Source organism: Lontra canadensis, unplaced genomic scaffold, assembly GCF_010015895.1.
Source record: "Lontra canadensis isolate GAN:19392208 unplaced genomic scaffold, GSC_riverotter_1.0 scaffold51, whole genome shotgun sequence".
NCBI classification, from domain to species: domain Eukaryota; kingdom Metazoa; phylum Chordata; class Mammalia; order Carnivora; family Mustelidae; genus Lontra; species Lontra canadensis.
In genome coordinates, this window is record NW_022631045.1 from 6044391 (window position 1) to 6159115 (window position 114725).

The 114725-nt window shown below is 39.2% G+C and overlaps 1 protein-coding gene across 2 annotated transcripts; it reads right to left on the reverse strand.

Annotated features, from left to right (window-relative positions):
* Positions 1-1190: 1190 nt before the first annotated feature.
* EPSTI1 (epithelial stromal interaction 1) lies at positions 1191-86709 on the reverse strand. 2 transcript variants are annotated; one of them, XM_032873959.1, is made up of 11 exons: positions 86507-86709; positions 69377-69435; positions 67553-67636; positions 64279-64352; positions 63292-63375; positions 52920-52993; positions 37028-37121; positions 26724-26807; positions 12642-12715; positions 8259-8358; positions 1191-1717 (listed from the first exon to the last, which is right to left on the reverse strand). In XM_032873959.1, exons 1-11 carry the CDS (start codon positions 86683-86685, stop codon positions 1709-1711), a joined length of 915 nt encoding a protein of 304 aa, XP_032729850.1. In that variant the 5' UTR covers positions 86686-86709; the 3' UTR covers positions 1191-1708. The 2 variants fall into 2 exon arrangements, with proteins under 2 accessions (XP_032729850.1, XP_032729851.1); XM_032873960.1 differs by lacking the exon at positions 63292-63375.
* Between the last annotated feature and the right edge of the window lie 28016 nt (positions 86710-114725).

Below are 114725 nucleotides of genomic sequence, written 5' to 3' on the forward strand. Positions count from 1 at the left end.
GTGATGTAAATTAGCTCATGCACTATGGAAAACAAATGGAGTTTCCTCAAAATTTTAAGAATAAAACCACCATATGATCAATTACACTACTGGGTATCTAACTGAAGAAAACAAAAACACTAATTTGGAAAGATATAGATACCCCTCTGTTCATTGCAATGTTATTCACCATTGTCAAGATACAAAAACAATGCCTAAATGTCCATCAGTGAATGAATGGCTAAAGACAATGTGGTAGATATGTATAATGGAATACTACTCAGCCATAAAAAGAATGAAACCTTGCCATTTGTGATAACATGAATGGAACTTGATGGTAGTATTCTAAGAGGAATAAGTCAGACAGAGGAAGACAAATACTGCATAGTTTCACTTATATGTGGAATCTAAAAACAAACAAAACCCAAGCACACAGATAGAGAAAACAGAATAGTAGTTGCCAGAGAGGTTTTAGAGAAGTAGGGGACTGGGTGAAGGGGATGAAGAAACACAAGCTTTGAATTATAAAATGAGTTAAGTTATGGCGATATAATGCACAGCATGGGGAATATACCAAATATTATTTTAACTTGCAAGGTGATAGATGGTAACTTGGCTTACATTGTGATCTGTTTGCAATGTATACAAATGTCAAATCACTATATTATACACCTGAAACTAATATAACATTGCATGTCAGTTAAATGCCATTTAAAAAAAATAGTATTAGTTTCTCAGCTGCAAAACTATTTGCTCTTCCAACCTTCATTCTAAGACTAAATGTAATGCTCTTCTATATAACATGGAGTTGGGACTAGAACGTAAAGCATGGAAAACCAACACTCTTGCACTCTCAGGTCTATAACCAGGTAAGGGCATAAAAGTAGAACAGGAAAGCCTGCTGAATTAGCTATAGGACATAGGGTGCATAGAGAAAAGACAAGTTTCCAGAACACCTAAAAACCACATTGTATCTATATTTCTATTTAGTTGATTTTTATATAAACCACGTCCTTTCAGGCGATTAACTGGCGCACTGTGAAAAACCAGAGGAATAGTATTAGTAAGTAAATCAATACCAAAGGCAGATCCAATAGTGATTGCAGTCTTATATTTGATCTACAAAGACTATAAAGAATATAAAAATGAGACCCATCAAAAGAGAACAACTCAAGAGCTTTTCATTAAAAATAAAAACCATTTATACAGAAGTATTTCAAAATTTATTTATGAATGTGTTTAAAAGAGTATAAAAGATTTTTTTCTTTTGCTCAAGTTTGTACCCTGGATTAAGTAGAGGTTAATCTAAAAAATGCCAAAGCTTCCCCCAGCATTATCTGAGAATTACATAAGAATTAGCTGCTTTCAGAGATAAGCATGTAGCACCCATAACTCTTGCAAACCCAAAAGTATCGAATTATTCCCTCCTTTTTTTATCTTACTAACATTGCTGTAATTACACTTCCAGTAAGATGTGAAACCAGTGAGAGAAATAGTGTAACATTTCACTGGCAGTAGAAGTTAAATCTGAGCTCAGCAATCAGATTCTACAAACATGCATCAATAATAACAGGGGAAAACTGGTCATCCCCAATGTTCGTTCAGCTGAGTGGATGGGCAACTGAAGTCAAGGTAAAAACAGTGAAGATAAACAAAGGAGTTTTAAGGAAAATCATCAAGTGAGGTTCTTCAAGGTCAGGTGACAAAGGACAGATGAAGTAAATATTTCTCATACATCCTGGAAAAAAAAAGAACAAAAATGAGTATAAGCAGCAAAACAAATTCAGAGCCTCTCTAAGTACAAATGAAGTTCCCTCAGAGAACACCCTTTACTACACTGAGCTTAAATGTCTATTTCGTATTTAATGATTTGTCCCGTGACATGTTTTAATTTTCAAGTCCCATTGCATTGATTCACAAAATAGTCTCTGTCAACAATGTTATGGTTTGTTGAGTGACAGCTCATCAGCTGTGTTCTTAGAGGTTAACGTAGGTCACAAACAATAGTATTCACAAATACTGTCACCTACCTCCATAGTTACAGCAAGGACAGGACAACACAGTGTGAAGCAGTGCAATTTAAATGGAAATGTGTGGTGTAGAATGGCATTGTATTATACAGCAGAATGGTGACTTTTAAGGGGACCTCCAGGAAGGGAACTAGACTAAATGAGTCCCCTCCACCCCCTACCCTGTGCAAAGGGTCAAGAAGTCTCCATCAAACCTCCCAGAATGCTGTGCAACATTACACTTGGGATTCAGACTATTGCTGCTCTAACATTCCAGGACACTAAAATCTCAGGTTGCCTCATAGGTCATGTTGAAAGTGCAAATGCCCTTGAAGACACAGGATTTAGAGTTTCCACAGCATTTAAGGAGTCTCACCTACTGGTATCAGAGAAAACAGAACTTGAAGTGATTCTTTCAAAGTCCTACCCTAGTTATATCATAAAGAGTAGCAGAGGAGGCTAGAAAACCAAAACAGTTTTAATGTAAAAATAATTTTAATTATATATAAGGGAATATGCAATTAATGTGATTTAATTTTAAAAGATTGAAAGATAAAGAACAGTCTGTCTACCCAAATAGACTTATCAAAGACCTACTACTTAAGCGTTCATATGATGTTCCAAGAAACAAGTTTTTTTTTCTCTTTGTCTTTCATCATTGTTGTATTATCTGCCTTCCTCCTTTTCTGCTTCCTCAGCTTTTTACTGATTCCAGTAGTTCCTCCAAACCCCATCTGTGAACTCTCTCATTCCTGGAGGAGCTCAGGTGTCATCTGTCAACTTCTAAATAAATGACAGTCTAAATACATTCTGTGTATTAAACTTTCATCCACTTGTTCTTTACAAAACATGTCCAGGGTAAAAATCTTCATATATGGCTTCTCTTCTTTCTTTTGTATGGTGTCCTTCAGTGAATAGATATTTCATTTTAATGTATATTTATCATTTCCTTTTGGTTTATACTTTGGATCTTACAAAATCCGCCCTAGCTCAATTTTATAAATAGTCTATTTTCTTCTAAAATTTGAAAAGTCTTCTTTTCTACTTATAAGGCTTAATCCACCTGGAGTTGATTGGTTATGATTTCATGTGGGTATTCAACTGTCCCAGTAATATTTGTTGAAGAGTATACTTTCCCCACTGATGTGCTTTGCCTTCTGTCATATGTCAGAATTCCAAAAATGGTTGGGTCTGCTTGTGTCAGTTCCAGACTGTATTAAATGTTTAAACAAGTCTCTATACATACTTATTTTTAGTAGTGAATTGGTTATTCTTGGTTCTTTGATCATAATTTAATGAAATCTATAGGTTATTTGAGAGCTCATTCCTATTCCTATCCATTAATAAGGTATAACTTCATTCATTTATTCCTTAAGATCTTTCTATAAAACTTTATATATTTTTTAAAGGTCATGGCATTTTTGGTTTTATCTTTTATTAATTTTTTGTTTATTTGCAATGTATAGAAGTTTTTATATATTGATCCTAAATCTACCAAATTTGTAGTCTTCTTATTTATTCTGATAACTTAAATATAAATTCTTTTTGATTTTCTGAGTAGGTAATTGTATCATCTGTGATTTATAAATGTTTCTTTTCCTTTCAACCTTCACATATGATTTAAAGGAAATGCCTTTAATATATTTCTATTATAAATTTTTGCTCCCTTTATTAGCTAAAGAAATGTCCTTTCTATTTCTCCTTTCTAAGGAGCTTTTATCACAAATGAGTACTGAAATTTTTCAAATGTTTTCTCTGTATCTACCGAGATGATCATATGGTATTTCTCCTATAATTTAGGAGGTAAATCATCTCAGTTTTTTGGTCTTGTTTTGTTTATTCATTTGTGATCAATCAAGCTTCCATCTGAGATAAATCCAATTTGACAAGGATATATTATGCATTTTAAAGAAATTTATTATTGAATCTGTCAAAATTTTGTGATTTTTTTAAGTCTGTATTTATGAATGAGCCTATATTCATAAATTTTTTTTTCTGTGTGTGATCGTGATTCAGGTTATAGTCACTTGTTTAATTCTTTGGAGATTATTTTCTCTTTTTTCATTTATCTGGAGAACTTTCTAGACTTCTAGAATAATCTGTTTTTCAAATATTTAGTAGAGCTTTTCTGCAATACGTCTAGGCCTGGTTTTATTTTATGCAAAGAAGATGACAAATTAAATTAGATAGTTTTTGTATCATTTTGAATTCCCACCAATAATACGTGAATGAACTCTTCTCCCCACAGCCTTCCCAAAAGAGTATATTGCCAATCTTTTGTTCTTTTGCCAAAATAATAGATGAGAAATGGTATTTTGATTTAGTTCTTAATTTATGTTCCTTTTATTGTGATGAATTCATTGAGTGCTTTAATTCCAGAGATTATGTTTTTTTCTTCCTTGAAGTTCTATTTTGTTCTTTTTCAAATCTTCTTGGTTGTCTTTGTCACTTGTTTTTGCTCATTGTTTCAAATCCAAAATTTATTACATCATGGGGCATCTGGGTGGCTCAGTGGGTTAAAGCCTCTGCTTTCGGCTCAGGTCGTGATCCCAGGGTCCTGGGATAGGGCCCCACATTGGGCTCTCTGCTCTGCAGGGAGCCTGCTTCCACCTCTCTCTCTATCTGCCTGCCTCTCTGCCTACTTGTGATCTCTGTCAAATAAATAAATAAAATCTTTAAAAAAAAAAAGAAAATTTATTACATCATATGTTTTATACATAGCTATTTTAAATTTAGTATCAAAGCATTTCAGTATATCAAATCATTTGGTTCTAAATCTTTGTTGTTTTGCCATCCCTCAGTCACAGCCACCTGTTTCCTTGTGCCTGTGCTAAGTTCCAACCACTGTCATATGCTTGGAATAGATCAATGAATAAAACAATCAAAGGGGCCTGACTGATGCAATATGGAATGTGTATTACACCTTAGGGAGAGATTAAGAGTAAACAGAAAATAATATATATAAGCAAATAATGTTAGAAAGGTATGTTAGAAGTTGTGGAATGCCACAGAAAAAAGAAGTGAAGCCCAGAAAAAGGATGGCTAGAGCCAGGGATAAGGGCACAAGTGGAAGCATTAAATAGATTGCCAGGGAAACCTCACTGAGGTGAGATTCAAGAAAAATCTTCTAGAAAAAATCATATGGAGAAGTATAGAAGGAGCAACCAGTGCAAAGGCCATAAGGTGAAAGTAGCCAGTTCCTTAAGTTTTCAAAGAGCAGCAAGAAAGCTGATGTGGATGGGAGGAATGAGAAAGAAGGAAGGGCAGTGTGGTAAGAGAACACCAAAGGGATAAAGTGGCGTCTAGATCAAGGAAGCACCTGGTAGGCTACAGTATGGACTTTGGTTTTTACTCTGTGATTTGAGAGTCACGGGAGCCACTGGAAGACTTAAGGGACAGGATCTGGCTTCTGTTTCAAAGGGATCATTCATATTGAGAATAGGCTGTAGGTGGGTAAGTGTACAAGCAAGGAAACCATCTAGAAGACTATTTCAAGAATGTAGATGAGCACTAACGGAGATTGGAAGTAGAATAATAGTGGTGGAGGTAGTGAGAAGCTGCTAGTTTGTACTTATTTGGAGGAGAAGTCAAGAAGATTTGCTGATGGATGGGTGCCTGTGTGGCTCAGTTGGTTAAGTGACTGCCTTCAGCTCAGGTCATGATCCTGGAGTCCCAGGATCGAGTCCCACATTAGGCTCCCTGCTCAGCAGGTAGCCTGCTTCTCCCTCTGACCCTCCCTCCTCTCATGCTCTCTGTCTCTCTCTCCCTCTCTCTCAAATAAATAAATGGATAAATAAATTTTAAAAAAGAGGAAGATTTGCTGATGGATCAATTGTGAGTGATACGGGCTGTACCAATATATAAAAGGATAAAGTGCAGATGGAGCACTCAGGTAGAAGGAATCAAAGATCAACTTTCATGTTAAGATTGAGATGTCCATTATACATGCAAGTAGAGATGTTGAGTGGATAAATGGATATGCAAGTCTAGAGTCAAGGAAGAGGTCAAGGCTGGAATTAGAAATGTATGAGTAATAAACATATAAGTGGAATTTAAATTCATGAGAATGAATGAGGCCATCAAGGTGTTAAGTGAACATAAAGTTCAGAAGGTGATCCAAGGTGGATCTCTGAGGTGCTCCAATGCTGAGAGGACAGCAAGATGCAGGGGATTCAGCAAAGGAGAATGAAAAGGAGTAGCCACTGGGATTGGTGGAAACCCAAGAAAGTATAATGCCCCAGAAGCCAAGTAAATAGTTTCAGAGAGGAGGAAGTGATTCACCATGACAAATGATGCTGATGGATCAAAAGAGGAAGACTGAAAAATAACCACTGGACTTTGTAATATGGACATCATTAGTGATCATGACAAGAGCATTATGGTTGGACTGATAAAATCTAGATCACGATTTAAATGAGTTTAAGAGAAATGGGAAGAAAGAAATTACAGAACAGCCAAAGGATAGAAACTTCTTAAGTTTTGCTTGAAAGGGGAACAAAGAAACAGGACAGTAGCAAGAGGGAAGGGGTATCAATATAATTTATATTTATATTTTATGCTGATGGGAATTTTCTAGTTCAGGTGAACATTTGACAATTCAGGAGAGAGAAGAGTATCATTAGAACAAAGTCCCCTAGTAGGTGGATAAGAGAGAATCTGGTCCCCAAGGAGAAGCAGACATAGAAGTAAGGATGTCCATAAGGATGTAGAGGTGGGGGCCTGGGACCTTTATGTCACTGCTTCTTTCAAGTAAGGGAAGAGCTGATAACCACTTTGGACTTGGCCAAGACTGTCCTGCTAAGGAAACTTTAGTAACCTTCACTCATATCCACAGGAAAATGATACTCCTTTCTTTTTATCCATGAAGAGTCTAAGCAGAGATTTACAGCTCACTCCCATAAGGCCTATCAATAGTCAGGGGTGAACCAGATTTCCAAACCCTCATTCCCTTAACAGCAGCCCATGTGGTATTCATTTACTCTCTCCCATCATCTTCCCTTCAATCCCAGGTATTTTTCTAAGTACTTTCTAAATTTTGAGAGTTGGTAAGTAGAGGAGAAAATGTGCAGTTTCCAAGTCCTGCCCAAAATCCAAGTTTCAATCATGTCTCACAACTTATAAATTCCATGAACATGAATAATGTCTTCAAGTCATAATGCCCCATTTTCCACAGGACTCCTACTCATATATTCTTATGAATAAGTCAATAATTTATAAATTGTAACTCCTGATACAAAATCCTGTGTTTTGATTCTTTTCTCTCTCTTCCATGTTGTCCCTATTCTGAATGCCATAGTGATACACAAGAGCATACATTATGGATACACATCCAGTAAAATTCCTTGCAAACTTGCCTACATTCAATTATCTTCAGTATATATATATTTGTGAGATCTATTCATCAATTTTAACTACTAAATGCTTTCAAGAAAACATGCATAAGATTTCCAACAGACTTTCTCAAAAATTATCTTTTGCCCATGAAGTATTTATTAAAGGGTGATCTCTAGAGTTTCCAGCAAGCACTTGATTATTTTGTTGTATTTTACCAGTTTAAAGATTTCTATCTGCTCCATTTTTTTAGTAGGTACGTATGCACTTGGGTCTCAATTAAATTATGAAACCCAGTGTAGTTTTGATTCTGTACACATTGCAAAGCCTGCAATTATATACATTCTGAAGATTCAGTGCTGGTTCAATGATATATTGTGCACACAAAACACATTAAACACATATTACGATACAGTTGCAAGGTTTTCTTCACAGAAATCCATAAGGACATTTCATTTCCAAAAAGTGCCTTTTGCTGTAGGGTTTTTTAAAAATCATTTTGTAGTGAAAAATTAAATACTGGTTTCTTTGATGTGCTAGTTTCACTGAAAGAATATATTACTAGAGAATGCTTACTATTTTTATAACTGTATTGCACTTAAAATCCTCTTGAAAAAAATTTTTTCATTTGTTTTTGTTGTAGTTCTGGGCAAGGGGTGATAAAAAATCTTTACAGTCCAGGCAATCATATTGAGAACAAAGGGCAGGTGTCATTTTTTATTGTGATTGACCAGCGCTGAAACCAGGACTTTTTCCCTCTCTCTAGAAACTATCGTGGAATTTACAGTAATCACCCTGGCTGACTGCCCATCATACAGCTGAACAGCACAACAACAAAAATAATATCTTGGGAGAAAGCCATGACATATTTTTAAAATTCTCATTGTTTTTACTGTTCAACTTTGAAAGATTTTTTTTAAGAGAAAAGAAAAAACTCACCCAGCTGTTACCACTATTCGTATTCCAATGGCCCCCAAAGTGCTCTAAGCCACCTGGTTGACTTTTGCCTTGGAGCCGGTCCAGGAAAACATTATTTACCCTTTAAACAATGAAAAATATGTGTAAGTGGAAAGCTTGCTACAGGGTTGAGAGATTTTTGAGAACCTAACATGCTGTATGAACTGTGAGGATTGCTTCCCCCACCCCCGCTCAGTTTAGAAGTAATCTGTAGAGACTTCTTTTCAAATTAGCCATATGAAATGCTGTTAACAGCCCTTCGCCAGTTGTGACTCCAGCAAGAGGGGACACAATTCTGAACTCAGAACTTCATTCCTTCATCTTCTACCAGTTCTGCAAGAGCCTTATTCCCCAGCAACCATACCCCTCCAAGACCAGCCAGGTGCGAAATCTAGAGGCTGAGAAGAGATGGAAGCTTCGGAAAGACCTGAAACATGAAGGGGAACTAAAAATAGCTCCGTGGTACTATTGTTGCAATGGAGATGTCCCTCCCAAATGACCTGTACCCCACTGCCAGTCTTGCTAAAGTAAATCCCATAAGTGCAAATTAGAAGGAAAATGGGAAGAGATCCATATTAAAAATGGGAAATATCAAAAGAGGGAAACTCAAGTTTTCAAAAGAAAGAATGGGTATATCCTTCCCTGATTTTTGGTCATACTTGCAGTAACCAATTTCAGAAATTAAGGTTAACACGTAGAAGGTAAAACCTTAAGGAAAGGCAAGAAAATGATTATCATAGAGGTCAGAATAAGGGTTAACAGTAGAGTGGTGGTTATATTCTATATCTGGAGCTGGCTACTTGAATGTTGACGCTCTAATTAATCATTCTAAATATTTATTTCATGGACTTCCCTGTGTATTATAAAATATAAAAAAATTAAAACTTTCCATGGCCACCATTCTAGTCCAAATCACTATCCTCTCTCATCTTGCTTTTGCTTCCACCCCCACCCTCTGTAATTCATTCTCCACACAACTACCTTACTAAATTATAAAAGGGATCATGCCTTCCTTTTGCTTAAAACCCTCCTATGATCTTCCATTAGTCTTTTTAATTTTTTATTTTAAATTCACTTTAATTAACATATAGCATATTATTAATTTCAGAGTAGAATTTAGTGATTCATCAGTTGTATATAACCACAAGTGCTCATTCTATAAAGTGCCCTCCTTAATGCCCATCATCCAGTTATCCCATCCCCCCAAACACCTCCCCTCCAACAACTGTCAGTTTATTTCCTATAGTTAAGAGTCTCTTATGATTTCCCATTAGTCTTAGAACAAAATACTGGCTTGTAAAATCTTGTATTTTCTGGTTCCTGCCAATCTCATTTTATCTTATTCTCTTCCTCACCATCTATAATCCAGCCACTTGAGACTCAAGTCCAAACTCATTCCCACTTGAGGGCCTTTGCATTTTTTCCTATACCTAATATTAGGGGATATCTACAATGTGACTGGCTCTTGTCCTTTGATGTTACCTCTTCATGGAGGAATTATCACCTTCAATCTCTCTCCTCACAGTACATATCATTGTCTGAAATACTCTTGCTGTTAACTTGTTGACTTCTATTTCTTTTCTCCAGATTGTAATTTCCATGCAGTTAGGGATGTTCTCTGCTATTTTATGCCTATTACCAATGCCTAGAACAAAACCTTCACAGAGCCTTGTCCTGATAGGTAAGAAGAGAATGAATGAATCATCCAGGTGCGTGGTCCCCATATCTGCTTGCTTCTGTGACTACAGCTGCATCAAGAAACCACCAATGGTGGTGAGTATAGGCTGCAAAATGGCTCAATGTCCACAGCTCTCAGTTCGTTCACACACTGTCAAAACTGATGTCTTATCATGGATGCAGGTGGTACAATTCACTTTTGGCCATCAGTTACTAGGACGACAGCACAGTGGGTCAACAAGAGCCCATAGGTGGTAAAGAGATTGTGTTTTTTCTCAATTCCTATTGAGAATTCAAAGAGAAGAAAAAAGTACCAGCTTATAGATTTGTTTACTAGTGTTAGAAAGAACATATATTTTATTGCTGTCAAACCACTGCTCTGGCTTTTCTTCTAAGGGTTGATATGGATAAAAACTACTATTTAAGGATGGTTCAAGTTTCAGTAAATCAGTTCAGTTCATTCCACTTTTCAACTCATAGCTCAGATCTTTTCAAGTCCTTGACCCCCATGCTTTGTCTTTTTTCTCTGAGGTTTCAACTTTCTTCTCTCACTCAGAAAGTTACCATGGGTCAGGTTCAGGTGCAGCCAGGCTCAATCAATATAGGATGCATTGAAAAGCTTGTGAGGAATTCCACAAGCTTTCTGTTACAAAACTCAGAGTTGAGTTTTCTGCTATGTCAACTTCTAAATGGTAGAAAGCATGTTGTCTTTTTGACTCTAATAAAATTATATCCCTGGAGAAAATCTAACTTATGGCCCTTACACACACACATGTGCGTGTGTGCATACACACACATCCACACAGAGCTAGTGCTGTTGCCCTCAGCAGGAATAGTCAGGGATTTTATTCGTTCAGAGGCTATTGAATGAGTATTTTCATTTAACCTGCAAGAGTTTACTTTAAACTCTAAAGGGCAATATAAACATATGCTCTCCTCAAAAACTGACTAAGAACATAAAATATGTGTTCAAAAACTTGATCAGTTACCTCAAAACTGGTTACTGAGGTTATTACCCGGAGAGATTTCCTCTTAGATTAAATTTGCATCTATATTTAACTAGAATCAATAAAAAGAAAAAATAATGTGTAGAAAATAAATAACCCCACCAAAATTTAGGTATCCAGTATGATGGAAATAAAGAATGAGGGTCAAGTTTCCCACAACAAGAAATTAATCCTTTCTACCTCTCACCAAATAACTTGCGTTTTTATTGGATGCCCACTGAAAATGAATTTCTTAGCCAAGAGGGCCTATTAATGTAACATATCGCACCATCTTTAAGATGCTTAAAGCTTTACAATCTAATTAATCCTCAGAAATCCAGAGAAATAACTGGCTACTACTAACAACCAGTGTTAAAGAAATGCACTATTAGGTTTTTTAGTAGAAAGAATTTTAAAGAGAAAATGAGAAGAACCAGGGGCACTTGAGTGGCTCAGTCGGTTAAATGTCTGTCTTCGGCTCAGGTCATGATCCCAGGATCCTGGGATCAAGTCTCACATTGGGCTCCCTGCTCAGTGAGGAGCCTGCTTCTCCCTTTCCCTCTGCCTGCTGTCCCCCTGCTTCTGCTCTCTCTGTCAAATAAATAAAATCTTTAAAAAAAAAAAGTTTTTAGAAAATGAGAAAAACCATAAGAAAAAAAAATAGGTAGCAGTAATTGCTACCCCTCACTCCCAAAAATAGCCTAACCAATGCATCAGAATTCTGATGTTTTCTTTTAGTCAGAGAAAACCACCTAAATTCACACTTGACATTTTAAAACTATTTTGATAGACTATGTAAGTAAAATAATCAGGTCAAAAAAATATGAGTACCCATCCATAGTTCACAGCTCCAGCAGAATTGGGAGCTTCCATTAACACTGTAAATTCTTAATTAAAAAATGAAACCACCACAACTAAAAAATACACATTAGCAACAGTGGGAAGGTTAAACGTAAGTGACACCACTCAGTTTCAAAAGAATTTGCTCTCTTAGATCATGAAACCCTTTACATTAAATTCTTCTGAGATTCTCAAGCACATTGCAATAAACTCAGATAAACCGAGCGCCCCCCAGGAAAATCCTAGAATAATGATAGATATGGAGGTTATTAGCAATGGCCCAACATCAACATGATATTTTACTGGGTGCTCTTAATGTCTGATATTAGGAATAAGAGAGTACTTACAATGTTAAAAATTGTTTAATGGTTTCTATTTTAAGATATTTTTCCTAATATGTTAGTCAATATAAAATAGTTCTTGTCTGACCTTTCGTATTCAAGTATGAGTATCTCACCCTCTATAGGAGTTCAGTTATTCTAAAGTTGTGTACAGATAGTAAAAGATCATCTCAAAGTAATAAGATACTTTGTCCCATGGGAGACAAATTAAGTATCACCTAAATAAACAAATAGCTTGACAGCATGATTCTGTTTTCTAGTATGAATTTTTGCCACCTCCCCAGAAAAGCTGGATATTTTCTATGTATGAAAAATCAGATCGTGTATGTGTATGTATATGTATACATACGTAGCAGTTGGCATCCTCACATACATAACATGCCCCAATAATATAAAGTTAAAAAGGTAATATAGATTCCAAAACCATATTCAATATCATTATAGTACTTTCTTAAAACATTGCAAAAACTTTATAGGTAGTTATTTTAATCAAGGATGCTTATTTTATTAGCCATTTATACCTCCTGTGTTCAGCTTGGTGAGTTTTGGTCCTTTCTTCCTCCTGTTGTTGTTGCTTAAATTCCAGAAATTCACTCTAAGAACAATAAAAATTTTAAAATATGTCTTTCAATTAACATTGTTGTACAGAAGATACCCAAATCAATTACATATTTAACCTGAGCTGGTATACTATTTCATTTTTGAAACTTTTACTTAAGTACCATTTCCATGTGAAATTATGTTCTTATATAATTAGGTAGCAAAAATAATTGTACCTTAGTCAAACAATAGCTCTGGGAGTATAAAATTGTAAGATTAAAACGCCAATGTGCATGCTCAAGATATTAGACTAATAGGTACAACATACACAGAAGAAAATACAACATGAGTCAAACTCACCTATGTCTTACAAAGAAAAATCAAATCAGTTCTTCAAGAAATGTCACACAATACTATTTCCTGGTATTTCTCTAGCATTTCTTTCCCAACAAATTTATAGCAGCTTACAAATAAATGCTGAACTCAGTTCTGTAGTGCAATTCCATTAGTAAAATATCCTCCCTCCTGGAGAATAATCAACTTACCTATTATTGACTAGTTACTTCTAATATCAGCAGAACTTTGGACTCCCTAGAGGGGATACTTTGCTTCGGGTAGGAGATCATGTTACTACAACTAAATCTCTGCTTCTGACATTCTGATTATCTTCTTAGAAGACGCAACCTTCAACTTACTCTGTTTATGGTGTTAAGCCAAAGAACTAGGTGCCAGCATTTCTCTAGTATTCAATTGCCTTCCTTGAAGCAGACTGATTTTTTAACCTCTTTTCAAAGACAGGAAAAGGCAGAGGGATGAGAATTATCAGAACCATGTCATAAATTAGGGCCTGAGTCAGAGAATTTTCTAGTAGAGAAAATACTGACACATCTTGATAAACACATGCCAACACATGTATTTTTTTTTTAAAGAAAAAAAGAACATAAAAAGTATAAAATATGGGTTCCTGGGTGGCTCAGCGGGTTAGGCCTCTGCCTTTGGCTCAGGTCATGGTCTCGGGGTCCTCGGATCAAGCCCTGCATCAGGCTCTCTGGTTGGCAGGGAGCCTGCTTCCTTCTCTCCCTCTGCCTGTCTCTCTGCCCACTTGTGATCTCTCTCTCGGTCAAATAAATAAATAAAATATTTTTAAAAAATAAAATAAAATTATAAAATAAATTCAAAGTTCAGATTGACATTTTATTTCTTAACTTTATTTAAAGGCCTTCTAACATTCCACCATCCCCAAAACAAAGAGACTGGTTTCATATACTGTGATATTCCAAATATATTACTCATCAATCCCTAAAGCACATTATTTAATTCCAGTTACTATCTAGCACCACCACCAAAGGAAAAAAATCAGCAGGTTTACTAAATAAATAATATTCACTCAACCATTGTACGGGCATTTATGCAGTAGATGCCAAGCCTTGTGCTAGAGACTCACTTTCCTACAATGGCATAAAATAATTTTATTTTATTTTTTGTCACTATAATATATGAACATAGTTTTCAAAAGGCTACCAAGTAAGAGAGCTACTTACTAGTACTACCAAACCTTACACTAAAATAAAAGAAGTTCCTATCCTCCCCCATTGACACCAAAATCACTTTTAGTTCCTGTGTGTGGTTTCATCTGTCAATTACCTCTTTTTTAATAGTATGTATATTCTATTTCTTAACTTTGAAAAAAGATACTATCTTTTGCCTTCCTACTGTGGAAGATTTGGGGCTCTATTACAACCCCCATCCCAACCCCAACCTCCCTTCTCACGATATCACCATCCTCAGCCCTCATCCTTACAGTGTTTTCCAAAGTTCAGTGGCAAGGGAGGGGCTCCAGGGGTCCCACAGCTTCTCTTTAGACTTCCAAGTCATCCTTATCTCTTCAACCAGCCCTCAAAGTAGCTGGTACCCCAGTTACAGAACTGCATTGGGACTGCTTCAACTCACACCTTACCACTTCTTGCAAATAAGTTTGGGCTTTCCTTAGCTCTGTGGTTCAGCTTCTGAAATTCTGCTGGTTCCTTTTCTTTGCTGTAGTCTCCAACCTGTTATTTTGCTCTTACTGGGTTATGACTTTAAAAGAATTTTGGTGTGTGTGTGGGGTGGGGATGTTGCTCCTGGGTGGTGCAGTCTGTTAAGCATCCAGCACTTGGTTTTAGTTCAGGTTGTGATCTCAGTGTTCTGAAATCGAGCCCTATTTGGGAGTCCAGGCTTAGTGTAGAGTCTGCCTGAGATTCTCCCTGTCCCTTCCCGCTCCTACTCGTGCGCTCTCTCTCTTTCCCTCTAAAATAAATAAATAAATCTTTAAAAAAAAATTAATATAAAAATAAATTTTATAGCGATCTGAGTTTTTTCTAAGATTTTATTTATTTATTTGACAGAAAGAGAGACAGCAAGAGAGGGAATACAAGCAGGGGGAGAGGGAGAAGCAGGCTTCCCACTGAGCAGGGAGCCCCATGCAGGGCTCGATCCCAAGACCCTGAGATCATGGCATGAGCTGAAGGCAGATGTTTAACGACTAAACCACCCAGGTGCTCCAAGGTCTAAGATTTTAACTTAAAAGATGGAGCCACAGGAGTTTTCAAAGGAGGCATGAGTATATTTATTTATAGGTGTAGAGCAAGAAAAGCTCAGAAACCATAAAGGAAAATGATTGATAAATTTGGCTGCATGAAAATTCAAAGCTTCCATTGGGAAAAATAGCTTAATAGCTTAAATAAAATTAGAAAAAAAAATTTAAAACTTTTTGTAACACATATAGACGAATTCAATTATTATTTCACTCATTCAACAACTTCTGACTGCTTATGAGCCAGGCTTGGATCTATATGACAGGGATATAATAATGAACAAGATAGAGGAGAACCTTTCTCCTTAAGAGTTTCTGCTCTAGAAAAGAGGAAACCCAAAAACAAATGAAAAATATATCCAGTTGTAATCCTATGTGGAGGATTAAACACACTGATGTGAGACTCAGTTACTATTTTAGATCAAGATTCTGGGGAGGACTGAGGAGGTGGTTAAGACCTCATATAAACTAGTGAGAAAAAAACAGCCACCAAACAGAAAGGTCCAAAGAAGAGGAAGGAGAAATTCACAAAGTACAGACTGCTTATAAATTCAAAATGGTCATAATATATTCACACACAATCAAAGAAATAAAAACCAGAACAATGAGATAAAATTTTTCAATCATAGTGGAAAAAAACTAGAAAAGATCAACAGAAAAACAAGTATAGTCAAGCACTTTTGTGGCATACCTAAATTAGTGAAAACTGATTTAGTTTTTGGAGGACAATTTGGCAACAACCAGCAACATGTAAAACGTACACGTCTTTTGTAGAACTGTTCAGAGATACACATATAGGGATAGTTACAGTTGGATCTATTATTATTATTATTATTGTTGAATTATGTAAGTTCGTTAATGAACTTACATAATTTTTGAAAAATGTAAGTTCAAGAGTAAGTCTTAGTGTTCATTAATAAGAAACTGTACCAGTAAGTTAAAGCATTTACACAATGGAATACTATGCAAGAGATACAAAGAATAAGGCAGATGGGAGAGAAGGGGAGGCACCAGTAGAGGGTGATCACTAAGATACATTAGATCACTAAGATACATTAAGTAATAAAAGGTTCAGAGAACAAACTGAGCATTTGCCAGAGGGGAGGAGGGTGGTGGGTTAGGCAAAATGGGAGAAAGCTTCCAGTAATGGAATGAATAAGTCACGGGAATAAAAAACAAAGCATAATAAGGAATTCAGTCAGTGATATTGTGATAGTGATGTATCAGGACAGATGGTAGCCACGCCTGTGGTGAACCTAGCATGGGTATAAATTTGTTAATTCACTAAGTTGTACACTTGAAACTAATGTAACATTTTGTGTCAAATACACAAAAAACTTCTCGTGAGACAAATAGAGGGAAAAAAAGGTAGTTTCAGAGCAGTTTTCTTGGGACTATTCCATATCAATAGAAAAGATACATGCACATTGATTTCAACTTTATATACAGATGTGTATCATATTTTAAATAATTTTATAAAAAACATACACCAAAATGTTAACTGTAATTATCACTGGGGCAAGAAGCATGGAAGGTGGATAGGCAGGGCAAGCAGCTTTAACACCGCATGTATTTCTTGCTTTCTAACTTTTGATCCTTGTGCTCACATTACTTCCTCATACCATCAACAGAGGTTTCTCCACATGGGAGACCATTTCTCGTTCTTTATATTTTCCTCTTTTTAAAAATCTTAATGAATACATAGTTTTTCATATGTAAAGATGTTAAAAAGCAAAACACTCCATTAGGAAGCCAAGAACTGCCCAGGGTGAAGAAAAGAGGACAGGGAGAGAGTGACACACATTATCCTATGACAGAGCAAGGACAGGGAGAGGAGAAAACCCAGAGCAGGAGGGAAACTGGGACAGAGCTGATGAGGCATCACCATGCAGGAACATCGCTCCAGATGGCAGAGGGCAGGCTCTGGCAATGCCGCACTCAGGATTATTATTCTATATCTAGCAAAGCATATTTACTAGAGAGAGGCTGGTTTTCCTTTGGTAGCACGAAGGATAATTTCGACTAATTAATTTGTTCTGCTGAATTGACAGCCATTGCAGATGCGTCCGCATGCCTTATAAGCATATCCTTGGTTCATTTACTGGTTTTTCATCCAGAAGTGCAATATCTAGTTGGACAGATACAAATAAGTTGTTCTGGTTCTAAGGACTGAGTTTTGGACATTAAGGAAATCAAAACACTTTAAGCAGGAAGAATAGGATGCACAGCGTCTGAGAAACCATCAAGCCTGTCCCACTCAACACGCATTTGTTAAGCACCAACTGTTTTCTAGACACCTGGATTCATGCTGAAGGTACAGATGGAAATAGACACAGCTCCACTCTGATGGAAACCATAGTGTAATGAGGGAGACAGACACAGGCACAACTGCAAGACGAAGCACAAAGAAATGTACTGCTGAATACCAGTTCAAGCAACAGGACCTGGGGCTACAGTGGAAAGGGTGCAGAGAACCCGGGAGCAAATTGTTGTGCAACAGTATGCCTGGGTCGTGAAGGCTCTCAGAGGACAGAGAGCATGTCTTCTCGCTGCTTTCCACATCTCGCTCCGTTCAGACAGAGCTGCCTTCAAAGAGGGCACTGAAGTAATAGGATAAATAAGATAATATCCTGGAGATGCTAAGAGCAGAATCTGCTGTAAATACTGCCCAAAATGGGATCAGTAAATGCAGACAACACAGTAAACCGTGCCTCTGCCTTGGCTCACCCCTCTGGTGGGGTTGCTCTCACTAGGGGACAGGCTGCTTGGTCGGGGAGCTATAGGAGGTACCAAAGATCAGCACTGGGGCCCAAGCTAACAGCAATTAAAGAGCTCACCATTTCCTGCCCGAGGTTGTAGAAGTCACTTCTCTGTGGTCCAGTGTGCCAAAGGGTCAACCACATGACAGCCAGGTCTGTGCAAGCAGGACACTGGAGAAACCTGATGTGGCCAGAGTGAAAGGGATGCCCCAGAGCAAGGCTGTCGTGCAGTCATTGAAGAGTAAGAGAGGGTCATTTTGAAATCATGTCTGAATCCCAGCGAGGGATGTTCCCACATGGTTCAGCTTGACCGCTTCATGTAAACATTAAAGTGCCATCGCCTGGCCAAGATAAGCTTCTCCCAGGGGAGGATGGTCTCTCAACTCAAGAGGAAAAGCATAGTGGAAGGAGAGTTGATGCCACAGATGTTAAAGGACCCCCTTCTTTGAATGTTTTTTAATACAAGAGGGCAGCTTTATGGGAGGGAACAGTTTAGAGAAGTCCTGATTTGGGGGCTCCTCACAGCAATATCTTTGCCTAGAAGGACAAAGATGGATTCACTAATGAAAAAAGTGGAAACCACTTCAAAAAATTAAGAGGAGACAACCAAATCAAAAGAAGGAAATTTTAATGGGTGAAGTAGGGGAGTAAAAAATAGCATTATTAATGTGTGTTCTCCTTTCATTAATTATTGTTAGTTCTACCATTTTAATATAGAGAGAAATGGACTTCCAGCTATAATAATCATTGAATCCCCAGCTCTCTAGCTCCCAACCCAGAAATACATCCTATCAACTTTCTTCTTTTAAAGATTTTATTTATTTATTTGACAGAAAGAGAGAGATCACAAGTAGGCAGAGAGGCAGGCAGAGAGAGAGAGGGGGAAGCAGGCTCCCCGCTGAGCAGAGAGCCCAATGCAGGGCTTGATCCCAGGACCCCGAGATTATGACCTGAGCCAAAGACAGAGTATTAACCCACTGAGCCACTCAGGCACCCCAACTCTATTCTTTTAAAAAAGATTTCTCCTAAAAGTTACTTATTCATTATGGAAAGTGTAAAAAGTACAGAAACTATAAAGGAAGACATGGAGGCACCTGGGTGGCTCAGTTGGTTAAGCATCTACCTTTGGCTCAGGTCATGACCCAAGGGTCCTTGGATTAAGTCCCAAGGCAGAATCCCTGCTTCTCCATCTCCTTCTCCCTCTCTGCCCTTTCCTCTGCTCATGCTTTCATTTTCTCTCTCTCAAATAAATAAAATCTCTTTAAAAAATAAAAAAGTAAAGGAAGACATAATAATCACGCATAAAATCTCTCTACCCAGGAATAACATGTCAATTTCTTCATTTCTTGATTTTATACACACAGATTATAACTTCTTATCAGCAGCTCAGGTCACATTTGTAGGCTTACCACATGCCAGGCATTAAGATAAACTTTCCACAAGCTTTTCTCTCATTTGGTCCTAGAATCAGTATCATGAGGTAAATAACTATCATACACAATACAGCTTAGAGGGATGAAGTAATTTCCACAGAGCACAATAAGAAGAGGCATGTTTCAAAACTTGCCTGGAGTCTATTTTATAAATTTTTTCATTGTTATATAGGTGATCGTATGCCCGTATCATTCAGACACGCATGGTATTCCAAACTTCAAAATCCTCAATCCTTTATCCTTGAACAAACTGTTTCAAACCTTCCAGTAATATTTTTAAAAAACCACAATGTTGTATGTACATCTTGTATACATTTCTGATTTCTGATTATTTCTGCAGAACAAACTTAGACCTTTTATATCTAATACTTTCACATTTTGGAAACTCTAATTTGATGTTGTCAAAGAGCCCTTTTCAGTTCACTTCTTACAAACGGCAGTATGAGGGAGTTTGAGCTATTTTTTAATACCTAATTCTGTATACTCTCCTTGCCCCAGCAAACACACAAATTATTATCCATATTTTTGTAAAGCTTCTTATTTAATTTTGTGATTATTCTCATGGTTGAAATGTAGAAAGAGTTTTTCAAACCACCTCATTCCCCTGAAAATCTTATTGGAATTGCACACATCTCACAAATTAATATGGATAGAACTACAGTTATTACAATATCGAATTTTACCACTCAGGAGCAACATCCATCTCTACATTATTCAAACTGACACTTACAGATAATAGGAGAGTTTGGGAGTTTTTTGGCTTGTTTACTTTTTTAAAAATTGAACAGTATTTACATAGTTGCAAGTTACATACGCAAGTTACATATCTTTTTGATAAGGCCTTTTTATTCCATTTTATTTTTTAATTGATATTTGCTAATATTTGAGAAAGTTCTTGATTCCTGCTGTATTTTGTAACTTTTTAATTTAATTCCATTTGTTCTAATCATTTTTCAGTTGATTCCCTCAGGTTGTGCAGGCAAGTTGTTCTCACCCAAAAATAATTTTACTTATTTTCAGTAATTAGAAAAGCTCCGTTTTTTTGTCTTACTGAGTTGGTTAAGATAATTCCCAAACCTTGTTCCAAACTGTATTAAGAGTTTTAAGTTAAAAAAAAAAAAAAGCTTTCCATCAAATAACTTTACAAACGAGGTTAGAATTTCCAGGTCCAGATACTGGTTGGTAGTAGGAGTTGAAGATGTCCTAATATTGTTCCCTGCTATAGTATTTCACCATTGAGTTAATGTCGGTTATTGGTTTGGAAGACTGCATGTATGTTAACACAACCTTTCAAATTTCTAGTTCACCGTATTTGTTTTTGTTATTTTTAAATTAGTAATAGAGATTAAAATTTATCAATGCCTTTTTTTAATAGCTAAAGAGGTGGTCCATTGGATTTTCTTTCATCACCTATCCTGTAGTGAAAAGATATAAAAAGTTATAATATATAGTCAGTCACCTTCACATTCCTAGAATAAATCTTACATTGCCTTGGTAAATTAGTTAAGAGGAAAAAATACCATTAACTAGAATTTTCTTTCAAATTTAACCTCACTAAGTTTCTACATGTGTGTGTTCTCTTTATCAGGCAGTGACATCTTGGAGAGTACAGTTCAATATTAATTCTAAATTACTTCATCTTTTCCTTGCTCTGAAACAACCTTAGAGCAAGTTGTTCCTAAAGCACAGGAAAAAATATTGTTCCTTGAAAATTCCAATGAATTTTCTGTAAAATTTCCCAAGTTTAGCTTGTTAAGGGAGAATAATTCTCAGAAAACTTTAGAAATCACTTGCATTTTCATTTGTCTTTATTTGTTTTAACTCTGAATCATTTTAGAGTTTTATATTTCCCTGTAAAATCATTCACTTAATCCCCATATTTGATTTATTAGCATAGCACTATCTACAATAATATAAGCTTAATCTTTTCCAAATCTATGGTTCTGGCTCCTCATTTCTAATGTTGTGTATTTGCATTTTTACTGATCTCTTCTTCATTAGACTTGCCATAGATTTGTTCATTTTGTTGACCTTATCAAAAAACAAGCTGTTTGATTTTTATAACAGCTGTTTCTTGAAGTTATTATTAATTTCTGTTCTTATCTTAATTACTGTCTTCAGTATCCTTTATAGTTCATGTTCTAAGTTCTTAGATTGGATGCTTAATTCATTTCTTTTTTAGTACTGATTGGATTTAAAAGTTATGATTCTTCTTTTTTGAGTATAATGTCTCAGAATACAATTTTGCATGCATTCTCCATAAAATGCTCTCATAACTTTTTATGTATTCTATAATAATTTTCTTTGTCACCCAATTATTTCAGTATTTTCTTATTTTTTGGTTTGTTTTTACTTTCCAAATGACTATAAAGAGTAAATAAACATGCAAAAAGTGCAACTGGCCTATTGGAAATCTATTTAAGTTTCTGAATGGTAGAAAGGAGACAGGATAAATTACACAGGGAAATAAATGTGCGGGATAAGCTGAGCTGAGTTAGCTGTGCCTCTGAAAGAGCTCTGAGAGGTAATACTGAGGCAGTCATTAAGAGGATGAGTTGGAGAAGTTCACTGAGAGCAGCTTGGCCGTGGGCCCTTTTCCCTCCCACACTCACACTACACAGCAGACAGCACAGACATGGGCCACTGGGTAACCAGTGAATGGAGGAGGGGTATCTGGGCTCAGAGAAACAGGACAGTGTCCCAGGTACTGACCGACTAGAGGAGAAAAAGAGGCTACTACTCCTAGATGACAAGCTCCTGAATACCTCATTTGGCAACATGCCCAAAGAAACAAGGTGACCAAGAATCATACAGTTGAGAAAGAAAATCACAGGAGATAAAACTTAAAATGGAAAGGAAAAAAACAGTTACAATGGTAAACAGAAAACTTTAACGTTTGTGTAATTACCATCAATGAAGAGATCAGAAAGAATATGGTGCTTATAAAGCATAATATTGCTGTGAAAAAGTCAGCAGTCTTGGTAAATAAATTCAATACAAGTGCCAAGTAAGCAGAATGGAAACTTACGAAATAAATTAGTAAGCAGGGTAATCTAATTAGAGATTTCTCCCAGAATACAATGAAAAAGGCCAAACAGATAGAAGTATAAGGAAAAAAATAAAAGAGATTTAAAGAACAGTTCTCAGACTCCAAAATCCATTTGAAACATATCCAGAAATAAAGAACAGAGACAATATAGGAGAAGAAATAGAAAAGAATTAGAAATTTCCCTAAAGTGAAACACATATTTTGAGATTAAATAGACCAAAGGTCATACAGGGTCAAAAACAAAACACTTAAATTTCTTACCACTAGGGAGGGGAGGAGAGAGGGAAAGACAGGAGAGAAAAGAAGGGAGGAAAGGAAAAAAAAAATTGAACAGAAAAAATTCAGAGAATCAAAAAAAAAAAAAAACAAACAAACAAAAACCAGAGAACAGAAAACAAGGAAGAAAATACAGCTAAAAAGCAAATTAAGCAGTGAGAATTTGTGCAAATGCACTAGTCATCACAATAAGTGAGAATATATTAAATTAAAAGGAACCATGAAACTGGGTAAAAGGAAAAACAGCTTCTTTTGTCACTAGAAATATAATTTAAAACAAATGACACAGAGAGGTTAAAATTAAATGATGGAAAAAGAAATTGCTGTATAAATTCAGACAAAAAAGCTAAGAGAAAATATTAGAATCAGACAAAATAAAAAGGCAAAACAAAAAAAAGAAATCAAGCTGAAATCATTAAATGGGAAGACTAGTATATTTCATATTGGCAAAAATCTGTACTGAAGGGGCGCCTGGGTGGCTCAGTGGGTTAAGCCGCTGCCTTCAGCTCAGGTCATGATCTCAGGGTTCTGGGATTGAGCCCCGCATCGGGCTCTCTGCTCAGCAGGGAGCCTGCTTCCTCCCCTCTCTCTGCCTGCCTCTCTGCCTCTTGTGATCTCTCTGTCAAATAAATAAATAAAATCTTTAAAAAAAAAGAAAAGAAAAGAAAAAAAAAATCTGTACTGAAAGACAGACTTCCCTTAAGTCTCATTGGTTGGAACAATTTCCCATGTCCATAGCTAAGTCAGTCACAGTTGAGGAGAATGGAATGCCCATGAGAAGTTAGACCCTTTGGGATTAGATCCCTGGTACTTGGATATGCCTACCTTCTCTGAAACATGGGCTATGCTAAGTAGGATGTATACATGAGGGGAAAAAAAAAAAAATCAGGGTTTTAGGAGAAAGGTAGGTAATCAACAGTATTCAATAAGCCACGCTGAAGTTATCACAATGCACAATTTCCTTCTTTGCAGCATTAATTACTACAAAGTGATTAATTGCCATAAATTAAAAATGCAGTTGTTTATTTCTTTGTCTCCTTTTAATTGTCTGTCTCCCCCATTAAGAAGCGAACTTTGGGAAGATCCCTGACGTCCTATTCTTCATTGAACCTCTAGCATCTTGCAAAAGGCTCCAAATATAATAGGAGTTCAATACATGTTTGTTGATAGGATGGATGGATGGATACTGGGACAGATTACTCTGAGATAGATCCGCCAGGAAAAAAAAAAAAAGCTAGAAAAGGAAAACTTCAAAGTGATAATTAAATACTGTTACAGAGTTACCAGGAGATCAGGATTGCAAAATGACCACTGAATTGAATGATCAGAAGGAATTTACCTTTGGAGAGGTTTCAGTATGAGCACTTCTAAATATAAATCAGAACATAAGGAACAAAGGGCAAAATTAATAATAAAGATGTAATTATAGTAAAATTACGTTTGTCTTTTTTTTTCCAGTAGAAACAGAAAAGATAGTATCTCTAAGGATAGCAGAATCAAGGAAGGGGTTATTTTAGAAAAGCAAGAGTGAGTATATTTGTTTGCCCCCGCAAAAAAGTAGTCAAATAAGAAGAACATATTGAGTATATAGGATAAAAGGGGAATTATAAATAAATTTCTGTAAGAAGAGAAAACTGAATTAAATGTAAAATATATATAGGCTAACCTTAAGGAAGAACCTACTGTGTCCAGAGATCAGAGTAATGAAAGAATGTGAAAGAGGTACACAAAGCAAAATAAATGTGCTATCACCTCAATTTAACCTAGATTATCTGCTTATGAATCACTTCATTGTGGGTATTCACTACGTATTTGTTGAATGAATGAAATAAATAAACACATGAATAGATGTGATGTTATACGTCTGGGTTTGTTTGTTTTTTCTGTATCTTCTTAGCATAAACCTGATGCTTGTTTTCTTAAGCTAAATCTTCGAAGTGATACAGAATGAGAGATTCTACCAATCAGGAAATGCCTTCAGGGACATGTAAACTACAGACTGAACAAAAAGGAAGAGAAATAAAAATAAGGTAACTACCCTTCTCTATTCTACTGTTATCAAAACTCTAATGATGGGATTATGTATATGCCAAAATTATTCATTTTACTGAAAGCTATAGTAAGTAAAGGGAAATAATTTATGCAAAAAAATATGCTCAATCAATAACCAGAAAATATGTATCAGTATTTGTCTAACTCTAGAAGAAAAACAAGATTAAGAAATAAAAAGCTTAATTTTCACTGTTTAAAATAACTGCTCAACCTGAAAATTAAATCCCAGATCTGATTTTCTAATCTGTTGAGCGTTCTCTTTGTGAAATGTTCTACTTTTAATGGTTTTCACGTTGTAAATATTCCACCAAACTTTATAAAGTACTATTTAAAATTCACTAGAAGTTATTTTTATATAAGTATATCTTATACCAACTTTACAACATTCTCCTCAGTATCTAAGTACCTCAGGACTTGATATTAAGTTAAAAGGTCACAAAAATAGACTAACATTTACATGTCACTTCACACTTCTTGAAAATACAACATGAGTGTATATTACACTTAGCTTCTACATGCTAATTACTTTAGAATCTTACTATATTAATTATTAAATTGTGGATTTCAATATGAGGCCTTTGGCAAAACAAAAAGATGTTTTAAAAAAACCACAAAGGAATAAAAATGTTTCTTGGTTTCTTCATTGTTTACATAGTAGCTCAGTAGCTAAATGTACAGCTTAAATTATTTCTTCCAGTGATTTAATTATTATCTACTATGCACAAAGCAGTTGAGTGACACAAATCCTCTATACGATAAACTGATGGAAACAATGAGTAAGGGCTTGACCATTGCTGGAAGGAGGATAGCACTCAAAAGGGTCAAATTATAGCATCGCCAATTAGTACATACAGTCTATTTCATAAAGTGATTTTACACACAATTGCTATAATAAGTTATGTTGTACAGCAAAGACATAAGGAAAAAATTAAATCAACTCAAGGAAATCAAATGAGAGTTAAAATTCAAGTTAATTTTATAATAAAGAAATAAATTGAGAGATATTCTAGAAGAAATGACAGGATTTATCAACCACCAATATGGCAAGAGAAGAAGTTGGAAAATGAGAATGATGGGGAAGTCTACGGCCATACCACCCTGAACGCGCCCGATCTCGTCTGATCTCGGAAGCTAAGCAGGGTCGGGCCTGGTTAGTACTTGGATGGGAGAATGATGGGGAAGATAATGGTGTCCAACTAGCTAAATAATTTATTTTGTTCTTTAAAAGATCTGGAATGAAGTGGCACCGTAGAGCTAAGCACTGGTCTTCATTCTCATCCCATGCTGAGGAGCTTCTGGCCCCATCTGAGCAATGTATAAAAGGCAGGTGTGACCATCAAGTCACAACATTGAATGTTTTCAGTTCTCACACCAGAAATTTTATATTCTAATGAGAATTACCCTTTAAGCACTGTTCTTTGGAGGTTCTGCATTCATTTCACTCAATTCTATTCTCAAAACATTTGGAATACCTCATATATTTTTAATACATGTATAGAGTATCCTTGTTTTATGGGTATTTTTAGGTGAGTATTTAAGCTAGTTTCATCACTTTTTATGGCTATTTGTTATGCATTATAGTATTCTCTGAACACTATAGTTTCATATGTCTTTGGGTTGAAAAATGACAGCAACATTGATATATTCTGTAGATCAGAAGTTCATGAATGTTCAGTTATCTCCTGAATTACTGGCCCACCTATAGCAGATACACTCCAGCCCCTTTAGGAAGCTAAGTACCATGAGAGTTTTGACCACACCCCCTCATACTTTAAAACACACCCAAATCTCACTTTTTATTTTTAATGCTTTTTTTTTCATAATTTTCATGTATGTAAATTTTTTTTGTTCAGAAATACCTTCAAAATTATCTGGTACTACAAGCAGATAATTAGCAATGACTAAAAGGGTCTTGTGAATACCTTCTGATGTTGTTCCTCCTTCATCTTTTGCAATTTTTTGTTTTCTTCTTCCTTTAGAGAATCCTTATAAGCCTGGCTTCTGGCCTGTAAATGTATAGGGAAAAAAAAAAATAATCACAGGGAAAAGCATTGCCACAATATACTAGTCTGCCTACCACAGGACTGGTTCTAATAACTCAACCTCTACACCAAGCATACAGTAAGCTCTCCATACACACTTGCTTATGGAGTGATTTATGCATATGTCTGAAGATGTCCCTGGGGATATATAAAAACAAGGCTAGTATATGTATAATCATCCAGCACATTTTAAAGGATGATCTAAATGTTTGTTTAATTAAGCTTAGAAAATACCCCTCAGAGATAATCAACATAGTTTATTCTTCTAGTGATAAGGATTTGAAAAACATATCAACTTTCCTCTATTTCAAGTATAATCCAACTAACAGCAATTCTAACTAGACTCTGGTAAGCAGAGAGCATGGCGATGAAACTGACTTAGAATAAGCCCATCAAGGAGGAGGAAAATCTATAGTTTTTACCTCATTTACAACAGCACCAATGCATTAAATCGCCAGGCATTTATTTCTATTACTTTATTTAACCCTTAAATTCTATGAAGTAGATTTTATCCTCATTTTGTGAATAAGGAAATGGACTTGGGTATGTGAAATAATTTGACTGGACCACAAGGCCACAGTGGAGTTCCAGTTGCAGCTTGTCAGACTCGGAAGCCCTGAATCTGCCATTCTCCTCCTTGCCTGGACTGTCCCTCCGTCAGCCTTTCCTACTCCTTTGCTGCTCAGCTAAAATGCTGTTGTATTCAACATATAGGGAACTCAACTAATGCCTTACACATGTAAATTCTGGAAAGTGGGCCCTGCCTAGGAAAAATATTGCTCTCAAATAAAGCTATATTCTTCTGTAAATTATATAGACTCCAAGTAGCTGATCAGTTAATCTCAGAGACAAGCAATAAAGACAGTGACTTTTGAAGCACTGACATATCTACTGCTCATTAATGGTAGCCTATTAAATAGCCTGTCAGCTGGTGATTGATACCATAGCATTCCAGAGATGCATTTCTTTCTAAGTCTTTGCATCCTTCTTCAGTACCTGAAGCTCATTTTCATTTCTGAGAAGGAAAACAAAGGCTGTTCAGGAGCACAAGGGTCATTACTTCTGGCTGAATTAGAGCCTCAAGGGGCAGTGTTAGGAGAAGCAGCACACACAGTAGGATGCCCTCTAGTCCCACTGACCCAGCACGACAGGGTTTCACACACTGGCATAGTGACCATGCCTTCTGGAATTTATGAGATTTCAAGTATATTGTCTGTTCATTTGTCGTATACTTTCTTGGCTCACAGTGATTTGTAGCCCACCCTCTGTAAGGCAGAGAGGGCAGCCTGATAAGCTAATATGTAGGAAATGCCATTGTTCCCATAAAACTACCAGCAGCATCATGGCAGCACACTACGTATTTCAGGCCTTGTTCTTTGGACTAATAACCCATAAAGCTTATGAAGGCTGCCCCCCCTTCCTTACTATAATTTTTCTCAAGCACTTCTTAATTTATTCCCCCATTTTCTGTCACTATAAAAACCTACATTCCATCAAATAATAAGCACTTGCCAGGAAGGGAGAGAGGCCTTCTACAGCGGTACTACTACATCTGGAGTGGAACTCCAGATATGTTCAGGAAGCCCTCACACATTCAAACTCTGCTTCATTAGACAAGCAAAAATATCTTTGGATTTTCTCTTATCTAAATCCTAAGCACAAGAGAACTGTGATAAGACACTGAAGGTGGAGAGTTGTTCTCTAATGAGTAGTTCTCTTCTTTTTATTTAGAGAAGCCTAGCCTTTATCACAGATATTCCATAGAAGACCCGAAAGAGGAAAATGGACCAGGGACACACATCTTCTACTCAAGAGATTAAAAGGAGTAATAAAATATTTAGTTAAAGCAGATATGATGGTTGAGTGAGAAACCTAAATTCTATTTGTATAATTTCCTTTTAACATAACCACTCAATAAAGTCTTTTATCAGAATAGGGGTCCTAGTTTTTCACTCAGAAAAAAAAAGACAGGGATTAGACACAAAGTGTCATTTAAAAGGCCACAGAAACTGGGAAGTCACATGGCTCCTCAACTATGAAGAGTTCAAAGTTACTTGTAATCCTAACTCTTGCTTACCCAGCTGTGATTCCCAGGCAGGACAGGAAGTTTCTGTTCAAAAATAATGGGGGGGGGGAACTTGTGATCACAATTTTTCTTAGTTCTAAATCCTGCAACTTCTGTCATTGTATTCACATGATTTTTCTATCACTAAATATTAATATAATATTAATACTAAATTTTTGTTATTCAACCAAAATATACATTTTAACTCACCCTGCCCCAAAAGCTATGCTTATAATACATATGTTCAATAAATAATATGTAAGCCACTATGTGTAATCACTTCATAAGACATGATATCAGACCTTAAGTGCCTCAGAGCCTGGTGTGGAAGTCAGACAAGATAACTGATGATTACAGTACAGCATGATGGGTATTATGACAGAAGAAGCTAAAAGGACATTTAATTAAACTGGATCAGAACACCTTCTTGGGGCATCTGGGTGGTTCAATAGCTTAAGTGTCTGCCTTCAGCTCAGGTCATGATTCCAGGGTTCTGGGATGGAGCTCCAAATAAGGCTTCCTGCTCAGCGGGGAGCCTTCTTCACTCCCTGCCTCCTGCTCCCCCTGCTGGTGCTTTTTCTCTGACAAATAAATCAATAAATAAAATCTTAAAAAAAAAAAAAAAGAAAAGAAAGAAAGAAAGAACAAACACCTTCTCAAAATGGGTTGACACTAAGTTGTGTTTTAAAGAGTGAGTAGGGGAGCACCTGGGTGGCTCAGTTAAGCATCTGCCTTTGGCTCAGGTCATGACCCCAGGGTCCTGGGATTGAGCCCCACCTCAGGCTCTCTTCTCAGCATGGGAGTCTGCGTCTCCCTCTCCCTGCTTGTGTTCTCTTTCTCTCTCTCAAATAAATAAATAAAATCTTAAAAAAAAAAAAATAGCGAGTAAGAATCAGACTAAGCAGGGGGAAGTTGACCGTGTGAAGAAATGAAAAATAGCATGGTATTAGTTTGTTAGGGCTGCCATAACAAGTACACAGTCTGAGTGGCTTAAATACACAGAAATTTATTGTCTCACAGTTCTAGAGACTGGAAGTTCAAAAATTAAGGTATCTTTAATGTTGGTTCCTTCTGAAGTCTGGGAGGGAAGGATCTAGGCCTCCCTCCTTGGCTTGTAGATAGCCATCTTCTCCCTGTCTTGTCACATCATCTTCCTGGAATACACTTTTGTCTCTGTGTCCAGATTTCCCCTTTTATAAGGACACCTCTCCTGTTAGATTACAGCCCACCCTAATGACCTCATTTTATTTTGATTATTTCTATAAAGACTCAATCTCAAATACAGTCACATTGTGAGGTACAGAGGGTCAGGGCTTTAACAAATGAATTCTGGGGTGGGCAAGGAGACCACAGTTCAACCTGTGACAAGCATTGGGTTCCTATTTCAAGATGGTGGAATAAAAATGTTTCTGCACCATCCTTCTCTCAAAAATTACCCCAAACAGAGGAAAAGATGAGTCAAACTACATTCAGAAACCAAGATACATCTGTATTCCCAGACAAAAATCTAGGAAGATGAAGAAACAATAAGCAAAAAGAGGAAAAGAACGAAACAAAGGACATGCTGGCTGGGATGGAGGATACCCACAAGAAGCTGCTTTTCTCCACAGAGTAACACGAGGGCCCAAGAAGGATGTAACAGCTGGTGAGAATGACGGATGAAAGATAGGAAAGTGCCTATGTCTGCTCCCACCCTAGAAATTCAGCCAGTAATTATCCCAATTCTAACAGTAAATCAGAAGGGTATTCTCTGGATAAACTAAACCAGGCACACCTAGCATGGAAGCTCATGGTGGTCAAACCCCAGGTGCTGAGTGAAAGGACTGTATAAAGTCCAGCATACTGAGTAGTGAGCTTCCAGATCCCCTTCTTTGAAATTTTCCTCTGCTCCCTCCTCTGGGTCCTCTGAGAGCCAGAAGGTGATATTTTGTCCATGAAACAAGAACAGGCTGCTATTTTTAAAAAGCAATGAAGAAGAGAGAAGCTCCTGGAAAATAAAAATATCTTCCCTCTCCCCACAAAAGGTGGCCAGTAAACCATTTAGAAGATAGTTAAGAAAATGTGTGAGATAACAGAAAAAATAAATGTGTACACACACACACACACATGCACACATACATCTCTGTCCCCGTTCCTGGCACAGATATCAACAAAGGTTTTAACCTTTGTAACTTCCTAAGTGATAAGAGCATTAGGAGCATCTCTTGGGTTCATATTTGTCTTTGACCCCAACCCTTATACAGGGCTCCTAAACCCATATAAATTCCTAAGTGTTAAGAGCATTACAGCATCTTTTGTTCCAGTGAGGCTTGCTGGATGGACTCCTGGATGGGAAATGGTCACTAGAAAGACCAAGCCATGATTAGACACTTGGAATTTCCAGACCTGCCCCCTCCAAGCCTCCAGAGAGGGGAGAGGGGATGAATATGGAGTTAATTATTGATCATGCCTATGTGACAAAGCCTTCACAAAATCCCAAAAATATGAGGGTTCTGGGAATTTCCAGGTAGATGAACACATCCACACTGGGAGGGTGACCATATCCCAACCCACAGGGACAAAAGCACCTGCAACTCAGAACACTCCCAGACCTCACTCTATACATCTCTTCATCTGGCTGTTCCATCTGTATCCTTTATCATATCCTTTAATAAACTGGGAAATGTATGTAAGTGTTTCCCTTAGTTCTGTGAGCCATTCTACAAAATTAAGAGAAGCCAGGAAGGGGGCCATGGGAACCTCCAATTTGTAGCCATGCTGGACAGAAGTTATGGGTAACCTGGGACCTACTACTTGCAGTTTGGCATCTGAAGGAGAGGGCAGTGTTGTGGGACTGAGCCCTTAACCTGTGGGAACCTCCAGGTAGATAGTGTCCGAACTGAGTTAAACTATAGGACCCCCGACTGTTGTCACAGAATTGGTTGGTGTGAGGCAAGCCCCCACACATCTGTTGTCAGGTGTGTGTGTGTGGCAGTCATATGACAGGAAAGGAGACACTCAGGAGGGAAATTTGTCTAACCCAATATGCCAAGGAGGAGAAAAAAAAAAGTCAAAGATAAATTAAAGGAAAAAATATTTTTTTTTCCACAAAGAAGAAAATAAATCCAGGAGGCCTAGGATTTCAATAATAAGAATTCCTTAAAGAAAATGAAGGGAAATGAATCAAAGAAATAACACAAGAAAATCACCTAGAACTAGAAATGAGTTTCCAGACTGAAAATGAATATAAATAACCCTCATACTAGGACACATCATTACAAAATTACAGAATATCGGGGGGGGGGGGGAGGAGATATTAAAATATTTCCAGGAGAAGCAGAGTAGAGCCCTTATACATAAGGATTGAAATTCAAATGTCCTTGGATTTCTCAGGAACCAATCCTCAAACGTAGAATAGCAATGCCTTCAGAATTCTGAAGGAAAATTATTTCTAATTTGGAATACTTACCAGAAAATTACAAGCTAAGTGTGAGGGCTGAATAAAGATAGTTTCAGAAATGCAAAGACCTGAGCATGCTTCTTCTCTTGGGAGGCCACTAAATAATATGCTCCATCAAAACAAAGAAATAAAACAGGAAAATAGAAGATAGGAGACCCAGAAATCAGGGGACCCAACATAGGAAAGCAAATAAGAGCAATTCCCCGGATGACCTTAAAACAGCGAGCCTTATCCTAGGCTGCACGTTAGAATTACCTGGAGAGCTTTAAATGCCCTGAAGCCCAGGCCTTAATACGAGATCTCTGAGGTTATGACCCAGGCATCAGTGAATTTTAAAGCCCCCCCAGATGATTCCCATGTATAGATGAGGTTGAGGACCATTCTGTGAAAGCAAAGTCCCAGAACAACAGCTGTGTAGGAGGCCAAATGAACAACCGGTTCAGGTTAAGGCAGAAGAGTGCTGCAAAAGGGCTGGTTCCAGGAGGGAAAGAAACCCAAAACTGACAGGTTATCTCACAGGAACAAAATGGAAAATTGTGTGGAAATTTGCATCAGAGACACTTGTTGGAACAGTCAAAAAAATCTGAAGGAGGGCAGTCAAATGTTCAGAGGAAACTAAGCAAATGTTAAAAACACGATTTTTGAGAAGTCATAAAAGAAAGAAAATGCAAAGTATACTAACTGGTTTGGCAGTGAGAAAATAGTTATGTAGCCATAGCAAGAGAAAGCATGAAATACTGAATTTTAGGAGAATGGAGGGGAAGGAATAAATTAACAAAATCTAAACTTAATCAGTCAAGCAACAGCAATCTATACATTATGAGATACCTGAATCCAAATAACAAACAGCTAGGAGAGTGTGGTAGAATGAATAATGGCACCCCAAAGATGTCCACATCCCAATGCCTAGAAGCTGTGAATGTCACCTTATAGCAAAAGGGACTTTGCAGAAATGGAGGATTCCGAGATAGAAGAGGATCCTGGATGATCCGGGGGAGCCCAGTGTAATCACAAGGGTCCTTACAGGAGGAAGGCAAGAAAGTCAAAGGGAACTGACATAAGAAGAAAGCAGAGAGTAGATGCAGCCACATGCTGAACAGCCAGTGTCAGTAGCCAAAGGGAAGCTAGAAGAAGCAAGAAACAGATTCCTTGAGCCTGCCTCGAGCCTCCAGGAAAAGCTATTTTAGCCCCTTTATACTCATTGCTGACTTCTGATGTCCAGATCTGTAATGGAATAAATCTGTGTTGCCTTAAGCCACCAAGTTTGCAGTCATTTATTACAGGAGCAATGGGAAAAATTTTTTTTGAGCCACAACTGACATTACATTATATTAGTTTCAGGTGTATAACATAATGATTCAATGTTTGTGTATAGTGCAAAATGATCACAATAAGTGTAGGTAATATCTGTCACCATACATAGTTACAAAGTGTCTTCCTTGTGACACAAACCTTTAAGATCTACTCTCTTAGCAACTTTCAAATACACACTCCAGTGTTGTTAACGAGAATTACATACAAGGAGTTTAAAATATTGGGAGTGGGCATGAGATGGAAAAGGTGGAAGGGACACATGTCGTTCTTTAACTGTTGACTTTTTCAAAACATGTGGCACATGGATAAAGGTTTAACCAAACTGCACTAGGACTTCCAAGGAGCGGAAGTGAGAGGAAATGGCTGGAAAGGCATGAGCTATGGAGCAGTGCCCCCAAACATTAATGTGTACACAAGTCACCACAGACTGTTAAAATGCAGCTTCCTATTCAGGTCTGGAGTGGGGCCTGGGATTTGTCAAGGCCTCCATAGGCTCCCAGGTAATGCCCATGCTCCTGGTCCACAGCCCACACTTGGGAGTGGCAGAGACCTAGATTCTGTGCAGAGAAACGTATCATGCGGGACGCCTGGGTGGCTCAGTTGGTTAAGCAGCTGCCTTCGGCTCAGGTCATGATCCCAGCGTCCTGGCTCAGGCTCCTTGCTCGTCAGGGAGCCTGCTTCTCCCTCTGCCTCTGCCTGCCATTCTGTCTGCCTGTGCTCGCTCTCTCTCCCTCTCTCTCTGACAAATAAATAAAATCTTAAAAAAAAAAAAAAAGAAATGTATCATGCAGGGAGGGAGGGGAGCAGAGGGCAGAAAAGGCTTTGTGTTTAAGCTAAAGAATTTTGACTGTATCTTTAAAGATACAGGGAGCCACTGGGTAGTGGAACAACAAAATGAGACTTTTTACATTATTATTCTCTGTGGAGGAGGAGGCATGAGACAACAAAGTGGACTGGAAACCATTTCTGGTATAACCGGAAACATTTGATGTTAATGTTTAGGGAAGGCATGATGATGCTGGGACTTCTGACTACACACACACACACACACAGTACAGTACAGAGAACTGTATCAATCCGTGTGTAAGTAAACACTGCATCTTTTGTCTGAAGTTCTCTTGTGTATCAAAGGAATTTTCTTGTGTGTTGATGGAATTATATAGTATTTATTAGATTCCCACCTGCCCATGGAAGATCCACATTTAAGGAAGTGTGATAAGAATAATTTCCTCAGAAAAGCTGCATTATGTTAAAAAAATTTTTTTTTTAACTTGAAACCTTGCCGCTCATCACACCCCACATAAATGGGTACCACACAGTGCTCACATTCCATACACTGACCATAGGTGAGGCAAACTGCTGGTGTCTTCTCCCCATGTCACAAAAGTGCCCTGTGTATGTGCGGCATTCCTAAAGTGTTAGAAAAGGTTCTGCAGAGCGTTCTCAGAGGCATTCTATGCATATGGATTAGACAGAATGAGAAGAGTACAATATGGGTAGAAAAAAAAAATCACTTAAAAATATATTGAACACCAACAAATTATTAATAGTTTGGTGTTGAAAGGGGAGCAGTTATTGAATGCAGCTCATAAAGAACCATCCTGGGTCCAGTGCTGTCCTATATTGTCTATTAATAGCTCTGAGGATCGTGTGACTAAGGCACTAATCAATCCACAGAAAACACAGCTCTGGGAGACATGAGTCATGTTTTGGACAACAATATTAAAATTCAGGATGATCTTGTTAAATTGAACAAACAAGCCAAAAAGCAATCGAGCAGGCACACACAGTTTTGCCAGGTGTTTCAAACCATAGGATTCAGGAAGCCCTCAAACAAAATCAAGACCATCCTGGCAGCCAAGCACCTAGTTGATAAAGCTATCCAGTTCCTGACTTCCGTTCCCTCCCTCACAGCCACAGGGTATCTGGATAGACATCAAGGACTGTCCCTACACAGGATTTAACTCTACTACCTACAGCTACTCGTCTCTCTCCTCTAGGGCCCTGCAGTGAGGGAAGGAATGACAGGATCCGTGGCAAGTCTAGATTTGGAATACCATATTAGAAGTGGACCAAAAAAATAAGGAACATTTAAACTTTTGTAAGAGCATAATGACTTTTCCCAACAAGTGTCATAATGTGTTCTTGACATTTTAAAACATGATCACTAAAGGAGGATGGAGAAGATGAAGATCAGGTTTCTCTAACATCTTATTTACATATCCAAACCCTGGAAAAGTGAACACTCTAGAAAACTTAAATCCATCTTTTCTTTCAACTATAACCCTTTCCCAGAGGCATCCTTAATTACATTTACTTTCTTGTCCCCAGTTAGCTAGTCAATAACCAAGGCCCTGCCAACTTGACCTTATAAGTGGTTTTCTGACCTATGCTCTATTATCTCCATCCTCCCACCCACTGACCTACTTCATGTTTTCATTATTCCTCACCTAGACTAATACAGAGCCTCTTAGAGGTCTCTCTGCCTCTCCATTCCTTTGAGCCATCCTTCACATGGTTACCAGTGTGATTCTGCCAAAATACAAATCTGACCTTGAACCTTCCCTGAAAATTTTTAGTACCTTCAGCACTCAAAGAATGAGATCCAAGTTTTCCAAAGCATCATACAAATGTTTCACTGGGAGCACCACAAGATTCCCATGTGAGGCATTTTTGTATGGTCTTGATGTCTGGAGGAGTCTACTAGCATTTTGTGCGCAGGGATAAGGGATGCCACACATCCTGCAGTACCCAAGATACCCTACAGAATGAACTACCCCCACCCAAACTGCCACCTGACTCATTATTCCTGCATCCTTCTTCAGCCTTCTCTAGAAGAGTGAGCTACACAACTCTTGTTCCCTAACACAAGCTGTGCATTTTCTTGCCATTATACCTTAATTCTTGCTTTTATGTTCTACTTCCTGACGCCCGGAATGACTCTTCATGTTACTGACTCATCCTTTAAGCTCTAACTTTCTAACTGTTATATGCTCTACACTCACCTGTCCACTTTATAACTATGGTTTTCTCCTTCACTTAACTAAAGTCCTTCCAGGCAGAAACTGTATGCACTTGGTAGACTCTATGTAAACATAAAAATCTGAAGGACAGAAAAATAGATGGATGACTAGGTGAGCTCAAAGGCTTTTCAGAGGCTGAAAGGTGCCCATAATGTACATAACAACTACAGCATTGTTTTATAGTTTGAAGGAAGCAACAGTTGAAGTCAAAGTTTCAGATCAGGTCATCTGCCTTTAGTCCCAACAATCTATGATATAAGGATACTCTATGCCCTTAGTCTTCATTCACTAAATGCCTCTTTACAAAGTACCAGATGGCAACCCTACATGGCATCCCACTTACCCAAGTTGAAGACTGTGGGTCATGAAGAGCAATTTGATGGGTACTTCTGTCTGGCAACTCTGTAGCCAGTCTGCTCAGGAACTCAGCAGTTTTGCTAGAAGGAACACAAATAGGTGTTAGTGCTTTCATGAAAATAGAAATATTATTTATTGTGCCTTTGGATACTAGCGTAGACTTTTATTGGGTGATGACTAAAAATCTCCTGAGTAGAACAAAAGGTGAGTTTGAGTACAAGGTAGTATAGAAAACCAAAACAAAATGCTATTGCAAGACCACATTATTGAACAACATTAGTCTGAAAAATATAAAATTAGGTTTGTGGAATATGAACCTATGATTTCATATTTTCTATTTCAAGTACCCTGACATGGAGATAAATGCTCTCTCAGATTCCACAGCGTGGGGTTCTAATTTCCCTTCTGAGCATTAAAGCTTGACCCTCAGACTTCACAATAGAGCTGTGGTACAGTGGGTCCCCTGTGACTCTCATTCCACACTGGTTTTACATGGCCCTTGATTCACTGTCTCCTCTCATTTCCCTCATGGCTTTGACTGCTCTCAGGACACATAGTCCCTCCAGTTCAGTAACTCTTAACCACATATGGATCATGGACCACCTCCCTTTGGGATTCTGAAAACAATGAACGCTCTCTCTTCATACACACACATACACACACGTGCGTGTGCGTGCATGCACACACACACACACACACACACCCTTCACATTGATTTGTACCTCCCGTGGAACTTAAGAAGTGCTGCTGGTCTGGCCTGCGTTTCTGATACCTCTTTTTAGCTCAGAAAGATTGGCCTAGAAATAATATCATCAGTTTTAATAAGAAGTTCTTTGATTTTCCCCGAAAAATCCCAAACCATTGGAGGCACCTGAGTGGCTCAGTCAGTTAAGCATCTGACTCTTGCTTCCGGCTCAGGTCATGATCTCAAGGTCATGAGATCGAGCCCCAGGTCAGGCTCTATACTCAGCGGGGAGTCTGCTTGAGATTCTCTCTCCCTCTCCTGCTCTTTTTTTCTCTCAAAAAATAAATAAATCTTTTAAAAAAGAAAAAACCCATCACCCCAATTTCTCTACTCCCCTATGTCAAGCAAAGCACACTAGAATTATTTCCTAGCCCTTACTTCAATGACTTCCCCCATGGTGCCTACCATTGATCTCTATTCCTTTGTCCTTTCCTCTTGTAATTTGTGGGATTTTTGCCACCATATTTCACATTCACATCCAGATACCTCATAGAGGCCTAATTTATATTGCACCAGCCCCTTGCAGCCTGCTCTCTGCCTTCCTCCTTCTCTCAGTTATCCCTCTTCTTCCCCCTAATATTTTAGTCCTACTGCTAAGATCCAGTTCATCAAGCCCTTAAAATGTGGTCATCAAAGGAAACACAACTGGTCTGGTAAAAATAAATGGCATCCAGTGGAGGGAAAAATCAAAACAAGGAATTCAAAAGTTAACAGAAATGCCCACTTCACTTCAAATAATTACTTAGATAGAACATGGCATTTGAACAAGGTCAGAAGCTTAAGCTAGGAAAGGAAAAGCATAAAGTTAAGTGACGTACATAACCCTGAGGAACATAAGGCTTCGGCAGTTGAGACAAACAGCCTCTCCATTTGTCTAGGATTGCTTATCTTGCCCAGAATAGACAAGGAGACTAATGAAGTCGCAGAATCTGGAAGCTGCCCCACTGTCTGGGGCTTTATGAAGTCATCAGTCAAAAGTGTTAAGAGAGTTGCCAGAAGTTCGGATGAGATTTCTGAATATCCTTAGCTGAATTCAGACATAGGAAAAGCAGTAAAAAAGAAACACCGTGATAAACAACGAAGGAACTTCAGGCCAAGTTGACCGGCAGCCCTGCATTGTGTACTAATGGTTGCCTCTTAACTGCTAGTGCCAAGTACTTAACTGCAGAGCCAATCACTAGCCATGGCCTTTCTGCCAATTATGACTGCCCCACTTATGCCACAGGATTAAATCATAATGACAGGGCCACAGGACTGTCATAGGAATGCAAGTTGGGGTCTGTGCAGAATGCAGATTATTCCCAAAGATTAACTGTATAAACAAGCCAAGTTCCAAGCTACTAAACTAACTGGTATTTCTCTACTATTAGTACCATGCCTACATATATAATCTAATTTCCATATATTGGCCAAAACTGAATTGGGATCCTTGTAGGCAATCGTGGTCATATTTAATAAAAATAAAATATTCAACCTCCTTGAAGGCAAAAGTAGGAGAATCTCCTGTTGGGAAGTCTAACAAGACTAAGAACCCCAGACTGCAGCACTGAGTTACATTTCCCTTGGTGTTTCTTGCCCTTTGTCATCCGTGTGACTCTGCCACCTATCAAGGGGAATGATCCTCTTTTGCTTTATCACTCTAACCCAAGCATAAATAGATCACTCCTTTCCTTTATTCTCTACAGAACTGATGAAAGGATTACCAATAACTCAGACTTGACTTAGAAGATTTTGTCCACTCATGTCCAACTTAAGATCTTCAAGGGTCGTTTCTGCTTGTTTTTCGGGTGATTCCTATGGCTTATCCTAAAAGTATCTTCAGGATAACCTCACTTCAACATAACCCAGTTGCAGTAGAGATTGCTAAATGTCCAAACTCATATTCTCCTCTTCTAGTCACACAACTTGACTACATTTCCTGGTCTCCCTTGCAGTTAAGTTTGGGCACAGGGTTGAGTCTTGACCAATAGAACATGAAAGGGAGTGATGCATACCCCTTCCAGGACTAACTAATTATAAACTTCCCACACATGCCCCTCCACATTCTCTCCTTCTGGCTGGCTGGAGTAAAGATAAACCCCAGCTCAAACTTGAAAATTGTATGTTGAAGGCAGGAAAGCCTATATTGGCTTAGTGTCTGACTGAGTAAAGAGGGCCTCCACTCAAACTTGTTCACCCATGCCTTAAATGAGCAAGAAAAAAAAACCCATATTACTCAATCTATATATATTTTAAAGTCTGTTACAGCCCCAGCATACCCTTATAACACAACATAAAGAAATATATACAAGAGAATCATTTCTTAATTCAGGTGATCAATTCCAAAAGTTAGTATAAGAGCTGAGGAAAAAGAGGGGAAAAAAAGATTTTGAAGGATTCAGCTAGGCAGCTTAGGTATTTCAGAACCTTAGTCGGGGGAGGGGAAGGTGGGAAAGGGGAAGAATCTATTCATCCTTGAGCTTTGTCTTCTTGTCAGTTCTAGAAGCTACCTAGGCCCAGAATATATAAAAGTATGATAACCTTCCAGATGCTAGGGAGGGTGTCTTGCAAAACTCATCCCTTTATAAATTGTTAATGGAAGGGAAAATCAGTGTTACCACTTCAGAGAGTAATTTGACAATACTTAGTAGAGTTGAGTATATGTGTCGTGTCTAAATGCCTACTCTAGAGAAACTCTTATATAGGTATTTAAAGACACCTGAACAGCATCATTTGTAAAAGTCTCAGGGATAGAGGGAAGGAAGATAGATTGAGCCAGGTGTGGGAGGGGTGGGAGAGATGAGAATGGAAAGGAAAAGGGAAATGAACTAGGTCTACATCAAGAATCAATATGGTTCATTTCCAAAAAACAGTATCCAGTGGGGGAGATGAGGAATTGTGAAAGTATGATACAGTGATCAAAATATCTGAAGGATGCAAAATAATATTCTGAATATATGAGTGGAGGGGTCTCTGTGTTTTCATATATATGTAATAAAATTGGAAAAATACACATGATGAGAAAAAGAAAAGCAGCTCAAAACATCTGGGAACTGTTCTAACACGTCTACAACTCAATGTTATTACAAACTAATCTGACTAAATTATGTTGTTCTACTAATGGACAAAAATGGCCCCACAGAGCATCCACTTCACACAAGTATATCTCACAAATTACCAAATATCCCCCATCTTGCTAAATGAATGGCAACTTCCTCACCAGTTACAGCTTTATACTCATCTAGGCTGTCCTTCCTATAGGTAAGATTTACTGAGACACCCAATTATAGAATCGTCCCCACATGCTGACAACACATAACCCAGAGCAATCCCCTGCTTCTTTTTTTTTTTTTTTTAAAGATTTGATTTATTTATTTGACAAAGAGAGACACAGTGAAGAAGGAACACAAGCAGGAGTGGGAGAGGGAGAAGCATGCTTCCCGCTGAGCATGGAGCCCAATGTGGGGCTCGATCCCAGGACCGAGGCATATCTTAATGACTGAGCCGAAGGCAGATCTTAATGACTGAGCCACCCAGGCACCTCTATCCCCTGCTTCTTTAGACCCTTCCCAAAATTACCCAACCAAAACCTAAATCCTAATCAGTTATTCCTAGCAGCCTTACTGAGATATCTCACCATTTCTTATGGTGTGTGTTTTCTTTATCTGCAACAAGTAATAAGCCCAGCATGTTCAACTACAGGTGTATTCCTGGTGGTCTTTGGCTGAAGGGCACTGAAAAATGTTACATACCAGAACAGCTGTTAATACTACCAGAATGATGGAGGGATGGGGGGGAACAGTGAAAGGGTTCATCAATCTCTATGCCATTTAAATTTCTTTTTAAAAACGAACCACATGGGGCACCTGGGTGGCTTAGTGGGTTAAGCCTCTGCCTTTGGCTCTGGTCATGGTCTCGGGGTCCTGGGATTGAGCCCCTCATCAGCTCTCTGCTCAGCAGGAAGCCTGCTTCTCCGCCCCCCAACCTGCCTGCCTGCCTGTCTGTGATCTCTGTCTGTCAAATATATAAATAAAATCTCTGTCAAATATATAAATAAAATCTTTTTAAAAAAATGAACCACATGTAAGCAAAATCTTAGGTATGACTTTAGTGGTTGGTACCGATTCTCCATGATTTTGAAATGTTTCTCAAAAAGAGAAAACGCATACATACCATTGTGGTGCTTATTGGGGAAAAGCTTTACACGTGCCATTCTAGGTTCCTCAGAACAATAATTTCCAAAATGCCAATAGGAAGACCTGTGTGAGACTAGTATCGTGAGAATCACCTGTGGTGCTTCTTGGAACTTACTGGATGCAAGACTTGGACTTTCTAATTCAGCATGCCTGGAGCAGGATCTGAGTATGTTTCTCAAAAGCACCCCTGGTGATCTTGAGAACTACTATAGCCATACAGATGGATATTTAATATGCATAATTCTGTTAGGTCCATGTGATTCTGACTTAAAATTAAATCATGCTATAACACGCGTTTGAAAACAAAACCTCAGTGTGTCTTAGAAGCCATTCTATAGGAGTACTATCTAATAATACATTCTTCCTATCTTTCACAATAGCTTCACAAACCTGAACTTCCCCACCATGAGGTTTAGGTGAGCAAGTAATCATTGTTACATTCACATTGCCTGCATTTGTGCAGGCAACAGATATTTCTTTAGTTTCTGCTTTGTGCTTAGTAATATGGGTTATCAGATAAGCTAAACAGATACTGTTTTGCCTGAGTCAGTTTCATGTAAGTGGGTGTGAACAAAAAGCATTCATATAAGCACTCAGAGCTAAATCAGTGGGGAAAAATTTGAGGATCACAGGATATTAGAATAGTCCTAAAGTATCTCCCCCAGTTACAAAGGGAAAAAATAACTTTACAGTGGAGATTACCACAACCAAATAATGAGAGTTAATATCACCAATAATGAGGACATCAACAGCACATACCCCCTGGTATGATGCTCTGAGGACACGGCATCACTTTTTTAGTTTTCTGAAAATTAAAACCTCAATCTGATCATAAAAAAAATTAGATAAGCCCAAATTTGAGGTACATTCTACAAAGTTATCTAACCAATACTGACTGAAAGTGTCAACGTCTTGAAACGTAAGGCAAAAATGAGGCACTGTCACAGATTGGAGGAAACTAAATAGTCATAACCGATAATTATATTATGTGATCCTGAATCAGATCCTAAAATAGAAAAAGAACACTGGAGAGAAATTGGTGAAATTCTGATAAAGCCTGGAGTTTGTAGTGCTATATCAATGTTAATTTCCTAGTTTGATCATTGTACTATGGTTTTATAAGATACTAACATTAGGGGAAGCTAGAAGAAGATCTTACTCAAAATGCCATATTATTTTTGTAACTTTCTCTACACTGAAAATTATTTCTTTTTAAAGATTTTATTTATTTATTTGACAGATAGAGATCACAAATAGGCAGAGAGGCAGGCAGAGAGAGAGAGGAGGAGGCAGGCTCCCTGCTGAGCAGAGAGCCCGACACGGGGCTCCATCCCAGGACCCTTTCCTTTACAAATGCCTTTAATTCACTCCCTCCTCTTTTTCAAATAAAGTCAACCATCTGCTTTCTCTGCATGTGTACCAGAGCAAGTGAATCAAACTTGAGGAAAAATAACATAGCAGGTGTTTGGGGATGGTAAGCATGGAGGAGGATGGAAGAGCGGTAGGACAGATTGGCTTCACTTGAAATTCACAAACACTGACATAAGTCTAAACTGAGCCCACACCAGCTCCTGCCTGGACTCCAGCAGTAATGTTGTCTCTAGCTTCTCCATCTCTATTCTTGCCTCCTCACATCTATTCTGGACACAGCAAATGATAATCACCTCTTAAAAAGAATAAAAAAGCTTCTGAAGGTTTGACCCCAATAGCTTAAATAAAACCCAGACTGTATGCCATGATGTGCATGATCTGTCTGGCTCCTGCTATCTTGGCAACTTCAGGGTCTGTTGTTCCCCATTTCAACCCCAATATACCTGCTTCCTTTCAGGTTATGGTATACACTGTGTGCTTTTCTCTCAGCCTTGGGCCTTCTTCCCTGGCTTTCAGCAGAGCTCATTCTTTCTCATGCTTCCATCTTCAGTTCAAATGTCATTTTCTCAGAGATTCAGGCCTTCCTGATCATGCTAAGGAGATTCTCCCCTCCCAGTCTCAGTATTCTTGATCACTTCACCACTGTGTTCAGTCATAGGAATTTTAGTCTGTTATCCTGTATATTTCTTGGCCAGCTTGTTTATCATCTGAATTTCCACATTTGATCATGGGGCTTTATTTGTTTTTTTCATAATACATACCTAAAACCTAGTAACCTGGTATAGAGCTTTGCCAATTTTTCTAGAGTTGTCCTTTTCTTATTACTTTGTAGAGTTCTTTGTGAAATTAATCCTTTGTCAATTACTCTTGAGGCAAATATTTTCTCCTAGACTCACTTGTAATGTTCTTCACTATGTCTCCTACCATAAATATTTTCTGTAGTTAAATCTGTACTTTTCCTTATAGCTTCTGAGTTATGTGCTTGACTTAAAATTTCTAAAAACATTCTTCATTACATTCTAATTTTGTTGGTTCAATACAATTTGTCAAAAATTGTCTTTTTGACACTGATTTGAAAGAATACTTTTATCAATCGCTGAAGTCCTAAATAATAAATGCCCATATATTCATGGGCCTACTTGTAAATTCTTTCATTGAATAGATTTATTTATTACAATGCCAATAACACTATTACTACCATACTTTTTTATTACATATATGATACCTGGTACAATAAGGCTCTCCCAAGTCTCTTCAATTTTTCATTTTTAAGTTTATCCACTTTTTTAGTATTTTCTCTTTAAACTTGGTCTATCAAATTCCATAAAAGCCCTGTTCAGGAGAAATATTATCTTTATAATACTGATTTTTTTTCCTTTTATCGTAAATGGTCTATATTTATTTTCATCTTCCTTTAGGTTTTTTCATTTATATAGGGTCTATTTATTAGACTTATAACTACCTGTTTTACAGTGTAGATGATTATTTTAAGTGGGGCTTTTCTTTCAATTATATTTTATAATGAACTTTTGATGGTGTATAAGAAGACAAATACTGGGGCACCTGGGTGGCTCAGTGGGTTAAGCTGCTGCCTTCAGCTCAGGTCGTGATCTCAGGGTCCTGGGATCGAGCCCCACATTGGGCTCTCTCCTCAGCAGGGAGCCTGCTTCCCTCTCTCTCTCTCTGCCTGCCTCTCTGCCTACTTATGATCTCTGTCTGTCAAATAAATAAATAAAATCTTAAAAAAAAAAAAAGACAAATACTTGCCTATTGGCTTTAGAGCCATTCGTGTTAGTTGAACTATTTGTACCAGTTCTAGTAATTTTTTAGTTGATCTGTCTGGGATGTTTTAGACAATCAGAGACACCCCTTTCTAAAGAGCCAACATTTAGGCTCTTTATTTCTTTGTTAGAAATAGAAAAGGTCTCTAGTTGCAGGTCAGTGATAAACAAGGACTCTCATCATCCTGTTCCAGACTTCACTAGGGGAAGCTGGCTTTCTTCCTAGAATTTCAAACGAAATCTAACAACTTCTTTGAAGGTTTAGTAAAACTCACTGGAAAAAACCCAACTGGGTCTAGGGTCTTTTGTAGGTCAAAGTCAAACTACCTTTTCTCTTCCATTTATAGTTTTTATTCTATTCAGGCTTTAAGCGTAGTTGTACATATTTGCCCAGGAAAGACTTTTTTTCACCCAGATTTCCTCATTTAACAATTAGAAGTAGGACATAGTATTTTGCTCTTCCAGAATTGTGGTTATACTTCCTTTCTTGTCCTTGTAGTTCTTTTTTTTTCTTTTAAAATCAGACAAATTCAAAATTTGTATGAAATTTTATCAGAATTTTAAAAACCCTAGCATTTGAGTTAATTTAATAAATTAACCCAACCCAGATGATAAATTCCTCTTCTACCTTATTAAAAATCTTTTTCCATATTATCCTTCCATCTCTTCTATCACTTTGTATTTATTTATTTTATGGTTATAATACTATCTTAATAAAATGCTTTGGATTTTTTTACTTCGATTTTTACTAAGTGCTTTTAAAAACTACATTTTCTAAATTTTGTTGCCATATTCTATAGATTTTAACACAGGATACTTTAGAATTTGTATTCCTTTATCCCTAAGTAATTTATAATTTCAGTTTGGGTTTCAATTTGTAGGTCATTTAGATAAATGATAAGAAAAAAAGTTAAAGCTTCTTGTTGCTTAATTTCTAACTTCATTAGATTTTTCTTAGGAATGGTGCTTTCTAGGATTTGGGAGTATTTGGGAGCCCTGAGAAACTTTGAAACCTTAGTCATAGCCAATTGTAGTTACAAATGTCAGTATTTCTAAAGAATATGTTTTGTTTTGTTTTGTTTCAAGTAGGCTCCAGTGTGGAGCCCAACATGGGGCTTGAACTCATGACTCTGAGATCAATACCTGAGCTGAAATCAAGAGTCAGACACTTAACTAACTGAGCCACCCAGGCACCCCAAGAATATATATTTTCATAAACTATATACAGCACTTTATAACTATCTATATAATCATACTGAGCCACTGTTATTCAAATCTTCTATTCCTTTATTTTCAACTCTTGTTTTGCAGCATCTCTTGTGGTAGCATATAGCCAGAGTTTCATCTTTTTATGCAATCCAAGAGCACTTCTTTTAATAAGGAGATTTGGCCTATATACCTTTTCTGTGATTGCTGACTTATTTATAAAACTTCTGCTGTCTTTTCTGCCTTCTGTCGTAATGATCAAATTTTCATTGTATTTCATTGTTGTATTTTTTTCTCCTAATGCTTTTATGTTATATAGCCTATATATCCTGTTATATATCCCATAATCCACTTATATATCCTATATCCTATCCTATTTGTACATCTAATTAAACACATAAAACACGTATTACTGGGGCGCCTGGGTGGCTCACTGGGTTAAAGCCTCTGCCTTCGGCTCAGGTCATGATCGCAGGGTCCTGGGATCGAGCCCCATATTGGGCTCTCTGCTCGGCAGGGAGCCTGCTTCCTTCTCTCTCTCTGCCTGCCTTTCTGCGTACTTGTGATCTCTATCTGTCAAATAAATAAATAAAATCTTTAAAAAAAAAAAAAACACGTATTACTTAGTCTTCCATCAATATGTAGAATTCATAAGCCTGTCCTCATGCAAAGAAAAAAAATACTTACGTTACTTCCTGTTTCCCTCTCTTCCTTGTGCCTTTTCTAGCACTAAAATCCTCTTGATATTAATTTGATCACGCTGATTCTTAATTTAAAAAGATAACAATCCATCATATTCTTGACTATAAGTGTCACTATCTTCTTTGTTCACAATTATTCTGATATCTTCTCTCTTCCTTTTTCTTGGCTTCATTATTTGTTTGACAGGAGTTGGTTTTGTGGTAATTTTTTTTCAGGAAGGATCTTAGAACTGACAGGAAAGTGATAAAGTTGGCTCTGCAGGTAGCTTGTCTCCAAGATGGAGGTGGGGCACATATGCCCCCAGGTACAGTATAATTTCCAGAAGAACTTCCTGGACCCCACAGCCTTAGTAAATCTCCTATGTCAAAAAGAAGTTCTTAGGCTCTATTCTGGGGAACAAAGGCCAGAATCAGCTGGTCCCTCTCTTACTTCTTCCTGTGCTGTCTTTATTTCAGTTCCATTAGACTTTGTCTAGTTTCTCCCTCCAAGCACAATACTAGATGTCTTATATGGTTATATTGATTAATCTTCTTTTGAATTAGCAACTTTTACTAGTCCCATTCCATGCTCTTCCTGAGGAAACAGAGGCTCAAGGAGTTAATAATGCTCAAGCTAGTGAGCAGATGGGTTATAGTTTGAGCCCAAGTAGACTCACCCCAAATCTGCCCTCACAAGAAGAAAACCTTTGAGAGTACCAACTTTCAATGACAAGATAATTTAGTGAAACTAGTTTATAAATAAGACAGTAGTCAACTTTCATCTTTTACCAAGCATTAATTACATACTGAGAAGGCTAGAAGCTGTCCCTGACATCCAGGAGCTGGCCTGCACTCAGAATTAGGCCTTGGTATTCTCCTTTTGGAAGCAGCTTCACGTAGTATCAACATCTAGAAAGGTCACTCTGCAACTGTGATGGATCCTGACCAAAAGAAGAGCACTTCTTAACATGTCTGAGCAGACACAAGAACCTACTCTAAACCAGGGTGACCAGATACCCCCAATTCCTAGCAAATTTGTGTGACTGCCACTTCTTTATTAATTACGTACCATTACAATTAATTGCTCAGGTCTTGCTCCTTTAAGATAAGATTAAGATACCTGCCTCCTGATAACATTGAACCCAGAACAGAGCCCTACTTCCTCAAAGCCTCACCCTGTCACCTGATACAGACCCAAATCCTAGCGTGGTCTGGTATCTTCTTACCAATGGGGCCCAAAGTTTTTCCCACAGTGTGGCTAGGCAGTTTGGAATTCATCTAATAAGAAAGGGGAAATGATTGAGGCTTTAGAATAGGGTAGAGACATGATTAAAGTTGTGTTTTAGGAAACGAAATCTGATAAAACATGTAAGGCAACCAAAAGAAAAAGACAGTGGGCAAAGACGGTAATGAAACCATTCCAGTAGTCCAGGGGACCACAAGAAGACAGAAGCCATAATGCAGGTGGCATGTGATAAATACCTATATGAAGGTGGTAGCAGCGGGAATGAAAATGAATTAACGTGCACCAGGACATCTATAGGAAGAATCAATAGTAGGTAGAGATTTTGACACGGTATTAACCATCAGCACGATTTAACATTCACTAGTCGGGGATTCTCTCAGATCAGATTTTCCATAAAATATTCAGTCTTATTCTGAACAAAATAGGGGCTTTTTGTATCTATAAGTTCACTTCATTAGCATAAGATAGAAAGTTATGAATAGGATGACTTTGGATTCACCTTACTTGGATTATAAAATGTGAAGTTGGATTTAAGCCTACCATATGGATAAGGGATGGATTTAGCTCTTAAGTGTCTTTTGGAAGCTCCCATGAAGGGCATTAGAAGTTTTGTGAGCATATTAGAAGGCAAACTTGGGGCCTAAATGTGCATATTCAGCAGACCTGCCTGGATCCTCCACTCTAGGAAACTAAAATAGATGAAGATGTGCCTCCTAGGAGTTAATCATACTATTATTCAAATGGAAATAAAAGAGATGCATGGTTTTAGTGGTGGAAATGAAGTAAACTTCCCAACATTGCAACAGACAGGCTAAGCTCAGGGTGGTGCTTGACACTTTAGGAACAGGAACGTCCTGTTTTGGAATGAACTTGGTTCCAAGAGCTTTTTCAACTGGGGTTTTAAGAACTGAGTCTCTTCTCCCCTACAAATATTAGAAATAGTATCTAGGAATAGAGTACAGTCCAGAGAGGTCATGAAAGCCCACAGACCCTATAGTAAGTTTAACTGTGGTACTAAACCCACTGTTGGACCTGGAAGAGGATGCCATTCATATATGATGAAAATCAGAGGAAGCTAACGTACTTCCTCAGTTTTTTGTTGTTGTTGTTGTTGTTTTCATCTACTGTAGGCAAAATTTAGATCTTGGTGGGAAGAAACATATTCATTTACTCCCATCCTACGTGAGCCCCCATCACTGATTAAATAGGCTCATGATTCAAACCTATCTCTACATCTATCCAAAAGACATTATTAGAAAGATGACTACCACCCTCAAAATAAGCTACCATTCAAAATTCTAAATGCTGAGATTTTACTCAAGTGTTTTAAATCACTTAAATCCCAACATCCTCCCTTTGATATTTTTTTTAAAGCACAGCCAAAGGCTTATTAACTATTACTTCAAATGCTCAAATCCACCAGTAATATTGATTAATAGAAAAGGCCATCCTGAAAAGTGCCACATTTGACTTTTTTTAAGTACATAATTAGAGAGAGTAAAAATAATGGTGAAAACTACACCAGGGTTAGACTCCTATTTCTACCCTCTGCTTTCATGCTCAAGAATCCTAGAACTAATTCTAAATTGTGAAATGAATCTGTCCCCAGCCAGTGTAGCAGACTTAATGCACCATTAATCTGGTCTGCTCTCAGCTGCCAATTGAAATAGTCACAGTCATTCGATTTTTAAGGAAAAGACAGTACTGCAGAAGTACATTCCAGAGGTCTTCTCATAAAAGCCATCCTGTGTGCTCCATCTGCACATGCAATCTGCTTGTGTATTTCCAGCCAGCTTGCATGGGCAGATTAATGTGTACAATTAGAAAGCAACCTCACAGGCATTCAATAAACTGCCTTCATTATTACACTCAGGAGAGTCCCTTTGGATGTCAATAAAAGCCTAGTTTTCTGCCTGTTAGCTAAATAATTGACAACGCTAAAAATAATCAGAAGCAAATGAACGAAGTCAGGAATAAGGTGTTAAGAAAGAGCACATTAAGATTCTCATGGTGGTGCCCCAGGATGCTATCATGAGCTTTTTCTCCAGCAGCCTGGATTTACAGTCTGCTCAAGTCCATGGATGCACTTCTGTACAAAAAAAATAAAACACCCACTGTTCCTGGTCTGCTATTTGGACCACATATCACAGCATGCTGAAACTAGCAAGGACATGAGATATTGACTAGTTTGAAAGAATTTCTACTTGTGTTTCTATTTTGTGTTGCTTGGTTTGACAACTTCAGGAGAATCTTAATTCTTTTGGTGGGGGAAGGGGGCATTGGGGAATGGGGAATAGCCTGGTTGGTCTGGTGAAATCTTTGTGTTATTAGAATTCAAACAGCTCCCCTAGACAATTTTTGAACCATTAAACCGATTATAAGAAGGTATGATAGAGGCTTGTGATACAGAGAGTAACCATGTTTTCCAAGAAGTCCCTTTCATATTCCTAGCTATGTAATGATCATTCATTTCATGAGCTATTAGTCTTTTAATTTCAAAAATAGTTCAATACAAAATACTCTTAAAAAAAATTCACAAATTATTTTTTTTTTATGTTTCTCAGTAGGCTTTAAAAATCAATTTGAGATACTTCTCACTTTTAGTTAACTCCTTTTTCCTGGTTAACTGGGACTTCATGATAAGCAGAAGAAAGAGCATGAGTAAAATGTACGTGTAATTGAATTCAGCTCCACTGATGGTATAGGAGGTGGTTGAGGGTAAAACTCTTTTTTTTTTTTCCTTCAGAGAAAAAGAGTGATTGATCTCTAGTATTTAGTAAAACACAACTCAAGAAGCTGGAGACTATGAAAGAAAGGTGATTGGGTGACATAACGTCCCATTTCCTTTAGAGTATAACAATCTCTCATCCTTCAACTTACCATGTTTAAAACTCTCCAGAGAATGGGCTTGCTCAAATTCCTGGTCCTGTACCTACGACCCCCTCATTGGTAAGCAGCTCTTCCCTTCTCCAGTGAAACTTGGATGATGTAGGATAAATACATTTGTCTTTATTGTCTCTCTAGTCTACAGCTACCCTCATGGCATCCCCTTATCTCTTTCAACTCCTCTGGTTGGCCTAGAAATACTCTCATTCACCCTCTACCAATGAATGGAAAGGTAATAATATATTAACAGCCTTGATCTACTACCTCCCTCCTGCCATCTCTCTAAGACAGTTTCTCCTGGTGGGTAGATTCCCACCAGCTCCCTCACCCCCATACAAGTTTTAGAAGAACAGTGGGGACAAACAAGCTATGGATTCTATGACTCAAATGAGGGCAATGCCTATTTTAACTTAAAAAAGATAATGTAAAAAAAAAAAAAAAGATAATGTCACTCATTGACATTTCTACCCAACCCATTCCATCTCCCATTTTCTGGCCTGTGTAGCAGAGGCCAAAGTACCTTTGTGCTAAGACACAAAGTAAAGCATTGAGAAACTTCATCCCACTCTCCCTTGGAGACTTAAAGCAAGAAAGAGCTGCTTAGGATAGAGACAGAATAATTGCAGTGGAAAACCAGAGGATGCAGTATACTTTAGGTTGTAATATATGCTCACCCCAACATTAGAATGATCTTAAATTCTGAAAATGAGGTACAACAATGGGAAGAGAGAACAGGAGACAGTCAGATAATCCATTCAAAAGTGGAGGTCAACTGCCAGTTCTGGGTGGGACCAGAATGGTCTCTACATAACAGTCACTACAAAATAGAAGTTGTCTGATCCACTCAACAAGGATCTCTGCACAAAGTTTCATTTCTGTCTCCATAAAATTCAGGCACTTGTATGCCATTTATGTAAAATATTTTATTTAATCCTTATAAATGGCCTATGGGAGAGATACTGTCATCCCTATTTAAAAAAAAAAAAAAAAATGAGGTTCCATACACTGTCCAAGGTCACAGCTAGGGAATGGAGCTAGGACTTTGAATCCAGATATGCTTGGTTTTAATGCTACCACATCTGGAATTAACCTATGTTAATTTCTAGGGGGTGTATGTATATAGTCTTAAGTTACAATAAAAAATACGGGTTTTGGCTTTTTCTGTTCTTTTAAGCAGCTTACAGGTCACCTAGCTACTTAGAGTTAGGACAGGAGCTTATCTTTAAAGCCTGTATAACAGAGTAGATTACCTACATCATATAGCACATTTTGCCCTATACATAGTAGCTGTTGATATTCACAAGTCTTACTAGAAAAAGTACCTTGGTGGATGACCACCAATTGGGAATTTTGCCAATAATTGCTAAATTATTCCTCAATTTTTGTCTATAAAAATACAAGTGTGACTAGTCCTCAGTACATTAGATAAACCCCTGGTTAGTTTCAATTCTGCTTGGGTACTTCTTCTCAAATATCATCTTCTTCCTTATATGAGTGTTTTGAAAGTCAGCATTATCAGAAGTACCTTGGATCACCAAAGAATAAGCCATCCTAGTTATTTACAGTGGGGAATTTCTCAAATTTAGCAGTAGTATTTCAAATCGACTGACTACTAAAGAATACTCTGTGAACCTCAGAACCTCACTTACATAATGACGGAGTTTAATTACATAATTAATATAATAGCCAATAATCCAATATCAGAGGTCCTAAAAATCAGCTAGAATTTAAAAGCAGAATAAGCATTATGCCTATAAAGGTACAAAGTTCTGAAAGACACAAACTTACTATTGCCGGTGCTCTCTAAATTCTTCTCTTCTGAGGTTTTCTTGAAGCCTTTTTTTCTCCTCTAGTTTATTGCTCTGAAATTGCAAATATCAAAATGCCGCCTATTAGGGAAGCTTTAAGCAGAATCATGGTGTTAAAGTTACCCAAGGTCCAAAATCCTAAGGTTCAAGTGGCCCCAGCAGTCCAAGATGGTACCTACCAGGGCTTCCAAGATGTGACCTCTCAACCCATGGGCACTGTTTACTGGAAGCCAGGAGCCCCAGATTCCTGCCATGGCTCCCTCTCCCAACTTGACTGGATAATCACAGATCATTATTCACATTTTTATTCTGTAGCTCAAATGATGGCAACGTTTATATTTTTAAGAAGTGTTTTCAAGATGGTTTAAGGGAAACATGAAATTTCCACAGCAAGTATGTTAAATGAAAATTATAAGAAATTATAAGAAATGGCTAAGTAGTTCATAAAAAACACATTCCACTAAAGCATTCAGAAAAAGATTTTCAATAAGCCAACTCAACTCCCTCCTGACCTAGAATCAGATATTTAAACCTATTGAGAGACTGAACAGCAAATGTCATAAAAAATGGAATAGAAAGAGTTTTTTTTTTTTAATTCGTTGTTTAGTGAATCTAGAAACAAAGGACTTCATATTTGATATTACTGTCACCAAGGATCTGGCATATTTTAATCCAATGTAAATAACCCTGGAGCTTTTTGTTCACTATGGCATAACTGTCATTTTTTTAAAAAAAACTTGCCTATGGAAAACAAATAAAGTTCCTAGAAAGCAAGTTTAATGTGGAGCTGAAACAAGTTCTACAACACAGGGGAGACTTGAAGTTTTAAATGAATCCGAGGGAGACAGCAAGTGGCTGGGTTTGCTTTAATAAAGAGTTGGATTTGCCTAGCACGTAGACTGTGAAAAGGGAATAATGGAAATCATCACTTCTAAACCCTGATGGAAGCTTGGCTCCATCTTTTAAAGAAGGGGAAAAACTGTTCATGTTGTTCATTTAAAAGTCTCTATTCACACAGAACCACTTACTAGTTCCATTTTGAAAAGTAAAATGGAGGTTTCAGTTTCAGAAAAAAAAAAAAAAGGAAATTTACTACAAAAGGAATCAATTATAATACAAAGCTATTGGATTTTTAATGAAACAAGTTCTAGGAAGCAAACTAACAGAGAATTGTAAAACCAAATCAACTGGCTCTCAACCTAGAAAAAATATTCCTGATTCATGAGGCCAAAATGATCAATTGTTATGAGCCCCTACATCTCTGGAAAAAAGCGGAGGGCAATAAAATGCAGCAAGCCAGCAGGAGGGATTCCTTAAACCACTATTAGGAATGCTACTTTGAAAATGGTGAGAAAACCACACAAGCATCTGGAGACCAAGGCTGGGTTCCTTTAGCAAGGTCATAAATCGGAAACCCAGTTTTGATCTCTTCACTAATAGATTATCATTGAATTCAACTCAGTAGCTAAATTCTGCCCAGAAAGCTTTGTTTATCCCTTAGAAGTTCATGGAGAAGTATTTTGCAAAATACCAGCATAGTTAAAAAATTATATTCAATACCTATCAATGTAGGAGCTATTTATTATACTAATCTGAATACTTACATTTAGTCATACTGTTTCTTTCTTTCCATTTAATAGAGAATTAAGGAGTCATCCAACCATACACACACATACACACACACACACACACACACGCAAAATGTAAAATATCTAGGGGTACCTGGGTGGCTCAGTTGGTTGAGTGTTCAACTCTTGGTTTCGGCTCAGGGCATGATCTCAGGGTCATGAGACTGAACCCCACATGGGGCTCCGTGCTGGGCATGGAGCCTGCTGAAGATTCTCTCTCTCCCTCTGCCTGTCCTCACGGTGCATATGTGCACGTATGCTCTAATTAAAATATTTAAGAGCATGGGGTCTAAAAGTAAAAATTATGTAACCAGCTCCAGATCCACCATCACTTGAATAACCTTAAGCAAATCATTTAATATTACTAAATCTCATTTGTTCAAACATTTATCAAATGCCTGCTTGGTACTGTGGTAAATGCTGAGAATACAGACATGGACAGAGCAGTGCCTCCTCTGGAAAATTTCAGAGGCTAGTTGGGAACGCAGACAAGAAAGCAATGATGGCAGTATATAAACTATGTTGGAGGATAGAGGTTTGCAAATAATATGAACAGAGAAAAAGTACAGAAGTAGGTCGTCGGGAAATGCTTTCAACATTTCCACAAACATTAATTTAGTGTCCACTAAGTGGCAGACCCCATCCTGGGCACAGGAGCCAAGTTGATTAATATTCAGAATGTGGTTTCTAACCTTGGTTCATGAGTGAACTCTATGTTAAAAGTAGGCTCATTTTGGGGCACCTGGGTGGCTCAGTGGGTTAAGCCTCTGCCTTTAGCTCAGGTCACGATCTCAGGGTCCTGGGATGGAGCCCCACGTTGGCCTCTCTGCTCAGCAGGGAGCCTCCTTCCCCCTCTCACTCTGCCTACTTGTGATCTCTCTCTCTCTGTCAAATAAATAAACAAAATCTTAAAAAAAAAAAAAAAAGTGTGCTCATTTTTACAGAATGGGTTCATCCACAGCTTTCTTCAGATTCACCAAGTGGCTGGTGACCAAACTAAAGGATAAGAACCATGGTCTAATGAGAGGTAGAAATTCAAAACAGAGAATAATCTTAGCAAGTTTTCCAGGAAGAGGAGCTAATGGGAGCAGGGCTACTCCACTCCATTACACAGGTTGCTCACTACTCGGGGTGGGGGTCCAGCAAAGGAGTTGCAGAGGCTAAAAGAGGGCTGGCATTCAGCTCACCAAACCCTAAATCCCACACAGGGTGCTTCAGCACAGCGTGGGCCTTTTTCTGTGAACCACGAAAGTACTTCAGACACCAACCTGAGCACCCACAAAACTGACTGGATGAAGAATCCACTTCTAATTTGCACAAGGGCAGTGGTGGGCAAGTAGGGGCCCTGGGTAGGAAAGGGACGTTCCCAAAACTTGCAATATTTTCAGTAAACAAAGGCATGAGAGAATAAAGCTGTTTAGGGAACCCTAAGAAGTTCATGAATAAATTGAAAGGTGTTTGTAGTGACATGATGGAAGATAAGGTTGAGAAAATGGGAAGGGGTGGTTATAGAGGAATTTATATGCCAAGTAAAGGAGATTGGACTTCATTAAAGGCCATGATGAGCCATTATGTTATTCTAAGCAGGAGAGTAAGCAGCTCACTCTAAAAGCAATGTGGAGAATAAACTGCAGGAAGGACCACAAATATAAAAACCAATGGAGTGGCTCTCACAGTAATCCAGGCCATAAATTATGAGCCCCAGATTAAGGCAACAGGGACAGAGAAGGATCAGCAAAGTCTCAAAAAAATGCAGGGAACAGAAATAATAGGAGAGGGGAAAAAAGAAGTAATAGGAGACTATATCAAGGAAGGATGAGTGAGGAGGCAAGGAGGACGAGGACAGGAGGATGGCCATTAAGAGCAACAGAATGAATAGAAGTTTAGTTTTGAACCTACTGGATTTGGGATCTACTTGTGGTACATCTAGAGAGAAGTATCAAGCATACAGTAGAATGCATGGTTCTGGGATTCAGGAATATAGGCTAGAGATACAGATTTCAGAAATCACCAGCACAAGCAATAACTAACCCTTAAATGTGGAAATGTGAGGACTTTCACCTAAGACTATGGTTGGATAGGTACAGGGATAAGAGAAGACAACAGATAGGACTGGGATAGAATATCCATTGTAAAAAATATGTGGGATGGAGGAGGATCTGGAAATCCAGAGGGGTGGACTTTGAAGGACAGAGTACTTAACAGCTACAATATTACAAAAGAGTTTAGGTAAGTTAGAAATTAGAGTCTTCATTAAGTTTTTTTTTAAATATTTTATTTATTTATTTGACAGACAGAGATCACAAGTAGGCAGAGAGCAGGCAGAGAGAGAGGAGGAAGCAGGCTCCCTGCTGAGCAGCAAGCACAATGCGATGCGGGGCTCAATCCCAGGACCCTGAGATCATGACCTGAGCCGAAGGCAGAGGCTTAACCCACTGAGCCACCCAGGAGCCTTCCCCCCATTAAGTTTTTTAAATTAAATCAGTACCTGTGGAGTACTAGAGACAGAAATCAAACTCAGCCCACCAAGGAACAAATAAAGGTGAGAACTCAAAGGCTGGGTAGGTCCCTAAGCCAGCTGCACCCAGCATCACCCAAGGGACATTTTTTTTTTTTTAAGATTTTATTTATTTATTTGACAGAGAACACAAATAGGCAGAGAGGCAGGCAGAGAGAGAGAGAGAGAAGCAGGCTCTGCACTGAGCAGAGAGCCCAATGCGGGGCTCGATCCCAGGACCCTGGGATCGTGACCCGAGCCGAAGGCAGAGGCTTTAACCCACTGAGCCACCCAGGCGCCCCTAAGGGACATTTTTAAAGACAAGAGATTCTTTGGTTCAGGTGATTGCTACCAGTTGGTCCATAGACCAGCATTTGGGAACCAAATGTGGTAGAGAGGCTTTTGAGCAGTTAAGCCAGGATATTTGGCAGGGAGGAGTTGAAAGCAAACCAGAACAGAGGGAGACATTTTGTTTTTAAGAGAACTGAGTAGGGTTATATCCCAAGAGACAGAATGGTTGGGGGGCAGGAAAGTAACAAGAAAAAAGGGAGCTTAACGGATGGAGCAGGAAGGTTGCTGAGGAGATGGAAGGGAAGAAGAGATAATAAACACAAGTAGAAGAATCCATCGTAGCAATGAACACAAGCACTTTCTTATTCCTCCTGAGATGGGGTGGTGGGTAGAAAGAGCAAAGGAACATATAGAAACAGAAAAATAAAGGTCCTTATGACCTGATGGACTTTTTTCCCCAGAAGGTGAGAGAGGAGATCATGAGCTGAAAAATGAAAGAAGAGGGTAAGAGGGGAGGGGAGGAAGATCTCAGTAATTAGAGGTGGGCCAGGCCTACAGAGTGAAGCACTACACTGAGGGCATTGTTAGAGACCCAGCGGAGAGGGAAGCCCACAATCTGCTGGGGCGAAAAAAGAAAACCCACAAAAGCACGTGTGTTTGCTTTCTCCAGCAATCTCATTCAGAAGGGTTTAGTAAAAATGAAATAATTGAACTAATTCGTGTATAAAATAATTCTTTGCCTTCCACGCACCAGCTTGATAAAATAAAGTCAAATGAGATAGTGTTAAAGCACTTCTCTACACCTATAATTAATTAGGTTAGGACACCCCAAGTCAGTGATTACTACGTGCTGGGCATTGTAGGAAGGCCTTTGCACATATTGTATCCTTTAAGCTTTCTGTTCCATTGCATTATTATTATTACACCCTTTCTACAGATAAGGAAATGGACATTTTTCCTAGTCTATAAAAACAATATTGCAATAAATAATAATAATAATGCAATAAATAATGCAATAAATGTGATTTTACCCTGTAATCCTTCTTAAACTATTAGCCCTGGCTACTACTTGCTTCCTAGAAACAACAAATGTGATTCCTTAAAAAATATGTATATGTATACATCTCTGCATATGCGTACATTCTTTTCTACTGGTTAGTTCCTACTTCACTACATTGCATTAAAACTAACTAACAGGGCCGCCTGTGTGGCTCAGTTGGTTAAGCGTCTGCCTTCAGCTCAGGTCATGATACCAAGGCTCTGAGATTGAGTCCCATGTGGGGCTTCTTGCTCAGCAGGGAACCTGTTTCTCCCTCTACCTGACACTCCCCCTACTTCTGCCCTCTATTCTCTCTCAAATAAATAAATAAAATCTTAAATTAAAAAAAAAAAGACTTTAACAGTGCTTCTCAATGTCTGCATAAAATGCTGTGACCTCCAGTGTTCCAAATAACTATCAGCTTTATGACTTTATAGTTGACTAGAAAAAAGAAGGAAAGATCGGCTGGTTTCCTGCCCTTTCTGAGGTCAAAAGGTTCTGAGTATTAAATGAAAGTATTTATAAACTATATACCACTGTATAATATTATTTTGAGCATAAGTAGATCAAAAACAGAATAAGAAGAATCCAAGAGGTAGGGAGGGTCTCTAACATGGAATAGGAAGATTTTCAGGTTTCAAGTGTGTAGGTATTATGAAAGCCTGGGGAGGGATATCGAATTATTACCTAATCCACCCATGTGATTATGAGGGAAATCATGGTGGAGGTTTACTCCCACAGCACAAAATTCAGATAAAAAGCTTGTTGTGAGGATTTGTGGAAACCTGTGTACTTATCCTGCAAGATCCAGCCAGCAAAGAAAGTGCTTGTAGCTGGTGTGCTGCCTTTGTTTAACTACTTTCTTTCACTCTGATGTTCTAATATTTTAGAGATATTTCCTCTGTTTTATAGATTTCCAGAAAGAGAAGCTAATACACAATCATAAAACCGCATGAGTTGTATTAGTTTCCTATCGTTGCTGTAACAAATAACCACAACTTAATGGCTTCAAATAATATGTTTACTCTAGTCATCTTACAGCTCTGGAAGTCAGAAGTGCAAGACAGTTTCTCTGGGTTAAAATCAAGGTGTCAGGAGGATGACTTTTCTTCTGGAGGCTCCAGGGGAGACTCTTTCTTTACCTTTTCTAGCTTCTAGAGGCCACCTACATTCCTTGGCTCATGGTCCCTTCCTCCATCTTAAAGCCAGCACTGGCAGGCCGGATCTTTCTCCTGCTGCCGTCTCTTCAGTGCTCCATCTCCCGCCTCCCTCTTTCATTGTGATTACAGTGGAGCCACCTGGATAACGAGGGGCTCTCTAGTCGAAGGTAAGTTGATTGGCAACCTTAATTCCACCTGCAAGTGTAATCCCCCGCCTTTGCCAGGTAACATAATATATTCCTCAGTTCCAGGGATTAGAATGTGGAGGGGCAGGAAGGGTCATGACTCTGCCTACTACATGGATTATAATCTAGATTTAAATCAATAAGGATCAGACATAGTATATGCCAGATACTTCATGAAATCTTTGCCTCTTAGCCCTCAGAGGCTTGGCTTTAGAATGTGTGTTGTAGGGGAAGGTGAGGGAGGCCCTCTTTCACTTAGGATTGAAGCAGTGGTTTGATGATAAACTTAGAGCAGGGGAGGTTGACTTGTAGCATTTACTGATTTCTGTGGTGAAAATACTCCCACAATGGTCGGTTTGAAGTTACCAAGATGAAGTCCAGGAGCACACATAAATAACGTCAACATATCCTAGTACAGGAAATAAAAGTTTGGTGGAGTATCCAAGCGCCCTTTCCAAATTTCCCCTTGACTTATAGGACTGACTCGTCCTGAACCCGTCAATGTGACCAGGTGCTAAAGAGCCAGCTGCCTTTCACACCCTTGTGCTTATTAAAAATCAAAGACCACTCACACATGCTAGCAGGGAATACAGTTTACTCTCCCCTCGCTCACATACAGGTTGTGACTAATTAAAGACCCGTGTTCCGTGGTGACTCCCCCTGGGAGAGGGAAAACTGAAGGGCAAGGGGGGTTAAGACCACAGACCAAGCTAGGGACTCTCGGGTGGCAGTAGGCTGCTTGGTTTCTACTTGACCCAGAGTTCCTGGACAATAGCCATTTGCCTGGGGAGGAGGGTGGTACTTTGCAGGCTGCTGTCCACATGTGTGTCTGCTGTGCACTTTAAGGAATCAGTGCTCCATAAGTACTGCCATTATTGCTTCCCTTGGCCATTTCCACACTGGCAATGTGAAGGATGCCATTTCTAGAGGGCTAATGTCCATTCTTCTTTTATCTGACACAAGCTACTAGATAGGCTCACACTCAGTAGGACAAGCCACAGATTTATATTCAACAGGAAGAACTAGGTCCTGGTGGCAGCACAGGGCAATTAACCAGAGAAATCAAGTCTGTGGAAGGACCAGGGTAGGCTGCTCCTACCTTGTTAGGAAGCTTATATTAATGCCCCTCAACTTTTCTGTGCACAAGAATCAACTGGGGAGCTTATTAAAATGCAGGTTCTGGTTCAAAAGGTCTCAGGTGGGGTCTCAAAATTCTGCATTTCTGACAAGTGATGCCAATGCTGCTGGTTTAAGGAACACATTTTGAACGGGAACGACCAACATATCCATGTTCTCTCCCCATCTTTCACTTTTGGATAAAATTATGCCAATAATCATTACAGTTATCACATTAGAAAAGCCAACCCAATTAAGATTTCTGTAGTTAATGATTGCAATACATCTAGTGTTATGGTACAACTTGGAAAGAGGAAAATGTTGCTTTTACTCAACGTGAAAGAAAGCCACGTTGGCCACGAACATTTCTGAATAGTGTACATTATTTGACCCTGGGAAGAAATGAGCTATTAATAACCCAAAAGCCAGCCAATTATGGTATTAAATGACCACTAATACATGGCTCTTAGAAGAAGAAGTTGCAACATAATAATTCTTTAGGATCTGCAAGCCTCTTAATTCAATTCCTGGTGATGACTGGATGATTTTCTTAGTTCCATCTAAAATGCAGACAGATTGGGACGCCTGGGTGGCTCAGTTGGTTGGACGACTGCCTTTGGCTCAGGTCATGATCCTGGAGTCCCGGGATCGAGTCCCGCATCGGGCTCCCGGCTCCGCGGGGAGTCTGCTTCTCTCGCTGACCTTCTCCTCACTCATGCTCTCTCTCACTGTCTCTCTCTCAAATAAATAAATAAAAATCTTTAAAAAAAAATAAAATAAAATGCAGACAGACTACGTAAAAATAGGACACCTCTTCTACAATCACAAGACCAAAGTATGAGGCTTCCTTTGAATAAAAAGAAACGAGAGGGAGGAATTGGATGAAAAAGGATGGGGAATAGAGAAGTAGAAAGACCAATAAAAAATGCATTAAAGGTTAAAAACAAATTATTGTAATAAAAATCTTTTCAGGGAAGGTATAGTAGCTGATCAATTGGAAACAGATTGCCAAATCAAATTTTGTAAGCAGAAGTTCTTACACTCTTTTGTCTTACACCTCCAGCATTACATTAGAGTTCCTCCCATAGAAGTCCAGTCTAATCTCCGCACCAGCACCCACATCTCCCTCTACAGATGCTCCCAGCCATGAGAGAATGGGATGAGGTAGGGCTTAGTTTAGGGGCATGGCAGGGAGCTGCCCAAGATCATACAACATAACTGAATACCTTATAAGAAAGGTGTCTGCTTATCAGCGAAGTGGACAGCAGAAAAGACTCATACACTCGCATGTGTTTTATAAGCCATCACCTTCTGGCTTCATTAACTCCAACTGGCAAAAACATCTATTGCTTGGTAACCAGGCTTAAATTTTGACCAACACTTGGTCTTTAAATTTTTTTTTAAAGATTTTACCTATTTATTTGACAGAGAGAGGGCGAGAGAGTGAACATGGGGGCAGGGGGAGCAGGAGGCAGAGGAAGAGGAAGAAGCAGATTCCCTGATGAGCAAGGAGCCCAACATGGGACTTGACCCCAGGACCCTGGGATCATGACCTGAGCCGAAGGCAGATGCTTAACAGCTGAGCCACCCATGTGCCCCCAACACTCAGTCTAAAAGAAAAAAAGAAAGGAAGGAGGGAGAGAGAAAGAGATAGGCAGACAGATAGGCAGGCAGACAGACAGCAAGAATAGGAATGGTGTTTCCATGACTTAAACTTGCAGCAGATGCCACTCTCAGTGGGAAGTATCATGAACCAATGTCCATGCCTCCCATATCAAAACCTACTACAGCTCAGGACTTTGCAGGGAATGGGAAAAGGAAGAGAGGTGAGGGTAGAACAACACGACATTCTTGTTCTTCTGCAGCAGAAAAGCATTTTTAAGAGATTTTTTCGCCAAACCCCAGAAAGAGTATCAAAACTAAAAACATCACTTTCACTCTGAGGTTTAGCATAGATCCTATTAGTAATACTGAAATACAAACGCACACTTTTTCTTTTAACAGGAAGAGACCTATGCTCACCTATTGAATTCTTACCCCAGAAAATTCCAAATTTAGATATAAAAATGGCAGTGCACTGACTGCTGTTGTTACTAACTGCTTTGTCTTCTGGCCAAATACACAGCCCCTACCTGGATTGCTTGCTTGGAAGGTGAGAGCATGTGGTCACTAAGAACTCTAGCTCTAAGGCCAGTCAGGCCAGTCTGCCGGATTTGAATCCTACTTGTTCTGTTTACTGGCCATGAGCCCTTGGGCAAGTTATCCATCCTCTCTGCCAGTTTCCTCATTTGTAAACTTATGTAATAGGAATAACATATACTCATAAAGTTATTGTGAGAATTAAATGAATTTGTATATGGGCAGTGTGGAGAAGAGAACCTGGCGAGCAATAAGCCTTCCATAAATGGCAGCTCATCATCCTTTCTACCATCTTACCTTCTCTCTCTGAATTGCCTTCATTTTTTGCATTTTGGCTTCTTCTGCTTCCTTCTTGATTCTTACAGATTCTTCTCTTTTTAGCTAAATTGTATTGAAATTACAGAGGACAAAAAACAGTTACTATTTTTCAGTCTGAACCTCTGGAACACAAAATCATGATGAAAGGCAAATTATAGTATTGTTTGGGCTATACCTCGCCATGATTATAGGCTGGTGCTTCCAACTACTTAGATCACAGAGAATGGTCAGGCTGCATCCCCTGCCCGTGAAATTAATCTCTTGTGTTTCTTCCTTGGTCTCTGTCTGTCGTCCCACCCCTCACACAGGTTGCGGGGAGGAAAGATCAGATAATATTTCCATATTATAAAACTCATAAAGCTCATTATTTAAAAAAAAAAGTCATTGGCATCTTAAATCTTTCTACATTACTTTCAGGACTGGTATTGGGTAAACAAATCCATGTTCTTGGAATAAAACATAAAAAAACAGGGATGCCTGGGTGGCTCAGTTGGTTAAACAACTGCCTTCGGCTCAGGTCCTGATCCTGAAGTCCTGGGATCGAGTCCTGCATTGGGTCCCCTGCTCAGCAGGGAGTCTGCTTCTCCCTCTGACCCTCTCCCCTCTCATGCTCTCTCTCTCACTCTCTCTGTCTCTCAAATAAATCTTTAAATCTTTAAAAATAAAATAAATAAAATAAATCTTAAAATCTTTTAAAAAAATATTCAAAACATGGTGGAGTTAAGCTATAAACAACAAATCCCTTTATCAAGGGTCCTGCTGGCTGATACCTGTGGCTTGGATAAGAATTCTAGATATTTTTCTCTTCACTTCTCACTTCTTGATTTCTTTGATTGTGAGAGTTTCCTCCTGCAATCAACTTTAAGGTTTTGTTTTTGGTAAAGGTACTGTATTGTTCCATGGTTATCAAAAGTGCTGGTACTCAAATTCCTTGCCAAAATTAAACTAAAAGAGATGGAATCTGACCTTTTGCTGGTATTTAGATTGCATCAGTTGGAGTTGCTGTTTCTGTCTGACTTCAGCCTCTGATTGGCTTCCACCTATGGGGAAAAAAGTCACAAAGGTGAAACACGAATATTAAGCTAAAATGTCAGCCTTCAAAGACTAATTAATACATGATAAGTCTACAGCGTGAATTTCTTTAACATTTCCATGTCCCTGGAAATAAGGACATAACCAGTTTTCTTACTAAGACATTAGAGAATGGTAATCTCTTAAAAGAGAAACAGAGCTGCTCAGCCTATGGTGCCAAATTCCTGAAAGAAGAGGACATTCCCACCAAGGTTTTAAGTCATATATGTATTCAAGTCTTCACTTATACTGAAATTACATCTGAAGGCCCATGCTAAATAATAAGAAATAGTGCCTACCTTAGAAATTCTAGAACATTCGTCCTGCTTGAGTACGACCATTCCTTAACCTACTAAGGATGATGACCAGTGATGCTTTGTTTTTCTTTTTCTGACTCTACTGCCCCATATTCTAGTAGCAAAGTACAGGAAATCCTCAGGGGTCTTGCCACTAGGCAAATACATAGTCTTTATAATCCAGTTTTTAAAACTATAATGGGAATATTTTAGTTAGTAATTGATTATCAATCCATACTATTATTATTGTTTCTTTAGCTATTCAAGAGAAAAAATATAGATATTAGATTATCTGCCTGTTCTCTCCTAAACCTCAAATAATTTAGGGACAGAAATCCTTGCAGCTTGACAATCATCTAAGAATTGCTGCTAAGGGATTTTTTAGTGTTTATGAAAGCTTGGCATGTGTATTATAAAGATTCCTTTGAAATAATTCTCTGGTGCTTTGGTCACTAAAAGTGTCAGTTCTCTGCAAGATTCATTCACACAGAAGAAGCATTAAAACAATTTGCATTCACTGTAGTTTTTGTAATTGAACTGATAAAAACACCATAGAGACATTTCTTCTGAGTCCCAAAAGATATATAAGGTCTATTTGGTTTGGGCCCTTCAGTCTCTGTTGTGGGGGACTGGGGAATGGGAAAGAAACAGCAAGGGCTATTGAAGCTTTTATCTAACGTTACAACCACCGTCAGCCTCTCCCAGAGCTATTCCAATATTTTAAACAGTAGAGGAATAGGGGAGGAGTTGATGCCCAAGTCAGATGCCTAAGAATTTGAAGGTTTTGTTCAAAACTCGTCTCAAAGTTTGATACATCTAGACTTTTTTTTAAAAAACCCAGCCTCCTTCCATGCATATAGCCTTGATCATTCCTAGATATATCATTAACAGAAAGCGGCAGTGAGACTCACATTGCCTAAGGCCCCCAGATAATAGACACCAACTGCTACAGATTCTAAAGTGAGGGACCTGGCTCTCTGCAGGGGGGTAACTGAAAAACAGTTTGGAGAAACTTAACTAGCAACTGCCTTCAGCCTATAAAAGAGGTTGGATAGGTCAAAGGGAGGTAGAAATCAGAGGAAAGAGGTTTTTCTGAGTTCCACTTTGTCTGTGTGTGTATTTGGGGAAGAAGGAATATTCACACCAAGACAAGCAAGAAAGGTTTAATGGAAATCACTTGGGGAACTCAATCTGCATCTCCAAGAGATTGAAGTACCTAGTTGCCCTATACCTAGAAAAGTCAAAGCCTACATGCACCTTGCTGCTGTTAGGTGGCTCCTTAGGTCATCAAGAAGAGGTGGCTACATTGCAAATGGTCTGCAGTCCCAGAGTTTGGGGGAAGAAAGGATGCACAAGTGTTTCCTAGAGACCACCAATCTAAAACCTTCTTAAAGGACTTGCCCACGTGGGCCACCTGGAGGAATAATGGAGCCCTACAAAGACAGTCTCCCTACTAAGAGCCAATGGTGAAGCCAAGCACACCAGCAGGAAAGCATGCCATGTCTATCAGGGAAATCCAGGTGAGAGATAGATGGCAGGCAAAGGGGCTCTGAAGAACCCCAAGAACCCCAAGGGTGAGAATCCCAGTAAGGATTCACCAAGACATTCAGAAACCAGGATCTGTACAGTACACATACTACCTCTCATCTCTCTCTCTCCTCCTTTGACCCAGGAGGGGTCAGAATCTGGGAACACAGGAGTCAATAGAGGAAAATTCAGCCATGTCCTGTTTCCTTTGCTAGTTTTCTACCCAGAATAGTCCTAGGCTGGAGCAGCGAAGAAGCTTTAATCTCCATTAGTAACAATTTTTACTACTACCTAAGACTGAACATTAATTACTAAATGACACTGTTTAATGCCTAGAATTAGCTGGACAGCTTTCATTTGAGAAAGACCAATAAGATCTAATTTCATCCAAACAGCATGGGAAAAACTAGTCCCATGCCAGGTTGAGGGGGCCCATTAGTAAGGACAAAATTGTTTCTTGTGGTGCCCCTCAAATGTGGCTTACTCAGCATAAAGGTGACACTTGAGTTTAAACATTTCATTAAATACAGTGGAATGATGGTAATAATACCACTATATTCACCCATTAAACAATTTCCAAATTGGCTTATTTTAACCTACATCCTGGAAAAACTACTTTTCTAAAACTCTTGCAATAAGTAGCCCCTGACTTTAAGGCATTTGTATTCACTAAATCTCTGGGATTGGTGTATCCAGCCCCTTTCAGTTCTCAGATGCTGCCAGAAGAGAAAAGAGAAGAAAGCACGTGAGTGATTCCCCTTAGGTGGCATCCCTGTCGAATGATTCAAACACCAGGCAAAGGCAGCCCACACAATTCTTCACACTGGCATACACTCCGGAGACCCAAAGGTCTCTCTGCCTATACAATGAAAAAACAGGTGGTCTCTTTATACCCACCACCGGGTCCCCAGCTCATTCTCATCTTCCTTTTAGAATTGAATCGCCATTCATTTTTTTTTCCCATTAGCATTCAATACTGCCAGGATTAATATGCATGTGCTAGCTTTTACTCCCATCCTGACCAGTGCTATGACAAGGCATATGCAGCGCCCCAGGTAAGCTTTCTTCAGAGTTGATCATCTAAAAGCCTCTAAATTATTCAGCAATTAAGCCATCACTTTATTCCCACATAACTGTGGCATCATAGGTTTGCTTCTCGCAGAAAATCAGAAACAATAACATACCAGCATACCTAAGAGTTTCAGTTTTAAATGCACTTCCATTCCAAGCAGCATAGTGACCCCAAAACCTGTAACGTGCATCCAAAGACAGGTGTAGGCAAGGCGCTAACAGGATCCCTGGGTGGCCCCTCCCACCCAACTCAGGCACCTGGTTCACTAGCTTACCCAACCGCAGTGGTGCCAGGTTAACGGGCTTCGCTCTATGTTGCTCCTTCCACTTCTCAAGACTCTCCAGCTCTTTCTCAGCAACTAAGCCAGGTGAGAAATGTCAAATCATCAATTATTAGAATGTGAAAAGGAAACAGGTCTCTTGAAAGCCCAAGGAACAAACAGCAGAGGGCAATTAACTACATGCAAGCACAAGTGGACAAAATATCCAGAAAAGGAAGCCACCCCTTGGAGTCACCCTGCCCCCACACCCCCTCACACCCCCTGCCGGCACTTTCTCTCCAAGAAAATAAACTGAAGGTTCAAATTTGAAAAAGAAAAAAAAAAAAAAACCCGAACTCCTACTAAAATAAAGGAGTTTAGTTTTTCCTCTCGTTCTGGCATTTTTAAAACCTTATATCAAACTAAATTTAATTTCCTCTAGAGAATGTGTGCAAAATGAGAACCTCCTTATGTCGATAAGAACTCTTCACACCTAGTAAACATATCTCCAGAGAATCTGATGCCCATACTACCTTTATTTTAAATGTCCCCCATGCTTACTGCAACTAGGAGGAGTGAGGGTTCATGGGTTCCTTGTGCTGGATACCACCAAGCAGAAAGCCGCCTCTCTTGGTGGAGCGGTGCTATTTCCCCAAATATACCCGCTGTGTGACAGCAGGGGGCACCAGAGATACTAACTCCGTTCTTCAGTGCACGTCTGATTCTACCCCTTAGACCTGATTGTCTCAAATGTCAATATATGGTAATTTTTAAACATTAGAGGAAAAAAAAAAAAAAAAAACTTCTGAAACATCCCCAAATTCCAGACCACACTAAGGCTTAAATTCCTGGAAAGCATTTAAATCAAAAGCTTGTAAAATGCCAAAACCTTTAAGGAATCCATTTGTCACCTGCCGGCAGTACCCACAATTACTCTGCATAGTTGTGATTATTGTATTTGGCACTGATGCAGGTGTACCACCTAGGGTGCTACCTGTCTGGCGGAGACCCAAGTCTCTAATTTAGAGACCTGCTTTCTTGTTTTGCTTGTAGACCCATTCTCAGCCAAAATATTAAATTTCTTACCAAGATCTAATGAAAGAGAGCACAGAACATCCAGGCTCGCCCCACAGCTTGACTTGAACAAGCCTCCTAACTTCTTTGTGAACTAGTGGAACTTTAGCTCTCTATTTACCTCTAAGGCATGATGCTGTAACTTTTAATGACAGCATTTATTTTACCGTAAAACTTCAGTCAAATATGTTACACACCCAGTAGGTATAAGGAGCACAAAAATGAGTACGGTGTAGCCCCTTCCCTCAAAGAGATTGTAATCTAGACAAAGAAACTAAGGTTCACCAATAAAAACAGCTGAGGGTACACAGTGATTAAAAAATTCCATTAAGAAGAGATGGGACAAGACAGATCAAGACAGGGACAAATTAGGTCATGGTCCATTTTATATATAATTCCTCTGCTCCACAGGGTTCATAGTCCTGTAAGAGTATCTGTAGTCAGCCCAATTTCCTGGGAACTAGATAGATTTATTGGCAAAAGATGTGGGAAAGTTTAAGCCCAATGGAAATCTGAGATTTATGATTGCACTATGAGTTCTGCTATTAACATAGAGAAACAAATTTAGAAACACTAACAGTAGAATAATTTTAAAAGGCATAATTAAAGCGGTTAAGTTAAAAAAGAAAAAAAACTTGATAAGATCTAGTGATTCTGTGTCTATACAAATGAGAAAATAAAAGTACTATAAACCTAAGTAAACCAATCCTACTCTATTCAGAAGACGGGAAGCATTCTGAATGTTGACTGAATAAATATACGTACTCCTTTTTATCTGATTTCTTCGGTTTTCGTTTGGTACTATCATGGTATATGCACCTGGGCTGGAACGAAGAGAAAAAACATTGATTACCACGAGAAAATACTAATGCACATAAACCTCTAGACATTCTTCCTGCTTATATATTTATGATCCTCACCACCAAATGGGTACCGTGGAAGATAATCTTCTTAAGGCCCAGCTCTGTTCTCTGGGAGCTTAGGATCTAGTTGTCAAAGTAAAACGAACGCATACGACCAAATACGGCAGCCCGTGAAGACGGGCAAGTGACTGCCTCACAGCTGGCTCTTGGTAAACTGTCTTTGTAGGGATCCATTGTTCTTCCAGGTGGCACCTGTGGGCAATTCCCTTTGAAAGGGGTTGAGATGGGCATTCTCTGCCACTGTGACCCACACTGGGGGTACAGAAAACATTCCCACATCCTTTGACCAACTGGAAACACAGGCCGTTTGTAATGCAGCCACCTTCTCTTCAGGACCCTTCTGACTGGCTCTCTGTCCACAATCTTGTGCTTTGGAGCTTTGACTCTTCCAGGCATGCGTCCCTTAGGTCCCTGGTTCTCCTGGAGACACAGGTAGAACATAATCAGAGAAGGATCCCTGAAGCATTTTAATTCGTGGGGTGGGGATCGGGGAAGACTTCACTTAAGGAAAAATACGTAGCACTGAGATACCAGGAAGCTTTTAAGGACAGAAACTTGACTGATCTGTACACACCCAGCCTCTGGCACAATGCCTGGCACGAAGTAGCTGCTTGATGAATGTGGGCTGAACTAAAATGAAATGATGCCACAGACTCAGTCTGTACATCTGTAGAGGTTGGGTGGGTGGGGGGACCTCTTCTTTGAGATGATGCCTGGGGTCCCACAAGAGCACGAATACTTCACAGAGCAGAAATCCAGCGTGGCAACAGACTGCAGCATATGTGTGGATCCAGTTTTAGGGGAAATGCTACAGATAAACCCAATCAGCTTATAAATGTAGGGTTTTGTTTGTTTTTTAAAACGGACACTTAGAATTCTCTCTCTTCAACACTGAATGTACAATTTCAAAGGACAAATTAGCAAAGATTGAACAGCAGAGGCCGAAGTGCTGATTAACAGAAGTCATTTCTTCCTTATCTCATTATTTTCCTAGCTGCAAGACTTCAGCCTGCTTCAAACTGGCTTTAATTTTAGACTTGTAAATGGGGACGTGTAAAACCACCTTTGCATGCAAATGGGGCTGCAAGATGCCCAATTACTTAATGTATATCAGCAGACGTTGCATTTGTAGCCTCACATGCATACGACGTTATGAATACAAAATTAGGAGGTTGCTCCTGGAAATGAATCCCTTGTCCACTGCAAGTTCTTTGTTCACCCTAAGAAAGATTTTTCACTTCTCAATTCCCAGCACTTCATAGGAGCTTGGGAGCTGCAATTCTGTGGGTAATAGCTGCACACTTGAATATGATGCAGGGGTGAACCGTTGTACAGAGTCTTAAAGATGAAACACAAGATACTGGATTTAAACGTCAGCCATGACATGACTACACAGTCCTCGGTGTGCACTAACATTATGGTATAGAGCTTCTTGCCATTCCAGGGATTCGACTCTACAAAGATCAGTCGTTCTCAAACTTTAGCATCCCTCAGAATCACCTGGGGGTTCTTGCTGAAGGGCAGAGTTCCAGATTCAAAAGGTCTGGGGTGGGGTTTGAGAACTTGCATTAACAGTTCCCAGGTGATGTCCATGTTCTTCTTGATCTAGGGACCACACTATGAGATCCATTTATCTAGATCAAGTTATCGTTGAACATTTGGATTTAAGGGAACTTTGGGATTAAATCCCTGTTAAAGACATAGACATTAAATCATCTATCAAAGGTCATGGGGTCAATTAAGTGATGATGCTTAGACTCAAACCCCAGACTTTTGTCTTAGACGTGTTGGGCATCTGCAGCTAACTCTTCAGCTTAACACAGAAAGCATACAATAGTGATTGTCATTTAACTCCACCCTCTTGATAGACTTCCAAAGTAATCTATTTAACTGAGCACCTATTTATGGACTTGTGTTAATGGGCTTTCGAAGAGTGAGGGGAAATATGTAAAAACAGACAGCAACCACTTTAACAGAGCTTAGACCTTAATTTGGAACAATTTATGAAGCCACAGGAGCACAGCACAAGAATGCCCACAGAAGTGTCAAAGTAAGATGATGTTAAGTAGAGATCCAAGGTCAGGGAGAGTCACAGAGGCCCCAGAGGGTTAGAAATTTTCAGAGAAGGATAGCAAGCTGAAGTTTAAAAGACATGATCCAAAATGGCAAAAGAAGTGTTTCTTCGGAGGGACTTTACTAACAGCTGCTTCAAACAGAATTTTCCAAATTCCATAGGCCTCCTGTATGCAAATTTTGTGAAAGATTTAGAAAGAAAAATCAATCCATTTGTAAAAGATCTTACTCTACAATATCTAATCTGGATAAGTTTCAGTCTGATAACAACATACTAGGATCTTTCGTTTTAGGACAAGAACTGCAGTCAATCTATTGCAATACACATAGTCTATAAGGAGCCAGACGCAGGGCAAGACCATGAAAAGAGGGACAGAATTACCCAACCCTAAATTCAGAGCTTTTAAATTGAAAGCATTTTAACATAACCCCAGGCTCAATGACAGAGGTCCCAGTAATAAGTGTTTCATGTTAGAGAATTCCTTAGCAACCATCTCAGCAACACTTTCTTGGCTGAACATATGCCAAATCTGAAACAATAGTCAGAAGAAAGCATGGCAAGTAATGGAGATTCTATTCCTCTTACTTGCTATAGAAGGAGGAGCCTACATCTGAGGATCTACTTTTTTTTTTCTTTAATCATGTGTCAGAAGGTAACACACTGGTAGATCCAAATATTCGTCCCTTCTCTCCTTGCTTTTTCTTGACATGAATAACAAGTATAATTTATTCATGTTTTCAGCCAATTAGTTTCCACCCACAGCAAAGGCCTCTGCTGTTTTAACCTGCATGTCTTCCCTTTCAACAATCTGACTCTCAAAGATGCTGATCTAGACAAGCCCAACCTATCTATATTTAGTATTCTCGGCATTTTCTGATAAAGCAACATTCGAGTCACTGAAATAAATGTATATCTTTGAAAATTAGTTTCCTTAATTACCTCATTGAAATTTAATGAAATATCACAATTTGTAAGATTATTTTCATTTTCCAACAGCACACATCCATGAGAAATACTGAGAGAGAACATATAAAGAATAGCACAAGACAAAGAGGAAAATGTGTTCCTGCACCATAATATATATATGTGTGTATATATATATATATATATATACACACATATATATGTATATATATATATGAAAAATACATTTAAGGAATGTTTTCCTGTGAGGTCTCTCCTGAGCTACACAACTGGTTCTCTCGTGTCCATTCTTGCACAATTTTTATAATGTCTCATCAATAAGCACTCTATGAAAAAATGTTATGCTGAAGTTATGAAAAATATCTTGGCTGGCTAGAAGTATTACATAAATATATCCCCTGGTGTGTACAAACTACAGCAGATGTAATTTAAATTTCTAATTAGGAACAACACTGGTTTGACTGAAAAAGAAACATAGTCAAGAGCAAAAATTCAGAAAGAGGTAGAAGATTAAGTAACAAACAGATCTTTCCAGGCAGAATTATAGACATGTAGTCTACCATCCTACAAAAAAAATTAGTTTCAGATTTTCATAGTTCAAGAAAATCTTAACCTTGCGTGAACTTGAAAAAACAAGGATTTTTTTGGTTAATCAAAAGCACTGGATAGAGAATTATTTTCTAGCTATGTCTTTCCACACTGGTTTTTGTCTTATGACCTTAATATGAGCATCTGAAGTTTACTGTTTTTAGCCAAAATGAATCAAAACTTTTGAGCCATTCAGGTTGCCAAAAGTTCTTTTTTAAATAGACCACATTTCCTAGAAAAACAAAAACAGACAAGATCAGGCTGAGCAAATCATCCTTAACCACTAAACCTGTTCCACCAACCCTGATCCAGCACTCCACAACTCAAGTGTAGAAGGGCTCATGAATTCTTTGGTCTCAGAACCTGCAGAGCCCAAAACATTGTGTACCCATCCAAGAGGCTGATGTGAAGCAGGTCAGTTTTTAATTCACAGCTTCTGTTGGACAGTTCAGTAGATCCCCAGAGGGCTGAACAGAAACCCAGTGGAAAAGATAAACAAGAGATCACAGGTCATCAGCACCTTCGTTCATAGGATAACTTCATGGAAAGTCAAAAGAGGTATATACATGCACACATCTATCCATCCCAGCACGCCTATGTAGGCTCATGACTTAATGAGATGTGGTAAATTTATGCAAATTAGAAAAATGTGTCCCTTCTTTCAGGTGGAGGTAACCATACACTAGGCCACACAGTTTGGTATATATTTCAGCTCCAAATTATTACCTTAGCCAGGCAAGTTTGTATGGTTACCAACCTGCACAACCATACAGGGTAGACCTTAAAGATGTCACACTTCATCACGTAAAACACTATCTATACACATAAATGATAAAAGCTGTGAGGATAGCAAGAAGGATTCACTCTAAGGATACAAAGAATATATATGAAACATAGTATTATGGAGACCATCTTTAAAAGGCCAAAAACCAATGATGGGAGTAGAGATGAGTGGGGACCAATTGTTAGGTATACAAGCAAAAATGCATAAGTTGCTTCCTCAGTAAAAATAACCACAAGGAATACCTATTTTCAGAACATAGAGATATCACATCTGGGATTTCTTTTGAGCCTACTTCCAAACTAACCTTAACCTAACAAGCTAACCTTAGCCTACTAGTGAGCTATTACTCACTAGTATCACTATTAGTGTATATCACCATATTACTCTTAGTATTACTATTCACAGATGCTGGCAAAAGACCCGAGATTCCTGGGTCAGAGACTAGTAAGATTTTATTACTCATGCCACAGCACAGAGCCTGAGCATCAGCATATTTATGTCTATTCTCTCTGGCTCCAACTCTTTTGTGGGCAACACGACAGATGCTGCACATGCAGTGTGTTTGCATGGCAGGTGAGGAACACAGCAGAGCAATCTACCATTTTTGCAACAGACGGTAAGCAAGACTGGTTTCCGTTCTGGGGAGAGCTTACCTCATCTCTCAACATTCCCAGCTACATAGCAACCTTGAGGAATAGTCCAGATGAAAAAATGGTCTGGTGTGGTGCCTTGGCACACCCCTCAAGACATATAAGGGTGGAAGAGGCCCAAGCAGGGCTGCCTTTTCCAACAAGAGAATATTCAGGATAAATGCTCTTTTAAGAATGGCTTTGTGATAAGGAAATTTGCATTTGCATGAAAACCACGTATTTACCAAATGGTTGTACATTTTCTATTATTATTATTATTATTAATAGACTAAGATCTGGTTATGTCCCCGTGTTTTAAGCATTGCTCCTCAAGATTATAACTTAAAAGACAAAACCAGAAATGCAAGACATGAGGGATTTAGGTCTAAATTTCTGCATAGAACATTTTAAAAAATTCATTTTTTATTTGATCCTGAAAGAAACATGCTTATAGATGAAAATGTACAAAAATATATTTTTAAATATTGAAAAGTCACTCATAATCCTACCCCTCAGAAATCACAATTGCTGTTTTTTGGTGTGTGTGTGTGTTTTGTTTTTTTTTTTAAGATTTTATTTATTTATTTGACAGAGAGAAAGCCAAGCAGAGGGAGCAGCAGGCAGAGGGAGAGGAAGAAGCAGGCTCCCTTCAGAGCAGGGATCCTGAGGCAGGCTTGATCCCAGGACCCTGGGATCATGACCTGAGCTGAAGGCAGATACTTAACCAACTGAGCCACCCCCAGTTACTTTTATTTGAGTGAATTTCGGTCCAATCTATATTCTGTACCTATTACTACACAGCTACAATCATATCTTAAGTCCAATTTTATGTCTTCAGTTATAAATGGTTTTCCCAACTATTCATGTAACAAGCTTAATTTTAAATGGCTACGTAATACTTCACAACATGATGCAGCATAATACAACCTCTCACTTAACTATTTCGGTTGTTTGAGTTGTTCACTATTACAAATAATCCTGCAGGATATAGAAAGCATAAAAATAAAGCTTTGCACACAATCTTATCCAGAAGATAACTCTAATAGTCCTCTAAAATCAATACTCTGAACAGTAATGTGGACTATATTTAAATTTTTCTTCCTTACATATCCCATTTGCATTTCTGAAATCCCAGAAACAGTTTGATGAATGATTAATGTCTGCTCTTATTTTTGACTCTCCTCAATTCTCAAACTAGGAAAAATGCTGGCTCTATCCAACCATTCATTTTCACCTTCTCCTCCTAATGGCACCTTTATACTGTTCAGATTGACAGTGCACCCAATCAAGAGACTATCATCCACAACCTTTTTTATAGCTAGGTATGACCCCGTTATTAAGTTTGGGAAATTGAAATGTAAGTGGAAGCTATTGAGAAGGATTTCTAGGAAATCTCCCTCAAATGGAGACAAACAAGAAATGGCTTTTCTGTTGCATTCCACTTCTGGAAGACTGAAGTGGTAGCTGGTGCTGAAGCAACTATCTTGGTCAATGAGGCATTGAATGCAGAAGACATGCATCAGAAATGGCAGAACAGGGGCGCCTGGGTGGCTCAGTGGGTTGGGCCTCTGCCTTCGGCTCAGGTCATGATCCCAGGGTCCTGGGATCGAGCCCCGCATCGGGCTCTCTGCTCAGCAGCGAGCCTGCTTCCCTTCCTCTCTCTCTCTCTGCCTGCCTCTCTGCCTACTTCTGATCTCTGTCTATCAAATAAATAAATAAAATCTTTAAAAAAAAAAAAAAAAAAGAAATGGCAGAACAGAAGGACAAAAGCTATCTGGTGCCCTGTGACTATAAAACCACTGTATTAGTAGTAATCTGTTACCAAGCTGCCTGTTTTGTTTTTTTTTTTAAGATTTTATTTATTTATTTGACAGAGAATGAGATCACAAGTAGGCAGAGAGGCAGGCAGAGAGAGAGGGGGAAGCAGGCTCCCTGCTGAGCAGAGAGCCCGATGCAGGGCTCAATCCCAGGATGCCAAGATCATGACTGGAGCCAAAGGCAGAGGCTTAACACACTGAGCCACCCAGGCACCCCACCAAGTTGCCTGGTTTTAAACCTTAATTCTGTTACTTTCTAACTACAATTTTGAGCAACTTACTAAGTTTTTCTATTTTTTCACCTGTGAAATGGGGATAACAGCTATGTATGTCTTAGAGTACAGATATAAAGTCCTTAGAAGAATGCTAGATGATAAATGTTCTATTATGGTTGCCTGCTATTTTTATCAACCCTAGACTAACTACCCTCACTTATTTCATAGGTGAGAAACAAATAAAGCCATCTATGCTTAACATACCTATTATATGTAATTATAATATAAGAATTATGTATAACATATATATGATCCCTCTTTCACCATATGTAATATAACCTAACCCTAAATCACAGTACATCTCCTTTTTCATGCTGTGACTGAATTTCTTCTTTGCTCCATCTTCCACAATGTACGTGGTTTAGTTTTTCTAATTGTCTTTTTACAACCCTGTTTCTCACATTTGTCTCTAACATCTGTATCCTAGTTCCTGATCCTTTTCTTTGATCTGTGTCTTAGGAGTAATAAGAACCACTGCATGAAACAAAGTGTTGTTGATAAATAGCTCATTAAAGATTAGCAAATAGTCTTCTGTAAAAGATAGCATGGTTCTGAGCCCAGGTTTTTTCCCCAAATTATTTATTGAGCTATAATATACTTAGGACAAACTGTACATATCTTAAGCACACAGCTCTATGACAAACTTCCTTTTAATTTCTCCAGATTCCAAAAGAATAAAGGAAAAAAAGAGAGAGGCATAATGAACTTTAGAATATAATCTGAAATTACTTTTTCCCCAATTTTTTATCTTAAATTTTAAGCCTATAAGTAAAATTAAAATATTAATAAAATGAAAACTCATATACTATTTATCTATATTTACCAATTGCTCATGGTTGGCCACATTTCTTTCACTTTCCTTGTCTTTATTTTTTTCTGAATCATATGAAAGTAAGCTGCAGAGTCAGTAACATAACCCTGAATACCTCAGCATGTATCTCCTAAGAACAAAAACATTCCCCTACTTACAGGTTGAAAAAAAAAAAAAAAACTATCACACCCAAGGGAATTACTATTAATATAATATTTACTCTATATTCAAATTTCTAAGTTGTTCCAATGTTCAGAATATTTTTCCCTACCCCCCACCACATCCAATCACAGATCACAATGCCTGTTGTTTGATACGTCTCTATAGTGGATCCAGGATCATCTCCTTGACTTTTTCCTGCCTTTCGTGACTAACATTTCTAAAGAGTCCAGGTGTGGTGGTTGATTTTCTGTGTCAGCTTGCCCTACCAACAGGATACCCTGGTATCTAGCTAACGGTGATTTCTGGGTGCATCTGTGGGAATGTTTCAGAAAAAGGGAAGCATTGGAATCCATGGTCTGAGTAAAGCAAGTGGCCCTTCCTGTTGTGGTTGGGCATCATGCAATCCACTGAGGGCCTCAACAGAACAAGGAAGGCAGAGGAAGGTTGAAACCAGTCTTGACCTGATTGGCTGAGCTGAGACATCAATGTTCTGCCCTTGGTACTCCTGGTCCTTGGGCCTTCACACTTAGAAGGGAATGTACACCATAGGCTCTCCTGCTTTCAGGATTTGGAGCTACACACTGGCTTTCCTAGGTCTCCAGCTTGCAGATGAGAGATGATGGGACTTCTCAGCCTTCACAATTATGGGACTCAATACCTTTTAGCCTTATAATAAATTTCTTTATATATATATATGAAATAATCTTATATATAAAAATATGTATAATATACATTATATATTTATATAATTCTTAAATGTTTTATAACATATATTATAAAATATTATATATAATGTTTATTATAATAATCTCTTCATAATATGAACATATCTTCTCCTGCCTGTCACCTTCTATTGGCAATAGAAATCAAAAAGCATAATGGCCCTAAGACTTTCTACTTGGCATAAAGAATCAAAGATCACAACTTAACACTTTAAATATAAAGATGTCTTCATATCAGACTATTTGAAGTGTTCATTTCTAAGGATTATAATTGCAGGGGACTTTTACTGTCTATATTATTTTTGTAATGTTTCAGTTTTTATAACAAGCAGATATAACTTTACTTTTACAATCAGGGGGAAATATTCCAAAGATTTCTTTTAATGAGGAAATATTTAATATAAAGACTTTAAGCAGGGGCTCATATTTTCTTACAAGAGATTAGGTAGCTCAGGATTTCCATTCTCTGATGCCACAGTAAAACAAACACGGGGCCATACTAGCCCTTGAGGTTTTGTTTTTGTTTTTGTTTTAAGATTTTACTTATTTGACAGAGAGATCACAAGTAGGCAGAGAGGCAGGCAGAGAGAGAGGGGGAAGCAGGCTCCCCACCAAGCAGAGAGTCCAATGGGGGGCTTGATCCCACGACCCTGGGATCATGACCTGAGCCTGAGAGGAAGGCAGAGGCTTAACCCACTGAGCCAGGAAGGCACCCCAAAACAAACACTGGGCCATACTAGCCCTTGAGTTTTAATGATGATAAATGCCTTTAGTTTTTCTATAAGACTTTAATGGATTGCCTTTTAAGTGTTCATATTTGGGGGGGAAATTACAAACATTACAGAACAAAGGAAGATCATCATTAGCTGATTCTCTGATACAGAACACCCTTCAAATGCAGTCTTCTCCCTTTGATGATTTTTTTTCCTGTTAAGCTTTTGTTTCAGATTCAAATAGACTCTGAATAGATGCAATTAACCTTAACAATATGTATAACCTTATAGCACTCTACTGACTTTGAAATAAATAACCTTACTGTGTAATTGAACTAAGTTTCTTTCTTCTCATTTCTGCTATGCTTCTAATGATTATTATAGGTATTATGTGTTTTCATGCTTTCATCATCCCGTTGATTTATTGTTTCACTGTTTCAGCTGTCAAAGGCTTTTTGAGAAATGCCCACTCGTTTTTGATATTGTATTTGAGCAAAAATGATTGCTCCCTAAGACTTGGCAGACTGCAAATGCATTCCATACGGAGGAGTGAACTCTACTGCAGAAAAGTTGGAAATTCATTCTAAACAGAACCATAATTTCTATCCTCCTGTATAAACAGGAAGGTAAATTGGATCTAAGCAAACCAAAATGTCTTTTCTTTCCATCCACTTCAGCAATCTCTTCCGCCATGCACAGAACTATGTTTTCACACCACACAGGTAATCCACTAACGGGTCATGAAACCAATATATTGGGTTTATTTTTAATGAACGAGAGTAGAAAATGTCAGCATGCATCACATACAGTAAGGGTGAGAGTTGTGAATTTTTTTTCACCTGTATATAAGCTCATATAGACCCACACATATCCTAGATCATGAATATCAAATGAATTGCTTACTCTGGCCTATGTTCAGAAGTCTGAAAGACCACCAGAAGGCAGGATTTGTTTAGGTTGCTCATAACCAGGGATGATGAGAGAATTGTCTGAATGCAAGCCCGCCAAACTGTCATTTAAGAAAAGCAGCCCAGGGACGCCTGGGTGGCTAAGTCATAAGCCGCTGCCTTCGGCTCAGGTCCTGATCCCAGGATCCTGGGATCGAGTCCTGCATCGGGATCCTTGCTCGGCGGGAAGCCTGCTTCTCCCTCTTCCATTCCCCCTGCTTGTGTTCCCTGTCTTGCTGTGTCTCTCTCTGTCAAATAAATAAATAAAATCTTCAAAAGAAAAGAAAAGCAGCAGAGACAAGAGAGTCCCCACAGAAACTGGACTCTTACAAATGACTTCTCTATCCAAAGACTTTTAAAGGTATAATGTCACATTACTGTTTCTATAGTTTCGCTCCCTTTAGCCTATGGAATTTCTATTTTCTTGATGTGAAAATATGACGATTGATGGGAACTTAGCCAGATGTACACCACTTCCTCCTCCAACTCCATCTCATGTTCAGAATCTAGACTTTGCTGGATAGACTCAGGTTGGAGTGCTGGTTCTATCATTAAAAAAAAAAAAAAGCCATGAGACCTTAGGAAATCATTTAATCAAGACTCAGTTTCTTCATCTGTAAAGTGGCAAAGTGTTTATTGTGACGAGAAAAAGGAATTATATGACATGTGTAGTATGAGGTCTAGCACATGGTTAAGAGTCCAAGATATAGGAGTTCAAGCTATTGATTGTTACTTTGGTTTTATTCTCTCTGGGTACCCAGTTTGATTATTCTAGGTCACAAGTAATTTACTTTAAGATAACTATAGTATTCACGTGCTCTGCCACATTTTTCATTCAAAAATAAGTCAAATAGGCAGAGTTCTACCGATCAGGTTGCTAGGAGAATACAGTGATCATTTAGACGCTTAACAAGATTTTCGAGCCATATAATTATCATTAAGAGTTAAACACTATCTGTTGTTTTACAAACTTTCTGAATGCTTGTGAACCTTGTCTGAAGATTGAGTTATAGTCATCTAACAAATAGCCATGTATATTAAGCTGTCAAGATTATCCATCAGAATCAATCATAGATTTTCTCTTCCTGTGTACTATTATTTCATAGCACTAAAAGGAATTTCATTATTATTTAGCTCTCCATCCCCAGGGAGAAGTAATAGCCTAATGCTTTCATGCCATTTAACATCTTTAGGCAAAAACTTATTTTCTCACACTCATGTGAGGATTCAGCAGAGAAATCTGGGGCACTGCAGTGAAGTAGTAGTGAAAGCAGTTCTTATAGGCTCTCATAAGTTTGTAAAAACTTGCACTTAATTTAAGACTATTTTTATGTGGCTAGTTCGGATTGAAATGAGGTGAGTCGAGAATGACATAAGAAGTTTTGATGATCTGTCTTGGACAGAAGACATTTTTCAGGATTCAGGGTTCAGAATACACTCAACAATTATTAGATAGTGATGTTCATGAAAACTGATCCCTATAACTTAATGGTTGTGTTTTCATATATTCCACTTTATATCCCACCTTCTATTTACAAACTACTTAATACTAATGTAATGTGCTCTTAAAGAGGAAGAGAGAGCGAAACCAGGAATTGGCCATTAATAATGGGTCTTACCAAGCCATCCTTTATTCTCCCTTCACTGTCCTGTGAGACTTCAAGGATGAAGGGAAAGAAAAGTATCAGTTACCCGGGTTATTCCCTTCCTTGGAGTACAGCGACCTGGGAAAAGTTTCGAAGTTTGAGTAAGGAAATGAAACTGGAGCCCCAAAAGGAGGAAATAAGAAGAAAGAGTGGGTTTCCCCAGTACAATTATACAGCACTTCAACAGACGTAGTATCTAAGCTATTGTAATCGGGGATAGGTGTATCTAAGAGGCTGTGTTGGGTTAGGTCCTCCGAAATGAAGACATCAAGACAGGATTAGATATGTAAGAGGTTTATGGGAAGAATGCTTGTGAGGGACCAAAGGGGAATGAGCAGGGGTAGGCTGTGAAAGCCTTAAGAACAAGAGGAGATTTGCTACCTATGAAAGCAGAGAGGGGAAGGGGGTTGAGCGGGAAAAGCCTCACGCCACCGTACAGCTCTGAGAAAATCCTAAGAGAGTTCAGTGGGGAGCCTTCTGGTGAAAGTTGACCAATAGACAAGTTTCACCCGGGCCAGGAATGGGCTGACACTAGGACCCTGGATTGTTCAGACATTGGCTGGAAGAATGCAGAATCAGTGTGCTCTCAGAACAGAGGGTATAATGGACCAACGGCTCACCGCTGGGGCTGTCAGTGGACTGGGCTTCCCACAGTAAGTTCTTTTGAAGGAGATCTGGGATAGCAAGTTTCCCTGGGCGCCACAGAGGCTATATAAACTTCTATGGTATAATAAAATATAAAAACTTAGTCTTTGTCTCTGGTTCCAGGCACAGAAATCCAAAAATCCTTGGGATTCCAAGTGATAAGAGTGTTGATTATATGTTAATAAGATAACCCCAGAATGTTTCAGGATCCAAGCTACTTGCCAGAAAAACCAACCCTATGATTAAAGGGTTAGAACTTTCAGGTCTGCCCTTCTAACATCTCTGGGAAGTGGGAAGAGGAGCTAGAGACCGAGTTCAATGAAGAACTCAGTGGCCAGTGCTTTAATCAATTATGCCTGTGTAATTGGGCTAGAATAAATATTCTTCAATAAGGACTGAGTATTGGTGAGCACATCAAAGTGCTGAGAGGGTGGCCCACCCAGACAGGGTATGGCAGTTCTATGCAACACCCCACCCCAATATCTTGCCCTGTGCATCTCTTCCACTTGGCTGTTCCTAAGCTGTACTCTTTATAATAAAGCTGTAATCATGAGTAGAGCGGTTTCCATGATTTCTGTGATTCCTTCTAGTGAATTATCAAACTGGGGGGGGGTCATGGAAACACCCACATCTGCAGTCAGCCGGGCAGAAGTGCGGGTAGCCTGGGGACCCCCATTTGTGGCTGGTGTCTGAAACAGGGGCAGTCTTATGAGACTGGGCCCTAACCCACGGGGTCTGTGCTAACTCTGAGTAGTGTCAGAACTGCACTGAAGTCGGTTGGTGTTGGAATAATGTATGACCGTCAGCAAAAAATCCACACAGCTCCTAACTATCCTGTAGACTGCAGCTCCACCATCACTTCTTGGCAAGACTTCTGCTCCCAGGGCTAGCTCCGACCCTGGCTTCTCCTTGTAGGGCAGATGAAGAGTCACTCCCGTAATTACCTAATCACTGTCTGCCCCATCGATTAGACTCTAAGCTACATTAGGGCTTATCTTCTGTTGAGTAGTTACTTGTTCCTCAATTTTTAATTAAATATCCAGGGCTGGAGATCCTCTTACAGGGTTGTTGTGAGGTCTGAAAGAGAATATATATATAACGCACTTCCACATACTAAGCATTACATGTGTTTGCTATTATTATTGCTCATCTTTAAGTCTCTTCAGTTCTTAGTATAAAGTAGGCTACAAATTTGTTCATTTATATATGAATTCAGTTCATCTGATGTAAATTTAACTGTATAGCAGAATTCCACATTATAGGCTCATTTTCAGAGTATCTTTTTATTGCCTGTAAACAGCATCAAGCGAAAGGGCCACTTTCAGGCATGATTATAGACTGGTCTCTGAATGAAGTGAACCCTGTGTTGCTCTCACAAACAAGAGCCTATTGCCCAGAATTGAGTAAAGTCAGGTGAAATCCCCCTTCCAGAAAAACCCACGCTTTAATCCTTTATTTATCTGGATATCATAGAAGTCAGCTGTGAGATAACTTACCAAAAAAAGCAAAACATTGAAAGGGAAAGTGTTACTTTGGATTTGAAGTATATATGAGCTTCTTTCTCTTTAAATCTGTGTAGATGGCTTATGATATTGAGGGCCAAGAGAAAATCACCAACTAAAAATAACTGGGAGAGCAGATATGAATTAGCACTTATAATTACTTAAATCCAAATATAGTCAAGAACACAGCCTTTACCTTAGAGTCTATTAGAGATTCTCATAAATCATTTAAAATTTTAAAAGATTGCCTTAAAAATCTCTATTTATATTTATATGTAAGTAGGTGTTTTAAATCAGTGTATTTTTTTCAAGGTACAAATACTCCACTTCAGGATGACAGCATGGTAGTTGATCAATAAACATTTGTTAAATGAATTCAAGGCTATCAGCACCCAAGGACATTTCCTTTCCACCAGGCATAACCTTACTTTTTATTCATACACACACAAAAATACAAAGAAACCCTCAGAGGTTGGTATTACCTCATTTTAAATAATGAGGAAACTCAGGCATAAAGTAGTTAAGCACCCTGTTGATGTTCAGAGACAAGTAATGGCAGAATCAGAATGTGGACCCAATATTATGCTTAGCAAAATAAGTCAATCAGAGAAAGACAACTATCATATGATCTCCCTGATATGAGGAAGTGGAGATGCAACATGGGGGGTTTGGGGGGTAGGTAAAGAATAAATGAAACAAGATGGGATCGGGAGGGAGACAAACCATAAGAGACTCTTAATGTCACAAAACAAACTGAGGGTGGCCCGGGGAGAGGGGGAGGGAGAGGGTGGTGGGGTTATGGTCATTGGGGAGGGTATGTGATATGGTGAGTGCTGTGAGGTGTGTAAACCTGGCGATTCACAGACCTGTACCCCTGGGGCTAATACATTATATGTTTATAAAATAAATTTAAAAATAAAAAATAAATAAATAAAATAATGTGGACCCAAGTGCCTTGGTCCTCAAAGCTGAAGCCAAAGCCCGTACTCCCACACCTACACTGGTGCTTCCCTAATGAATGAATGGAGGGATGCATACAATAGAAGGTTAAATCTCAATCCTTTAGCATCTAAATAAACTCATACTGAAAGTGAGTAAATGAAGATTAAGCACTTTTTACTTCCTTTTTCCCATCAGAAAAATGCTGTAATTCCTCTCCAAAAAATTAAAAAAATGAATAAATCGAGAGACCTGGGTGGCTCAGTTGGTTAAGCCCCTGCCTTCGGCTCAGGTCATGATCCCAGGATTCTGGGATGGAGTCCCACATCAGGCTCCTTGCTCAGCGGGGAGCCTGCTTCTCTCTCTGCCTCTGCCACTCTGCCTGCTTGTGCTCCTGCTCTCTCTCTCTCTCTCTGACAAGTAAATAAATAAAATCTTTAAAAAATGAATAAATTAAACTCCTTTAAAAAAAAGATTTTATTTATTTGAGAGAGAAACAGATAGTGAGAGAGAACACAAGCAGAGAGGAGAGGAAGAAGCAGGCTCCCCTCTGGGCTGGAAGCCAGACTGGGTACTTGATCCCAGGACTCTGGGATCATGACCCAAGCCGAAGGCACCCTTAACCAACTGAGCCACCCAGGTGCCCCAAATTAAACCCCCTTCTTAATGGCTTTTAGTGTGTGTGTGAATTTTACTAAAATGTTATTCACCAGGCAAACGTTTTCCTTGGTTTTCCAGTTCCATTAAAGGAGACAAGTGGAAATAAACAGTAGGTAGAAATGATTGATGGAGACATAAGAATTCAGAGTGGTCCAAACAGGATCTTAGCTATTAAACATGTAAAAGGGGATGTCTCTGATAAAGCTCTACTTATTGCAACTAGTTCACATCTTTTTTTAATTTTTTAATTTTTTTTTTAAGATTTTATTTATTTATTTGACAGACAGAGATCACAAGTAAGCAGAGAGGCAGGCAGAGAGAGAGGAGGAAGCAGGCTCCCCGCCAAGCAGAGAGCTCGACTCGGGGCTCAATCCCAGGACCCTGGGATCATGACCTGAGCCAAAGACAGAGGCTTTAACCCACTGAGCCACCCAGGGGCCCCCGCATTTTAAAAAGTAAATAAATAGGGGCCCCTGGGTGGCTTAATAGGTTAAGCGTTTGACTCGTGGCTTCAGCTCAGGTCATGATCTCCGGGTCTGGGATCAAGCCCCACAACCCGCTCCACACTGTAAGTAAGGGTTCTTGCATACAGCACCTACCCACATCAAGACGCCAAACCCTGCAGTCACTCTGGACCTCACCAGGTCTCACTCCTACCAAGTGGTTTATCTGGGAACTTTATAGAAATGCAAAAGTGCTCCCAGAGGCAGCATTTGGACCTCTATACCCCAACACATTCCCTCTCCGCTCCTACCCTGGCATTATTTAGAGCCCTGATTTTTTAAACCAGGAGGGGGAAAAATTCTCATACTAAAGAGTCTGAGTTCTGGAAAGTTAGCAGGAAGTGCAGGCGATTTCTACACATGTCATTTCAATCCTGTAGCCAGCCACAAAAATCAGAAAAACAGAGTTCTTGAAAGGAATTGGAGCTCAGGCATTTAGTAAAGACCCGCAGACTGGCACACTCAATTTATAAGACAATTTCTGAGTGCTTTTTGTATAGGCAAATAAGGCTGCCTTCTCCCAAAAACCCTGCTACTGGGCCCCTGTGGTTTCAAACTCCAGTGATTCAGAAAGTGCTTGTATGTTTGAGGTCTGGGCTCCCGCCCCCAAAACCGGTTGTTAAGTACTTACACCCGCTGGCTCTGGAGCCCCCGGCTTTCCCGCGCAGGGCTCTGGGGCGCCACCTCCAAACCGGGTCTGGGACCTTGCAGCCGGCCTGGCTCCGGGGGCCGCCCGGGGAGGTCCCGGGTCAGGCCGGGGGCGGGAGAGGCGCCGAGCCCGGAGCCCACCACCCGAGTGCCGGTGAACATAGCTCTGAGTCCGCGGATCCCGGGCGCCGGGAGGGACGCTTAGGGAGTCTCGAGATGCGATTCCGAAGGGCAAGGCAGCGGTTTTAACAGCTTGAGTTTCGATTTCCCGCTACCAGCTGCAGCTGCGCCCGCCCCTAGGGACTTTCCCACGGAAGCTCTATCTGGCGCCCTCCGACCTTACCGCAGGGCACAGCTCCCGAGGCGCCACCCTCAGCGGGTGGCGAGTGCCCCTGGCTGGGACGCTCTCAGGTTTAAGGTCCCAGGACCACCTTAGAGCATAGTAAAGAGAACTGTCATCAGCCACCGAAACCTCGTAAGCAAGTGGCCACAAGAGAATGAGAATCCTGAAAGATTTAGGGGCTGTTTGACAGGTAACCCTAATCTGTGGTTACTGCTGGATATCTGAGACCGTGAACAATATATTAAACTTCGGACTCCAGAGATCAGGTAAATAAATAAAATCAAACAAAATTTTGCCTTTTATCAGTAATGACTGCTGTTTGGTTAGTGCGCAAATACTTTCAAGTTAAAGGAATCTGTAAAGTGAAGTCAAAAGTCAGAGGAAACCCACAAGAGGAGAAGCAAGTCCTTGTTACTTCTCCTGTTACCATGGCAGCATTAGCATTTGTTTACATATCTCCAGCAATACAGGTCAAGGGAGGCAAGAGACGTCTCTCATTTTTGTAAGCAGGCATTAAGACAGTCAGGATCAACCCAATACACACTGGAATCATGGGAGAGATTTTTACAAATATGGATGCTTACCCCCAGACCTACAGATACAGAGTCTTGCAAATCCATATTTGAGAAAGTGCCCATACCCTAGTTGAATGTCTTGCACAGACCAGGTATGTAATCAATATTTCTTGAATGTCTGATCAATTACTTAGCAAGGCTGCCTGGAGAATCTTTCCTGCCTATCCCTTAGCTTGCCCAAGGATTTGCATATCTAACAAGTTGCCTGGAGATAACCAATGCTGCTGGTCTTGGGACCACCCTTTGAGACTTTGAGAGGGACCCTGTGGGCAATGTGGAAGGCACAGAAGGTTTTTCAATAGGGAAGTTATGTAATAAGATGTTTGAGAATGTTTTGCCAGCAATGTGAAAAGGAGACTGAAATCCCAGGGAGAAATTAAGAGCCTGGTTGTTATAATCTAGGTAGGAAATACAGATCTGAACAAAGGGGATAGCAAGTGAAACAGGAAGCAGGGAGCAAAATCAAGGCATTCCGAATGAAAGGTTAATGTAGTTAGATAAAACACTAGGTACACGGGTGCTTGGCTGGCTCAGTCAGAGGAGCAGGCGACTCTTGATCTTGTGGTTGTGAGTTCGAGCCTCACATTGGGTGTAGAGATTACTTAAAAAAAATAATAATAATCTTGGGGCTCCTGGGTGGCTCAGTGGGTTAAGCCTCTGCCTCATGATATCAGGGTCCTGGGATCAAGTCCTGCATCTGGCTCTCTGCTCAGCAGAGAGCCTGCTTCCCTCTCTCTCTCTCTGCCTTCCTTTCTGCCTACTTGTGATCTCTCTCTGTCAAATAAATAAATAAAATCTTTAAATAAAAGAATAATAATAATAATAATCTTTTAAAAAAATACTTAACTAAAAAACAACTAGATGCAAAAGGTAACTGAGCTCCAGAGGTAGCAAAGACAGATAGGGAGACAGCTTTTATAGTACCCTGAAATTCAGCTCTGCCACATACCTGCCCCATGACCAAGGACAAGTCAATGATTTCCCCAAAGGCCCATTTTCCTGATCTACACCATGTGGAATGAAGCTACGATACTTATCCTGTGGAATACTGCAAAGAATAAAGAGATAGTCCACATCAGTGCTTCTCAAATGGAGTTGGAGTTGATTTTGCTTCCAGCAGACTTTTGGCAGTGCCTGGAGACACCTTTTATTGTGAAGCCTGGGGTCAGAATGTGTCTCGTGGTGTCTAGAGGGTAGAGGCCAGGAATGCTGCTAAATACCCTGTAATGGACAGCACAGCCTCCCAGAGCAGGGAATCATCCTGCCCAAGATGTCAATAGCACTGAGGTTGAAAAATCCTGATCTCCATAATTTGCTTAGCTTAGAATCCCAGTAATTTAATGGTACTGATTGATGGTAACTATAAGGTCTTAGCTTTGTGTGTGGTTGGAAGGCAGAACTGTTGATCTTAACCAGGAGGAGAGACAGGTTTTTGGCAAAAGTGAAAGACTTTGATTTGGAAACTGTTGGGTTGCAGGTGCCTGCAGGGTAAGAAAGGGTAAGAAAGGCAGCTGGCCAGCCCACCAAAAAGTGGATCTTGCTAGTTTCTCTGGAGGCCATCTTCCTCAGAATGTCATCTGGGGAAAATACCACTGGAACTTTTGTTTCAGAGGAAAAAGCAATTGTTTTGGTGATTGGATTCAATTGAGAGTTTGAATAAGGGAAATCCAGTTCTTCTAAAGGAGCTAGTAGGGGCGCCTGGGTGGCTCAGTGGGTTAAAGCCTCTGCCTTCGGCTCAGGTCATGATCCCAGGGTCCTGGGATCGAGCCCTGCATCGGGCTCTCTGCTTGGCAAGGAGCCTGCTTCCCTTCCTCTCTCTCTGCCTGCCTCTCTGCCTACTTGTGATCTCTGTCTGTCAAATAAATAAATAAATAATCTTTAAAAAATAAAATAAAATAAAATAAAATAAAATAAAATAAAGGAGCTAGTAATGGTAATGCTGACCTCCAGAATACACTTAGTTGACTGTTATTTATTTTGCAACCCAACCATCGAGCACACCAAAGTTTCAAACATGAGATAGAAATAGAGGATAATAGGCCAAATCTAAATTGCTTGATCTGTTCATTTCTCATTTTGCTACACTCTCAGAGTGTTAAAAAAAATGTGACTATGATTTATTACTGCAACGGACGTCTGTAGGCTCCTTTAGGATACTTGAGAGTGCGTCATCTACTTGTGTATCATGGATGCTCTTATGTGTGTGGGTTTGTGTGAACATATGGACTGATTTTTTACTCGGGCTGCTCAGAGTCATGTACCTTTGCAGCAATGGCTGGTGGAGCGAAGCATGGTGAGTGGAGAAGGTTCTAAATCCACCACTGCCTCAGCCAGAGTACTTGAGCCCTTATCTCTTCCATGTACCAGATTGCTGCCTGATTTTGTTTGCACGAGAGTTCCGTGGCTTAAAGTTTGACAAACCATTGTACTAGACAATTACCTGTATGTTTCCTTTTTTTGGCGGGAGGCGGGGTTGGATCATTCTTGATTGTAGCCTGTCCAATGCATCCTGGTATATCCAGCAGCATCCTTAGCCTCCCTGGATGTCAGCATTACCTGTATGTCTCAAGGGCTATGGGGGAGTCTCTGAAATCCAGTGAGATTGCTAAATTGCCTGAAGTTTGGCCAATTAGAGATTCCTTTAGGAAATGGTTTTCTTTTAAAATCTAACTGCCTCCAGGAAATAATCATTTATTTATTAATTCCTTTAGGTAAAGAAGTTTAATCTAAGCAAAAGACATTTTGGTTGGAGGAAAGGAAACCTGAGTGGAAAGAAAAGGAGGATTCAAAAGGCTGTACACAGGAAAATGTTGTAAAATGAGATATTGATAGGAAATAGCAATTTGGGACTACAATGAGCCCAACGCACTAGGATAAGATTAAAGATAAGATGAAATCAAAAAGAAACGCCACCAGTTTGGGCTAATGCTAGCATATCCAAGTATGTCCTTTATCTTCCAAGGAAATAAGTAAAAACAGGGCTCCTGGTGGCTCAGTGGGTTAAGCCTCTGCCTTCAGCTCAGGTCATGGTCTCAGGGTCCTGGGATTGAGCCCCGCATCTGGCTCTTTGCTCAGCAGGGAGCCTGCTTCCCAGTCTTTCTCTGCCTGCCTCTCTCCCTCCTTGTGATTTCTCTCTGTCAAATAAACAAATAAATAAATCTTAAAAAAAAAAGATGAAAACATATATCTGATTTTAAGATTAGTTGCCTTCTATTACTCTTTCATTATTGTGAATAAATACATAGAGATGTACCATCTCAGCTGTTTCTTGTCATAAAGTGTCTCAATGAAAATATTAGTTTCTGAAAATTTGAAAAATGTCATGCTTCCTTAAGTATGAGTCTGCAGTGTAAGGTTAAATTAATCCAAGAGATTGAGGAGAGCAGTTATTTTAAAGCTTTGATTTCTCTCTTCAACAAAGGAACTATGTAAACCTCACCTGCTACTAAGCATCTCCTCATTTTAAGTGTGTGTGGGGTGGGGGCTGACTTGTGTTATGGCAATTTCATATTCTTTAGAAATTCTTTAAACTTATGCCATAAAATCATGGACTGGTACAATTATAAGTCACCTTAATTTCGTGTAATAGATGTTTATTGAATGATAAGCATAGACTGCTCACTCTGTCAGACCCAGGAGCTATAGTGGGGGACAGAACCTTGTTATGCTAACTCCATGTTTAAGGTCATCTAGCCACCTCATTTTAGAAGGGAGGAAATGGAAACTTAAAGAAGTCAGGTGACTTGCTAGTATTGTGGGACAATTTAGTGGGAGAACCCAGAATTTGAATTTAGGTCTTCTGACTCTATGTCTAGCTTTCCACATTTTGGAAGATGATTGTAACAAAATATATCTTTTGACAAAATTCAGAATTTGGAATGCTTTTCATTTGTTATAATCTTCCCCATGAGCAGCTATGTATTCTTTTCCAAAAACAGATATGTCAAAGTCTCTAAACCTATTAGAATCAACATTAATAAAAACCATTGTGCTCCAACATTCATCCTATAATTATGTGGTCAGATAATCCTTACAGTGACAGTGCTTTACACAACTTGTCAAATTGTCATAAGTAGCAAACATACTAAATTTGGGTTAGAATTCCTTTTTCTTCAACAGTGTTAAAATAGTGAGCTTTGTAGTGTAGCATGAAGAATTCTACTTAGGAAGGGAAAGAGGTACATTTGTTTGCTCTATTTTTCTGATGACAATGAGTACTGTCACTTGGGGAAAAAAGGGGGAAAGTGCTTTCAATAATATTTGCTATCTTCTGGAAGGTGGTTGCATTGCTTTGTTTGTAAACTCTGATCTGAGGCAAGGGTAGTGGCTTCCATCCCTGGGTTCTAACACTATATAGTAGCTGTCACAAGACCTCTGCTGGCTGCAAGGATGAAAGGAATTTCCCTTAACTGGGGAAAGTTCTGAAGTCTCTGTCAGTGGCATGGGAGAGAAATTCCCCTGAAGGGTTTCTTTAGTTGTGATAAATGAATCAAACAGAAACTTTGCACAGCCCTGCTCATTTTTAAAGCCCACCACTATGCTTTTTCCAAAAAGAGTTCCCACTCTTAGGGAACTCCTAATTGTCCTGATGTTTGAACTCTAAGCCAACTCCTGTAAGTATTCACATCCTTTATAAATATGGCCAGGTATATGTAAAAGAAAGTGTAGTGTAGGGACAGAAGACCTGAACTTGAGACTTGGCAGAGCCATTTAAGAATTTTGTGACCTCAGACAAATACTGAAACTCTCTGAGCTTTGGCTGCTTCATTTGTAAAATGGAAATATTAATCATAATAAGACCAGTTGTCCAATCTACCTTCAGGGGTATGTGATGGCCAAATGAGATAACATATGTGAAAGTGGTTCCTAAATTGCACCTTGATGCCATATAAATGGAAGGTTGTGTTGTGGGGTTTTTTTGAGCTGTGAATGCAAGCGCTTTATATATGTTTTCTAATAATACTTAAATTTGTCCTCAAAGAGTTCTTAACTTCAGTTCCAGCTGCTCTTGACTTTCAATTGCTAAAAACACTACAGAGCTATATCCTCAGTGTGCTTTATCTTGAAATCCCTTTCAGAATAGAAATAAAGCAGTATGCAGTTTTACCTACCAATATATAAATGCCTCGTATAAGTGTACAGTCCCCACTGAAGTGGAACTCGGTTGGCATAACAGGAAGGTACTGAGTACTCCCTAGACATTTCATGACACTGTGCCATCCCTAATATCTTCAGGAAGCCAACAAGTGTTCCATTTCTGTAGATAAAACCTAGGGTTCTTCTGTTTGACTTGACTTGTAAAAAGGAGTCATATTAGAAATTCCCATGGCCTTGTAGGCTTCCAGGAGGGAGATTTGGGCTTGGGACTCCCCACAGGCACACCACAGAGGTTAGAGTTCAAGACTCTTTTAAATAGTCTTCAGGAGCCAGCCAATTATATGGCTCTTCTCCCTGGGGTTCCAGTAAAACGCTCTCTGACAAAGGGAGGGTGATGAAAATGATTACAGTAATGAAGTTACATGCAGTCTGAAGAAAGGCAGTGATTCCCATGATATCCCTCACAGGTTTGTCATGTAAGCTTCAGGCTTTGTCAGATCAGCCTGGATTTAGATCTTCACTCTACCACTTAAAAGTGAGAGACTTTGGGTGAACTACTGAACATCCCAGGGCTTCGGTTTCTTCAACTATAAAATGCAAATGAGTTATAGACCTACTGAGCATTGTTATTGTATATATAAAGTAAGCATAAAGTGCTTAGTACCATGTATCCAACATAGTATACTCAATAAATATACTGATCAATACTATTTAAATTTTTTTTATTTGTTCAGAATTTTATTTGAGAGAGTAAGAGAGAGAATGAGAGGGGAGAGGGTCAGAGGGAGACGCAGACACCCCGCTGAGCAGCGATCCCGATGCAGGACTTGATCCCGGGACTCTGGGATCATGACCTGAGCCGAAAGCAGTCACTTAATCAACTGAGCCACCCAGGTGCCCAGTACTAGTTAAATTCTCAAAAAATAAAGTGAGCTGGGTGAAATACTTGAACAAGCACTTTACATTAAAAAAAAAGAAGAAGAAAAAAAAGATATCCAAGTGGCTAATAAATATATGGAAAGAAGTTCCACTTCATCTGTCATGGGAGAAATGCAAATTAAAATAATGGTGAGATACCTTCATACACTCAACAGAATTACTAAAGTGAAAGAAAAAAAGTACCATGAATAAGGATGTGAAACCAAAATATTCATGCCCCACTAGTGGACTTATGAATTAGTACCTTTTTGGAAAATTGGCAAAATCTTCTGAGGCTGAATATTTTCTTATCTAGCCATCACCATTGGTGAACATGTGTTCACCAAGTCCTGTATAAGAATTTTATATGAGCATGATTCATAACAGTATAAAACTAGAAACAAATTAATATACCTATCAGAAACAAATGGATTGTGGGGCGCCTGGGTGGCTCAGTGGATTAAGCCACTGCCTTCGGTTCAGGTCATGATCTCAGAGTCCTGGGATCGAGCCCCACATCAGGCTCTCTGCTCAGCAGAGAGTCTGCTTCCTCCTCTCTCTCTCTGCCTGCCTCTCTGCCTACTTGTGATCTCTCTCTCTGTCAAATAAATAAATAAAATCTTAAAAAAAAAAAAAAAGAAACAAATGGATTGTAAATCAAACCATCATGTTATGCACTTTAAACTGATCCATTGGTGGGGCACCTGAATGGCCCAGTTGGTTAAGCATCTGCCTTCGGCTTAGGTCATGATCCCAGCATCCTGGGATCGAGTCTTGCATCAAGCTCCTTGCTCAGTGAAGAGTCTGCTTCTCCCTCTGCCCCTCTCCCCAACTCATGCTCTCTCTCTCTCTCACCCTGTTCTCTCTCTCTCTCAATTAAGTAAAATCTTTAAAAAAAATTGATCCAGTGTTGAATGCCAAGTATATCTTAAAACTAGGGGAAAAAACAAGGAAAAGAAATAATAATAGATGGTGGAGTATTCCAACAATGTAATGCTACATACGAGGAGTTCTGTATTTGTCATTCTCTAAGGGCTAAATGGCCATTTATCTTCCTTCCTCAGGCTATTTTCAGGCATGTTTGTATTTCTATCTAGCCTCTCTCTTGTAACGTATTAGTTAAACTACAGGTTCAACTGCAATAGTAGAGACTCAAAATAACTGTGGTTTAAACAGCTTAGAAATTTGCTATTAGGTTCAAATCCTAGCATATTCAGGCCAGGGCTAGTGTAGTGATGGCGTTACTCTATTCCAGTGTCAAGGGTCCAGGCTTCTACTGTGTTGCTCTGCCTTCTCTAGCATGTTTTTCTTATCTGCAACTAATGCATAAGTAATCCAGCCAGTGAGGGGAGAGTAAAAGAAACTGCAGGACAAGTTTACCTTTAAGTACACAACCTAGAGATCACACTCATGACTTCTGCTCACATTTTGCTGGCCAAATTTAGTTGCATAGCCACACCTAGTTACAACAAAGGCCAAGAAACATAGCCCTACTTCAGTCATTTAAGACACACATATTGAGTACCTACTATAAGCCAGGCACTAGGGATATAGTAGTGAATAAACTCATCAAAAATCCCTCTGCCACACGCTTTCATTCTGGATGGACAACTAAGAAAGCAAATAAGTAAGATACACAGTTTATTATTGTTAATTACAGAAGTAGTCAGATTTCAAGATGGCCTCCAGTGATTCTTGCTTCCTACCCCAAATCTGGGATGAGGTGTACTGCAGAAGTTAACAAGTAATATAAATGATAGTACCCTGAAGTGTGGCATAGTCTAACAAAAACTGCATATATGGGCCTGGCTTTAAAACTGGTCAGAGGGCAGAAGCAGGAAGGACTCTGGGGAGAATGTCAGAGCAAGCTGAGGAGCACTGTGAGGGATCTTTATAGTGTGGTGGTAGACAGCAACCCTGTGATCTATGGTAATGCAGGAAGTAGGAAATGTGCTTAATGAACTGAGTGAGCCAGCTGAGAAGATGTCCAGGCAGAATGTGGAAGATCCTGCATCTTTCGTTCTTGCTGCTTATAGTAAAGTGTGGGAAGAGGGTTACTAACCTAAAAGGAGCTAGGGATTGCTGGTTTTGGAAGTTCCCAACCTCTCTAAATGGCAAATTATGCTAATTTGGTTTAGTTTGGCTTGCTAAGAAATGGCTCCAGGAAGAGTTCAAGTCAGGGCACCATCCTGAAAGCCTGATCTAAAGTGGAACATAAGAGAGTGCCTATTAATTTGTTTGTTAAGACATTAGAATGATCTAAGGAAACAAATATCTCCAGGAACCATTCAATCAAAGAATAAAACTTTCAGAAGCTTAGGAATGTTGGCCTTAAACAGTCTAGCAGATGTCCAAAGTAGACAGAAGCCAAGATGTGTTTTTTTGTCCAATGGGATAAACCAAAATGAAATTTGTAAAGAACACTCAGACTTTATTTATTTATTTATGTATTTATTTAGAAGTAATCTCTGTACCCAAAGTGGGCCTTGATCTTACCACCCTGAGATCAAGAGTCGCAGGCTCTAATGACTGAGCCAGCCAGGCGCCCCTCTCCCCTTAAAACTTTTGGAAAGAATCATACTTTCAGAAATGCCACCAGTTTGGAATGAAAGGTATAGACACATGATGAAATGAAGTCTCGCACTGACAGGGATCAGGCTGGGAAAACTACCAACTGCACACTTGGGCTACCTTTCATGGAAAAGGGAAGATCACTCAAAGAGAATTGAAAGCCCACAGTGTGTAACCAAATGCCACAAACAATTATTCCCATGCCTTGAGTCCTAATCAAGGAAGTGCAAGCCTATACCTTGCTGAATTTCAGAATCATTATAGCCCAGTGACACCTATGTTCTTCCCATTTCCTCCTTTGAACAAACCTATACTGGTTTTGAACAAACCATATACTTTGAACAAACCTATACTATCCTATGCACATCCTACAATTTTGTGTGGGCTATATTGGTGGTCAATAACTTGACCCTTTATTTCATAAGTCTCCAGGTCAAGAGAAACCATACTGGAGGTGCTATACCTAAGTAACTACATGTGTGCAGTCTCACCTGCCCCAGACTTGATTTAGATAACAAGATTCTAGATTTTTAGCTGATGCTGTAATGAGAAGAGTTTGCATGTGAACCCCGTGGGGACCAGTGGGCATACTGTCTAAAGCAGCCTCCAGTGATTCTTGTGTTCTGCTATTCTTGCCCTTAAGTAGTTCCCTCCAACTCTGAATAGGATGGTGTTTGTGGTGTAAGCTCCAGCTTCTGTCAAGATAACTATAACTCCAGCTGACATCTTGGTGCAACCTGAGCAAGAATCATGTAGCTAAGCTGTTCCTGCATTTCTGCCTCACAGAAACTGCTCAAGAAAATAAATATTTAATATTGTTTTAAGCTACTATATTTTGGGGTAATATGTGATGCAGCAAAGAATAGCTAATACAAGTATGAGGAGAAAAATTAAAGTGGAAAGAGAATGGAAAGTAAAATAGGTATGAAATTTTAAATAGGGTGGCTAGAGAATGTCTTCTTGTGACCTCTTAGTAGGGATCTCAGGGATGAGAAGGCACAGGAAGAACATTTCAGGTAGAAGCATGTTGATACTCAGAATATTTAACAATCAGTATGACACAGGCAGTGACCAATCACAGCATATGTCCAAACCAATAAAATCTAATGCAAGTCATAAACACCCCCTAGGGCCCCATGTTGAAACCTAGCTGAATTTCAGCCTTGAGCAATTGGGATGGAGTCAAATGCCCTGAGGTAAGAAAATGTCAGTTGGATAAACAACAAGAAGCTTGATGTGAGCAGAAGGAGAGAGTAGTAGGAAATGAGGACAGAAGCATAACATGGGGGCCAGACCATATAGGGTGCTTTAAGTCATAGTAAAGCTTTTGGCTTTTACTCTGCACAAAATAGGAAGCATTTGGAGGATTTGGTGCAAAGAAGCAACGTGATGTAACATGTTTTAAGAAGATCACTGGGACTGGTATTTTGAGAATAGACTGAAGAAAAGCAAGAGTAGAAGCAGGAAGGAAAGGTGAGAGGCAATTGCAATAATCCAGATGAGAAATGATGGTGGCTTGAACCATATATATGTGCGTGCACACACACACACACACACACACACACACACACACTAGAAGTGATGAGAAATGCCCAGATTCTTGATATATTTTAAAAGTCTAAAGAACAGGATTCAAAGTGAAGAATGAACAGAAACAAATTGGATGTAACTTGCAGAGAAAGAGTCAAGGATGATTTGAAGGTTTTCAACTTAGTTGCTGGAAGATGGAGTACCATCAACCAAGTTGGGGAAGGCTGTGATGGGAATGTTTCTGGTATTGGTGGTGAGGAAGGGTATTGTCATGAGCTCACTTTGGGACATGTTGAGTTTTTAAGAGCCTACTAGACATCCAAGTAGAGTAAGTTGTTAAAGTAGAACTGTGGGTTCAAGGATGATGTCCAAAATGAATATATAAATTTGGAACTCATTGGCTTATAGAGTGTATTTAAAGCCAAGTGGTTGCATGAGATTACCTAGGAAGGGAGTTTAAACAGAAAAGAAAACTTGGGTGTCCTTTTCCTAGCTTTAAATGGTAGAAGCAATTTTATCACTCCAGAAGAAGAGAAGCAACAATATTGAAGGAGAACTAGAATTCTCTCCCTGCTTACTCCAGGTCCAGGCTGGTTAGTTAGTTAGAATACATAGGTGTCCAGGGATGGATATTAGTGAGCCAGGCCAATGCTCCAGTGGTGTGGGGTCAACACTGAGAGTACAGGAACAAACAGACACATCTGAACATACAAAACTCAAGTCCAATCAGGAACATGGTCACAGACAAGGTAGAATAGCTATTGACTAACCAGCAGCTGGTCTCTTTATATTCTAGCTCAGTGGTTCTCAATGTCGGCTCTCTTTGGAACCGCTTGGGCAACTTTAGAATCACTGAGGCTTGGGTCGCTCCCCAGAATTCTGATTTACTCAATCTGGGGTACAACATGGACATGGGAAGTTTTACATGCTTGCTAGGGATTCCAGTGTACAGCCAAGGTTGAGAATCAACACTGTAGATGAAGCACTACAGTTCATAAGCCAGCATTACCAGCTCTTTTAAGAGAGCTCTTAGTTTCCTTTTTGTCCAGACAGACATTAGAGAGAAGATACTAAAGTATAACAAAATGATAGCTTAGAAGGCTGAAAAACAAAGTGTAAAAGAAAGTCTTGAACTTATATTTTACATTGCTTCTAGTAGGTCATTTCTCAGAACATTAGGTCTAGACCAAATAAATGCTGGCTGCAAGCAGAACAACAATTTGGGTTTCTTTTTTCATAGTTTGTGATAGAATCGGTGTTGTATAGAATAGAGCAGAATCATCAGCTGGATAGGATAATGAAATATGTACACAGAATGTACTGAAACAGAGGCTGTGGCGGTGAATGCAATACCTGACACTTTTTAGGAGAATGAGGAAAAAGTAAGGATATAAAAATTGTTTATTGATGTAAGAAATTTCTAAATGTTTAGATAGTGCTTTCAAAACTCCTTCTGAACACACATCCAGTAAGTCTGTTTGTCAGAGTATGGTTCTACTGGACCCCATGCAGCTGACCCTGAAGAGGTCACACTGCTCTTGGGTCTGGAGTAAGGGGACATCACCTCAATGAGATGAGTTTTGTGGCACAGTGTTGTGAAAAATTAAAGTATTTTGAAGAGCAAGCCCATATCCCACTTAGTCCCTTTTGCTTTCAATAAATTTTCATGGCTATAAAGTAGGAAGAACAAGTAAAATTCAAGGAAAGTAGTACAATTTGCACTCTGTCAGTATTAGATAAAAGTTCTTTGCTACTCGGTGTAGGTTAAAACAATCCAATAGAAGTTGTCTCAAAACCTCGCATATTTACATAGAATCTGACACAAAAACAAAGTTGAGGGGCGCCTGGCTGGCTCAGAGGGTTAAACCTCTGCCTTCAGCTCAGGTCATGATCCCAGGGTCCTAGGATCGAGCCCCACATTAGGCTCTCTGCTTGGCAGGGAGTGTGTTTCCCCCTCTCTCTGCCTGCCTCTCTGCCTACTTGTGATCTCTCTCTCTGTGTCAAATAAATAAATAAAGTCTTTAAAAACAAAACAAAAAACAAAGTTGAGACCCAACCAAACAAAAAACAAACAAACAAAAAAAAACCCAATGTTTTCTATTTCCTTGTTGTGTTTGTCAGCAATGCTTTCTCCTGATGCAAAAGGCCTCGGATCATCATGCTGTTAGTCCTTTGTGGGGTGTATTTAATCCAAGATAAAACATACTCCTGGGCTACGGAATGCCAAGATGAATTTTCAACCCACTGGGAAAATAAATGAAGCAATCAAATGTATTCTGTTATAAATAGTAATAAGTGGATTAGTTCTCAGGTACCATCAACAATCTATGCTTCAAACCAGATGTTTACTTCTGGCTAAGCTGTGTTCTAGACAGATGACTGACAGTGGTATTTTAGGAATTTTAAATAAGAAGGTTGCCCATGTTGTCTCTTCTTCTTAAAAGCTACATGACCTTGAGAGAATTACACAACTCCTCTGAACCTGTTTCCTTCTCTGTAAAACCTTTCCTACCCCATTTGCTTTTATATGGTTTCAGGGCCAAATGTGATCATACCCCACTGGAAATTATAAAGGTGGTTTTTCGGGTTTGTTTTCCTAGTTGTTATTTCACAAGTTAACAATGGCAAACCTGATCATCCGGGTCTGCAGATAGGAATTGTAAGCATGTATTAGTGGGATAGTAACATTTTTATAGATAATATAGGTGTTCTCTGCAAGAGGGTTTAGAAGTTAAAAAGAAATTTTACATTTATTATCTCATTATTTATCCTGACATAACCTATGAAGAATATTAGTTTCTCGATCTTAACTTTAAAGCAAGCAACTCAGAATTATTGCATAATAATTCACACACATACACACACACACACACATATATATACATTTACACTTACTGGATGTGTACTACTGTGTGTCAGACATTGATAGGCATTTTCACCCGTGTTGGGTCAATTCCAAAAGCAGGCTTCAGATTTAATTCATCTAATTCTCTACCACTCTCTCCACTGTCTCACTCTGCTTTTTCATATTGGCCATTTTAAAGGAGATGCTATCCAATAAGGAAATAAAAGTTAAAAGAGAGTATCATAGTCCATTTGGGCTGCTACAACAAACACCACAGACTGGGTGGCTTATAAACAGAAATGTATCGCTCCAGTTCTACAGGCTGGAAGTCTAAGATCAGGGTGACAGCATGGTTAAGTGAGGCCCCCCCTCTTTGGGTGACAGACTTCTTGTATTGTATTCTTACATGGCAAAAGGAGCTAAGGAAACTCTGTCTACCTCTTTAATAAAAGCACCAGTCCCGTTCATGAGGCTTCCACCTACATGACCCCTTATAGCATCACCTTTGGGGTGAGGATTTCAACCCTAACACACATATTCTGACCATACCAGATATCATACGCAAGATTCCTATAGGTACGTGGATGAAAGCGATGTGCATAGAAAAATAACAAATATTTTTTATGTGTACATAGAAATACATTATTATATTGCTCTTTCAGTTGCTCTTTTAAAATATCCAGAAAATCGGGGCACCTGGGTGGCTCAGTGGGTTAAAGCCTCTGCCTTCGGCTCAGGTTATGGTCTCAGGGTCCTGGGATCAAGCCCCGCATCGGGCTCTCTGCACAGCGGGGAGCCTGCTTCCCCCTCTCTCTCTGCCTGCCTCTCTGCCTACTTGTGATCTCTGTCTGTCAAATAAATAAATAAATCTTTAAAAAAATAAAATAAAATAAAATAAAATAAAATAAAATAAAATAAAATAAATATCCAGAAAATCATATGCGTAAGTTGCTGGTGTTAATAGCAAGCAAGCAATTTGGTTTGTCTTAGTTTCCTAGGGCTGTTATCTCAAAGTATCACAAACTGGGTGGCTTGAAGCAACAGAAAGTTAAGGTCTTACAGTTCTAGAGGCTGGAGGCTCAAAATCAAGGTGTCGACCAGAATTGGTTCCTGCTGGAGGCTCTGAGGGAGACTCTGTTCCACAGTTGTCTCTTAGCTTCTGGTGTTTGTCGGAAATCCTCAGTCTATAACTTTATCACCCCAACCTCTGCCTCTGCCATCACATGGCCTTTTTCCTTGTGTCCCTGTACCTCCCAATCTCTCTCTCATCATAAGGTCATCTGTCATTGTATTGAGGGGCTAATCCGGTATGCCCTCATTTTAACTTTGATTCCATCTGCAAAAATCCCACTTGCAAATGAGGACACATTCATAGGGATGGAGTTAAATCTTCAACATTATCTTTTTGGGAGGCACAATTCAACCTTCAACAGGGTTTTTGAAACTTATTTTTGCTGAAACATTTGAATATAAGTTGTAGACACATAGCCCCATTATTCCTAAATACTAAGGCATGCATTTCCTAAAAATGGAGACACTCTTCTACATAATCTTAGTATCCACATAAAAATCAAGATATTAACATCAATACTTGCTGCCATATAGGCCACAAAATTCCATTCACATTTTGCCACTGTGTCAAAAAAATCCTTCCTAACAAAAACAAACAAAGAGAAAACTTCTTTCCTTTTCCCCCCCTTTCTTCTTGATCCAGGATTAGAACAATTTTGTGGTTGTGCCTCTGATCTCTTTCAAGCTGGAACTGGTCCCAATTTTTCCTCGTCTCTAGTGACCTTGACATTTTTTGAAGAGTATAGCCTAGTAATTCTACAGTATTCTTTGCAAAGGTTTGTCTGGTATTTCCTCAAGATTCAAATAAAGCTATGCATTTCTGCAGAAATACCACCACAGGGATAGTCTGTTTTACCCAGTACATCATATTGGGAAACATACAATGGCAGTCTGTCCCATTATTGGCCATGCTGTTATCACTTGGTGAAAATAGTATGGGCTGGATTTCTCCACTGTATAGGTAATGAATAATTAATAAGCAATTGGTATGTAATTCGTGGGAAGTTACTTTGAGGCTATGTAAATATCCTCATCAGACTTTTACACACTGGCTTTAGCATCCACTGATATTTTTTGCCTGAATCATTTGTGATTGCAAGAGAATAATTTCTAACTCTATCATCTCTTCAACATTTATTAGATAACATTCTGCTTTTAGGAAGAGATTTCCCCTTTTCCCTTATGTATCCAATTATACCAATAAGGACTCATGGATATCTATTTGATTCAGTAGGTTATAATCCATTATTATCATTATTTAGATTGTCACATTTGGCTAATGAGAATCCCTTCATCCTGACCCCTGATCCTTTTGACATGGCCTATCATTTTTTGAGCACTCCTTACTTTCTGTTGCAAGGCCTCTTGTACTTTCCCTGCTTCAACCATAGAATTATCCAAGAAACCCTATTTCCATTTAGTGGGGAATGATTTAGAAACCATTTGAGTGCAAGGTGTACTCATCAATACTGGGGTATCATCGTTTCTAGGCTCTTTCCAAAGACATGTATAGGAAATACACACACACATGTAAACATTTCTGTATCTTTCCACATAGATATTTACTAACCCATTGATAGTATAGGAAAAAGAATTCTAAAGATAGCTTACCTAAGATTCTTGTCTCTCATTTATTCACTCAAACACCAACTGGGTACTGCTGTGAAGGGATTTTGCAGATATAATTAAAGTCCCAAATCATTTGGCCTTGAAAAAAGATGGTTCAGGTAGGTGAGTCCTTTAAAAGCAGAGTTTTCTCCAGCTGGAAGCAGAAGGAAAGTCAAAGATGGGAAGCACAAGAAGGTTTGACATGCTTTTGCTGGCTTGAAGATGAAGGGACAGTATATTGAAGAATACAGGTGGCCTCAGGTAGTGGAGGATGGCCCTGACAGCCAGAAAGAAACAGGGACCTCAGTCCTTGCAACCACAAGAAACATAACTCTGTCAACAGCCTGACTAAAACAGATGCTTTCCCAGAGCTTCCAGATAAAATCCCAGCCTGACCAACACCTTGATTTTGGTTTTCTGAGACCTTGAGCATAGAACCCAACTGAGCCCCCTTGGATTTCTGACCTACAGAACTCTGAGCTAATAAATGAGTATTGTTTTAAGCCACTAAATTTGTGGTAATTTTATAGTAGCAATAGAAGACTTATACAGACGGGTAATGATATAAATATAAAACTGAATTTACACTGATTCTAACTGAATACCACTGAGTTTTTCTAATCTTCCCTTTTTCATATCTGAATCTTCGAAAATTAATAACCAATTCCTCTTATCTTCAAGATATTTAGTTATTTGCTTAATCATCTTATATATAACCAACTGCTTTGCCTGTGGACCAACTCTTTCACCTGTGAGTCATCTCCCGACCTTTACCCCACAGTACAGGGGTTGTACTGTTGAATTCCCACCACCTGTGACCCCATTATACACGCTAAACCCAGACTTTACCATCCATGGGGGCCATGCTAGCCAAGTTATGACACTTGGCCTATGCTCTGCTCTTTCACTCTAGGAGATTTCTGTTTAAGTATATTCATTTTTTAGCATCATTTTAGAGACATTTCTTCTCTCTTAAAAAATGGTGGTTAGGGGGGCATCTGGGTGTCTCAATGGGTTAAGCATCTGACTTCAGCTCAGGTCATGATCTCAGGGTCCCTGTATCCAGCCCCACATAGGGTTCTCCACTCAGTGGGAAGTCTTCTTGTTCCTCTGCCCCTTCCCCCGCTTGTGCGTGCACATGCACTCTCTTTCTCTCTCAAATAAGTAGATAAAATATTTTTTAAAAATGGTGGTTATGTACCACTTCCTATTCTAACAACTTTATTGCTGCCATAAACATGAAACAGCACTTGACTGAGTATCACAGTACTCACTGCTGTGTTAGATGTTGTGATTCACTTCTAAATGCGAAATATGATGCCCGCTTCCAGACTACCATTTTATAATATAATAAGTGTGGAAGAATTACAACCCTGAATTGATAGCTGAACTTTTACTTTGGCTAACATTGTTTTTCCAAAAAAAATAGACTCTCTCATCCAATTTTGAGATTTTGTTTTTAAACAGTCCATGTGTTTATTAGTATAAAGGAAAAAACATGCCTGTGTTTCTCCTTTGCTACTCAAGCTGAACCCTTCAGACACTCCTGGTCACAAATGTGTGTGTGTGTGTTGGGGAGTGTGGGTTTCCCCACATCAGGCAATTCTGCAACACCAGCTGGGTGTTCTATTCAATTCAATTCTGACACAACCTAAAGACAGCATTAGATCTCAGATGTTAAGGGCTCAGACCCACAGAACTACAACCTCAGTCTCACCTCCTATGCCAGTTGCAAGTCCAGGTTGTTATCCATGTTTCTGTCTGACTGGCTAGAAATTGGGGGTTTCCAAGACTGTCTCCTCAGGTTTGATTAATTTATTAAGAATGACTCACAGAACTCAAAGAAATATTTAACTTTTGTTTACCAGTTGAATATAAAGGATATTACAGAGGATACAGATGAACCTCCAGAGTCCAGAAGAGTGCCAGGCACAGGAGTTTCTATCCCTTTAAAACTGGGGTGCATCACCCTCTTGCGTTTACCAACCCAGAAGCTCATCAAATCTCATAGTTCCAGAGTTTTTATAGATTTTAAAGTGCAGCCCCCCAGCCCCTCTCTCATTCCCAGAGGTTGGTGGTTGGGGTTGAAAGTTCCAATTTTCTAATTACTTGGTTTTTTGTGACTGGCCCCATCCTGAAGCTTTCTAGGGAATCCACCCTAAGCCACTCATTAGCATAAACTTAGACTACTCCAAAGACCTCCCTTATGAATAATAAGGGACAATCCTATTGGTCAAGAAATTCCGAGGTATTCAGATTTGTGCCAGTAACCAGGAACAAAGATCAGCTATATTTCTTAGTATACTACAATTAGGAACGCATCTTCCATACATTTCTTCTCTTTTGGAACAGAGAGAGAAAAGGGAAGGGCTAGATTTGGAAAAACGTAAAACATCATAAATTTTAATTATAATAGGCAGGTAATAGAAAGAACTTGTTTTGCTATCTGGTAAAAAAAGCCCTCCTCTCTCAACTATAAATCTGGCTGAGAGACAAGGACAAAATAATTATATATGCACCTCAGTCTTTCAGTAAAGGCAGAAAGAGCTTTCCATTTCAAATTTGTTTTGTTTTGTACCACATGTGGGTTAATTAGATAAAACCATGTCATGTGCCAGATTCAATCAGCCTGAAAATAATCAGAAAACCAGGTTTGGCATTGTTTATGCTGTTCTGGCTCAGATCGACAAAAGCACAAAATGTAAATTGGCTCCAGAAAATAACATATGTGCGCTGGTGCCAGGTTTTCTTTCATGGGATTTTCTCTAGCTGGCACCGGAACAGCAGATGCTGCTCTAGGTGACCATTAGACAAACCTACACCATGTAGATCCCCATTTTCTGTGAGTGGACACCTCCACGAAGGGCACTTGTCTTCCTGCCTTTGACATTGGCCCAAACCAGCTTTCCAGCTATTGGCAGACAGTCAACTGAAAATGCACGTTGAAGTTTAAAAATGAAAATGCGTTTTTGTTTGGCTTATCCCCCAGTGACTTCCTTTGGGTTTATTTCTTTGTTTTTAAAATCTGCTGTAAGATTAGAAATACAGTCCTGACACCACTCCCCTATTTCTTTGCTGTAGATAGTTCAGTGAATATTACTAAGGGGAAAATGGCAGAACATTTTCTTGTCTTCCTACTTGAGTTCCAAGGGAGGGATACACACTTTAGCAATTATCCAAGCAATCATGGAATTGAGGTGGTTTTGGAGTATAGGTGAGGTTTGGTGGGGTGAAGTCTGGAGCCAACGACCAAGAAATAATTTTTGACATGTCTTTAGTGCAAAATGGTGGTTTATTAAAGCATGGGGACAGGACCCACAGCAGAAAGACATGCTGCCCTGGGTTTTGAGGAGTGGCTGATTATATACTTGGAAGTTGGGGAAGTAAGGAAAAGGGAGGTTTCAAAAGAACTTTCATTTGCTAAGATACCTACAAGATACCCACATGATACCTACAAGTTACCAGAGGCCTTGCCATTGCCAAGTTAAGGTTGTTTTCACCTCTAACAAGGTATTAACATTAAGATAGTTGAGAGATTCCTGGAAGAATGTCATACATATGCCACCCAAGAGTAGGGGGTTGGGGAAGGTTACCGGTGTCAGCTTATGTTTTGTCTTCAGCCAGCCTTCTGTTCCCTCATCAGAATGACATCCATTCAATGATAGAATCCAAACTAGCTAGCTTTTTCTTCTCTTTGTGCTATGTAAACTATCTGATATCAATGCACAGGGGAATAGGAATTGCTTTCCTTACTTTTTAAAAAAAGAATATATTTTTAGAATATTCTAGAATATTTTTTTTAGAATATTCTAGAATGTGTGATGGTGGTGATCACGTCTCCCAGTATGGATGAAACTACTTTGCTCGGGTCACCAGTGAGTACCTGGGATAGGGAAACTATAAAGGGATTCCATGAGGAGTTGCTTTCTTGTTCCTTTTCCTGATTCTATTTTTGCTAGGACCTGCACCCTTGCCCTACACATGCTTATAATATGTCCTCTTTTAAGGATCAAGGAGTTAATGATTTCTTTGGAATCTTCCAACACAGTAGATAACATCTAAGGAGTGACCATGTGAGATCATCATGTATGTTTTCCAGACCACTGACTCCAGACACCTTGACCCCAAGACAGACCCCTAGCTCTGTTACGGAAAATGAAAATCAGACTAGTAAGAAACCAAGTGACACACGACAAAGTAGGAGAACTTGGGTTTATTTTATAAAGGTGGACCCTGAGGAGCTCACATTGGAAATTCTGGGCCCCGGGTAGCAGGGTCACAGAACTTTTATAGGGAAGTGCTGGGGGTCAAGTTACAAGGGCTGTGCTGACCCCTGGTAGGTGGGTTTAAGTTGAGGGTGGGGGTTGCTTTAGGTGGGAACAGTGGATAGTGCAGTGGCCTGAAGCTTGTTTACAGAAGCAGAAATGCTTGGTTATCTCTTGCTAAAGTAGGACTCCTGGTTATCTCTTGGTATTGCTAGTAACTTTCCATCTTCTGGGGCTTGAGGGCCCAGGTCTGTCTGAGTTATTTTCCTCTTCAGCTTCAGGGCATAAATGACTTACGGAGGATACTGGGACCCTTGTTTTTGTTTAAACCAGTTCCTGGATGCCTGAGAGGACATGTACACCAGACCACAATCCTCAGTAAAAACCCAGACCCCAAGCAAAGAGGACATTCACCCTCCCCTTAGAGGCTTCTGGATGCTCGGTCCAAATCTGTACTCTCTCTGTGTCTTCAGTAAACTCTGCTCTCACTTCCTTCTGGCTCATGTTTGATTTCTATCCTGCATGAAGCTGTTGGGTCCCCATTGTTCAGTCCCCCAATAATGGGTCCATGGTCAAAGGAGCGAGACTGATACAAAGCAAAGGTCAAGCAAAACTTTATTTCACGCCAAGCATCAAGAATCAAACCGACCGTCAAACAGACAGGTCGGGGCCACCCCTTACAGAGAGGGTGACCCCTCCCTGCCTCACAGACTTAACTTTTATAGAGCAAAGGCCATGTGGTTGGTCCTGGCCACACACATGTGGCGAATGAGATTGTAACACACAGAGAAAGCTGCACAGACATGCTAGGTCACACATGGGTGGCCAATTGAATTACAATTCACCCCATAGTAGCTTTTTGAACTAGCCTATCGCCTTTGTCACAATTGGCGGCCAAAAGGCGGGGCCTACACTCCTTGGTAGCTAGGGAGACAGTATGCACACTTTACTGATTGGATGTCTCCACCGGACCCGACTCATCCCTGCATTCAGGCCATTATCTGCACCTGACTTAACCCACCCTTGTATTTGGGCTTTGTTACCTGGGACTGGTTTCCTGGACTTGCTTTTAAGAAAGTTCCCCCCGGGGGTTGGGGGCGGGCGGGGCAGGGTCAGTTTAAGTTTCACTGCATAAACTACAAAATGGCTGTTCAACCAAGGTGGGACCGCTCTGGCTAAATAGGTCTGTACAAAGCCAAGAACCCTTTTGGCTGGTCCTGCCAGACCGTGTCTAGGTCTCCAGGCCTGGCCTGAGTATGGCATACTTACTTGTCAATGGGCACATTTTATCCTCATCTTACTTGGTTGTTCTGTAGGTATCTGGCATTTTTCACTATTTCATCCTTTTTGAAATTTCCTTTTTTTCATGGCCCCACTCTCTCCTGACTTCTACCACTTTTATCTCTGGCTCTTATTTGTAGTTCCCTTTTCTTTCCCCTTTCTTCTGTCTACTTTTGAGTCTCAGTGTGCAGAGTCTAATCTTTTCTTTCTTTCTTCCTTTTTTTTTTTTTTTTGTTCTATGTTTTTCCTTAGTTCTGTAGTTGCCAATGGCAGAAAGCTAAGATTCTTGGATTCTTCCCTTTTCCTTAACCCTTCTATCTGCTCAACTCCATGTCTTCTTGACACTATCTCTTCACCCGTTAGATTTCTCCTCTTGGAATAGTAAGACTACTTTGGTTGCAAATACAGAAAATTCCACCAAACCTGGTTTAAAAACAGGGTGACAGTTTCTTCAACAAGTCACTGGGTGATGGACATTAAGGAGGGCTCGTGATGTTGATGAGGGAGCAGAAGGCTGGCTGAAGACAAAACATAAGCTGATGCCAGTAACCTCCCCCGACACCCTACTCTTGGGTGGGACATGTGTAACATTCTTCCAGGAATCTCCCAACTGTCTTAATGTTAATACCTTGCTAGAGGGGAAAACAACCCTAACTTGACAATGTCAAGGCCTCTGGTATCTTGTAGGTATCCTAGAGGTATATCTTGTAGGTTGGTCCTCTTTCGCATATGAAAGTTCTTTTGAAACCTCCCTTTTCCTTACTTCCCCCAACTCCCAAGTATATAATCAGCCACTCTTCAAGACCCTGGGGCAGCATCTCTTTCTGCAGTGGGCTCTGTGCCTGTGCTTTAATAAACCACCATTTTGGGCACCTGGGTGGCTCAGTGGGTTAAAGCCTCTGCCTTCGGCTCAGGTCATGATCCCAGGGTCCTGGGATCGAGCCCCACATCGGGCTCTCTGCTTGGCTGGGAGCCTGCTTCCCCCTCTCTCTCTGCCTGTCTCTCTGCCTACTTGTGATCTCTGTCAAATAAATAAATAAAACATTAAAAAAAAATAAACCACCATTTTGCACCAAAAATATGCCAAGGCTCCCTGCTAAGCAGGAAGCCTGCTTCTCCTCCACCCACTTCCCCTGCTTCTGTACCCTCTCTCTCTCTCTCTCTCTCTCTGTCAAATAAATAAAATAAAAATCTTGAAAAAAATCAATTTTTGGTTGTCAGCTCTGAACCTCACCCCACCAAACCTCACCAATATTCCAAAACCACATCAGTGTAATGAGCACTGGGTATTATATATAAGACTGATGAGTCACTGAGCTCTTCCTTTGAAACTAATCATACATTATGTTAATAAATTGAATTTAAATTAAAAAAAGAAAAAAGTTTTTTTGTAACAGAAATTTGCATAAGAACTGGATATTAGATGACACTATAGGGACAAGAGTGGAGTGTCCCAAGATGGACCACTTTGGCATGAACGTTATTTTGAGTTAAAAGTTATCAAAACCCAGCATGCTTCTCTGTTCATGTCCAGCTAACTAGAGAAAAAGTTCCTTCCCCAGAAGCACCCCAAATGTAACCCCAATTTTCTGTAACCCCAATGTCCAAGAAGGCTATGTGCCCATCCATGAAACGAATCACCATGGTTAGAATGATGAGATACCTTGGTTGGCTTAGCTTAAGCAGAGCCCGTCCTGAGAGTAGGAAGCAGAGTTAATCCTTGGGTCCTCTTTGGGTAGGGCTATGAGGAATTGAATGTGGGGAGGAAATCAATAAAGGTAACTACACTCCTCCTTGCCATGTCCCTGCCACTGTCCTAGTTTAGCACCCAACATTTCTTACTCAGACTACTGAAATAACTTTCTTGCTGGTTTTCCTCCTTTAGTTTTGGCCCATCAAGCCCACATTACTAGCAGAATGATCCTAGCATGCAGATCTGATCATTTCACTGCTACATTCAACATTTTTTTTGATATCTTGGCTTTACCTATAAGATCAATTCCAAATGCCTTTTCTTATTAAGTAAAGCTCTTTAATATCCGGCCCTTTTCTGGTTATCTGTCCACTCTCATCTACCTATATTCTCTTCTCTATACTTTAAACATTAGCAAAACTGAATTATTTGTAGTACTGTTCATATGCAGTGCTTTCTCATACCTAGTTCCCCTAAGCCTGCCTCAGTCTTATCAACCCAGCCAATCTGTATTCATCCTTCCACAGTCAGCTTGAATGCTATCTTCTCTCTTTTCCTTTCTTTTCAGACCCATCCTTTTTTATGCCCACTGCACTTGCCACACAGCAGAGCCCTCTTTTCTGATCATACTGGCATAGTGGTTGATGGGTTAACTGAAAAACTAATTAAATTGGGGATTATAACAATAATGACACATACTTTAAACATTATATATATATTTTTTATAATTTTTTTTAAGATTTTATTTATTTATTTGACAGAGAGAGATACAGCAAGAGAGGGAACACAAGCAGGGAGAGTGGGAGAGGGAGAAGCAGGCCCCGTGCTGAGCAGGGAGCCTGATGCAGGGCTTGATCCCAGGATGCTGGGATCATGATCTGAGCTGAATGCAGATGCTTAATGACTGAGCCTCCCAGGCGCCCCTAAACATTATATTTTTAAGATTTTATTTATTTAGTTAATTGAGAGAGAGAGAGAGAAGGGATGGGCAGAGGGGGAGGGAGAAAAAATCTGAAGCAGGATCTGCACTGAGAGCCCAATGTAGGGCTTAGTCCTATGACTGAGATCATGACCTGAGCAGAAACCAAGAATCAGATGTTTAACCAACTGAGCCATCCAGGTGCCCCTAAACATTATTTTTTTAAGCATCACATACAAATCACTATTTCTTAGTAAGGAGTGTTGTTTGTTTGTTTGTTTGCTTGTTTGTTTGTTTATTTATTAAGCAAGATCTATACCCAATGTGAGGCTTGAACTCACAACCCTGAGATCAAGAGTCATATGCTCTACCAAATGAGCCAGCCAAGCAACCATTACTATGGAGCTCTTTTAGACTTTTTCTAGTAGCATCCTTCCTCCCTCTCCCTGTGATTTTTAATACCACAACAAACACACACTATATCTATTCATGCACTCTGTGTATGTCTACAGGATCAAGGCCTTTCATTTGGATGTGGGTCCTCTGCTTCAGATTTTTTCCACATAGATAATCTATCTTATATGATGCCTAATTTCAGTTTGTTTCAATTGGAGGGGAACAAAACACTTTAAAAACAAACTGAATATAATGACTCAATTGTTATTTTATTCCCATGCCTACCACTTGACAGCTTCTTACACTCTGTGTGTGTGTGTGTGTGTGTGTATAAAACTTGCTGTTATTAAGTCTTTCCAAAGCTTTTAATTTAGTTTTCATAAAAATAACTTCTCTCCCCCACAATTACACTTTATCACTAAATAATGTCTAATCACATTTTATCATTTCAAAGATAAGACAACCACTTGAGGAGCCAACACCACTGTTGGCAGGGGGCAGCAATAAGAAAATATACGGGGGATGCCTGGGTGGCTCCATTGGTTAAGCAGCTGCCTTCGGCTCAGGTCATGATCCCAAGCTCCTGGGATCAAGACCCGCATCTGGCTCCTTGTTCGGCAGGGTGCCTGCTTCTCCTTCTCCCTCTCCCTCTGCTGTACTCTCTTGTGCTCTCTCTCTCTCGTGCTCTCTCTCTCTAACAAATAAAATAAATAAATAAAATCTTAAAAAAAAAATATATATATATATACATACATATATATATATATATATATATACAGGAAACACATAAGTGAAATAAGTAATATACAGAAAATAGTAACTAACACTATCAGAGAATTTATAAGGTATACAGCACTGTTTTAAGAGCTTTACAAAAGTCAACTTGTTTATTCTTCACAACCAGGGCTACATTATTACCCACCATTTTCCTGATAAGGAGACTGAGGCACATAGAGGCCAAAAAAAAATTTTTTTTTTCTTTTTGCCAAAAGTCTTTTTAAACAACAGATGTTTAAAACCTCTTTTACTGTGATGTTTCTAAGATATATTACCAACATCTGCCTTTCTTTCACAAAATCTATTGAACATAATGTAACCTGTTTCTAAAATGGTGTAACTAATAAAAATAAGCTGATGAAAATTTAATGTGGCTTCCCTTATGATTTCACTAAAGCGTTCCTCTTCATTCTCAGGGAAACCAAAGGAGTGAGTTTAGCTAAATCAGGATGAGCTCTGTGTGATGAGAGGCAAGACTTAATTGCTCTTGTTTCCAACCTTTATTAGGAGGGGAGGGTGACCTTAGCAAAGAACCAAAAGCTGAAAACTGATAGTCTTTATGGAACATTTTCTTTAAAACTGACTCCTGCTGTAGGAGCAGATGCTCCATGCGCTAGTCAGCAGTAGAGCTGGGGCAAGCCAGCAATCTGCTTTCACTAGGTTGGGTTTTGAGCTGAGGCACAATCCTGCTGAGCCCACCTCCCCAGAATGTTACCATTCTCTCCCCTGCCCCATTCTCCTTTCTCTCTTTTCCTGACTTGTGCTATGGAAACTTCCTTCTAGTTTCCAGGGGCAGCAGCTTCCCTAAGAGGAGCTGGGGCTGACTTGGGTCTTGCTCTAACTGCTTGTTTGCTCTAGGCTGGTAGCAGGTGACTGTGAGGACCCAGCTGCTAGGGCACACTAGAACCCTCCCATAGTGTGGAATGCAAAGAATCAATAATCTTACTTACTTGACCCTGTAGGCCCAATGCATAGTTTAGTGTGCAAGACCTAAGAGATGCTAAATAAATACTTACCAAACTAATAAATGGATGAATGAATGAATGAATGAATGACCTGTGAGCCCGACCTAATTCATTTGCTTAATTCATCAGCATCCTTGATAGTTGTGGATCAGTCTAATGAAAATTAATTTTTATAATAAGATTGAAGTGAGAGAGCTGGGTTCTTGTCTCATGGAGTCGAAGAATGAATCTCATGGACAAAGGAGAGTGAGTAAACCTGTAGAGTTTTATTGAATGAGGATACAGAAAAAGTCTCAGGAGAGGGGTCCCATTAGGGTTGCCATTGAGGGCTTTTAGGGTTGGTCTTTTGTAAAAAGTTAACCAGGGAACTTAAATCTTTTTGACTTCTCTACCGGGAGCACCATTGATTAAGGACTAGTGATAACATCTTCAATAGCTTACTTCTTTTTAGGGTTTGCTTATTTTCTCTTGACCACAGGAGACTGTCAAAAATCAGATTTCCCTTTGGACACCTAGGGCAGGGCGGTGTGGTATGTTCCCTTATTTCTGGTTTCCTCACACCTCCACATTTTTGGGATTTCTCTGAGTCTGGTCCCAGAGCCCCTTATCTATCTCTCCATTTCTAGCCCTGCCTGTTCCTTACTCAAGATCATGTATTGAAGAGTCTTGGCATGATTTTTTTCTTTTTAAGTCTAGTTTTACATCCCTCCTTTGTCATTTCTTTGCATTTGTTTCCAGCTGAAATTTTCAGCCTTCCTCCTCTTCCATCTAAAAATGTCTCACCCATTCTTTACTGACCATCTCAGCAGCTAAGCCTCCACTGACCCTTCTCTGAAAGCTGGTTAAGAGTGAACATTCCCTCCCATAAATGCCAATAGTCTGGTGGTGGTAACTGTGTAAACGTATGGTAAGCACATTGTACAAATTGCTTCCATATCCTCCTCTCCCCTCCCCTTTTGTTCATTTTATCCTTGTAACTTTCTGAGTCATTATGTTAGACAAATAGTATTCCCCTTCCACAGATAAGGAGATTTGGAGAGATAAATGGGTATTTCAGGGACACAAGCCTAGAAAATTATAGAACATACAGTAGAACTCACATCTCTTACAATGGATACAAAGGGCAAAAGCACTGCCTTGTTGGCTCAGGAGTTGGAAAACACTTCAGCAGCTTCATTTGTTGGTTAAGTTTTGCTCCAAAATGTTTTATTTAAAAATTAATTTAAAAATGGGTCTTTCTATGTCCAAGTCAGCACAAAACCATTTGTGGGGAGTGAGGTTTACTTACTTGCTTGTAAGTTTCTTCTTTGTTTCATCTTAAATATAGCCATTTGTGTGGAGAGAAGGG

What these genes read in the sequence shown, in the direction of transcription:
- EPSTI1 (XM_032873959.1), bottom strand. Translation starts at nt 86,685, where the DNA reads ATGTTCACCGGCACTCGGGTGGTGGGCTCCGGGCTCGGCGCCTCTCCC. An exon ending in GGGCTCCAGAGCCAGCGGGT is followed by an intron (nt 69,436 to 86,506) that starts GTAAGTACTTAA and finishes TCTTCGTTCCAG; the next exon opens with CCCAGGTGCATATACCATGA. An exon ending in CACCAAGCTGAACACAGGAG is followed by an intron (nt 8,359 to 12,641) that starts GTATAAATGGCT and finishes CATTGTTTAAAG; the next exon opens with GGTAAATAATGTTTTCCTGG.